Source organism: Nipponia nippon, unplaced genomic scaffold (genome assembly GCF_047370975.1).
Source record: "Nipponia nippon isolate SJK-2023a ecotype South Korea unplaced genomic scaffold, ASM4737097v1 scaffold_10, whole genome shotgun sequence".
NCBI lineage: Eukaryota > Metazoa > Chordata > Aves > Pelecaniformes > Threskiornithidae > Nipponia > Nipponia nippon.
In genome coordinates, this window is record NW_028262291.1 from 38250881 (window position 1) to 38395059 (window position 144179).

Below are 144179 nucleotides of genomic sequence, written 5' to 3' on the forward strand. Positions count from 1 at the left end.
CATGTTTTTCTCTGTACAAGACCATGAAACTATTTATATGTGGAAGATGAATGACATTTCCTATCAGTTTGAATAACGTTTACCCCACCCTTGTAACCAATTACATATGGGAGCAAGATCAGCCTTTAAATGACTAATCTGTAGTGAAAAAGAACTCTTTAGCAAACAAACCGAGAAACGTTACCCAGATCCTTAGATCATACTAAAAAACAGATTGGTGACACTAAGTTTTCAGTGTATCTCATTATTGCTCCTTAATTCCAATAATGCAGAGCAGATCCCTTCCTCATTACTGCTGGAGTAAATTATACAATAGCTATAACAAACATTATTTTCCATTTGACACCACAGAAAATCATGTACTTACTATCAAACCCAGTCCAGGCCATACTAGCCCATGCTTTCATAGGCTGATATCTCCAGCACCATTCTCTACTGAAAATATTGAGATGGAAAGTGTTTTGATGTTTGACTGGTGAGTTTAAGTAGTTTTTATTAAATATTTGTTGAACTTAAATGCCTAGTGGATACCTGGGAAAACAGTGTCATTGTTAAAATATCAATGCCATGACTTCTGAATTAGTGAAAGCTCTCTACATAAAATGCTAGGTGCTTCTTAGAGTGGATTTCTTCCCAGCCACCTCTTGCACAGCACAACAACCTCCCCGCTATGCAAACCCGAACTCAACATGAAAGACTAGACGTGACACTGCTCATCTGGACTTTTAAACATTTCAGCAGAAAAAGCTAATCAATATGAAAAAAGTAACGAAAACTGAGGCAGAAAAAAATTGCAGACATTTACCAGTACCCCGAGTGCAGCCCCGCGCCCCTGCTCCAAGGGATTTGGCTGTCTGTTCTCAAGTCAACGCAGACACGGTGCAGCTGCATAATCTGGGTTCAGGCTGTTGAGAAAAGAGTTGTGTGAGAAAGAACTGTAAGAAGGGGGATGGTTGTCCCCCTCCTTGCTCAGAAGCTGCTTTCAAACCCCTGCCCTTGCCCTTGGTCTCTGCCAAGGGTCCCTGCCCATGCCTGGCCAGGTAACCCACGGATCCAGACCTCCCCCTGACCCACTGACTTGACTTCCCAGCTTGGACTTGCACCTGTCTCAGCACTGCAGGTTTGTCTGGCAACCCCTGGACTGTTGGCTGACCCTCATTACCACCACCAGACTTGCTCTGCTCTTCTTCTTTGGGTACTATGGGACTGGACCTTTGTCAGTGCAATCACAGCCCCGCACCTGCCTTGGGTCACCCTCGGCTCCTTGCTCTCCTTCCCTTACAGACCATCCTGCTCTTGCTGCTCCCTAACAACATCTTTATATGCCATAAGAAATCCAGACCTAACACACACACACACACGCCCTCAAAAAATGAGAGAAAAAATAGAAGACAAACACAGCAAAGGATAAAAATCCTTTGCAGGTCACCTTAGGCATTGCATTTTGGCAGAAACCAATCTGAGTATTTATAGCCAAGCTAAAACCCATTGAAAGCACAGGTCAAAATGGAAACACTGACCCTTACCTACTGCAGGGCTAGTGAGCGCCACCCCTGTCTAAGTACTTGTAAGCTGTTTGCAATAAAAAAACCTCTTAGTTTCAGCCCTCCAAATGTCAGTCCTCTGTACTGGTTAATATTATCGAGGGAATCCTTGCCTGACAGAAAGTAATTTAGGATCCATTAAATATGATTACTTGGCCTTGAAAATGATGGATATTGAACAGAATTATAGGATCACTTTACAAAAGAAAGGTCTCTTTTACATCCTTTCTTGTGGGGCATTAAATAAAGTCTGAGAAAACTCCTAAGGGATTCGTGGCATTTATAGGTTACATTTATGAAAAGAAGGATTGATATTCATATTAAAACCTCTAAAAATTGAACAGGGTGATGTGGCAAGCACGTGGACAGCTGTGACATGTCTAAAAAGTGAGTGACATGTTCACCAACTGTTTTCCTTGCTTCAATTATACTAGAGATATGAAAAGTGCCTTTAATTTCAGACTAATCTTTCATGTTCTCTATTGGAATATTAACCCCAAGCAGTTTCCTGAGTTCCTCATACTTTTCACTATATCTTCATTTGTAACTGAAGTACTTATGCCAGAGGTTTTCAAAATTCTCAGGTCACTGTTTTCATCATACCCTTTAGTAGCCATATGTTGAAAGTGAGTTTGTATAGAGACTTGATATGTTTATGCTGCTTTAAACTAACTGAAATCTAATCTTGAGAAGACTATATTTTAGGTACGGGGGAAGTTTGACTTCTTCATTACTAAAGGACCTGCCCTAAAGTCCAAACATACAATGAAAATTGACAGACAGTTTGATCTTCCTCACTTTTCTCCCACTTGAATTTCTGATCAAAACTGATAAGCTGAAATCAAGTGACATTTCTTTTTATTCCTTTTTCCATGGAGAAGGTGGGTTGGCTAATTTATCCTATCGAGAAGGCTGGAAATATGACCCCAAAAGTTAGAAAAATAAGGTTTATGGATGGCTCCCCCTGAAAATGGATGGAGAAAAGGGAAAAATAAAGAGAATAAAATGAAGAAAAATGAGGTCTTCTGCTTTGATCTTCCTCATCTCACTCTGTTTCCACATAACAAGCTGTCCTAGAAACCACAGTATCCTGGAACACCCGTCTTCACTCTGATTGGTCTCTATAGATGAGGGTTCACCTTACAGACAGACATTCCAGATGCTTTACCTGAATCTTCCTCAATAATCATAAGGGAGCAGACTCATCACTAAGACAAAAAGCGCATTCATCATCTACTTTATAGATATAAACAAAATCACAGTATGTCCGGGCACAGCACAAGACATGGCCCACTGACAAATCTTGGCTTATATGCTTTCTATTCTGAGATGAGGAAGAGCTTTAATACATTTTAGATGTAAAATTTTCAAGACAGTATTGTCAATGAATTCCCTGACAACTGATTTTTGATTGCAGTGTGTATGTTGAGCACATATTCAGACAATATAAGATTGTTGATGTATACTTTGAACCATTCGCATACACCGGCATCTCAATTTCAGTTATTTTTTAGAGGTTAATATATCATCTCAATGACATTAAAACCCCTCTCCAGTCTCTTAGATCTGACTATATGCAGTGCACACCTGAAGCAAGTTTGACCACTTCCAGAGGCAGCCTTTCTGCTGCTTCACATTGTGTGTAATCGTTTGTACCTGTGTAAGCATGGCACAATATTTTATGGGACTACAATGCTTTAATTTATACTGACAACAGCTGCTACATACATCTAGAGCTGGGCAGATTTCAGGAAATCTCCGATTCTACGGTAAAGTAGGTTAACTCTGAGCTGTTTTTATTAGCTAGTGAAACAGCGACACTCAGCAGCCTCATGCCTCAGGCACACATCACATACATACACATGGGTTTAAATTCCAGTTTTGCCAAATTCAGGGCAGAGATCTGAACTGGGATTCTCCACATGCTCTGTGAATGCCTTAGCTATTTGTTCAGGAAGGGGCCAGTCTCACTTTCCAGTTTCGATCAGGAAAACACATGCTTGACCTGAGATAACTTCACCAAAAAAGGTTGCGTTAAAGCTGATAGGTGGCTCCAAAAAATTAACAGTTTCTGTGAATGAGCATGTTCTGATAAAAAGGTTGTTTCACCAAGCAATTCTTGACCAGTTCCACTGATGTAAGCTTTGTGTTAATTTTGATGACTTTGTAATATGTAAGAAAACGAAGAATAAAGGCCCTATATTACTAATTAAATTTATACAAAAACATTTCCTGATAGTATCATTATAATTTCATAATCCTTAGCATGCAAAGTAATGCAGTACTTAATGTCTCCTTTTTTTTAAAGGAATCTGTGATTACATATCTGGGAATATTTAACAATATAAGGAGTTTCTTTTTGTTTAATTTTTCTTTTCAGTACGTAACTGGAATCTTCTTGGGGATAATGATACCTGAAAAGTCCTATCTGCCAAATATAGAAGGAGATGCAGAGGAAGAAAACATAGGTGGTTGTAAACAAAGGAGCACTAGGCAGCCTTTGATCTACGTACTAAAAATCTTAATATTAACTATGTTCCAATGTATGGAAATGCACATAAAACTATATTTTAATTATGCATAATTTAATTATTCCTTAGATAGTAATCTTAGGTAGCCAGACTAGGTCAGAAGCACATTTTTATGGTTGTGACATAAACCCGGGCAAACAGGAGCTTATAATGGAAGGGCTAACACAACCTTAGCACTTCAAGTGCAAAGGGTATAATCAAATTTAAAAGCAATTGTATCTCATCCATTAAGTATATTGTAGCAAGCTTGCTGTATGACAGGAAAGTAGTCGACGACAACATGCAAGCAAAACAGATCAGGATTAACTGGTGTTGTTTGTCATATATATTTGATAAGTTTTAAGAATAAAATACATTACACCGTTTTCAGTGCTGCATTTTTTTATAAATGCTGCTGACTATGATGCTGAAGTAGTCCAGCAAGTTGTATTGCAGTATATATTTTCTTTGCACATCCCTCTCCTCTCTCAGTTCTAGAAGTGAACCTAATGAGAAGCTGCAGCACCCAAACTGAAGAGAACATTTCATTCTGTGAGACAGTTTAGAAATGTGTCCTCTGCTTCACTTGCATGCATCAAAATAGTATCCTAAGTTTTTGGTTTCAGGCTCTTCTAGGGTTACATCCACATTTGAAATTTGCTAATTTTTTTCTGAGGGTCAGATGATTTGCAACACCAGCTCCCACCCCGCTGTGCCCATGTATACACATCCTAACATCTTTCCTTTGCGTTGTTGTGATTAGACTGCACTATAGTGTTTTAAAAAAGGTGCTGAACACCATGGTCATACATTATACTGCTCTGCTGTGTACTGTGTGCATTGCAGGATTTATCACGTCATGCACCATTGCATTCCTATCAGAAAACCATAGAGTTTCAGACCAGGAGTGAAACTAAATAGTTCCTATACTTCTCTTGTTTCACTCCATCATTTTTTTTTCCCCTGAACAGTGCCATTTTCAAAATCCTGGTAGGTGGCATGGAGAAAACACTGAAGACCTGTTATTCTTTACTGTGAATAATATAGATAGGCTCCTGAAAAAATATCTGAAGTTGTGCTGTGACATTAAAACAAAGATTCTGAAGATATGAACGAAGACATGGCTTGGCAAACATTGAGCGGGACCGAGAGGAATCCTGTGGTCCACTCAGACAAAAACACAGGATGGTGCAGGACCGCAGTGAAGAGCAGTAAAACTGTTATGAATTGGCCAGCTCTGACTATTGCAGATTAGCAGGTAACTATGGCAATGTGTTCTCAGTTAATCATTCATTCATCTTGAAATTAAGATGTTTGTGACTACTGAGTGAGTGTCTTTTCTCTAACTCATAAACCTGGGTAAAACATATGAAGTTCTGTTGGTTTGTGGTCATTGGGTTCCCAAAATGTACTAAGGCAAGTAATGGGATACATGGAACCATCTTCCTTCCACTCCAGTTGTCAGCATTCAATGACAGAAAGGAAATCTCTTTGGACTGCTTTTGTTTCTAATCTTTCTATATATTGTATTGGTCTCTGCCAGGTGACTTTTAGGTGCTGGGATTGTCTGCTTCTTCATCTGTTCATTGGCTGAACTTCTACAGGTAATGAAGTCTTACTATCTTTTGAAGTTATTAAGTTGTTACTATAGAAAAGAGGGTGATTTTATAACAAATGTCCAATGTAAACTCGGAATTCATCATAGGATGGCAAAATTGTGTCATGCTTTTGCTGGACCGAAGACAGACTCTTCAGAGTGAAGCACCTTCAGCTTTTGACTTACTGAAACAAAAGTCTGAATGGAAAGTTACCAAACTTAGACCACAGAGCGCAGGAAGTTGCTCATAATATTATTTGCTTTCTGACTAAGAGATAAAGCAGAAAAAATTACAAACTAAGGAAGGCATCAGGTTTTTCAGAATTTCTGTGTAAAGTCCATACATACCTATACATCAGTGATCACACTACTGGGCAGAAGCTGTCTCAGTGTCAGTTTTGAAGCCAAACATGTCACTTATCCATACTGTTCGACTACTGGAAAGCTTTCAGGGTTAGCTCTGGGCAACCCACTCAATACTACTAGCAAGAAAGCTGCTTCTTATAGCTGACTCAAGGATGTACTTTATGTGAAGACAGGTCCTGGAAATTCATGCCTAAGCCTGGCAGCTTGCTTATGCCATCGACCTGTGCAGTGATGTCAGATGACTGATGTCAATCAAACAAGGTAATTTGGACTTAGTCCTAGAAAAGCCCCAACATCCCCACTAGGGCAAGGTTGGACAGGTTTTGTGAACAGATGAAATTCAGATTGCCAAAGAAGGAAATATGACTGCTTCCGGATTTTAAGAGGATCCTGGATCACATGGAGCTCTTAGGATTGTCCGGACATCCAAGCTATATCCCTTTGCTTAAAGGGCTTCAAGAATACTTAAACTACAAATAGAAAGCTGAAAACTTCAATAACATATGGTAAAAAGTAGACAATATGTGAAAGGGAGGGATGGGACCCTGAAGAATCGGCATTTTCTAGCTCTCAAATGCAAAGGGCAATAGACAGCTGCAGGCTGATACTTAAGTGGAAAGGTGTTACACTCTCATGAAAATTCTGGAGTAGTAGAGGACACGCAAGTAAATGTGTAGGCTGACATAAGTACCCACAACATATTATGATAACTGGAGGACTTGGAGGGTGTGTAAAACGTACAAATTTTCTCTTTTTTTAATTATTTTTGTTACTTATGTTAAGCAAAAGGTAATTTAAAGCTGAAGTCAGCAGCGTGAAGGACTGAGATGAAAAATATCTTTTACCTTAATATCCAGTCCTACAGATCTTGTGCAAGTAAAAATCTATCCCTAGAAGCTAAATGTGCATTTTTCTCTAAGTCATTTATGCTCCCTGCAATATGACTTTAACTGACATTAAGCACATCTATTAAATTTCAACATATTACTTGATTTATCAGAAATACTTAGGCTACTTGTAACTATGTGAGACTTTTAGTTCCTGATTTTCAGAGTAGCTTTATGATGAAGGTTCTTGCACCTGCAGAGAGCTCTGCTGACTTTTAGAGGTCTCTAGATATGTGCAGGCATCTGGCTATGGACAGGTGCTTGCAAGAATGAGTCTAGATTGTTACTAAACTCCTGATCTTTAAATTTAAAACACTTAATTATTAGTTACCCTGGATAGATAATTATACCATCTGCATCCCACTGCATTTACACATGATGATGTGTCCATACTTTCTAAATTACAAGATCAAACCTAAATGAAAACATTTATACTACAAATCAAGGTAATTTGATTTGTCAAGATTCTCTGTAGTGTAGAAAAAACTAATTGCATTGATGGGCAGAAGTTTTTGTGCAAGTCAATACAGGAGCACTGGAGTTTAAGAATAGACAGGATTTCTTTGCTCATCAAATCCAATTTCCTGCTGTCTCAGGTGGTCTTGTCTTTCATATACTACTTCCATTATACTTCTGGAAAAATAAACATACAGCTTTGCTAACCAACCCACATCAAGCTTTACAAGTTTCGCTGCTACTTCAGATTTTCAGTCCTCCTTTCATCTATCTTATGATCCACATTGAAAACTCAGGCAAAATATTCAAATACCTTTTGAACCACGCATAATTTCTCCTCCATTACTCCTTCATCTTCAGTGCACTATTCTCTTTAAATTTACATTGCTGAAGAACCTTTTGCTATATATTTTTTTAAGACTAATAATATTTGACTTTTGGCAATTCTTATTTCACCATTACACTTCCCACCACCGAGGTTTAGCTTTCCTTGCTGACCACTCTTTGATTTAATTAATTAATTCTCCTAATTTCTTGAAGTTCATCCTTCCTTTTGAAATCAAGAAACCTAAAGACCAATTTCTATTAATCCTCCAGATAATCTAAATGCAATCTATATATAATCACTTAAAAGAAGGTTGTTTTTATGACCAACTGTTCTTTAGTGCACTTAGCGCTTGCCAAAACCAAATGTAAATCAATTCTAAAATAGAATCAGCTATAATTGATTCAGTATTCTTTCAGTACTGTCTACCACATCCAGGAATAACTGGCTCCAAATATTATTATTGACACTTATTTCCCAGGGAATGACACAGAAACCGGTCTGTCCACCAGTAATTTTGACTACTGTGTTCTCAGCTCACTTATTTCTCCTTAACTCAAGCTGTGGTCCCACAGAACTATAAGCCAGTTTCATTGCCAACTCCTTGGTCTTTCAAGCCTCCACCCGCTCAAACTGTCGATTTTTTTCTTTTCCCTTGTACTAGTTCCAGTGCTCTTCAAACCTTTAATAAAACCACTTCAGAAAAATAAATGACAAATAAAAAGCTCTACCCTGAAAAAGTTATAAAAGTTAGTTGCTGCCAATGCAGGAAAATTCAAGTCCTTTGTAGACTTAGATCAAGATTCTCAGTGAAATCATAGGCTTAAGAAGTTATAATATGATATAGCTGGATTCAGTGTCTTACTCTAAAAGTGCAATATTGGTAGGTAGATGCTTATGCTTCCTTGAGTACATAGGCCTCAGAACCCAACTACCTCCGAGGATAAGAAGCTGCACACTTCATGACTAGAAAGCAGTTTTAAAAAATGAAATATTACAAGTCCCTTACATGTTAAGCATGCTAACAATATCCATAGAATCACAGAATGGCTGAGGCTGAAAGGCACCTCTGGCGATTATCTAGTCCAGGCCTCTAGCCAAAGCAGGGTCACATAGAGCCGATGGCTCAGGGATAGGTTCAGCCAGCTCCTGAATATCTCCAAGGATGGAGACTCTACAGCCTCTCTGGGCAACCTCTTCCAGTGTTTTACCATTGTCAAAGCAAAAAAGTTTTTTTTCTCATGTTTAGGTGAAATTTCCTATATTTCAATCTGTGCCTCTTGCCTCTTGTCCTTTCAGTGGCCACCACTGAGACGAACCTTGCTCCAGCTTCTTTACTCCCTCCCGTTATGTATTTATACACATTGATAAGATCACCACTAAGTCTTCTCTTCCTGACGCTAAACAGTCCCAGCTCTCTCAGCCTCTCCTCATATAACAGATGCTCCTTAATCATCTTAGTGGCTCTTTGCTGGACTCATTCCAGTACGTCCATCTCTTCTCTTGCACTGGGGAGCCCAGCACTGGACACAGTACTGAGGAGATGTTTGTTTTCTCCAGCTCTGTTTTTGTTTATGTTCATTTTACCGGTTCCATGAAAGAAATCAGTTTCCATTTTACTTAGAGTCATTTTCAGCTCCACTCCTGTATATGTACATATACCTTGGCATGATATTGCACAGTTTAATGTTTCAGCGTTGGAAGGAATGCTTTACCACTCAGAGGCCACCTAGGCTAGCAAATGGCACCGAATGTGCAAAGTCAAAAACAAAAACTTCCATTTATACAGAGCATGTGCAATTTTATATTGCATTTGAATTCTTCACTTCTAGATCATCAGAAATTCTTTTTAAATTGAAACAAATGAACCTACAGGAAGGAGGTGAAAAGAAGGGGAACTTTCTATGGAGTATGTCAATCTGTAGATTAATTAATACATTGATTCCATTTGAGAGCCTGCATGTACCTGTCTTCCCACTGAGATACCCACTGTGCAATCAGTGGTAATTTAAAAATCAATTGCTCTTCTGTAGTAATTAAATTTGTCCATTTAAACAGATCTAATTGATAGAGCCTGCAACTAATTTCAAAGCAGGGATTCTTAAGGGATTCTAGAGATTAAGGGCTGTGAGCCAGCAATTTGTGGGTTTTTTACTCAACAAATGAACATCTAAATAAACTATTTTGTGTATCAGTTTTAAATACACTATACCAGATATGAAATTTATCTTGAAATACACTGCTAGACGAAGCAAAATATATTGCTAGACAAAGCCAAAAGTTAATGGAAGTGATTGTAGTTAGGCACAACTATATCTTAAAGGTATTGAAATATAATTATTCTTACATTTCACAGAACTAAATGTGTTGCCTATAAAATGTCATCATATTCTTCTAAAATTTCTCTTTTTTGAGATGATGCTCTAGCTTTTTATAAGTCTGGTTAAATAAAGTCTACTTTTCTCAAAAATGTCATTAAAAGATGCTTCTTGTTTTGAGCATACAGAGAGAATTTATGGAGCTTCCGCCACACAGTGCTTAATCAAATAAAATATGATGCTCGCACGTGTAGAATACATATTTCTGAGATTCATTAAACAACTATCTCCCCTCAAGGCAATTCATTGTTATGCACCAGAGGACTTCAAGATGGACTATTTAGGAAAAAAAAAAAAGGCAGCAAATGGGACAAGAGAAAAAGGGAGAAACCTAACACTAGCATGAAATGCGCATTCACAGTTTTAAAAGTCTTTGCAATCTACTTCAGCCCTGAGGTGGCATTAATTGACACATTAGCAAGTTATATACCGTGGCATGTGCCTATTTAGCCCAGAATTCACTAAAAATAACACCAGGGAAATCGCTGTAACACATTGCATGTACAGCACATGTTTATAGCATGGAAGACCTTACAAAAGCAGAAACAACATTAATGATAACGTGTTGCAGTTAACTCACAGACTGCCCCTGCAACTCATGTAATTGAATTGCAACTGTCAGTTTGCGGAGGCTTCGTTACAATATTTTAAGGGAAAATCTTATAATTCTTAAAACTTAAAGAGAATCAAAATTTATTTGAATAAAGTCTGGTTTTTCGTATCAATATACTATAGCGTACACCCACAAAAAGAGCAATTGCTCACTTTTTGTTAGCATTAAAACTAAAATGTTAATTACCTACTCCAAACAGTGCGCCTTCTATAAGAAGTGGAGTATTATGCATTTAGAATAGTAGGGTAAAAGAGTTACATAGCTTATGTTGTTGCAGCAAGTGGGAAATTAAGTTTTCTTTCACAAATGAAGGGACAATTTGGCATTTCAGGATCCTGAAATTCAGTTCTAGCCTTGTCTAATTTTTCTTTAAGGAAAGTTTAGGAATTCTTCCATTGTTTATTTTTTATGCTTTCTTTTCTTTGAAAAAGATGAATTAAAAAAGAACGTTATGTGTAACACTATAGCTATTACTAGAGCCAGATCCGTTTAACCTCTCGAGGGCCAAGTCAGATAACAGCCATGTAGATTATTTCAGTCTGCTCCTTTTTTATTTATCTATTAAATATAACCTAATCTAGATAAATAAAACAGGGGTAACAGCTATATCGAAACATGCACATTCTCAGTATGTAGAAAATTGTTACAGAAATGTTAGGATTAGTATGCACGGAGGATGAATAGTAACATCTGGGTGTGGAAGCATCAGAAGGAAAAACCAGCTGGAGAACAGTTACAAGAAGGACATGTATTCAAAGCACCTCGATTAGCTGGTCATCAAGATCCTAGCACATATCTACCTGCAGCTTAGCAGGACACCCAGATGAGGAGGCAAAGGGCAGTGTGTAAATCCCAATGACTTGCCAGCGTGGGACAGGATGGTGAAAATAATCACGGTCAGGTTACAGAAAAGCATATCCAAAACTGATATGTGATGAAAGTATAAGTGAATGACTGAAATCAGTTTAGATTTAAAATAAAACCATTTTCCACTCCTAGGAGGTCTTGAGTTATTGCTACAATGTTACAACATTATTTCCTACAAACCGTGCATATTTTATTCTTTAGCATCATAAAAGCAAATAATCGATTCCCTGTGGTCGCAGGGTTTTCCACAAAAGCATATTGAATGAATTCACCCGTTTTGTTATAACTGGGCTATAAGGTTCAATTTGGTATTTTTGGATTACGCTCTCTGCTGACTCGCAGAACTATACAAGCAGATCCTCAGCTGGTATACATTGCTACAGCTTCATTAAAATCAAGAGAGCTACAACAATCTACACCAGCTGTGGATCTGCTACATTAATTTGTTACTGGGCACAAGCTAAACACAGCTGCTTGCATTCTTGCTTCAGACCAGACCAGAGGTTTCATGAAGAACAGACTGATAAGACTGGATATACTTTAAAATAGAAGAGATGCTTTAAAAAGAAAACAGGTATAGAATCAGGTGATCTGCAATTATTAGATGATTAATTAATTTTCTGAATAGCTTTATAAAAGGCATGTGACAAATATTATGCACTTTTTATAGCTGGGAAATTGACTTCTAGAAGGCTAAGTGACTAGCCTGTGGTCATATGGTGTTTCCAAGCTTTCAGCTATAGGCTGTCCCAATCCCCATTTTACTTACAAGACTTGGCTATTTTTCAATGAGGTTAATAAATGATTGTATGCTATTGAAGTAATGATCAACCGTAAGCTGTTTCCTTGAGCGTTTAAGCTTAACTGCAAATAAATTTTGTCCTATAGTGTTAAAATTTGGTTTATGTGTTGCAAACTAGGTCAGATGTTATTTAGTACCACTGGTGATGAGACTGATTTGATTTCTAATAGTGCTAAACTAAGTAGTGATTGTTCTACAGACAGTTGTTTCTAGATATCAAAAAATACATCTCGAGGACAGTTCTGCAGAGATAGTAGGGTCTGCAAAGTTATCTTATGCTTAGGCCTGTAAATGCTGCCAACTTCTCTTTCATTAAGGTATACAAAATTCATCAGTAAACAATTTTTTTTTTTATAGCAATAAGATATCTATCTTTATTCATCAACAGTGAGTGAGAGGTGATTGGGTGTATTTTCTATCCAAAACCAGAATTATGATTATCAAATTCTATGTTTTATTATTGTTTAATCAGCTGGCATCATAGTGCAATGACTTGTACTACGTAAGCTGCACATCAGTGAAAGATGACTGATTACCAGGTTAATTCATTCTTTAAAAAAAAAGAGAGAGACATCAATTACTACTCTGATTCTGTCTTTCTCTGTTTCATTGCAAGTAGGAAGAGCTCTGCCCCATGAATGAGGAGCACAGGATGGGGCAACGATGAGGTCTCCAGCACAATCTAAATGACAACTATGTACCTACATCCTTTATTGGGGCTGTTTAGGGCAGCCTGTTACCAATCTCAAGGTAACTTAAAAGCTCAAAACCAAATAAAATATCCCAGCAAAGGAACCTGGGTGAAAACTTTTCTCTGCATTAGTGTTTAAAAAAGATAAAATTTGGGCAGACCTTTTCTGAACTATATTGTGAGTAGCAGGGATTTGGATCATGCACATGTTGGAAAAGAAAGCTGAAATTTCACTTTGTAAGCTGAGTTCCTCACTGCCACCTGCTTCTCAGCTTTCTTATAGCCTTCACTTCCAGCAAGCTTATCCAAATAGTTTTGAAACAGCCATGCTGTTGGGAGTTTCCTCAGCATGCATGATTGCCTCTTGAATTCCCAGTAGGGCTGGGAGAGGGGGCTCAACACACAGAGCAGAAAGACAATACAAATTACTGCAGCTACCTCTTCTGCGGGACACCAGAGAAATCCAGCGGAGACTTATTATCTGTTCCGTGCCAATGCAGCTGCTATCCGGGACAGTTTCTAGGGTATTTCTCCCTGTTATACCAAAGTGTCCAGACTTCCACTGATTTAAATCTTTGATTTGTTGTCTGTTCTGTTCTGCCCTCTTCCATTCCTCCTGCTAGGAGTCAGATCCTAATCTCACCCATCACACAGAGGTGGAATCTTGGAAAAAGGACAGGTGAAGGAAAAGTAGGAGTGAGCTGGCACTCCTGTTTTTCTAAGAAATAAATGCTGGACATGCAAATAATTATTTTTGTTTCATTCCAGTCTGCATGAACAAAAGAATGAAAATAAGCAAAGCTCTTAGGAAAATGCACCTATATTAAAAACCAAACAAAAAACTTTAATAAAGTGTTATCTAATAGAATGACTTATTTTGTCTTCAGTGTTGCAAATTCACTCACAAAGATGGTCTAATCAATGATCTGATTTTTAAAAGGTGGATTTTTGAGGTTTTTGGTAGGTTGTTGTCTTTTTTTTTTTTTGAGAGGAAAGCATAAAAGACATCTTCTACTGGCCCTCTTATTCTTGGGCTAGGGCAGATTTCTTAAAAAAAAAAAAAAATCTACAGCCTGTCTTTATGTGAAAATTTTGATAAAGAGTTTAAGATTTCACTAATAGAGTCCATATTGAGCTGTATACACAGGTGGCTGAGTCAAAACTCTGAACTGGACTTTCCCTGTCCCAACAGGGCTACAACCTAATGAGCCTTATCCATGTCTTTGTGTTTTATGAACAGGCTTTTATGGTGAATCTGTTACACTTTGCTCTGCCATCTGTGTGTTCTTTTATGAGACAGAATCACAGAGTGGTTTGGGTTGGCAGGGACCTTTAAAGATCATCTAGTCCAACACCGTGCTGTGGGCAGGGTCATCTTTCACTAGGTCAGGTTGCTCAAAGCCCTGTCCAACCTGACCTTGAACGCTTCCAATGATGGGGCATTCACAGCTTCTCTGGCCAACCTGTTCCAGTGTCTCACCACCCTCATTGCAAAATATTTCTTCCTTTATGTCTGATCTAAATCTACCCTCTTTCAGGTTAAAACTGTTGCCCCTTGTCCTGTCATTATGGGCCTTGGTAAAATGTCTGTCCCCATCTTTCTTAGAAGCCCCCTTTAAGTATAATTGCAATATATATTGCAATAAGGTCTCCCTGGAGCCTTCTTAAGGCTGAACAACCCCAACTCTCTCAGCCTTTCCTCATAGCAGAGGTGTTCCAGCCCTCTGACCGTTTTTGTGGCCTCCTCTGGACGCACTCCAACAGGTCCATGTATTTCTTGTGCGGGGGACCCCAGAACTGGACGCAGGACTCAACTGCAAACAGTTTCTATCTTTTTCTGGATGTTTCCAGCCCCTTGCCTGGCATTCCTCTGAGGTAACCCCAGCCAAGCTGCGCTCGCTGAGGAGGCTCCCCCTACTGCAGGGACCCCCGTCCGTCCTTCAGCCGAGGCGGCAAAACTCTGCAAAACCGTTACTTTTGTGAGCACGTGTCGTTGAAGGTCTTTCTAGACTTCCCAGGGAAATGTCTCTTTCCTCCAGGCACCACTTCCCAAGCCTTTTAGGCCGCACGGTTTGGCCTCATGGTGTGTTTATCACGCAGCAGGGTAATTACGCCACCGTGCTTTAGTCACAAACCCCACAAGCGGGGGAATCTGTTATTTGCTTTTAGGATGCTGAGGTAGAAAATATGTCTTATTTGTAGGGAGTAACGTGTCACCAAGAGTTCAGCAGCAGAGACGGGGATCATTTTCTGCACGGACAGAAATAAAGCCGAACGGCGCCCTCCCCGACCCGGCCTGGCCACAGCCCGGCCCGGCGCTCAGGGCGGCGGAAGGCGGGGCGGGATTGCGCGGGGGAACGGAAAGCTGCGGTCCGGGTTTCCCGGCATCCCGGCGTCTCGGTGCCATCCGGGGGGAGAGTTTAGGCGGCAGCAACCCCGGGAGGGATGAGGAAGGTGGAGGTGCGGTAGCTGCTTCTCCAGGTCTCTCCCTTCTTCGCCTCTGGTCCCCCCTTGCCGCCCTTCCCCTCGGCCGGCGGCCAGCACCGCTGCGGGCTCCGCCGCGGCCCCCGGGTGCTGGGCCGGCCGCGGCGCTGCCGGCCGCCAGTGCGGCGCGTCGGGGCAGAGCCCCTGGGCATCGCCGGCCGCGGGTGCCGGTGCCGGGCTGTGCCGTGCCCGCCTCGCCGGCGGGCGGGGGCGGCACTGCGCGCTGGGAGAGCCGCGGCGGGCGGGCGGGCCGGGCCGGCGCGGCCCCAGCAGGGGGCCCGCTGGCCGGTGCGAGAAAGCCGCCCGCGATTGTGTGCCGGTTCGCGGTCTGCTTTCTGTAAGGGCTGCCTCGCTAATTGCTTTTACGTTTTTAACGCGATTTAGGTGTGTCCTGCTTGGGGGGGGATGTGGTGGTGGTGGTGTCAGGCCCGGGAGTTTCGGGCCCCTTCAGCACAACTGAGGTTTGTTCTTAAACCAGCCCCGCTTCACCGTCATGTATCTTTTGTTTTGCTTCAGAAAATGTTTTGAAAAATACATGGAAAACGGGAGAATGAGAGGTGTTAGCGTTGAGGAGCCTTTGAGGAGTAATGCATGATGCTGATTTCTGTGTAACTACAGGCGAAGGTTACATTTCTGCTGAAATTTGTTCCCCCATCGCAGCAGTCTGAACTTTCCCCTAGGGAAAGCTGGTGAGGAAATCCGGCGTGCAATGTGTTTGTCTCGGTGCTCAGAGTCCTGCCTCTGTTGCATCCTATGTGCTTCATAAATCAGCAGGTAGATTTTTTCACTTGTCTGTTTTGTAGGTAATATTACAAGAGGATGTTACATACATCTTATGTTTCTTCACACATTTATTACTAAAATTAATTTTCTTGTAATTGTGTCTGGAAAGCTATAAGCGTTAGCTTATTTCAGGGGTCTGAGGATATACCAATAACAATGCGGAAGAATCCTTCAGTGGCAAATTTGGCAATATATCAAATTTTAAATTCTTCAGTGGTTTGTTTTCAATTATATTGAAGAGTCACAGGAAAGCAAGCCAGAATATTCAGCTTGTATAGGGTCAACTATATGGGTGTGTGGGAATTTGAGAGATGTTTGTATGACCGTTTTTGGAAACCTCCGGTGTTGGAGGCAGAGCGATCTCCCCATACAACTTATTTGTATGCTCATGAAGAAAAATTTTGCAGCTCTAAGGAAAATAATGTACTTGAATCCTCTACTATAATTTGAATGAATTTCTAGTCACAGCTGTAAATGGCTTGGGGAACAGCTTATTTCTGTTTTCTTTAAAGAGCTGGCCTTATGTTTGGTTTTGGTTTGGGGTTTTTTTGTTCTTTTTAATCAGGTCTTCTCTATTTTAACTTAAACATTCCCAATTACTTTTAATCTTTTCCTGTACATTATGCATTTAAGCTCTGATCATGCTTGATCCTCTTCTCTGGACTCATTCCAATTAGTTCGTATACTTGACTCAATCTGAAGGGCACTATGCAAAACTAGATAGACTACTGCAGCTGAATTCTAAATAGTAGTGAGTAATATGGAAGATTTATGTGCTATCAAAACTTTACTTCTGTTTACGCATCCTGGTATGGATGGCATGCTGTTGGCATATTCAGCTTCTGTTCCAACTTGGACTCCAGGTCTTTTATGCACAACTATAACCTAGTAAGTTGTTCCCTTTCCACTTGATTATTCCTGCCTAAATAGAAAAGCTTGTGTTTCTTCTTATTAAAGTTCCCTTCCCATGTTGTTTTTGTTCTGTTTTTTTTTTTTTTAAACCTTCTCTGATTAGTAAAGATTGGATTAGAATTCAGAATTTTCTTCCATCATGTTTTCATTTTGTTGCAGCTTGCTGCCATCTGTAATATTAATAAACATAATATTTACTTAATCATTAAATAATACTAGACTCAGGAGGGTCCTCTGTGGACCTTCAATGGCCTGCATTACTTCTTGATTCTATTTTTCTGCACGACCTTGCAGCCAAGATGAAGAGTAGTGTCAATTTAATATTAAATTGGACCTATGCCACAAACTAAATCCTTATCATATAGGGAAGTACATTTTCTGATTCTAATTAGGACAAGCCTGTATACTTCCAAGGCTGTCAGGAGACAATATTCCAAGCTTGTCTTCTGCTCTTTGATCTTCAGCAGCAGCGTGTTTATTCCTTAGATGTGCAAGGCATAGAGCACCCTGAAATAGATACGGAGAAGTCTGTCCTTAGTAAATAGGATTTGAAAATATATTTGGGCCACACAGTAATGCCCATCTTAGCTCCTTTCTCCTTCCCCTGCATCCCCTAAGTTTACCTCATCTGAGCCTTTAGTCATTCACAGGGCAAGAAGACCACAGCAAGAAGCTCTACTCTGCTTTTGACACCTTGTACTACAGAGCATTTTCCTACTCGCCAGATAGAAGCTTTAAAAAATTTATAAACTAAATAAAAAATCCCTTGTGTAATATGCCACAGTTGTCTCTTACTTCAGACTTTTTTTCTTTGCATGTCGCTATACTGTTTGAGCACTTTTCCCAATGTGTAAATTAGATTTGTATGACACTATGTTAACTAAAATTCATCAGTCTTTACAGTTCTTTCTCAGGAGGTTTTCCTTCCCTGCTAATGGAAGCTGCCTTGAGCTGTACAGAAATTTCCAGCGTAGCAGAGAAGCTTTTTGCCTTTTCTCAGCCCACCTGTCTCTAGCTTCACAGTAGCACAAACTAGAAAGCATTTGGTGTCATACACATACTCTGTCTAAACGCCCTGCTTTCACATGATGTGACAACAGCTGGGAGGAAAAGGGGGTCTCCTAAGAATGTTGTGTTTTCTTGCATCTTCAAAAGAAGACTGAAACCGAATAGCTGTTAAAATTCTACAGGAAAAGAGAATAGCAAAGGAAAAGTTGACTTTCTCAGCTGCTTCATAGCATTGATAAGTCCTATCCTGAACAATTCCAGTTGGATTAGGTAACTCCTCAGTGTAGTGACAACTGCACTTAAGGAGTACATCCAAAAGTTATTAAATAAGGCCCACAAATATATAGGAACATATCTGTTAGAGATGGAATGATTCTATGAGATGACCAGGTTTCTTTTCATTAAGCTTAAGAAAAATCTTGATTCACCAGATATTTTCAGCCTTCTATGCCCATCTTGAATCTCATTGTGACTTGCTTTAAATTGCAGTAGGCTTTTATTCTTTGCAATGACTTTGAATGGACTTTTCAGATATTTCCGAATTTTTAAAAACTAGGGACGTTAACTCTTTGTGAAGAGACAGGGCTTTTGGAGACACTGAATAAATTAATTTTTATTCTGCTGGTATGTAGAAAGAATATACAGCTTGTGAGTGGTAGTACCAAAATGCCACAAATTATAGTCGGCAGAAACGTATTGTGTATCTCAAAGTTATTACAAGTCCTAAGTACTATGCTGTTGCTTTAAAGTTTGCTCCCTCCATCTTTTCTTTTTTTATAAGGGGATCTAGGTAATACCACAGAGGTATTTTTATTCTGTTGTTCTTACTACTCTTGCAGACTGGAATACTTAATCTGTCTTAGATGCTGCAATTTACGAAGGATGTGACCAATTGAAATTAGTCCAGAGATGATTAAAAAGACCAATCAGTTAATTTTTTTTCTTTTTTTTTTTTTTTTTTAAGTGGACCTAAAAGGAATACTTAGAAAAATCAGAATTTTCCTAGTTAAAAAAAAAAAAAAAAAAGAGGAGAGAAGGGAGACTTTGAATACATAAAATCGTGACGGAGAACACTTTAGTTATTTTCCGGGTTCACAGGGGGAAGGACAATGAAAATAACTTTGTAGTACAGAAAGGCTCAGCTGAGTGCAAGGAAAAGCTTTGCGAGAGGGTGACGCATTGGAGCAGGAACCCTTCTGAGGTTAAAGAACCTCCTTCAGCAGAAGCTGTTAAGACCACTTTGGAGGCTGTCTAGACATGAGCTGGCTTCACAGTGGAAGGCTTGGACTAAATGGTTGCTTGAGGTCCTTTCTAGCTGTTCCTATGAATATTTTAATAACTTTTCATGCACTCGGGTACTTGCAAAATTATTATTTCTTGTTTGCAATTCATTATACCTTAGCTGAGACACAGTAGCTTGCCGAAGTGTTTTTTTGTCTGCTGAAAATTCAAGGAGAATTAAAACTGACTATTTCATGATCCTGGCTTAGACTAAAATAGTCATTGTGATGAATTATGATAACGACCTCTGTATTTGTGATGTATTCAGAGTATGTGCATGGTTAGGTATCAGAACTCTGATATTCTAGCGCTGTGGTGAGATAGTGAACATAGCCTGTGTTCATGCTTGTTTTGGGGAGTATCCTGGTTCTGGTGTAGTTTATGGTTAGTTTGTTGCTCTTGCTGCCTGGTTCTGGTGTATGCCATTTTGAGACAAAGCAAAAATGATTACGCTACTGTTTCTTCCAGACAGAGCTGATAAGATGCAGAAATGTGACTAGTAACTTTGTACTTAGTTTCAGTGTATTGTTAGTTTTTACTTCTCACTAACACTGCATTCATTTAATTTTTATTTCTGAAGCCCAGGAATTGCTAGTTCTCATCTCTTTCTCTCATTTTCATAAATATTATATCTGTGAGTTAGAATTACTGCTGTAGGAGAGAAATTTCTTGTGTAAATTTTTGTGTGTTGTTTTTTTTGGTTTTTTTTGAATATGCTTTATTTGTACATAACCTAAATATTATAAGGTAGCTGAACTGTATATTATTTGGAAGTAACGTGCAGGACTAAACATCTGCGTTACAGCACAGATGACTTTAAACTGGTTTGTTTCTTCTAGAAAGTAGTCTAGTTTTTCTGTATCATGTAACATAACAGGTGATTACTCTGTTATGAGGAAAGCATTTTAAGCAGAGTTAAATCATGAGTATTCTAATCTAGATGCTTTTGGTCTCTTATGTAGAAAATGAGACAATTTTAGGCAATTATATATTAATACAGGCTAAAATAATACTCTCTTTCTTATTTTAGGGACCTGTGGGATTTAAGAATATCACTCCTAAGAAAATTTGCTGCTTCTACAGCCTTTCATCTTAGTGTGCAATTGATGATTTCACTTGAAATACCTATCTGAAGAAACTAACAATAGGCAAGGTGTAATTGCTTTTTAAAAATGTTAAAAGTTCAGCAGTGTGTAACAGCTGACAGGATACCCAAGAAAAAGCCATATATTTGTGACATTTGCTATAAACAGTTTGAAACTCCATCAAAATTAGCTAGGCATTATCTGATACATACTGGTCAAAAGCCATTTGAATGTCATGTATGCCATAAAACATTTAGACAGCTAGTCCACCTGGAGAGGCATCAGTTAACCCATAATCTACCTTTTAAGTGTATTGTTTGTCATAGAAACTTCAAAAACTTAATCACTTTCTTAAAGCATCAGCAGCTTCATAACGAAAATTATCAGAATGATACCAAGCAAGCAGAAAACTCTGTGAATTTTGCGCAAGACAGGGTCACTTATGGCATATTTCGATGTTCTATGTGCTGCAAATCTTTTACAACTGAAGAGAGGTGGATGCTGCATCAGTGCCTGAAGGCAGATCGTCTACACGGTGCCAGAAGGAGAAAGAAAACTCACGCTTGTGAATCGTGTAACAAGACATTTCCATCAAGATCTAAGCTAGAAAGACACTTCCTTATTCACACTGGCCAGAAACCGTTTAAGTGTTCTTCATGTGGTAAATCTTTCAGACAGTCAACACACTTGAAAATCCATCAGCTCACACACACAGAAGAAAAGCCTTTTCAGTGCTGCTTTTGTCAGAAGGGGTTTAAAATACAGAGCAAACTCATGAAGCACAAACAGCTCCACGCCAGAAATAAGACATTCCCCAATATTTTATACAAAGCAAAAACTCTTAAATATCCCAGACCACAGAACCTGTTGGAAGGAAAGAGGGATAGTTTTGAGAATGCTGACACTTACGAGTCACAGGAGAACGACCCACATGATGTTCACTCGATTTATATTGTACCCTTTCAGTGCCCAGCATGTGAGAAGTGTTTTGAAACGGAGCAGGTTCTAAATTTGCACAAATGTTGTTATCTGAGAGATGGCAAAAGTTCCAATAATGGTACAACAGCATGCAGCCACACAGTCAGCATGAAAAATAACATCCTGATGAAGCTGAAGCGTACTGGGGGAAAGGCAACAGATTTTTCTCTGACTGACAGAAAAAAAATAAAATCACGTCACTTTAAAAGTCCTGACCTGGTTGCAGCTAGAGATCAGCGTTCTGATCAGCATGCTTCCACTAAACCTTTCAAGGATTGCCATAGCAAGCTTGACATGCACAAGGCACTTAGTAATCGGATGAAAAGAAAGTTAGCTGTGCCATTACCTTGGCAAGAGCACCTGCAACCTCACGACTTTGGACTTAATTTAAAAGGTATGCTTACCGGTGAAAGCATGTTAAAAATCGATGATTCACTGCATAATAAAGATGACACTTTTTATCGTTCATCAGACGATGGTTTCTTTGACAATCCAGAAGTACTTCATTGTGCTTTTTCAGCTGCTGCTAAAAATATACATAACAGACACAAAGTGTGTAAATGTGACAGATGTGAAAAAATCTTTCCATCTTCATCCAAACTTCAAAGGCACTATCTTATACACACGGGACAGAAGCCCTTTGGCTGTAATGTTTGTGGGAAGACATTTAGACAGTCAGCTCACTTAAAAAGACATCAGCTCACCCATACTGAAAAGAGACCCTACAAAAGCCCCGTTTGCCAGGTAGAATTTGAAAACCTGAACAAACTTATCAATCATCAGGGAGATCACATTGAATTTAAGTCTTCTCAGCCTGTAGGTTATTCGGGTTATTCTCAAACACCTTCACAGGCATCTGGCTTTCAAGAATTTGAGCTGATTCAGTCAAACCAAGCAGCTGAAATCAAAGTTGAAGTCGAGTCAGGGGACTTTGTTCTTGATACCAGCAATAGAAACACACAGCCGTATTTGTGTAGTAAATTGCTGGAAACGGAGCAAAGCTGTTACAGCTATTGGCATGAATTTTCTGAAGGTACTGAAAAAAGTGACGTTAACAAATTGTATCAATGCAGTATCTGCTTTAAAACTTTTAAATCGCCTTCTAAGCTTGAAAGACATTACCTAATGCATGCTGGACAGAAGCCGTTTGAATGTTTAGTTTGTGGTAAGAATTTCAGACAGGCCCCACATTTGAAAAGACATCACCTTATTCACTTTAAAGAGAGCTTAAAGCTGAGGTCCACTGAGCAACAACCGGAGAATATATTGTTTTTATCAAAACTGGATAATGCCCTGTGAAATGACATATTAAAATTTTTGGTTGCATAATTATTGAAAGGCTTATGTTAGACCGAACAATTGACTGAAGGGGATTATCTTCTTCTATCATGGAGATGGCCTGTTGAAGAGTTAATTTACTATCTTCAGAACTGTCTACCTGATACAATTAGTGATGAATGTGAGAAGATGTTTAAAACAAAAAATCATGGAAGAAAAAAGCCACTTTGCATTTCTTTTCCTAAGTTAATTTATAATACACGTTCTTACCGTATTAATAGTGTTGCAGCAATCTGCAGTGCTCTGTGAATCAGATATTTTAAAAGCTATACCTTTTCCCGTATAGTATTTTATGACATTATGGTGCCCAATGATTACTATCAGAACAGTAAAGATAAAAAGGTAATTTCCAGAATACAGAAAAAGTGGTCCTTTTACTTTCTTCTGGCTCCCTATATGTTACAATCAAAGGATACTTGCTGTATTTATTTCATACTTTTTAAAAAAATAACATTTTTAGATAAAAGATGCAAAAAAGAAGAAAGTAGAAAAAGGGGGAAAAGTTTAATGAGCAAAAATGTTGATGTGACATTATAGAACAGTTAACAAAAAATTTAACTGCTTTGTAATGTGCTTGGAGATCTATGGATGAGAAATTAGATTTTTTCCCTTTTTATGACAAAATATAACTAGACAATGCTAAAATAGCAGGGTTTATCATCAATTAATCCATTTCACCACTTCATTATCTCTGCTTCTTTGTGTATCCCTTGCCTTTTCTAGCTTTTTTTGGCAAATTCATACAATACTGAACTATTTTTTTGCCAGAAAAGAGGACAAGAAATTATCATTAATATTACAAACGAGCTTAGTATCTGTTTCAGTCTCCTTTGCTTCTAGTGTACATATTGCACCAGTAAAAGAAATGTTCTCTAAGATGTGATAATAACTCAGACGAGCAGTTTTGTCGGGAATTCATGTTCTCATTACATTAAATATAAGAGACTGAAAATTACTTTTAGCTCAAATTAAGTAATTCCAATTTTTTATTAATAGAATCTGTAGTTACACTTTCTGGTAAGTAGAGAGCTTTGCCCATTGTGCCTGTTGGGCTGGCAGAAAGTTTAAGTGCAGTGGAGCTTATTCATTATGAACAAGAATGAAGTTTGTTTCTTCTTCTCCTCTGCAAAAACTACCTTTTAGGATATTTTCCTTTGTTATGCAGCTTCTGAATAGTTGAAACCTGAAGTTTTTAATTCAATTTCTAAGTTAACATATCTGTAAGATACATGGCATTCTTTTAACTATTTAAATAGATCCATATTTATTTAAGTAAAATGGTTTTGATATTTTTTTTGAAATTTTGAAGTGATTTATCTAGGTTTTGCTGTGGCATGAGCTTTGTAGTCTTTGGTATAAATGAAGTGAAGGGTGAAGGGAGTTTTTATTTTATTTTATTTTCGTACATGTTATTCTTTCCCATTTTCAGAGAGAATAAAACCAGGAAAGATACTCAGAAACAGTCTGTAGTTACTATGATTTTTGTATGACAGATGAATTCAGTACGTTAATAATGACTATAGTTACATATTGAGATTTTTTTCTCCCTATGTGAACTGTTTCATATTGAAAGACAGAATACTGTATGAAATGTTTTGAAAGTGTATTGTAGAGCTCTTTTAAAATACTTGTAATAAACTATTTTATTTATATTGTACTTTTATTGTATACTTCATGTGCAAACCAGAATTTTGAAACTACATAACATTCAATACGCAGAAACGTTTAAGACTACATATCAAAATAACTAACTTTGCATGTTAGAACAATAGGTTTTGTTTCAGAAATGCCTTTAAAGATAGTAAGATCTTTTTTAAGGAGTCACAGTCATTTTAAAAAATGATATGTTTGAGGTAATGTTTAGGGAACAGTAAACTTGGTATGTTTTGAAAATATCAATTTGAGTAAAATGAGTGGAAGATAATACAGAAAGCTACTTTTAAGGGATGAATAGACATATGTGGGAAGTGTATTGTCTGATTAATTTGGAAACTAATGTAATCTTTAGGCTCCATGGGATTTCAGAGGGGCAGTAAGGGCCGCTTTGTTTATGTGGCTCTCTACCCCTCTATGAAAAGTTTTGTGTCAGTATAAATTCATGATTTTACGGGGATTATAGCATAAATTAGTTAGAAAGCGGTAAAGCAGTTTCTGAGAGTCAGGAGAAAAAAATCTGAGGTTGAAATCCTGTCTCTTTTGAAGTTAACAGTAAAATTCTCCAAGTACCTTTGAGAATTTGAGCTAGAATGGTTTTCTCAGTGTTAACAATAACACTTTGTGATGTTCATTAGTATGTTAGTCATTTTCCGTAATGCTTCAAGGCAAGTTCGAGCCATCAATCTTTGAAGTATCTTTGGTGGCAGAGACATTGCCTGTGGTTTTGTTAGAATGATTGTTAGCTGATGGCTAATAGTAATAATCTCATAGTACTGAAGTAGTGGATTTTTTTAAGACTATATGCAGAACCAAAGCATACTGTAAACAGGAAAACAGTGTGTCCTCCTGTGTTAATATTGAGCTCCCCCCAAGGAGAACTTCTCAAACTGTGTGGATTCAGCTTTGAGGTAGTTCTGTGTGGAATAAAAGATGGGTCAAGTATTTTAAAACAAGCAGAAAAAGGTAAAAGGGGTTTTTTTGAAGACAAATAAAGTATGCAATACTAAATTCACTGGAACTGCAGTACTAACTGATCACGTTGTCCATTTTCTGTCTAGGAAATGTGGCTATGGATAACTTTAAAACGATGATGATTTTGATTGCTGTGCTATCCTTGCAATGTTTGCAGGAAGTCAACACTTGCAAAATATATATATAAGTATTCCTACACATGTCTAGGGAAAATTTCAAAAAGGAAAAAAAGCCATCATAAACCACAGAAAAACGGTTTAATCACTTTTGTAGCTCCTTCTCACTGAATGGTTTCTCACTTGTCTGTGATCTGCTCTCACTATTATACCCAGAGCAAACAAGAAAATTTAGTGAGGTAAATGGGAGATAGACACAAAAGAAACTGAATTGAAGTTAATGAGACCTTAGGCTTCAAATTTAGATGCTGGATCTAACATTTAGTTTTCTGGCTCCCTTCTAGTATAAATGTAAAACTCTGAAAGTCATAATCTCGCAACAGTAGCTCACTTGAGTAACGCTTAGATAAGTACAGCTGGATGACTCTTAAATCAATAAAGATTATGGATTCGGTCCTTCTAATGGCCCCTTGTAATAATGTTGAAAATGCCTAGATCTCCTAAATAACTAAAGGGGTCACGGTTCATATTCCTAGCACAAGGTTTTGTGGATTTTTAAAGTGCAAGTTTTAACTTAATAGCCTAGTTTTATGGTCTGATGGCTATGGATGAGATGTGTCTGAGAGGCAGTTATCATAAGGAAAAATGAAATTGCAGAAGTGACTTTTCTATGCTCTCATATACCTTATTTTCTCCAGGTTGAGCAAATTAATTGTACTTCTTCATATAATGACTAGTTCTGTTAAGCAGCTTTTAAACAGCATCTTTTTTAGCATCTGTTACAAAAGTGAATCTTCAAAGTCCATGCAAGTGAAGGAGAAATCAGCCTTATGCCAACAAAATCACTCACAAGTAGAATTGACCATTTCCTTGTGCAGAAACTGCCGTTCTAACATGGAAGTGTCATTATGTCTGCCCTGAGTTACCACAAGTCTTTGAATGCTGTTTTACTTCTGTACTCTGCCATTCCAGTTCCTGTCTGCTTGCTGGAGATGCTAATGTGTGACTTGATTCTGCTATACACTGGACATAGTTGGGATATGCGGCTGAGATTTTTCCTCTTCACTGGAATCCGTCCAGTGTCCCTGGTCCCAATTTGTATGGATCTGTGAAACCCCGTAAGTGACTTATGGAGAGTCATGGAGCCAGTTGTTGCACATGAGCTGCCATGGCATGCAAAATGGTGCCTGAGGATGTGAGTGCATGAGGATGTGAGAAGCTGACCAGCTGTGATGTAGACTGACCTGTCATTCTCCACTGGAAGTGTGGAGTATGTAGGGTATGTAGGGTAGTAAGAGCATATGGAAATGGTGGCTATCCAGCTTTGCCTATGGCTGCTTCACTGCAGGTGGCACTGGAATGTCCCTTCCTGACATAGTGAAGGAGGGGAACACAGAGAATTATGTGGCCACTGCTATATAAAAACCTAAAATTCTATTCCTAAGCTAAAAAAACCAACTACACATGCTGTCTCCCATTTGTACTGCTAATCCACTGCACTCAATTTTTATTGACATCAAGGAAAACACTATTTTCCTGGTATGCAAATCTGCATTATTTTATTTGTGCATTTTTTAAAGAGTATAAATTTTAATGCTTAGTATGTGTTTGCAAAAGTAGCTTGCTGAGCTACAGAAACTCAGATGATTTCCTCAATTTCTACTTTGTTTTGATTCTAAGAGGATCCTGAAAATACAGCTGAACAGAGAGATGCCTGTTAGTGACAATGCAGTCCTGCTACACTGAGTAGAAATCTGCTAAGCCATCTAGCCACCTCAAGTGTCTGAGTCAATTTGAGGATAGTTTTTAAGATAGAAACATGTTATGATTTTTTCATGATATTGAGAGCAACCTTGGATTAGTATCTTGGCAACCTTGTTTGCCATAGTGCACTTTATCTTGTATTTTATACTCTGGGTCTTAATAATAGCAGACACTTTGGTAGTGAGAATAGCTTCATAAGAATTCCCTCAGGCATCAAATAGTGTGTCTGTTGCTAGTGCAATTAGCAGGGGAAAAATGTTCATTTTCCAATAATCTAAAACGATTTGTTGTGTAATATTTTAGTTTATATCACAGTAAAAGGCTTTTTTCAGTAAAAGAAATTATTAAAAGTTAATACATTATTTTTCAGTATTACACCAGTGTGAATTTTGCTCTTTTCAGTAGGTATTCTGTTTTATTGCCATTTTATCCTCTCCTAAAATCCTTACATGCTAATGGAAATGTCTACCAAAAGTCTAGAAAATATGGAGAAAGGCCAGGATGAAAGCTTTAGGAGACTGGAGCTAGCTCTCAGCATCTTAGAATTGTTTTCTGTTGATTAAGTTTTATGCTGCATATTAGATATGCTTCCGTTTTGTCTGCAATCTGTATATTTTTCTATATCGTGAGAAAGGATATGTGATCTAGAATCTTTTACAATGATTCTGCAAATAGACTCAACTTTCTGTAACATTTTTCATGCTAGCACTAGCAGAAAAATTATTTGCTTTAGAATCTCATTTCAGTGACAAAGGCCTCATGCTCCTCCATCAGACAGATTTCTCTCGCATTAATTTTTTTGCCCCATAGAAATTTTATCACATAACAGCCTCTCACAGGATTTCTAGCAAATATTTCCAGAGCTTTACTAGCCATTGGTCTCCTATGTTCACACCGCTGTTCTGCTCCAGTTGGTAGGAACATAGCTAAAAGTCTCTGAAGAGAATTAGAATAGCCCAGAGTCTGCTCTAACTTGAGCTGTTACCCAAATGTGTGCCCAGCAACAGAAAGCTAAGAATGACATAAACTCCCGTATTTCCCCACCTCCTTCACTAGAGGCACTGCTTGCTATTCTGGGATATAAAAGCAGCTGGGTTGCTGAATTAACCATATTTTTCTTTAGTCATGAGCTCAGAATTTCCATTGAAGTTACTGCAAGTTTTGCACAAAAATCAAGGGCAGTACATTGGCCAGAACGTGTGCTAAATAAATATTTATACACAAATCAGAATGCTACTGACGGCTTCTTTACACTTTAAAATTCTAAATATTTTAAGAAGCATCTGTTACTAAACTGAGGCATCATTTTTGAAAGTACCCATATTTACTGAGTGGAAGTACACATATTTACTGAGTGAGTACCCATATTTAATGAGATGAACACAGTGACAAACTCTTGGACTACAAGAATGCACATAAATAAAATAGTAAAAGCAATGTGATGTGATTGAATTAAAATGATAATGAACAGACCGAACATTTAGTTTATGTGAATATTAACTACTATGAAGGACAAACTATAACCACAGGAATAACCCCTATCATTGTGCCTAAACTTTTTACATGTCAAAAGATTCCTCTGATCTTTATTGAGAAGCTTTTCCAAATTTTATTTACCTGAAGGCAGGTTAAATCAATGCTGCTTCTATCATTTCAATAGGTAAGAGACACAGGAGGTTTCCAGTTGTCTTTGAATAATTTGCATATTATTCCACTTCCATACCATTCATCCCCCATCCCTTTCAAAAACTTATTTTGTATAACTGTGCAAGTAGTATTTCAAAATGCTGCATATTCATAGTCCCTTTGGTTAGAAGAAAAGCTGTAGGTGCAAGTTTGTACATATATATGATGAGACTTGAAATTCTCATGTTTGGAGCTTTGTTTCAGACTTTTTCAGAGGGATGCCTCTCAAAAAAACTTTTGTTCCTGTGTAAAAGTCAACAAGTTAGAGATTAAAAGCTGATTTTAAAGAGATGCAGTCTCCTAAGCTTTACAGCCTTGCTTTGCAGAAAGCCGACCCAACATATGGCTTAATGTCACTGGGGCTGGGATTCAGCTGCGCTAAGTTAAGGTATCCAGTGTGCAGTTCGGTACTTCCCCAAAGTTAAGCTTATGCATTTAGTATGATACAAGTATATTAGACCAGAGAACAAATTCCCATACACCAGTGAGATGCACCTCAGATATCTAGACCTCCATCCTGGGAAGCACAGTTCTATTAAAAATTACCTGGACCACCCTGATATTTTTAAGTCTTGAAGTTGTGCACAGGGCAAGCACAATTCAGCCATCTCCCTCTAGGACTTGGGTGTCTTTGACTTTCTGCATACAGATGAACTTGCCGTCAGAACAATCACAGCTTACTTTTGAAAAAAGTAACGTAGACTTCCCTTCACCTCTGACTTATGTACCACAAGGTCCAAGAAACAGTATTCAGCATACATAGAAAAGAGTAAAAACTACCATCGTAAGCAGAAGTACAGCCACATTCAATGATTTTGGAAGGAAAAAAAATGCCCCTGCATCTCCATCAAGAAGCAGTGCAGTCTCAACAGCCTTGATCATGCCCTGGAGCTTTAGGCCTCGCTTGAACTTGTACTGGTGGACCAGCAGGAAAACAACCCCTGGGTGGGAGAGTGTGGAGCAGGATGACAATGCTGCCAGTGAGCTGCTTTTCTCTTTCAACAGAGGAGCAGTTTTAGCTGCCAGCATGCCCTCAGCTGTGAGGGACCGGAGTCCCCATCCAGGCAAGAAGGTTTCGGTATCTTCAGTTCTGTCTTATGTTAGGGGAATCGATGCCACCTCTGCTCTCCTGGTGACCGGGAGTTCAGGCAGTTGTAGAGTTGTGATAGTAGCCGCCACACTGTTCCAGATCAAAGGGCCAGGAGAAATTGCTGCTGCTTTACTGCAATGACCAGGCTGCAGCACATGGGGAATCACCTGTCCCTAACACAATGCTTGCTTGGAGGAGGATGAGTCAGCTGATGCCTGTTCATAATTTTGAAGGAACCTGATGACTAGAATAGGTAAGGTAATGCCATTTTGCAACCTGAGGGCAGTGCTGGTATTTGTTACCTGCTCTGGAACAAAGCTTTCACACCAGAGTTTACATAGGTGCAACATGGTATCCATACTGAGTCTGCATCTCTCAGTGCAGGGTTTATTTATGTCTAAGAAGCTGAAAGATAAAAGATTCGAAGGATAAATCTCTGTGTGAAACAGAAACAGTAAAAAGTGAAACAACTTTCATATTAGAAGTATGTAGCTGCTCAATATAGTTTCACTGGTCGTATCTCACTGGAGACCCTAAAACAATAACAAACCTTAAAATCAATTAATACTAGAAATCCTTCTAGATTAATTGTTTGGAGTTTTCATTGCTAGAAATTAATCATTTCTGTGACTCCAGATAGAACCTAAAATAATCTAAAAGGTAGACAGGACAGAACATAGAATCAGACCCTGCTGATTATCACAGATACTTCCTGACCGACTGATACTGTATTCAGGAGATTATCATTGAGATTAAAGCAACGGCCAGCTTATTGATGACCTTGGCTTGTACAGTTTACAAAGAAGAGTAGAAAAGCATATTTTTCCTCGCTACAATAATATAGAAAGGCAAGCATCCAAAACAAGAAGAGCTAATTAAGCAAGAATGCAGCATTGAATATAAATTGACCAGGACTGTATGCAGCCTGGAAATGAATAATAGTCTTGAAAACTGCATCTACTCAAATGTGTGACTTTTTAAATAATACATGTCTTCATGAATGAATTAACAGATTTTTGAAGAGAAAGAATATTTGATTTTTCTTGATGTGTTAAGTCAATGAGTACAGAAAGATGGAGAACTTCACAGAAGGCTGTGGGGACGACGGGGTGCAGGGTTTTATTTTTCCCCTGACTACAAAGCAGTTTGGGGTGGAAAGTGACAGACGTGCCTCCGCTCTGGGGGAAACTGAGCGTAGCGTTCAAGAGACCAGTCTTAATAGACAGTTGCGAGCTGGGGTGAGAGTCGCAGATGGGGACATAGGTACAACGCTGGGTGTCATTATGCCTGGTCTCACCACAGCTCCTCTTTAAAGGTTCAGCTGCTCTTGAGGCTTGAAAGCGACATATTTTGCCAATGCACTAATTTATGCTTTTGCTATTCACTTGTAGTCCTACTGTCACAGCACTCTGTAGCTAAACAATAGCCCTTATAGAGAAATATTTAATGCATTGTTTATGCAGAGGAGATCTTTATAACTTTATTTGACATTGCCACTGAGGGATGTAATCATAACGCCTAACATTAGGCATCTAATATTAGTTTCCAGTATCAGAAGCTCCTTCAGAAAATGAGTCAGAGGACTTAAATTAGTTCTGAGTTGCCCTCTGGTAGGACCTCTGTCGCCACATTGACTGTAGGGAGGTTCAATACAACTAACCTCCTCATTGGGACACCCAAATGCCAAAAGTTAAGTAAACATGGGTTCCTCCTTGACCTTCATGGTTTTGATGCTATATGGAAATTTGTGGGTTTTGACACATGACTGATGATCTATCATAAAACAGAGGTCAGAAGGTTAAAGTTAGCCTTGCAAAGCTGTTCTAGAAAATTTACCAGCTCAGGTCCAAAATCTATTTGCCTACCTACTTTATGGCATGGTAATAGTTCTGAAAAAATGTCACCTTGTGGGTGATACTTGAGCATGTGATTAGAAATCCAGGGTCATCAATTACTGTCACCTCTGATCCCAAGAAATCATCATAGCCTCTCCTAGGTGTCCCACGCTATCTTAAACACATGTAAAACTTTTGGCTCCCTACTGAAAGCCAAGTTTAGAAGCTTTCCTCTTTTCAGCCTATTTTTATAGGCAATGAACTTATATTCTTTTGTCTTTTTTGATCAGTGATTTGTAGCTTCAATAGTTCCTTCCCTTCCTGCCACGTACCCATCTAGTCTAGTTATGGATAGTAAAAGTACTCTTTTCCTTTTCTGCCAAACTGACAAGCTGTTAGATTTCTACTTGTTCTGATACATGCAAATATAAGCTAGCTATGTTGATTTCTGAAATAGTCAACTACAGAACAAGCTAACTGTGGAAGATAATACTGCCTACAGTGTCCTCCCAAACTTACCAGCTAAGGTGCAGCAACATGCTAACGTGGCACAGCCAGCCAGCCAGCTAAGAGCTCAGGTAAATTTTACTCATATTTTCTACACCTGTCCATGGATGCAAGTGCTAGCAGTTGTACCAAGTGATGGAGAAAGGGCAAATATAACTACCCCTTTCGGTGTGTGCATAGATTTCAATGAGGCTAAGCCAATCAGGAAGCTGCAACCTCTAGGTCAATTAAATTGAAGCATCTTAATTTGCTGAGTTTTATCACACTTTAAATGTCAAATGGGGTACCTTGGTTTAAGTGTATTTTAACTGCTTTGCATTCGCTTATTTTCATCAAATACAGATCTCTCCAAAGGCTCCAATCCCTAGACAAGACAGCGCGCAATCCTTGTTATTTACAGAATTTGTTATTGGTACTTTTGTAACTTTTTGATTTTACTAGTCTCTATAGAGAAAACTTAGATTTTCTGGATCTTTTAAAGCAAAGGCACGCAGTGGGCATTTTTATTTGATTGTAGCCATTGTCTGATCCTATTCAAGGTACTGTCATTACTTTTTCCATTCCCATTGTACATTCTAATTCAACTTCAAAAAGAATATTTAGTTTAACCTCTGCTTGAAGAAATGAAATGGAGATCACCTTGCTATCAAAACAAAGGAGGTCATATTCAGACAGACTTCAATGGTATCTGCCTGGATGTTTAAAGTACTCAAGTGGCAGGTGCTGGATAATGAGCACAGGAACAAAGCACTGTAACTTCTCTAGGGAGTCCGTTAATTTCCTCCTTAATTAATCTGTTTACCAAATAGAATAAGTTAATTGTGAGCCATTCCAAATCATTACCCAACTGCCGACTTCTGTGAGCGTGTAATTTTTCCCTCTTACCTCCCCTCCCCAGCTCCCCGTAGCGCAGGGACGCGTGTCGGACAGACCACCGACCTACGCTCACGTCTCGGTGGCGTCTGCTTGGTGTTAACAACAGTGGGTCTTTTCCACGTTAGATGGACAGAAACCTTTGCTCTAAATGATGAAGAAATAATAAAACAGCACCCTAGGTGTGTTTACAGAGCACCTGAAGGGCGGGTGTAGATGCAGCCAGGGGCGTGAGCTGCCTCCATCCCAGCCTTTCGCCTTTCACAGGCTGCTGCACAGCGCGTTGCGGTGCTCCTCGCAAAGGGCAGCTGCGCTGCTGGGGACGGCGGGGCCTCGCAGGCGGCCCGCCCCCGACGCTGGCCCCGGGACAGGCCCCGACGGCGGCGGCCGGGACGCGGCCCAGCCGCCCCTCACCGCCGGGGCGGGCAGGGGAGCGCCGGCACCGCCCCGCGCCCGCCGGCGGCAGTGCCAGGGAGGGCGCGGCAGGTGGCGCAGCCGCCGCCCCGCCCCTCCCCGCGGCCGCTCTACCGCTCCCCGCCCCGGAAGCGCTCCCCTCTCCGCTGCTCCTTACGCGGCGGTTACTTCCGCTCGGCCCCCGCTGCAGGCGGCGGTGCGCTGGGAGTGGCCCGCGCTGAGGGAGAGCGGCGCTGCCCGGCGTGCGCCCGGCGGCTGGGGCTGCTCTCGCCATGGCGGCCCCGGCGTCCTCGGCCCCGCCGAAGAAGATCGTGGCGCCCACCGTGTCGCAGATCAACGCGGAGTACGTGACCCAGGTAGGGCCGGCGCGGGAGCGGCCCGCGGGGTTCCCCGCGCCGCCTCTCCCGCGGCCGGAGCCAGGTGCGGGAAAGGCTTCGGCGGCGCCTCGGTGCTTAAATAGTCTTTGCGGTCCGTGGGTGTTAGGGAAAGGGTCGTCTTCTGTCGGAAGAGAGGAGAGATTTAACGCCTGTGTTGCATGTGAAAGAGTCTGTGCCCCTAGCGTTTTCAGACTAGTGAGATGTACAAGGGCAGCACTGCAAAATAAATCAAGTTTGCTATCGTACGTGAAAAGTTGCTGGCAGTTTCTTGCAGCTGACCATTTTAAGTGGTTTTATGCAAGCGTTCATTTTTTTTTGTGCTGGAAATGCTGCTTTCCTTTCTCTTCTACAGCATAAAGAAGTTTGAATAAAGTTGGTTTGGAAGCTTTTGCCGCCATAGCTGATGAGTTCTGGTGCAGTGATGGCTACAGCAAATACCCTTAAAATACTCCACTTTTATATGTAGCCTCTAGTTCTTTGTGAAGTTCCTCAATGGGAGCATAATCATTTGCAGTCTGGGGTTTGCAGTCCTAGAAAGATCATAGTATATTTTTTTGCTAGAAGTAACTTAAGGGAAAAAAAAATATTTATTGTATAGCAGTCTATGCATCTGAAATTTTTACAGAGAATGGCACCTCTGTTGGAAAAGGTTTAGGCATAAAACCTTAAACGGTTGGAAAGCATTGTAGTTGAAAAACATAATTTTGTTATCTCTAGTTATTGTAAGCTGGAATTAAGTAAGATATTAGTGAAATAAAGTTTGGGGATGGGATGCGTTATAAAGTTATTGTATCACTACAACTGAAAATGTATATGTTTAACCTTTTTTTTTATTTTTCCCCCATACAGTTGGCAAATAAATACTGGGCTCCACATGTGAAGAAGAAGTTGTCTTTTGATTCAAAGGTAAATACTTCTACTGGAATTTTGTTGGGATGCAAAAGAATGAGGATCAGCCCTTTTCTGATGTGCCAGCCTTCAATGGTGCTTATTTTATATAAGAGTATAGGAGGCTGCTTGGAAGGTCAACAGTTCTTTAGCACACTAATTATAAATTGTTTGTTATCTATTTGTAGTTTATAAATGTAGGTACTGTTATGAAGGTGTGCTATAGCAGTGCAGTTCTTTTGTATGCTATTTGTTCAGTTTATTTTGGCCAAGAGGTTGTGAGAGTAAAAGATTTTTGAGCATCTCCTTTGAGATTAAAAGATGTTTGAGGAGGGGCTACTCTTAGAAATCAGAGGAGGATGAAAGATGCAGGTATTACTGAACTCTATACTTCTTTCTAAAAGCTTCTTCAGAGAGTTTTGATCAGACAACTTTAGTGCTGTTCCGGTGGATATGTGTGTTCTGAATGTTTAAAATTTGTCCTGATGTGTTTGGTTTTGTACTCATTTTCTGTAATGTGGGGTTCTTAAATGTTAGGTTTCTTTCCTTCATGGGTATTTGGCTAAATCTGCCTTTCCAGCCCTAGTTTACTCACTCTTTTTGTAGTATTTGTGATAGTATTTATCTGTGATTGTTAGAACTAGGATGTACGTAAGCAGCTGAGTTGTATCACTGTGTCATGTGATGTCAAAGTGTGCCTATTTTAACAGATAGTGCAGATTCTTTCATTCCTGTTGGAAAAACCAGGTAAAAGTGTCTGGATTTGGTTAAATGTCAGTTAAAAGAAACAGTGACAAGAGATGACTGAGTTGATGCAGACTTGACCCTTGAAGACTGTTGTTTAAATTCAACAGTAAGCCAAAGATTAACAATAAAAAGGTTTGCATATCTGTTTGACTTTTGTATAAAAATCTCAGCGAGATGTAGGTTATTCCTTTAGAATAACTTGAATGAAGGTCCTATCAATTCTCTGTTACTGTGTGCTTTCTCCTAAGGCGATTCACTTTCTTTGTGAGAATGTATGTCTGTGAAGCTTTTGGACTCTTCAGAGCTGAGACCTAATTGTTGTGACGTTTTTAGATCAAATAGCAGTAAGCAGAGAGTAACTAATTCAGAATAACTTTGAGTGCATAAGATACCTTAATGCATTTTTAATCACTTTATGAAGTATATAAAATCCTTAACCCTTTTTTTTAAATATACTTTCCCATAGGTTGTTGAAGATGTATATACAAAAGAAATTGTCAGGTCAAAGTAAGTACACTATTCGCTTTCACTTATAGATAAGCATTCCAACATTATCTGTATTGAAGTGGTTTCTAATGTTTCATAGGGTATTTTAAAATGCATTAACATGTTGAAAGCAGATGAAAATGACTCAAGTGCATTTGAGTCATTTAATCATTATGGTATTTCAAAGTCTGAATGTGGCAAAAAGGAAGTTCATGAGCTCCTAATCCTTAAATGTGATGGTTGGACATAATATTGTTTAGTTCCTTGATCCGGTCATCTGTTGTGTTTTATGTTGTTTTTGTTGTGATGGTTATGGAAGGCTGGTCCCTTTGTTTGTCACTAAGGTATGCAAAGAAAAAAAATCAGTTGAGGAGTGTGCTGCCTCTTGGTTTTTTCTCTTTCCGTAATTATTGTTACCAGGTTTATAAAGGGCAAGTCTCATTTCAATGAATTGTAATGTTAGATGGGGGAGACAAAGAATTAAAGATAAACTGCATTCTGCAGTTGTGTGTACAGAAAAGAGTTGTAACCGTAGCTGTTTGGAGCTCTTCAGGGGAAGTTTGAGCTCTGGAGAGAATTCTGTGTATGATTCCTTTATGAAAATAATCTAAGAATTGCCATACAGGATCAGAGCAAGCTTCCATTTCCAGTCACTAAGAAGAGAGACCATTACAAACTGATTAAATATGTAGTCGTAGTTCTCCAGAAGACGCTCTCAGCTTCTAGCAGTTTGTCTTCAAGGCTGTTGGCAGCGGTGTCCTCATATTTAAAAGATCTAGCTGGATTTTTTTAAAGTGAAGTTGATTGCTTAGTGAACCTGCATGAACTTTAGCTTCCACGGTGTTACAGCAGTTGCTTCTGCATTCCAGTGGTTGCTCTTGCATGGAAATGGGGGGGCAGAAATAACTCCTAGATTTTTCTCCAGGTTTCATTATATAACAAACTAAGGGAAAATATAACCATTTTCCATGCAGCTAAGATGTTTATGGGAGGCTTTTCCTGTGTTAATTGATTACTTTTTCCTTTTTAGATTTGCTATTAGGAAGATAATGCTTCTTGAATTCAGGTAAGCTAATTGGAGTGAAATTTTATGTTATTTTTTTGTAGGAACCTGTAAAGATGAGAAGCAAATGCAGGGCAGTAAGTTTGTGTTGCAGCAATATCACTAACATTTTCTTCACTTGAAAAGAAACAGAAATCTGTTTAGAAGATTCTTACAGCTACTTCAGACTTTCCTGGAAAAACTTATAAAGCATGTCTAAAATGATGTAAAATAGATATTTGCAGTATTTACATATTTAGAAACACAATATTTAGTGTTCTGTTTGGCTCTGTTTTATCTCTCAAATCTTATGAGCAGATAGAATGAGATGGTTTTTGGTTGAGATAGATTCTTTGGTTGAAAAGGCTGAAATACATAAGTAGTACCACTAACTAGAAAAGTAGGACAAACTTCCCTCTGTTTCCTTCTCCTTTATTAGTAAAGGCGGAAGAGAAAATGTAAGCTACGGTTTGGGGTTTGACACTAACAAATGTCGTGCTGGTAGCGTGACTTCTGGAATTTGTATGCCAGCAATACCGTGAAGTTAGAGGTTTTTAGCCTTTCTGTGAACATGCTTAATGTTACCAGCCTGTAATGCAACTTTAGTACTTTCTGGTCTATAGCCCCATCTACTGCCATTTGTCCTGTAAGTCATTTTGTCTCTTTTTCTTCCCCCCATCTCCCCATTCATCTGTCAAACTCTCCTGTTTTCACACACATGAGATTTTCCTGTCCTGTCCTTCATTCTTGCTCACATACATTTATCCTCACTTGAGGGCATAATAGTAGTTTTACTAAAACGTGTTGAAGATTATTGGAATTCCTGGGTGAAATGAAGTACAGAGTTCTGTGGATTTTGTGGGGTTTTTCCCTTTCCTGTTGGCAGATCCAAGCTCTTGGGAAGCAGCATGTATTCCATTTTGTGTATGCCTATGAAGTTATCTCGGCTCCGTCTGAAGCTATGCATTCTGGCTGAGCTCCCAGGAGGCAGAAATGCCTGTCTGACCGTTACTGAGCCTTTTGCTCCTGCTTACATATGACTTCTCACTGCCTTTTTTCCCCACTGTCTCTGGTACTCGTCTTATGTGTAATTACTGAAGTAGCTTACTGTAAGACTTCAGAAAAGTACACTGTGGAAAAAAGTAAATGGGTAAAACTGAGTTGACTTACTTATGAGAGGCCAAATGAATGTTAGAGCTGACATTAAGAGAAAGGAATGAATGACCAGCTTGTTTAGGAAGAAACAAGACTCTCTGGCAGTTGTTAAAGCAGCACAATGTGTAAGTGCACTGTTGAATATGATGGATTTAGGGATTGCCTCCTCAGGAGCAACTGTCCTGCATAGTTTCAAGAGGAATTTAAAGGAGAGGGACAGTTTTTTTGTCCAAATAGCCTCTCATCTCTAAGATCTAATTTTAAGAGTTTCTTCTGTGAGAAATGTGCCATATTAATGAAGAAGAAATGCTTATTGCTGGGAAGCTGCTATTTTCTAGTGTTCAGTTATTTCTTTTTCACTTTCTTGAAAACACTTAATCACTTCCCTAATATTCAATGCTTTGTTTTGGTCACACTGAAATGTAATATTTTTATTGTTTTTATATGATTGCAGGCATAAAATGTCTCTAGGTGATTCCTGATTTTTTTATAAAAATGGGTATTTAATAATACAAATACGTTATACAGTAGTTGTCCTTTGCATCTTATGTTAGGCAATGCTGCATGTGACATTCTTTAGACAAGTGAAGTTTTTTCTTTTTGGAAAATCAACATGAATTCATGTTCTCACTTTGTATTGAGCTGTGGCTACTTGTTGCATTTGAAAACCCTGTGGTGAATGTGTCTTCCTGATAAGAAACTCACCTGTCTCTTGTAGCAGTTACCGAGTCTAAAAAGTTTTGCTGCAGTGACCTGGATGAGAGGTAACTTCAGGAACTACTCACAAACTACAAAGATGGCTTTAAGGAGGAGGAGGCAAAAAAACCCCTGTGGATAACTGCTCTTTCAGATGAGTGACAGATTATGTGGGTAGCAGCAACTAATGAAACATTCTTTGTCTCTTCACAGCCAGTACCTTGAAAATTATCTGTGGATTAATTATTCTCCAGAGGTGTCCAGTAAGGCATATTTAATGTCAATCTGCTGTATGGTGAATGAGAAGTTCAGAGAGAATGTCCCTGCGTGGGAGGTAACCAGTTTCAATTACGGCTAGAATTGAGTTTGATCTATAAGTTGCAGCTTTTGCGGTGTGCTCACTTACACTGATAGAAGGTAGCAAAGCTTGTAGTGTTAAAAGTAAACGGTACCTCAGCTGAAATGTCTCATGTGGTGTTTTAAAGTGTGTGTTCTTTTCGGAGAAAGCAATGGACGGATGAAAAATCACCCAATTCCTTCTGGTGCAGAAGTTCTTTGTTCTGCTGTGTGACGCCTTTACATCATCATCATCATTTGCTTTTTTTGGCACTTGACAAAAGTCTGGCAATTGCAGAGAAGTTCTTGCTCTGATACTGAAAGAAAAAAGGATTTTTATATCTGTGGATATAAGAAGGCACTACTGGAAGTCTAAGACTTTATCCAATAGTGTCTTGCTTAAAACCTGTGAATATGGTTTTGTAGCTTTCTTGTATGAAATTTTATACTAAGATAATCTCTTATTCTGCTTCTATGTGTACTTTTGTTTTGTAATAATAGGTTCAGAAATAGAGTATTTCTACAAACAGTCCAGTTTTCACACACCATCTCAACAACATGAGCCTACTTAGAAATTCTATGCAAGCGTTATTTCAGAAGCACACTTACTCTGATAATAGTGCCATTACTTCAGTGCTGGCAACGCACAAAGGATTAACAACGCGCACATATGATGTCTATGCCTTTTTTTGTTCTGGCATAGGTACCAGAAGCAAAACGACAGGTGCATGTTACTTTCCAAGCAGCTTAGTTAAATCTGTTATTTGGTACCTGGGTGCCCTTGTAAAGAAACCATTTTATCTTCACGATTATTCAGTTTGTCTTTTTCTGGCTGAGACAGTTGAATGGGAGTTCCACAACTGTAATTAATCTCTGGTGGTTTTTATCTGCTCACTTTTTGCAGATCACTAAACAGCTGCCGTAGTTTTTGCCAAAATCTACCAATTCTGTTCTAACCTGTGTCATTTTACAGTAATTCTGTGCAATCACCAGTTGAGCATTCCCAGAGCACAGTCCACTCCACTTGTGCTTCTTGTTCAGTTTGTCCTGTGCATCACCTGTGTTAGACCATGCAGAAGGCAGCAGTCCCACTAAGAGCGTGCCCATAGTGTCAGGATCCCTGCTCAGGAGGATATCATTAGTCTGTTTTGTTTGTGCTGCCTGGTCAGAATAAATAAAAAAGAGAAAAAAAAAATCCTTCCTTTCATAGAAATAAATGGATTTAAAGAACTTAAGGTATGTTATGTGAATGAAGATTGAAATGATTTGTATCAACCTGACTCAAAATCAACTTCCTCTTCTATTCCTAGACTTTCAAAAAAAAGCCAGAACACTTTCCCTTCTTTTTCAAATGCATATTGGAAGCGTCACTGGTTGAAAATGACAGTGAATACTCTCTGCATGAACAGACAGTCCTGCTGCTTTTCCTTGATCACTGCTTCAATAGTTTGGTATGTTAAAAGTAACTAATACTTCCAGTGTGTTTATGCTGTTCTGTGTTAATAGGAGTTTAGTTTCTTCTTAAAAGACAGATGAAGCAAAATTCCCATTTAAGGAAGAAGACTGTACTAGAGGGCTTTTACCCCTCTTTTTGACTCTTGCTTTATCTCTCTCATCACATTTGCTTTTCTCTGACACAAGGTCACAAGAGAGACTTGAAATTGGAGGATTGGCACTTACTACAATTTAAAGGCATATATTCAAACTCATATTTGAAATGGTGCTTAAATCTGTATTTATATTTTGAAAGGTGCTTTTCACTTAGAAGAAGATTACTTACTACTCTGCTCTTTTTAGTTTGACTGGGAAATTGCACAAAATTATTTCTGTTAACTATTGAGAAAGACAGTAATTTTTTCACTTTTGAAACCAGGTTTAGATAATATTTCTATCTGCGCTTCTCTTGAGTTAGTTTTAAGAAAGCATTGGACCAAGTTGTGTTCTCAATCTATAGTAGAAACACAGTTACAGATCCTAATTACCAAGTGTGGAGAATAATTTACAATAATCTCTTGTATAAAACAGTATTCTACCTCTTTTGCTACTGGGTTTTTCTTTACTTATGTTGCACACAGGATGTATCAGTCAAAATCAGGGTCTGCACAAATAAAGAACAAAATTCTTTCACAGACAAAACAATTTAGAAAGTGTATGATTTGATTTTGGAGTTAGGAATGATTATGGGAGCCAGTAATCATCCTGAACCATATGTGTATAGTTTATTGAGGTAGTGTTTTTCTGTAGTGGCCGTGGTACAACGAGTCTTTGTTTTAAAGAATGGTTTGGTAGTGACTGTATGGAATCCTGCTTGCAGAGCATGTTTCTCATACAACATGATGTGGAAGCCAGTAGAAAAGTGCTTGTAAAAGCATACTGCTGTTAGAAGCTGCACTTCCTTGTCAGATGCAGAACAGGATAGTCACAGTAGTGTTTTAAGTAAGGAGCACTGAAGTGTGAAGTTTCAGAAAGCTGAGAATGGAGTATTTGTCCATGAAGACATATTCAAGATGTTAATGGAAGTTTTTCTGTAGTTTAGGAAAGAAAGAAAACCTTGTGGATCCAGATAACAGGCAGAGTTGGAGAGAGAACATTTGAAACAACAGTTGAAGTTACATGAATTATAGAGAAAATTAGTTATTTCAGATAATGGAAAGAGTGTAGATGAAGTGGGAAAAACTTGATAAATTAGGGGCCTCAGGAGAGAAAGAATGGAGTAAAAACGAACAGAGAATGCACAGTAAGAAAATTCAGTTCAAGAACGAGAAATGAGTGAAGAAGGAACATTAGTTCTCATCAGCTTCTATGTTAAAAATACTTACATGGATGGGACCCCTGCTGGAGTATTAAGAACTGACAGAATCCATGAAAAGAACCTAAAATTTGAAAGTCATCAACACTTGTAAGTGTTACTGGGTAGGGCTATCATGCAGCTTCCTGTTAGGAAATTGTGAAGTCTAATAAAACAACATATATATTTTTGTCAGATGGTAATGTACGTTGACATATGTTGTAAGACAGGCACATCAGAAAACATAGGAATTTTAAAAAAATATTTTCTGTTTGTAACTTTCTAACAGGAAGTGGATTTGATCAGAGGTCAGGTGCAGCAGCTCATTTCCTTACCAATGTGGATGGCTCTACAACCGGTAAGCATAACACTGTGAACTGGCAAAGCAATCTTCTAGGCATTATCCAAGTCCTGTAAAGTGAATTTTCATGGAATACTGTTATGGAAGTCTAATATTTAAAGCTGCCTGCGTTGCTATAGAATTATATTTTTATGTGCTTGGTAAAATTCTCTTTATTGTTTGTTGCAAATTTCCATGTAATTATAATTATTAATTAATTCAGTAATTTTTCATAAAACTTACCTTTGTTGCTTATAGCTTCTTCAAGTTATAATTTGTAGACAAAGCCATGAGATCATAGAATCATAGAATAGCAGGTTGGAAGGGACCTCAAGGATCATGTGATCCAACCTTTCTCATCACATGGACTGGGGAATGGAGCTGACATCTAGCCATGGCGAGACTCTCTCTAGCAGTATTACATTCTTATTTTACAGTGATACTTACTGAGATTAGTCCGAGACAGCTATTTATTTCAGTTTGTTATGTATTTTTTCTTTTTTAATAAGACTGGATTGTAGTTTTATCTCTCATCAAAACAAGGATTCTTGTTGACTGAATAACATCTTAACATTTCAGAAACGGCTGGAACAAGAGCTGAAAAGGACACCAAAACTAAGAAAATTCTGGAATCTAATTAAGAAAAATGATGAGAAAATGGATGAGGAGGCAAGAATGCGGTATGTTACAGAAACTTTTTTTCCTGTTAAATCCAAAGCGCTTAATGCATTCATTGTGTTTCAGCTAAAATAAATGGTTTCAATAAAAAAATGCGGCTTTTAAAAAAACTGTGAAGGTGGCAAATAAGGATTGATCATATGTGGTATCCTGGAAACTGTTTTGTTTTCCAGTAGTCTTTATGCAAAATACTGTTAAGAACTCTAATATTTTATTTCATCGGTGAATTTGTGATACCAAATCTTAGAGCTATAGGATGAAAGCCATAAGAGAATATTCATGTAGTTACTTGTATTTTTTTCATGACCTTTAGCAAATGTTTAGTTCTTAAGCAAATAGCTTATGCAAGTATTTGAATAAATTTGTGTGTAACTCACCAAAGTTAAATGTTCCAATATTTTTGTGTTGCAATGTGGTAAGGTGTAGGTGGTGACATACTCCTTTTTGACTCAGTAGAAGCATGGGTTGTTAATCAGTTCTGTGCCTAAAATTGTAGACTCTGCTAATCTGTCTGCGTGAGTGCAGAGAGAAAAGTTACCATCTAAACAGTTCAGGTGTGTTTCAAAGCAACCTGCTACCATTATATAAATCTTAAAGCAGCTGACTTTGTATTAGTGAAAAATACGACGTACTTCTCATCTGCATTTCAGGAGTATTAATGCTTTTGTCATATCTCTGATTTTAGAGCATATCAAGAGAGGAGATTTCTTTCACAGCTCATTCAGAAATTCATTTCTGTGCTAAAATCAATACCTGTCTCAGGTAACCGTGGTTCTTATGTTACTTTGTTATCTGGTAATCTGTCTTAAATTGTCTGTTGCTGAAGCAACTACTCCTTAGAATACCAACCTGAGGTTGGAGACCTTATCTGGATGGGGTTTTAGTGAAATCCATGCCTGTCTGTGTGGATTTCATGTCAAAATTAGTATTCAAATCTGTATATGCTTTAAAAATGAAATAGCAGAAAGCTACTTTTAAACCTCTTCTCCTTCTGTTCAATATGGACTTAATAAAAAAAATATTTCTGGGTACTGATAGTCTTTATTGTGTGCTTACAACCTTCTTACAGCTTTAAAGCATTTCATACATACTTAGATGCCTTGTTAAACAGGTGGTATAAATGCATATCATAAGGCTCTATTCTGTCAGTACTGTTGACTTATGGTAAGAACAAAAGCCTAAGTGATGTGAAATTCTGTAAGATTTTGATTTATAAGTCATTGTGACAAGCAAAATTATATGCTTGCCTGTTTTAGAAAGGAAAAGTGTTTGTACAGGAAGGTGTTAGCCTTTTGACAAAAGAGGCTTATTATGCTCTAAGTACAGCACAATTTGGGTAGAAATCACTTCCCAGAGTTCTGCTTTTGCTCTTAAACTCTTGGCAAACTTCAGCTCTTAACTGAGCCGTAAGGGGAAATTCTGTGTATTGTGGCTTCCTCAGAAAGGATACCTGTCCCCTCTGTTTTCCCAATTATGCAAGACCTGTTTTAGGAAGATTTACGTTAACACTTCTTTGGAGGCTTTAGGAAGTAGATATTCATTAAATCAGAGTTAGTGTTATGTTTTGACATGATTCTAAAGGCTCCTTAATAGTCACCACTGAGTGCCTTTGAGTATTGTCAAGGCCTTTTGCACACACCTTGATTGCAGTTTTTAAATAGGTATTTTTGAGTACCCAGAGTTAAAAGTTCTTAAGCAGCTTAGCAGGCCACTGGTATCTTGTGGAAGTGTGCATTTTTGTATGTCACGTTGGTTTGTTTTTTTTTTGGAGTGAATAAAATAACTCCTGAAACTCTGGTTCCATTACTTTCTTATATCCAAAAATTTTCTGGTTTGCAATGAAAAAGAATTGTTTCAGAAAAAGAGAAGAATGTGCTAGTTAACTTTTTAATCTTGTTAAAAGCTAATATATTAGTAGCATTTATTACATTTTTAAAGAATAGTTCAACTTTTTCAAGTACAGATATATTGTGGTGTGGCTCAATTGCAAAAAAAAAATTTTTTTTTTTTTTTTTAACTAGGTCCTATTTCTATGGACAAAGTTCATTATTGTGAGAGATTCATTGAACTCATGCTAGATCTTGAGGTAAGTTATTAAATTGTTTCATCCTGTTTCCAGGAGTACTTTTCTAGGTTTTAAATGCATAAAGTCATTATTACGGCCTTATTCCAATTAGCAGGTGGTTATGTCACAGTTGTGCACGTGGTTGCTTAATAGTGGTTTTCCATCTGTGTCCTGGTTTTGCCTGGGATAGAGTTAATTTTCTTTCTAGTAGCTGGTATAGTGCTGTGTTTTGGATTTAGGATGAGAATAATGTTGATAACACAGGGATGTTTTAGTTACTGCTGAGCAGTGCTTACACAGAGTCAAGGCCTTTTCTGCTTCTCACACTGCCCCACCAGCGAGTAGGCTGGGGGTGCACAAGAAGCTGGGAGGGGGCACAGCCGGGACAGCTGATCCTGACTGACCAAAGGGATATTCCACACCATATGATGTCATGCTCAGGATATAAACTAGGGGAAAGCTGGCTGGGGGTCCGCTACTCAGGAACTGGCTGGACATTGGTCAGCAGGTGATGAGCAATTGCATTGTGCATCACTTGTTTTGTATATTCTTTTATTATTATTATTATTATTATTATTATTTATTATTTTCCCTTTCTTTTCTGTCCTATTACATTGTCTTTATCTCAACCCATGAGTCTTACCTTCCCCCCACCCCGATTGTCTCCCCCATCCCTGTGCAGGGCAGTGAGCGAACGGCTGTGTGGTGTTTAGCTGCCTGCAGATTAAACCACAACAATCTGTAAATAGGAGGTTGTAGCAATACATCCACCTTGGGAACTGACGAGTAGTAATGTTTATAAGCCAGATGAACTGTCAGAGAAAGCTAGGATCCTAAATTGCTCAGTGAAGACTTTGTTAATTGGAGTACTGGTAATAATTCTGGCAATTGATGAAAATGTGTGACACTTTAATCCGCTAGGCATAACCTGGTATTCTTCCCAGTGCATAATAGGTCACTTAAAGTATCTTTTGTGTTGTAGGGTGTAATTCCAGAAAGTGTCAGTAGTTCTGAAATGCAAACTATTTCTATTTGACCAGAATTCATTATTTAGAAGTAACAGATCTGGTGATCTACGTTTGTTACAGAATAATAGGAGGCCAAGCGAGGTTTTTGGAACAACTTTAAGTTTCAAGGTACCAGAATTAAAAATAAAAGACATTAACTTTACAATTTCTTACGGGTAGCAATTTATTTAAAATAACTTCAGCTTTAGAACACATTCCGAAATAAGACAGAGCTTTCTGAAACAGTAAGCACAGGGAACTTTAAAATGGCTTGATTTTGAACTCATACAGGCTGACTGCCCTTTGCTAGATCACTTAAATAGCCTGTACTTGTGGTTGCAATAGAATGAATTCTTTTAATTAGAGCTTGTTGTCTTATGGATATAATATTCTCTCATAAGAAAAAATATGTATTTGAAGTTAAACTTAAGTCTGGCTGTTAGCCAGAATGCTTAGAGGTAGTATATTTAATATTGGTTCTCGCTACGTATTACAGGAAAGTTAGAATTCAGACAGTTTATGAAGCCTGTTTAAATGACTGGAATAAGCAAATGAGAAATTAGCTGTAGATCCAAGTCTTTTTGCCTTGGTAGCATGTACTGTGTTAATGGGCTCTTTTAACCTATGTCGAGGCCTTTTTCAGAATATTTTTTTTCATATTACAGTATATAGACTGCCATCAAAATTCGGTGATTTGATAATTTGAAAGGAATGACTCCATGGAAAGTTCTTATGGTTTTCTGAGCTTGTTTTTTGTAATTATTGTGCAGAGCAATTAACATTTTTCTACTACAGGTTCTTTTATTTTCTTAGTCTTAGTTCTAAACACCATGTTGATGCTTTTTGGCTTTCTAAATACAGTCTGTAGATTCCATCGAGAACAACTCATTTTTCTCTTGAATTGTTGAGGCGTACTACTGTATGCTGTTCAACAGTTGCTACGTGTAGCAGCTTAAGTTATTTACATTGAGAAGAAATTATCTGTTTTGTTTACAAAAAGCTTTTGTAGGTTTTTAATTAAGATTTGAAAAATCCTTAGATCTAATTTGAGTATCTTACAAAGAAGATACCATACCATATTTAGAAGAAACACAGTTTGCAGTCTTGAGAATGACAACGTTAAAATTAATGAAATTAGTATAGAAAACAAACATTTAAAACAATGTTGCAGCAGTTTGACATATCTTTTGTAGCACACAGTCATTATATAGATACTTACTAGTAGAACAATTGCTTTATTTAATTTACTTTTATTACTAGCGCATTGCAATCTCACTAATGGCAAGTTTGTGCTGTGCTCCCAGTCCTATAAAAGGCTGTGTTCATAGCAGCCTACCTGCATAAAACCAGTGTCTTGGCATAAATAAATGCTGCTTTAATATGAGAACCTCTTTTGGGGTATTAGATATGTAAATAACTGTGCAGTGATCTATCTTGATATGCCTTCTCGAAATGGAAAATTGTGAAGAAACCAGGATTTCTAACATTTTGAAGAATTGCTTGTACTAATGTGAGGTGGTTTACCACAGGCTTTGCTTCCCACACGGCGCTGGTTTAATACAGTGTTGGATGACTCCCATCTTGTTGTTCACTGTTACCTGTCCAGTCTTGCTAAAAGAGAGAAGGAGGGTCATCTCTTCAGCCAGGTGAGATAAAGTTGTTGAAAATAACTTTTTCATTCTGATACAGGTCTGAATACTGCAATTGTTCTGTTTTATATTTGTTTGAGAGAGGTTTTTCTGATGGATGCAAACTACATGTTTATTTAAATCCTTCAGACAATAATTCTTTCTTACCTGTACCTATGTGTGTGACTGCTCTTACGTTTCTGGCTCTGTTTTTGAACAGTTCTTAAAAGTACAACCTAGAAAACAGTGAAGCTTCTGGCATGCTTTACCCCGTGTATAGCAGAAGTTGTCACTAATGCATTCTTCTGTGCTTCTGTTTTTCACTACTGTCCTTCAGTTTACCCAGTCATAGACAGTATATTGGTTTTTATGGCAGGATCTGAAAATTGCTCCCCTTTCCTGCATCTCAGCTGCTTTTCCTGCTGCTTGCTGTCCCCCGTCCCTGGCATTTGTTCAGTTTCTCTGAGGGTCAGTATTAATGGAACACAAAGCCAGCAGCACATCTGAATAATTTTCTTCTTCTGAGTTAAATAATCTCATTGAAAGGTAGGATGAATTCCAGAGCTGGCATCAGAGAGGGCACGAGGGAGCCAGACCTCTCCCTTTTGGTAGCAGCAAGCCGTAAGTTGGGTTCAGTGTCTCAGTGAACCTCTGGCTAGGTCAGCTTAGTGCAATTCATTGCAGTTTGAAGTCCTGGTATGTAAAAGAAACCGCATTGGTTGTGGGCTCTGCTGTAATTTCTGTGGCTTGTAGATGAGATACCTAAACAAAAGTATTTTGTGCATGAGCCAAGTACAAAATTTAGATACCAGTCCTTAGTCCATTTCTTCAAGATCTTTGAGGAGCTCTTGTTTGTGCCTGGTGCCCAAATTTGTCCTCTTAAACTGTGTTTTTGCTTGTGGTAGGATGTCTCTTATTGTTAATCCACTAATTTATATGGATGATGTCTCAGCTTTTAGATATGCTTAAATTCTACACTGGCTTTGAAATCAACGATCAGACTGGGAATGCTTTGACAGAGAATGAGATGACAACAATCCACTATGACAGAATTACTTCTTTACAGGTAGGCAGATGGTAAAGTGCTTACAGGAGGGAAAGGATATGGTTCTGTTGTTTCAGTCTAACTTCCTTCTGGAATAGGCATTAAATTATTTCCAAAGCAAGCCCCTTATTTTTCCTGTTGAGTTACAGGAATAGTTTTAACTTGAATTTCTATACTTTATTGAAGACACTAACAATTCAATGCTATCTATGTGACTATGACTAAATAATATGCCATAGCAAAACACCACCACTTTTAATGTGATATTGTCGAGATGAACTGCTTCCATTAAAAATCTATTCAGAAGGGAAAATCAAGTGCTATAGGAACTTAAGATTATGCAGTAGGTGGCACCATTTCTTCAAGAGCAGTACACACATATGGTAGCACTAGGGGTCCCTTGTACATAAGAGACAAAATAAAAGTTCACTTTACTTGTAGTCATATAAAGATAGTTACACCTTTTAGAATTTTTCCCATCAGCTTTAACAAAAAAATTCAAGGAAGCATGGTTAAATTACACTTGTTCCTTGTTTTTCTTAGTTGTCTGCAAGGCTACATGTCTGCCCCTTTATGTTTTAGTTTAATGACAGAACAAATGCTGATAGGAGGGGTATAAAAAAGAGACTGTGTTGGAAGCACAGGAGTAACAAATAGGTGGTGCTAACTAAGAAAAACGGAGATTTCACCTGGTTCTTATTTCTATCCTGGTAGTGTCCCCAGGATGATACATGTTATGAATTAGAAGAAGCTATGCTTTTGTATAAGTATTCAGATCATTATTAAATTGTTTCATTAATATGCTTACATTCAGTTTTTGGGCGTATGTCTTTTGTAGAGAGCAGCATTTGCACATTTCCCAGAGTTATATGACTTTGCACTCTCAAATGTAGCTGCAGTAGATACTCGTGATTCACTGGTGAAGTTTTTTGGACCCCTTAGGTAAGTTATCAAAATGAAATTTAACATGAAATTGAAATTCTTTGTTCTCAGTATGTTTTAATTTAACAAATTTCTAGCCTTTTTTCTTTCTGACTTCTCCTGTGCCTTCTCAGAGCTGCGACTTGTCATGGTGCTTTTTACATCTGCTGAAATAGGGAGACAGGGAGAGTTTGCCTCCACTAGTAGTGAAGTACTAGAATTCCAGTATAAGAAGAATATCTTTATTCTCCTTTTTTCTAATGAATGTAAGAAAGTACTAATTTTCTGGAAAAAAGCTAGCTGCTTAAAGTAATTGTAGCAGTAATGAACTTACAGCAGTTAACCTCTAACTTTTTTAACTTAGCTTTTTTTACTCTGTTCTGTGCAAAAACTACAACAGAAATTATAAAAGTATACCACTATATTAACTGTATTGTATTGTAACTGCTGTGACTAAAAAGATAGCAGTCTGTATTTTGGCAAAGGCAAGGTGCGCTCTGTTGTTTCGTTCTGTTTTCAGGTATATGTCTTGAAACAATAAAAAATATTCATAATTTGCTCTGTTTATTGTGGATGAGTGGTTTGGCTTACACCTGTGGCTGAACACGCTTCACCCATGGAAGTGCTCTAGAGTGCTTTGTAACAATTCCAAAAATAAATACTTTAAATATCTCGAACTTCACTTAAAATACTGATCTGTAATTGTTAGTCTCTGATGAAATTCATAGTTGGAATTTTTTTTTTTTAAGGAAAAAAAAGCTATGGTACGGGCTCTCTCTGAGGTTTCAGTCTAAGTGACGCAAGCTTCTGTTTTTCCTTCTGCTGTGCAGCTCAAATATTCTCCACCAGGTGGCGTCATACCTCTGCCTACTGCCACCCCTTCTTGAAGGGGAAGACTCAAACTATGAAAAGGAGTTTCTGCTGGAGTTGCTGGTAAAGACATAATTAATATTGCTTGAATTTTTCTTTTGCAAACTCAAGACATAGCTAAATCTAGCAACTACGCGGTAGTCAAGTAGCCATTTAGCACCTTGTGCTGAACCCCATGTGAACCACAGCAGTGTTATAGCAGTAGACTGCTTACTAAGGTAGGGTTTAAAACCATATAACTTAAGTATTTGAAAATTTTTATTTATAAATGTAGTTTCTCTGAGAAACTAGTATGTGTGTGTTTGGTGCAATTGTAAAGGTCAATAAGCAGAGTCTCAGCAACAGTTTTGAGTTCTTCTGGAAAAGTTGTTGCTCTTTGTGTAGTAACCTGTTTGTCCCCTTTAAAAACAAAAAAAATCTGCTAAAGTAGATTTAGATATTCAGTACCTATTTGGTTCCTCAAGCCCATTTGAAATACCGTTTGATGGGCATAATGGTTTTTTTTTGGATATTCAATGTATAAAAATATTACTGTAGGCTTCTAATCTGGTATCAGTATTAGAATGGCATAGCTGTTTTTTAAAAATCTTTTTCGTAGGCTTATTTTACGGCTGTTGATCTCTTTAAAAATCATTCACATAATTTCCTAAGGTCTAGATGGTAGTACTATGATGCTTATAGGTGCCATGGAGAAATATTTGTTAAAATGACATATTGTAGTATTGGATGGATTTTTTTCCTCCCAAAGAGGGAATTAAGACTAGCTGTTGCCGAATGATCAGTGTTAGTTAGCCATTGACCATATGTTTAATGGAACACAAAATAAATTTCATTTTAATATTTTCAGATCCGTTGTGCCATTTTTGGTCATCTGAGTAGCCAAATGATTGTTTGCCTCTAGTACTTTGACCAGTAGTTGGACTATGTGTTTGTTCATCTTTTGATGTCACTGTGTGAATTTAGTTATATTTAATTAAAAAAACAAAATAAAAACTTATTGAAAGAGAAAATGGCAAGTGACCACCAGCAGTCGTATGGATTAATGTGTATGTTTCAAAGATACTTTCATTGTCCCTTTTTGACTTACAGAAGTTCAAAATGTATCCTTTCTTTAGGTGTCCCGTCATGAGCGACGAATATCTCAAATTCAGCAACTAAACCAGATGCCTCTTTATCCCACAGAGAAGATTATTTGGGATGAAAATATTGTACCAACTGAATATTATTCTGGAGAAGGTATGATTAATAGTTCAGTAAATGCTGAACAGGACAGTAAATGCTGAAAGGAAAAAAACCAACCAGTTCTGATGTCTTATGTTCATTCTGTCTTTGGAATTTATATGCAGTACTTTGGCATCTTCCAGTATCTTAGACTAAGGTCAGCTTTTTTTGAGTTGTGAATCAGGAGCTCTGAGATGAAAATGTTAGCAAATTTATAGTGGATTTAAAGAAAAATCTGAAGGCCTATGTTTACATAAAGACATTTATTTGCTTTTAATCTGGGCAACAGATGTGTTATACCACCAGCTGTAGCACAGGTAGTTACTGTAAGGTGAAACAGGTCACAAACATGCAGCAGAAAAAGCTGTTGTCCGTGCTTTGCTCTTAACTATGTTCAAGAAAGCCTTTTTAAAAAGAAAAAAGGGTGGTGATGGGAGGACATTAACACTAATTATCTTACTCTTCGATTTCAAGGTATAAGTGTACACATAGTCAGTGAAAGGTAGTGTGTGCACTCTGAATTCAGAACCTAGTGTTCTTGCTTGATGTGCTCATGATCAAAGAAGCAAACTGCAGCTATTGCGAACAAGGAATTATGTAATTTTAAGCTTTGCAGTAAACAACACATGTATTTTTGTCTAGGTATTTTAAAAAACTGTTGTGCTTTTTAAAATTTGATGCTGCAAAATTTTAATGTGGATCATGAGAATTTTCATTAGGAATGTGAAAATTTTAATTTGGAACATGGAAATTCCAAATAACAACATATATTTTCAAAGACTAGTATAAAGTATGTTTCTGGTTTGAGCAGTGAGTATTCTGTACTGTCCTCCATGTAGTTTTGATTCAGAGGGTTTTTTTGTGTAAGTATGAGCCTTAAGTTCAGGTGCTTAGCATAAATTAGTTTTTTGGGATAAATTCTCTGTGAACAAGTATTAATTAATTAATTAAGAAAGGGATTTTTTTGAAATTTGACCGCTTTAGATAAGGCAGGGTTATAGGCAACAAAGGATCTTTTTCCAAACAGATAGGGTACAAATGCCATCTAGAGATCTGCCTAAGAAGAGATAAAGTACTTACGTTTAGTATGATGCAAGTAGTTGAAAGCTGATTCAGATTCTTCTGAATAATAGGTCTCATGATGGGGTTTGTCCTTTAAAAAAACAAAACAAAACACCCCAAAAAACAGACCAAAAAAAATCCAAAACAAAGAAAAATCTGCAAAAAACCCAGAACAGGGTGATTGCTGTCATTTCTATAAAATTAATATATAATCCAAGATTTTTTTTAATTTTATTTTTTGTTTCAGTGAACAACATATAGGTTGTTCTAATGCTCTGGAACATTCAGGTTCTTAAATGCAAGTCAAAGTAGCTTTACTGTCATTCAGACTGTATTGGAAGGCTGACTTTGCAGGACTTGACTTGTGCAAGCACTGTACGTGTATTCTGTGTTTTATTAGCCAAATATATTAATCACAATATATGTGTTATTGCTGGGGGGGTTGGGGAGAAAGAGCAGCTTATCACACCTGTTTCTGTGCTGTTTTGTGAATTCTTAATAATGCATTAAAGAAATTTTATTAGTGGTGAAATTTGGCAAGTAACAGTGGTTGCTAGCAGAGACATTTCCTCCTTTGGTGGTAAACTCTTTTGCTATTATTATCCATGTATTGATAGGACTGCTGTGAAGCATTTCTGTTGCTGTTGGACTGTTACAAGTATTTTTCTATTTTGCTTCTCTTGGTTTCAGTTTACACTTTCTCTTTTTAATCTCCATGTATTCTACAGCCCTGGTTTCAAACAAGACAGTTCGATTTTTGTGGTCTTGGGGTTTTTTTGTGTTCTTAAAAGTAGCTATATTCTTTTGGTCTAAAATTTAAATAAGAGTAATTTAGCCCAAGAAAGATAGGAGTATGGTTTCTGTTTTCTTTGAAAAAATGAAGGAAGAATAATACCTGTCTTGTAAATGCTGTGCAGCCTTAAAGAGGTGTTGCACAAAGGGCAGGGCCTGAAGCATATAACTAGCTTTACAGGACAGGGTTCATTACTTGGTGTTGGGAAATGTGTTGAAGTATTTTATCACCATGAGGCTTTCCAGAATAGAAATTACTGTGTTCTATCACCTTTCTTCACTGCCATTGTATCTCAGTGCATGTGAAAGCCAATATGTATTACATATACCAGTGAAAGGTTTCAAGGGTAATATTGCAAGTTACAAAAGCCTAATGCTTCAACAGGTCTTAAGCATAGGTGTTAAACTGGAACATTAGCCCAGTAATGTTAAATGAGTAACATATAAGAATTTTTATTATGGAAAACTTGCATCTAAGACTACCCTAAAGCCATGCAAGCTTTAGGACCTGTCTAGGAGTTTTAATACTCCTTGTTTCGTTCAATCTAATCTTCCCACATTTTCCATTCTCATTAAAAAAAAAAAAAAATCTGTAATCAGTAACAGAAACTTTTGAAGAAAGTTGTGTATTAAAATTTGATTTCTTGGCTTAAAACTTTTTTCTACATTAATGTTTTTTGTGGCTTCTAACAAACGTAAAGGATTTGAACTGGGGAATTTTTGGATAATGCATTTTTTTTTTTAACTCGTTAATGAGCCTTTTCCATCATTATTTAATCGTAGCTTAATTGTTGAATTCCCAAAGGACCATTACTTTGCCCTGAATTTGATTTTTATAAGATGAATTTTGTTGTAGTTTGAATACAGGGAAGGATTCAGTCTTTAAATAGTTCACTGTATTACTGCCAGAAGGATGAAAATTCCTTTAATCTTGTGCAGGTTCATTTAGAGAAAACCTGAAGATTTGGGGGAAGGAGGGAGAAAAATGGTATTTTTTAGTGACGTATAAAAGGAGTAGTTCTTAAAATCTCCCAGGGTAACAACTATGGCAGTTATACAATGATGTGTGTATGTATTTATGAATTCGTAGAACCAATATATTAAGTCATCTTTTTGTTTATCCACCAAATACCTCTTTCTTTCACCCTTACCCCCTTAGGCTGCCTTGCACTTCCCAAATTGAATCTACAGTTTCTGACTCTTCACGACTACCTGCTGAGGAACTTCAATCTCTTCCGCTTAGAGTCTACCTACGAGATCAGACAGGACATTGAAGATAGTGTCAGTAGGATGAAACCATGGTAATGTTTATTAACTAATGCAAACCAGTCAGTTCAACTTCAGTTGTAATCAGAGTGCATTTGAGAATGAATAACTGATATTGTGTATATACTAAATACATAGTAACAAATGTATTTTAAATTATTACATAAGTACTATGTTTTATACCAACTTCTTCCATAAGGTGTTGCCATCCTGTGGGATGATTTTGTAAGGGTGTGTTGATATGTATCCCTGTAGAAGTGTGAAGACAGTATGTTGGATGCTAACAACCAACCTTTTTTGTGTTAAGATGGATGAGTTAGTTTTCCAAAAGTACTAAGCTTTGGCTGACATCACAAAATCTGGAAGCTTTCCCACCAACTCTTCTGGTTTATGAGAGGTGTTACTGAGTATTCATGAATTTGCCACCTGCCACATTTTGATCCTCTTTAGATTTCAAGGCATCGTTCAGTGTGATATCTCTTATACTCAGTAGTGGCTTTTTGTTATCTTCCCTTTTTCTTCTCAGTCTTGAGTTTGTTTGTTTGTTTGTTTTTAATAATGCCAGCATAAGTTGCCTTTGTTTCTTGAAATCTAAGAACAAGTCAGTTCATGTTACGCTTCAGTTCTAAAATGCAGGATTATGTGTATCTGCTGCAGTAGCATGTAAAATTAAGACTTCTACTTTTGTCTTATTGCTGACTGACATGAATTGTTTTACAGTTTAACAAAAGAACTGAATCTGTTATCAGATAATGACTAACAAAACTTTGGTGTTTGGGGTTTGTTTTTTTTTCCCCCCCTAGGTTATCGGAATATGGAGGTGTGGTGTTTGGTGGATGGGCTAGGATGGCGCAACCCATTGTCTCTTTCACAGTGGTGGAGGTGGCAAAGCCCAATATCGGTGAAAACTGGCCCATGCGAGTACGAGCAGATGTTACAATTAATTTGAATGTCCGAGATAACATCAAAGATGAATGGGAAGGTACTTACATTCTTTTAAATAAGGTGCTTAAAATAGGTGCTCATCAAAATACACTTTGATGTTATCTTACTTGTAAGAAAGGTGTTTTTTTATCCAAGATACGGATTTGCTAATCAGTGTAATCTAATACACTGTTTAAAAGTCAGTTACTCAAATTCCAAGTCCAAGAAGTTTATACTTTCCTGAAACGAAGATTGAAATTATTAAAGTATTTACTTACTTTATTTAGTATGTTTACTATTTCAGACCGATGTCATTCAGTTTGCAACTGTAAAATTCTGCCCTTTACAGGGAATGTGGAAAAGTAAATCAGCATTTTAAATTAATGTGCATGCTAATAATGTCATATTGGAAAAGTGGTGGGGAATGTGCTGTCTCATATACACGTGGAGGGGACAGATTTTGATTTAATTCAAACCAGTGCATTTTAGTGGTGTTCAGTATATTTGAATGTTGTTAGGAAGTGCTGACTGAACCAAATACTGCTTCTTATAAGTATCCACAGGCGACACTTCTTTTGCTTGGGGAATTGAACTTTGGTTGACTGTGTTGGCAAGTGGCATAGAACCATGTACTTGTACTTGGATTATCAGTAAATGTCACTCCCTTCTCTTTTGTTAGAGAAACTGTTAAATGTGCTGGAGCTGCATAGTGTGATTACAGGTCACGTAGCACAAATGCTAAAGCTGGATCGTGTAATAAGCAGATACAAGTTTGGGAATGTAGATTTCTGTTAAAGTTGGAAAGCTAGGAGGATGGCAGCAGACTTCAGTATACTGAAGGTAGCTATATAGTGGTGCACCTAGCTTTTTAAATACTAGAACAGCCTCTGTGATTTCAAAAGCAGTAATGCTTTAACTTAATCAAAACTGAGGTGAAGAATTGATGAATCATTGCCTAACATAACAGGGTTGTTATGAAACTGCTTTAGGTTGGATAATATCTGGTGAGTAATGAGAAATTATTTGTCTCGTATGAAAAGCACAGCATGTGTTTACTGAACTTTGAAGGTGTCTTAGATCTGTGAGACTCTTGTAGGTATACTGGAGAAAAGGATTAGTGTTCAAAATTACATTAGTGAATTGGAGAAATTGCATTTTAAAAGTAGGGTGTAATTCAACAGGGGTGAATATTAAGATACTAAACTTAAGCAAGAACAAGTCACTGCACAAATGCATATTGTGGGAATAACTTGTCAGGCAGTAGCTTTGCAGAATGAAAAGAGTCCGAGGTCGTGATTGCTTAGAAGCAAATGTGACTCCACAATAGTATGTTACTGTTGAGGGAAAAAGGAAAAACGGCTCAACCAAATCATATCAGGATTTATAAACTGGGATGTAGCATGGAAAACAAGTAACTTGGTTAAGTGATCTTTTACCCTATTAAGTAGATAACTAAAGTAACTTTGTTTAGGATTTTGTGCCCAGTTCTAGGCACTGCACTTAACTTGTTGTAAGAAAAAAAAAAATTGGAGGTTAGTCCAAAAGAAAGTAGTGAGAATAAGAGATTAATGACACTCTACTTTTGAGATAAGACTGAAAATATCTAGGTTGTGTAACCTAAACAAGATTATTATGGGAGAAGAATAGTCTTGAAATAAATAAATTTGTTGTCATGAAAAAAGCAGTCAATTTCTCCTTTTGATATCTGAAGTCCTAGCAGATATTAGTGTGCAGAATAGTGGAAAAGATGAAAATATCTTATGGTTCTGTATCCTCTAAGTTAAAGGCATATTTTGAAACAGATCACATTATTCTCTAAACAAGTGGAGTTTTATTTAAAAGAAATTTTTGCATATTCTATTGCATATATATTAGGGAACGGAAAAGGAAAGTGGCATTCGATCAAATCACTGAATGTTCCTTTTTGGAATCAGGTCTGCGTAAACATGATGTCTGCTTTTTGATTACGGTACGTCCCACGCAACCTTACGGCACCAAGTTTGACCGACGACGACCTTTTGTTGAGCAAACTGGCCTGGTGTATGTCAGAGGCTGTGAAATCCAGGGCATGTTGGATGAGAAAGGACGTGTTATTGAAGAAGGTATGGTATACCAAAACTTGTTTGAAAGATTCCCCCCGGCCCTTTGTTTGTTTGTTTGTTTGTTTTTTTGTTAACAGCCTAATAATTGACTTGCTTCTCTTTTAAGCAGTGCTCATTGAATTCATTACCTACTTGATAAAACAAGCCAGTTCCATAAGCAGCCTGAGAAAGGTTAACTAGTTTCCTCTGGTAAAATCTGATGTAATTAGATTAATTAAATAAATCCAGTACATTTTGGTTTTAGTAATAAAATACCTTATATTCAAAAACTGTATTAGAAATTGGACAAAAACATGAAATAAGAATGTTTGTAATGCCATGCAGAAATTAGATTCATCATATGAATTTGTCTAAATTTCATTTCAGGAATGGTTATGGATCACTTATTTGAATGATAATCTGCCTTTAGCGCTACTTCAAATTCTAATCTTACTGTTTCATTATGGGCAGGACCTGAACCCAAACCAAGACTTAAGGGGGATTGCAGAACATACAGAGTATTTCTGGACCCAAACCAGTATCAACAAGACATGACCAATACAATCCAAAATGGAGCAGAAGATGTTTATGAGACATTTAATATAATAATGAGAAGAAAACCAAAAGAAAACAATTTTAAGGTAAGGTACTGCTCATTGACTCTTAGGATAAGAGTTTGTTTGACTATGCCAGCAGCACTGAGACATGTTCATTTTAAATGCATGTAGTTAGGCTTTTTAGGTGGCATTGGATCACTTCAGGAAGTTAGAGCATGTCAGCTAGTGATAACTTCCCCCTGCAGCTAGGTGTTGAAGTAACTGAAAATCAGAACACTCCTACTTCACCTGAGTATATAATAAAACATTAGTTTGATTTCAGTCTTTTAACAGGTAGCCTACAGATTAGTTGTATTTGGCCTTTTGGTCTAGGGGGTATGTAGAACGTTTTTATTACCTGATGTAATAGTGGACTGTAGGAAAAGGAGGAGTAACTAGTCAAAAGGTGAAAACTGGAGAAACCTGTTAGCTTTTGGGAGCATCACTGGATCAGTTTCTTACTGGGCTTTGGAGGGCATCAGATGAGATTTTTAGCACTGATATATTTGATAGACCTTATAGAGATTGTATGCAAAGCTGGAGCTTTGTAGGTTGAATGGTACTTTTTTCCTGCCCTAATAGTTTTCACAGAGTTGCAGTGCATGATTCTTTGGCGTTTTTACTTTCTTTGGGTATTCATTGTCAAGAGAGCCTTCAAGGAATTTGGTCAGAGTTCAAAATAAACCTTTTGCTAGTGCATTATGATACTCTATATTGCCTATAGGCAAGATTAAAATTATGCACACAACTTTAATTCAGTTTTATGTACAAATTCAGCATATGTTTTTTAGGAAGCTTATTAGTATCTTAGCTTTCCTTACCTTCTGTAAAAGCAAGAAGAGGAAAGATTTCCAGCAAAATTGAAATATGTATTTGATTTTCTAGAATTGTGAATTGACATAAATTTAACTTTGACTAAGTGGTCTCTGTTGCCCACAGTAAACTTTTTTGATCAGATGGCATAATTACAGAATCATAGAATCATTTAGGTTGCAAGGCAGCTCTGGAGATAATCTAGTCCAAGCCCTCTGCTTAAGCAGGGTCACCTGCAGAAGGCTGTCTAGTTGGGTTTTAAATATCTCCAAGAATTAAGAATCCAGAACTTCTCTGGGCAACCTCTTCTAGTGCTGAATTGTCGTCACAGTAAAAAAAGTGTTTTCTTGTGTTCAGATGGAATTTAATGTGTGTTAATTTGTGCCCACTGTCTCCTGTCCTGTCACTGGACACTACTGAGAAGAGTCTGGGTCACTCACCTTCATTTCCTCCTATCAGGTGTTTATCACATTGATATGATACCCCGAGCTGTCTCTTTTCCAGGCCGAACAGTCCCAGCTCTCTTGGCCTCTCCTCATGTGAAAGATGCTCCAGTCCCTTAATCGTCTTTGTGGCCCTGCACTGGACTCGCTCCAATAACTCCATCCCTCTTTTTTTTACTGACGAGCCCAGAACTGAATACAGTGCTTCAGATTCAGGAATGGTATGCCATTCACAGGGACCTGGAGAAGCTTGAGGAGTGGGCCCATGTGAACTTTGTGAGGTTCAACAGGGCCAAGTGCAAGGTCCTGCATGTGGGTCAGGGCACCCCCCGGTATCAATACAGACTGAGGGATGAAGGGATTAAGAGCAGCCCCGCAGAGAAGGACTTGAGGTTACTGGTGGATGAAAAGCTGGACATTAGCTGGCAGTGTATGCTCACAGCCCAGAAGGCCGACCGTATCCTGGGCTGCATCAAAAGCAGTGTAGCCAGCAGGTCGAGGGAAGTGATTCTGCCCCTCTACTCTGCTCTCGTGTGACCCCACCTGTGGTACTGTGTCCAGCTCTGGAGCCCTCAGTATAGGAAGGACATGGACCTGTTTGAGTTGGTCTAGAAGAGGGCCACAAAAATGATCAGAGAGCTGGAACACCTCTCCTATGAGGAAAGGCTGAAAGAGCTGGGGTGGTTCAGCCTGGAGAAGAGAAGGCTGTGGGGAGACCTTATTGTAGCCTTTCAATACTTAAGGGGGGCTTATAAGAAAGACGGGGCTAGACTTTTTAATAGGGCCTGTAGCAACAGGGCAAGGGGTAATGGTTTTAAACTAAAAGAGGGTCGATTCAGACTGGATATAAGGAAGAATTTTTTTTGTGGTGAGGATAGTGAAACACTTGAACAGTTTGCCCAAAGAGGTGGTAGATGCCCCATCCCTGGAAACATCCAAGGTCAGGCTGGATGGGGCTCTAGTGTGAGATGTCCCTGCTCACTGTGGGGGGGAGTGGGAGGTGTTGGACTAGATGACCTTTAAAGGTCCCTTCCAACCCAAACCATTCTATGATTCAGCCTCAGCAAGTCTGAGCAGAGAGGAAGGAGCACGTCCCTTGACGTGCTGGCAACTTCCTAATGCAGCACAAGATACTGTTCTCCTTTTTTGCTGTGAGGGTGCATAATTCTGTATACCTGAAAATATTTCTTGTATGCATGCTTAGTTTCTTTGCTGTTAGATCATTTAGACCTTTGAATCTTTAGTGTTCCTTGAGTTTTCCATTATGAAAATGCAATATAAATGAAAACCTGCCCTTTTTTTGGTACCTTAAAATCATGCATTGCATAATGAAGTAATTTTCATTTTAAAGGATTCTGCAGCAAGTTCTGTGCAGATGGATAAAGAGGGAGGCAGGAAGACTTTGACTTTTTATTTTCTGTATATGGAAAGATGCCTCTGGTGTGAAACAGTAGCTTGCGATCTGCACAGAGCATTCTGATGGCATCCAGCTGTGGTGGATTGGTATACTGGAAGTACTTCATAGAGAGTCCCTTATAACTTTACATAAAAAGAACAACAACAATAAAAACCACCAAACAAACAAACAAAAAAACCCAGAACTGATTGTTAATGTTGTGTGTCTGTGGCAGGTTCATTTTACATTATAAGCACAAGTGCTCTCTGCCAAAGCCTGTTGGTATGCTGGCACTATAGACATGTTTTTTATTTGCATATATGTATGCACTTTTGTGTAGTCAGAAGGAAAGTGCTGCAGTGAATACTTAAGTTTGCTCAGAAATGCTGTTAGATGCGAGTGTAGCTTCCAAATTTGTACTGGTGGTTGAGATTGGAAGGAACAGAGTCACAGATTCACAGAATGGTTGAGGTTGGAGGGACCTCTGGAGGTGATCTAGTCCAAGCCCTGCTTAAAGCAGGGTCAACTAGAGCAAGTTGCTCAAGATCTTGTGACTTCATACAGTTGGAATTGGATATCTCCAGCGATGGAGACTGCATAACCTGTCTAGACAACCTGTTCCAGTGTTCAATTACCTATACAGTAAAAACTTTTTCATATATTTAAAGTGGAGTTTCCCATATCTCAATTTGTCCATTGCCTCCTGTCCTTTCACAGGGCACTACTGAGAGGAGCCTGTTTCCATTGTCCTTACTTCCTCCCATTATTTTTTTTTATACAAACTGATAAATTTCCCCACCACCCCTAGGGTCTTCTCTTCTTGAGGCTAAACAATCCCAGCTCTCTCAGCTTCTCATATAACAAATTCTCCCATCTCTTAATCATCTTAGTGGCCCTTTGCTGGACTCATTCCAGTATGTCTGTGTCTCTGTCTCTTGTCCTGAGGAGCCCAGCACTGGACACAGCACTCCAGATATGGTCTCACCCATGCTGAGTAGAGGGGAAGAATCAGAACTTATATAGAGGTTGACTGTTTAAGCAGGAGTGATGACCACATTACTTTGATTCCTTGAATGACACAAAACAAGCAGGAAAAGGGCAGAGAATCCTACCCTTTGGAGGTGGATATGTAAATATAGACTATCGGAATAAAATTCCATACTTTTTGGCTGCCTGTTCTTTTGTAGATGGGCATTTGAAAGGTCTGTGTTACATCCTGATGTGAACTGTTGATGCCCTATGTTTGCCACCTGTTTGTCTCCATGTTTGATGGCATGGTAAGCTGGAGGATCTGGAAATCAGCGCAGGTTTAATATCCTGTGTTTCTTCTGCTGAAGAGCAGATGCATGGTGTCCTATACCAAGTTTCAAGTAAGGTGGCTGTTGAAGATTTGCCACTCAAGTAGCCCTTTAACAGGAAGACTAAAGTTCAGCTACCTCTTAGTTAAAATGCACCCTCTGTGCAAGTCCAGGGTCTGAAGCACTGGTGTTTTTCATTGGATGGGGAAAGGAGAGAAAATACTGACATAACCACAGATGAGTAGAGAAATCAATTTGGGGGTAAAGAGCAATATTTTGGAGGGAAACTTTAGCTGGCTGCAGGGATGAAATTTATAGGGTTGAAGGAGAAACCTTAAGCTGCATGAGGGTGTGCTTGAATTTATTAGATTTCTAGTAGAAAGTGGATCTAGGTTTTAGGGTGGCCGAGGCGTTCATTTGCCATACAGTTGTGCATTACACTAAATTTTTGTGCTGGTCAAAGTAAAGAGTAATTGTTTTAAAATGCTCTGTGTCTGTAGTCTTCAAAAAGCCTGACATAAGGATTACCATTTTCTGCTTCTGGAAATTGATAGCTAAATTGGTATCCACAAAGCTGAAATTTTTTAGAAAAATACGCTGGGGACTCTGGAGTCATCAGTTGTCTTGTCGGATTAATGAATTTAAGTGGGGAAAGAAAGGGTTGAGAAGCAAGGAAGGTGCACTGCAAGACTGTACACAGAAACCCAATGTGCGCCAGGACTATAACCACACAGAAGGTTTAATGCATTTTTGGTATAAACAGCATGACCTTATGAAAGTCCTGGAGAAGAACCTCAAGCAGAAGTATGTGTAAAGCCATTGTAAAACCAGGACAATGAGCTAGGGCCATAGCAGGCACTTTATTTTGTTTATAGGTTATTTTGAACTGTGCGGTTTTTTTCTCCTCTGAGTGTTCTGGAATGAGAACTTTACTGATGATTATGGTCCTCTTTACTAACAGGATAGTTCAAGAATTATATTGTTTGACACTGGTGTTTGTTGCATATATACACTGGATATGTATTGACTCAATGTAACCGAACACCTGTTAATTAAAGACTGTTACATGCTAGCATTGTAGAATAGCCTTGATTAGTCTTCAGTATGTCACATTTTCTTGGTAAAAAGTCAATCTCTCCCATCATGTTTTTACTATTTTTCTAATTTGCAGGCTGTTCTGGAGACTATTAGGAATTTGATGAACACAGATTGTGTGGTTCCTGACTGGCTGCATGACATCATTCTCGGATATGGAGACCCAAGTAGCGCACACTATTCGAAAATGCCAAATCAGATTGCAACTCTGGATTTTAATGACACTTTCCTGTCCATTGATCACTTAAAAGCTAGCTTTCCTGGATACAATATTAAAGTGACCATTGACAATCCAGTTCTGCAAATACCCCCCTTCAGGTGATCTCAAAATTTCAAGTACTCCTGGTCTGGTATTCTTGCTGAAGTGCATTGTCAGGTGGAGTTGAGTTCAGTGGCTGAAGGGAGCTGCTCTTTCTTTTAAGAAAAGATGTTAATATGTTAATACTAAGATTTGGATAGTCACATAACAGAGTGAACTGTACTGCAGTTAGGTTCAGGAGCAGCTTCTGCTGTATTCTCTACAAAAACGCATCAGAGCAGTGCTTGTAGATCAGCCTATTGAATATATGGGAAAAACAACAGTATGAGATAGAATCAAGACATGTAGTATTCACTTCTGCATTATGGTATCTAGCCTCCTCAAGTTCAGCCTAAAGATTTTTAATTACGTAGTTTCCTTACATGTCTTATTAAAGCAAGCTAAGAACAACAATTTTGACATCATTTAAAATTTGAGCTTTTAGAAACACCATTCAATTAAAACAAATAACTGAGTTTGAAATCCCATATTGCTTATTTTATTTTAGAAATGGTTTCTGAAATAGGATGCCTACCTTTGACTGCTAAATGAGATTTACGTATTTTGTTTCAATGGTGCTGTTGTCCGTCATTTTTAGACTTGACAGTTCTGTCTCTCCTGGCCAGGAGATACGTCCAAAGACCTCTTTGGACTTCGGCAACTTGAGTTTCACAGTTCATAGTTTTGGAGAATATTTTCTTCAGCTGGGCTGAAGAAACTTTGTCTTTTTTTTCCCTTAAAAGTTAATGAGAATTGAAATATGTTTCCTTTTGAAGAAATAGATTTGACTGGGGAGGGAAAAGATGGCTTCCCCCCCCCCCCCCCCCCCCCCCAGCTTTTATCATGGCTAAATTGAATCTTGAAAAGCAGGGAGGTAATCTTCCGTGCTTTTTTTTGAAACAGTGCATGTAGAATATGTGTGGAGAAGGCACTAACACTATATAGTGATACAAAAATAGTCTGAAGGTATCACGACAAGATGTCACGCATAATTTCCTTCGATGAACTAGAGTTCATTTTTGGTTCATAGATTAAAATACAGATATTTCTCTTTATGAGGAGATATTGCTCTTCCTACTGCTGCATTTGGCCTGTAAAGAGACTAAGAGATTATTGCTGTTAAAGATGTCTGTATTGTTGTCTCAAGATAATTGGATAGCCATTGGAATTCCTTCACCGTGATTTGTTTCTAAATTAGAGAAGCTTGCTAACATATGATACAGAGGGCTATTAAAAAAAAAGTGTGCATCAGTTCTAGAACAAAATCAAGTTATTACTGCTGAACAGACAGTGCCGGTGGCTTTCTGTTACAACTTTTACTCCTGTCCCTTCCATTTTTATTTATGAACTCTTTGCCTTCAGTGTTTTTTCCAGCTGGCTCTCAGCACTGCTCCTGGCTTTTCAAGCTATGTAAAGAGCACTTCTGACATACTTTTTGTCAAATATGCTTTCTTAAAATCAGCTTCATTGATTTATTTGTCCTTCCTTTTCCTTATCCTCACTAATACTTTGTCTGCAACTGTTGTTTCCCTATTGTGTGAAGGTTTGTCTTAATGGTGACAAAAAACTCTTTCTGTATAAACTTCTAAGAGAGTTTGGTATCATAGTGAACGTGTTGAAGTATAGTCTTAAATTATGTGTTACAGGATAACTTTCCCAATAAAGGGAGGTAAAGGAAAGAAAAGAAAAGAAGAGGATGGGAATGAAGAAAAACCTGAAGAAGCTAAAACACTGATTGTAGAGCCTCATGTCATTCCAAACAGGGGACCATATCCATATAATCAACCAAAACGGTAATAAATGGATGAGAACTTGTTTACAAATGGTAACACATGCATAGCAGTTCATTTTCAGAAATACTTAAAAATAATATTGTTGATTATAAAGAAAATGTCATTTTGATTTCATTCCCAAAAGAAGATTTGAATATGAGACTGTTTTTTCTACTTAAATCAAACTATTCTATTATCCCCTCTCTGTTAAAAAATTCCCTTGAAGAACAATGAGAAATACTGTCTTTTAGCGTTGTGTCAGGACTTTGAATATTAGGAGAATCATACCTAAATAATTTTACAGCATTCTCAGCAAATAATGACTAAAGACAGACGGTCTTTTGGATGGGATGATTTTGTTGTCACATGGACAATGTGATTTACTCTCTTGCTTAGAAATCGCAAGATTGTCATGTGTATAGAGAAGATCGTTGTAATGATGGTTTAATTTATATAAAAGTTCGCAGGCATGTAGTTCTGGAGAAACATGTAGCCAACTCATCTAAATCAAACGTGTTAAAACAATTGCTTTTATCAAAACTGTTGGCAAAAATCTGTCAATTCTCTGATCTTGTTTTGCTTTGTTACAGCAATACTATTCAATTTACCCATACTCAGATTGAAGCTATACGTGCAGGAATGCAGCCTGGGCTAACTATGGTAAGAATGTTTTTAAGGATGTTATACACGTTTATTTTATTCTGGCTTTAGGTACATTCAGTGAAATACCAGTAATGCCCATTTCTGTACCCTTGCTGAGGTCACTTCTATTAATAGTTTAAAAATATGAAAAATCATGATGCAAATGTCCAACATCCTCCCATCTTCGCAAAATCATACAGAAACACATTTGATCTCTGTGTAACTGTATCCTGTGTTTCAGTGGCTGAAGACTTTCCACAGCAACTGAATTTACTTTTTCAGTGGTTGGATTGCTAGTTTTAGACTGTAAAGCTTTTGCCATGTCTGTCATTTTTGGTTGTTTTAAAATCCTTGTATCATTTTTTTAGTTTGATCTAACTCCATTAAAGGAAATGAAAGTCATTGAATTGTCTTCAGGGAGCTTTTTTTCTACTGTCTTGTGAAACGTAATGTGCAATCCCTTATATCCTGCTGACTGACTTCCAGAACTAAGAAGTTACAAACCAAACCAAAGCTGTAGATTTGTTATGAAAATAATTTTTGATCAGTGAATTTCTGCAAAGGTCTTTAAGGTTTACTACTCTCACTTAGACTTTGACTGCAAGTACCTGTCTCCCAGCGAAGTACAGTGTATCCTGGTAGTGACTCAGTGGAATATTTGAATGACTTTTCTCTGATACTCTTAATTTCTTCTTGGTCTGTGTAGGCAATAATGCTAACTTTTACATTTTTGTATCGGTATTCATTAGTACCATACTCTTCCACCTCCCTTTCCTGCTTATGTTTTACCACTCCCTATACACTCTGTAGCTAGCACACAAACAATGCATGGCAAAGGAAAAATAAACTTCAGTGGAATTGTATGGCTTTTGTCCCTCACTGACTAGGTGTGCCGAAATTAGTAGTGTCGTAAATGTGTATAAAAGCTACCTGAGTTCTTGGCAGTGTTTTTGAATATGGTATGTTTTCTGGTAGAACACAGCAGAGCTTTCTAGTTGTTGATAGAATTTGAAGAAGAAAAGTAACTTCCTGTGCCTGGTACTCCATCAGCTTTCATAAATATTTGAGAAGATGGTTGTTCCATAATTTGAACTTTTCTATTAAAACCACATTTGTTGATTTTTTAAGAGGTGTTAAGAGAATGAGTGTCTGTTAGGCCAAAGGGGAAAAAACAATGACAAAGTCAGCTTTTTGGTTTTGAGGACGTATTTCTGATTTTTTTTTTTTTTTTAACTGCATCACCCACGTTTGTGCAGGGAGAGAAGGCAGACTGAGAAAACAATTACGTAATATAGGCCTGTTTTATCTTCTGTCATTGTCATGTATTCCTGTCAAATATTTTTGAGAAGTACAATCCTACTTACTTTTGAATCCAGTGATCAATGAGATTCTTTAAATAAAGCAAGTGTAATTTCATAGCAATTTGTAATTTTATGTGTAGACACATATGAAACCTGCTATTCTGTGCTGCTTAATGCTGAACAAATTACTTTGAGATGCTTTATAATACTTGGATACCTTTTAAAATGTCTCAGGTACCAGTTTTTGAATGTTGTTGGTATAATTGAGCCTATAAAAACATTAACTGTCAGTATTAATTCTGTATCATCAGTTGTAGATTTTTGAGTAAACAAAAAGAATGGATTCTTTTTTTCTGTTCTTTATATCTGCCTCACCTTATTCTTTTTCAGTTATGTGTTTTGATGCTTTTTTCTCCATTTCCTCTATGTTGTTTAGCCTGTCCTGAGCCTTTTTTCTCTGAGGAGGTCTGTTTTCATGGGTTGTGAAACAGAATAGTATTTCGTATGCTGGATTACCATATTCCTCTTAGGCAGGAATCTGCCTAAGTAATCTGAATTAGTATTTCATGATATATTGTATTTGTTCTTGAAGTTTACAAAAGCCAGCAAGTAATTGCTGGATTACCGTATTCCTCTTAGGCAGGAATTTGCCTTAGCATTGGGTTAAGTCTTTCATGGTGTGTGTATGTGTTCTTGAAGTTCACGGAAGCCAGCAAGCAATTGTACATGAAACAGAAGATTTGTTTTTTGTTAATGTATGGTGTCAGTGTCTTGTGAGATTGTTCTGCTTTTTTCCCAACTGGCTATATTTCTGTGTTGTGCAATATTCTGATAAATTGTGTGTTGATTTTTGGTTTTAATTTTTTGCGTGTTTGTTTTTAGGTAGTGGGTCCACCTGGTACTGGAAAAACTGATGTAGCAGTCCAGATAATATCCAATCTTTATCACAATTTCCCAGAACAACGAACTCTTATAGTTACCCACTCTAATCAGGTAAAGTGTTAGTCATGTATGAAATCTTCCTGTAATTAAAATCGCAAAGAACAGCAGGTATTGAGATCAGTAGGTTTGGGATTGCAGTTGTCTCTTAACAATGAAAACTTGAGTTGTCTTGTGAGCTGTTCTGCCAGTTTCATAATGTGAAATTAAATTTTTCAATTTCAGATTTGTAGTTCTGAGCTATTTATCAGAAGTTTTCAATATATTTAACTGGTTGGGGGTAGAAATTAGGGAGTATTTTGAAAAAGTGTCTGCACAGTTCTTGGAGTTACACATTCACTGCATATATGCCAGATTTTTGCTAACTAACTTCCTCAGACCCTGGTTCCTCTGTGCTTCATGCCTCTAAGGGAAGGCATGAAAGGTATCATGGCCTCTTCAGCTGAATGCTTGCTTCCTGTTCATAAGAGATGGAGTCTAGCGGCTAATTTTCAAGCATATATAAAATAATAAGAATAATAGTAATGATAAAAGTCTGAAAAATTCTTACTTTAAATCTCTCTGGTTTTGAAGGGTTTGTTTGGAAACCAGGGTCATCTGTTTCCTGGTCTCCCTAATTAGCCTATCCTATCTCAGTTACAAGGTATTTTAACTGAACATACTGCTTCAAAACCATTTAATCTTTGCTCATCAAAACAAGATCAGGCACTTACGCTGTTGATCAAAGAATGGTGGATGGGGCTTTGTTTTGGTGAGGACTGAGAACCTGGAATAATATAGGCCAGTCTACAATGGTTTGAGGGAAAGTTAACAGGTAGTGAAGTTGAGAGAAAGCGTTGAGAGCATGTATGTTGGGGAGAAAAGGAAGCAAATAATTTGAGGTAGGTATGAGACTGTTCTTACCAGACAACACTTATATGAGAACATGAACTTGAAATTGTACTTCAGATGAACTCAGCAGCATTCATTCCCTATGCCTTGATGCTGTACTTTAACATGTTTGCATGACTTTCAGCTGACTTGAAGTACAAGTGGAGCTTGCTGATGTTTATTCTTAGTTTTGTAACTTGACCATCCAGTGCTTACAAACTTACTCCTTTGAAATACACTGAATTGTACAGTTGATACTAAGCTGTTAGACTAATTGAAGAGTTTAAGGCAGGAGACATAGCACACCTTGAAGTTCAGTTCAGCAGAATTTATTTATCTGTATGGAATAGAGTCACAGCATCTGCCAGTCAATACGAGATCACGCTCTTCTAATGTACAGTAAAAGTTCAATGGTTTGAAGTCATCTAGCAAAATCAATGTTTGCAAAGTGTGCTTCTTGAGACAGTTTTATAAACTGATAGCTTTATCAACTAAATTAACTGGGTGATTGAATCAAATTTTAAAATTGTCTTAAAATTGTAAAATAAAATTTAATTCTTCTATAAAGTATGTAAATACAAGAGTTTTAGTAGGTTAATTTCCCTGTTGTCAAGATTAAGAGCTCTAGTTTCAGTATTAACTTCATGTTTGCTTTGGCTTCCATTTATACAAAAATAGGCATAATTTCCTAGCTGGCTTACAAGTAATTCTTCAGTTTTCCCCTGCAAGAGCCTCTGAACTTCTGAAAACTACCTTTTCTCCTGTTCTTGTCAATCTTTAGGCTTTGAACCAGCTGTTTGAAAAAATCATGGCTCTAGACATTGATGAGCGCCACCTCCTGCGCCTGGGTCATGGAGAAGAGGAGTTAGAGACAGAGAAGGATTTCAGCAGGTGAGAAAGGAGGTGCTACTGATAAACTCGCTTGCATAAACATCATAGCAAGTTGTATGTGTTGAATCCATTTTACCTCCCTTGTCAAGCACAGCTCCTTGCTCATTTACAAGTTTTACCTTTCTCATGTTACTGAATGCCAGTAGTGCAGAGTGCACTTGTTTTCAACACAGGCTTAAGTAATTTTGGTTCTTATTCAGTAGAGAAACTGTGTTCTCTTGAGAATCCAAAGGCAGAATCAGGCAGTTGCTTGTTCAAAAACTCAACTGCTGGAACAGAAGTAGTTCGTTATATTCTGGGCCCATATACACTTTAGAGAATTGATCTGTTTTGTGAGAGAAAGTTGAATAATAAAGATGTTTTTTTGCAGTTAGGAATTTTTTGTGCAAATATGATATCACTTCTACTGGCATGGTGAATATTTCATACATAAATATAGATATGAAATTAAACTTTCTGCTTTTAATTCTTCAGAATATTGCTTGATTACAAAGTTACTTATTTCTTTGGTAAATAGCATATTTTGAATAATATATACATAAGGAAAGCTATCAAGTCTATATCAGTACAAAGACTTAAGAACCTGTTCTTGTAAACATTTGTACGTTTGTTACGTTAGTCCAATTGACGTCAGTAGCATTACACACATTCATAAATGTAAGCGGGGTATAAGGGTCATGCACTGGAAATAACTGAACTGTCCAGTACTGGATTATTATAGCAATACTTTGACTTCAAAAGCTGTAGTAAAAACTATATGTAGTCACTAGAAGTTACCCACATATGCATAGTTGAGTTTCATTTAGCAAAACAAATACCTTGTAATTTTTTTAAAATTTGAATACTTTGATGTAGTCATATTATTCCAGAAACTTGATAGCCCAAATCTTAGTGAAATGGTTCCATAGCAGTTTTTTTTTTTTGTAATATCCATGGTTTAGTATATTCCTTGCAGTGCTTACAATTAAAAGGAGTTTTCTTTGAGACACTCTACATTGTCTATTTTCATTCTTTTTCAGGGTAACTCCAGACCTACAGGACGTTACTGCAAAGTCCTATGGGTTCTGGCAGTTTGGGAGGGAGGGATAAGGTTTGAGGAATATATTTGAAGGTGGGCTGCACTACTGTGAGAAGAGAAGTCTATTTCCCATAAGCCTTTTGTTTTATTTTTAGGTTGCTTCTGCGTTCGTGTTTTTTCTGTGTCAGGCTGCTTTAGAGGCCGCAATACTGCTTAAGGAATTTCTACTGCTTGTGAGCTTAGTGTTCCTTTTTTGCTCCCTCTGCAGGCACAGCAAAGCAATGCAGGGGGTATAAGAACATAAGGTGGAGAGGAGCTGATTAAACTGGTACTGTCACTTAAACACAAAGGGAATCACAGCTAAAGAAAATTTTTCTAACAATGAACGAATACATAAAAGAGGACATATGACTTGAATTGTGAGAAATAAGAGGACATTGGAAGTGTGAGGAAAAAACCCCAAACAACTGATTTCAGTCACTTGTAATTATAATGGATTAGTTTTGTTGAAGAAGAAAATACTATTTAGTATTTTGGGGATCTTAACTCTCATAGTTCCTGAGGAACTTGTTTTTTCCAGTTGTGAACAATATCATATTCAGCTGGGTCTTAGTAAATTCAAATCTCCAGCTTTAACTACTCTCACCCTTCTAAATAAGACAATAGAACCCATTGTGATTGTCTTTTTATTTTTTTCTGCGCAGAAAGCATATTTTATGAATAGTAAGTTTAAGAGGAGCTTCAAATTTAGCCTTTATTCACATTTGAGCTTTTAACTATGCATGCATTTTTTAAAGAAAGTGTCCTGTTCCTCTCACTTCAATTCCACCCATTTATAACACTTTTTAATTTGTTTTCTTTTTTAGCAAATGTGATACATCGATTTTTGTTTTTCTTGTACTGCTTCTGGGAGGGGGGGAGTGCATGGATTAAGGAAATTGATTTACAAAGGAAAAAAATTGAGCTTGAACTGGGTAAGAGGAGAAAGAATGGAAGGAGTGGGTTACAAGCTAATCGGTCATAAAAGTTACTGAACAGGCAGCTGTGAGTACAGGACCTCCTATGTGTGGATGTAGACCTGTCTGTTATGGTGGGCTAAGCATTATCACAAGACATTTTGTGTATTGCCAAAGGAAGTCAGCCTTATCGTACTGAAACTTGGGGTATAGGTTCCATTTATGATGGTCCATAGGCTCGTATAACTTGCTTATGTTTATGTAACATGTGGCGTGCCATAGTTCCTAAACAGTACGTTGGAAGTAGTGCTTACAGGTATGTTATGAGAATGTTTTACTAACATTTATGAAGCTTTTGTTGAAGTGATAGGAGAAAAGGAGCTTTTTCTACAGTAATGGCTCTTGCATGGCTTTGTAAGTTATTAGTGCTCAGCTGATAGAAGTAGTCAGCATGTAGCAAATTCTTGGGTTTTGGAACTTGGTAGTAGTTGTGAGGGTTCTTTTGGGGGGGAGGGGTTGATTTTTTTTGTGATCTCTCATTGTGATACTTAGATAAAACAGTTTTGAATTAAATACATTTAAATGCAAATTATGTTATTTAATCCATTTTGTAGGTATGGAAGAGTTAATTATGTGCTGGCTCGAAGACTTGAACTTCTACGAGAAGTTGGGCGATTGCAAGAGAGTCTTGGAGTCCCAGGAGATGTTTCTTACACTTGTGAAACTGCTGGCCACTTTTTCTTATACCAAGTAAGGACTGAAATACTTCTACAGAGGCTGTATGACCTCAATATGTTATGAAACACTTTGTAAAAATTGGAGTGAATTTTTCAGAATTGAGTCTAAAAAAAAACGCATTTTCTTTGGTGGTTCAAAATACAATAACAGCTAAAGCTATAATTGCAACATTACTTACTGGTATTGCTATTGTTTTAAATCCTGCCTGATGACTCACCAATTGAAAGGCTAGCATTGCTGCTCTTTATGGCTGCTGGCAAAGATTCTAACCTGAAGTTTCTCCTTCAGATAGGAAAATCTGGGGGTTGCTTTACATTTTGGACAAGCATTAGAGCAGCTACTAGAAAGCTGCTAGAAAGCTTTTATGGTGTTAAATGCCAGTGTGAAAACTGATGCGTAGTATACAAACGGGTGATTTTTCTATATATTGTATATCACTCATTTCCCTTGCATGTATTTTTCAGTGATGTGGTCTACATTAGCAATTAGTGTGGCTTAAGCAGACTTGTACAGTGGTACTTATACACAATGTATGCATTTGATCCTGTTTTTACAGAAGTGACTCTGGGCTAGCTGTAGTGTGGGCCTAAACATTAAACGGTCATTAGGTGTTGGAGGGTATTAGGAGCACTGCTAGAGCTCATCTTCTGGTTCGATTTCCTCCCAAAGGAATCCAACTTGGTATTTAAACCAAAGTACTGTCAGTGGAGATAATCGCGATTTGCTTCTGTATTGGGTTTATGTGTCAGAGTTTTGGTAGTGGGGGGCTGCAGAGGTGATTTCTGTGAAAAGAGGCCAGGGGCTGCCCTGTGCTGGACACAGCCAGCTCCAACAGACCCACCGCTGGCCGAAGCTGAGCCCATCAGCAACTTCGGTGGTGCCTCTGTGAAAACATCTTTGAGAAAAGGTCAAAAACCACTGTGCAGCACCTGGGGGCAGAGAGTGTGAGAAACAACCTCACATACCAAGGTCAGAAGGAAAAGGAGGAGCAGGAGCTGCTCCAGGCACCGGAGCAAAGATCACGCCATAGCTCATGGAGAACACCATAGTGGAGCAGGTTGTCCCCCTGCAGCCCATGGAGGACCATGTCAGGGCAGATATACATACTGCAGCCAGTGGAGGACCCCGTGCTGGAGCAGGTGGCTATGCCCTGAAGGAAGCTGCAGCCTGTGGAAGGCCTGTGCTGGAGCAGGGGAGAAGTGTGAGGAGGAAGGGGGTGGCAGAGATGCAGTATTATGAACTTGAATGACAAGTCCCATTCCTCCTGCACTGCTCAGGGTGAGGAGGAAGTGGAAGAGTTGGGAATGAAGGCGTGAAACTGAGCCTGGGAAGAAGGAGGGGGTGGAGAAGAAAAGTGGTTTTGGTTTTGTCTTTGTTTCTCACCATCCTACTCTATTTTTAATTGGCAATAAATTAAATTAATTTTCCACAAGTCAGGCCTGTTTTGCCAATGATGGTACTTGCTAAGTGATCTCTCTGTTTTTATCTCAACCCATAAGCTTTTCCATCTTATTTTCTCCACCTATCCTGTTGAGGAGGGGGAGTGGGAGATGCTGGGTGGGAGTCTGGCAACCAAGGTCAACCCACCACAGCTTCAAAAAATATCATCCTGATACAAGGTCAAATGCTAATTTAGACATACCTTGCTTTTGTGAGAATTTTTTTTAATACTATGTGTGCAAGACTACACCTTGCCCATGACTTTATGATATAAAAACATGTCAGTATGACACTTTTGTTTGCCATAGGTAATGTCTCGTTGGGAGGAGTATATCAGCAAAGTAAAAGTTAAAGGTGGAAAATTGCCAGATGTTATGGATGTCTCCAGTTTCTTTCCTTTTCACCAGTATTTTGCAAATGCTCCTCAACCAATTTTCAAAGGCAAGTCCTATGAAGAAGATATGGAAATTGCTGAAGGGTGTTTTAGACATGTTAAGAAAATATTCACTCAGCTTGAGGTAAGACATGTAACTACTAAAGGTAAGTAGATCTGGCTAATCCTATAAAAAACTTTACGCCATTCCAAAATTCTCCTTTGCCCTGCATCCTAAAAGGAGTATATACCTCTAGCCAATTTCATTAGCTTGCAAGGCATTCAGTAGAAAATTTCTACCTTTGAGTAATATAAGCATGTTTCACAATAGGGACAAGGGTATAATCTGTTTTATTTTGATCCTAGGAAGCAGCGATTCTGCATGTTCCGTTTTCACTGATTAGGTTACTAGGGTTGGTGCACCTATCACTGCTCCTCTGATCCTCACGGGGTCTTTGTATTTACAGTGAATTGCCTTTGATGAGATAACCTACAAGTAACTTTAACAGATTATCTTCTATTTTTCCTAGAATTGCTTGAGAGGCTTTTAAAAGTTAGGGTAAGGTGATCTGGGTATCATTTGGTCATATTAACTGTATTGGTCTTTCTAATACTGAATTTGATGTGATGTTATGATGCAGTAAAGTAGGAAACAAGATGTAGTAAAGCAAAATTTTGGGGAATTCTGAGAGGGTTCCTCAGAATCAATTGAACAATGGTCTGCAAATTTATATATGCACACAGGTTGCAGAATTCTTGGATGTGACTTTAAAAGATGATTTTTTGAAATATTGTTGTTTTCAGGTTGAGCATAAAAATTTACTTGTGTGGGATTGTTAACAATAGATACTTTCATAACTTTCTTGCCTAATTATGTTAAGAAGGTGGCCAGATAGTTTGAATGAATACATTTTATAAGCAATATTTTTTTGTATTCTGACTTTCAAGATTTTCTTTTCTCTACCACAGGAATTCAGAGCATTTGAACTTCTCCGCAGTGGCCTGGATAGATCCAAATACCTGTTGGTGAAAGAAGCAAAAATCATTGCCATGACTTGTACTCATGCTGCTCTGAAACGACATGACCTGGTTGAATTAGGTTTCAAAGTAATGATTATACTAGTGTTACTAAACTAATCTTTTTGGGGTTTGGTTCCCCACCACCACCCATTGCCTTGTATAAACCTTTTTATCTGTCCTAAATCTATGCAACCAGATTATTTTGAGTTGCACTTTTTACCAGTATGCTTCAAATTATAGTTTCACTGAAGAAAAATTTAACTTCTGTAAGTAAAAGATGAGATCACTTTTAAGTTATTGTATATACAAAAATGCTTAATAGTGCATCTCTATTAAAAAAGAAGTTAGCTTTGCCATATTAGATGATGAACAGCAGTGATATGTTTGAGTAATAAAACAAAAGCAGAACTGGGCAAAAACATGGCCTTTATAACTTTGTTTATCTAAGAAATGAATAATTTGAGGAAAAAGAACTATGATGCAACACTGTTTTCACTCTGCAGTGTTAACCATAGGTATTCATTTAGTAGACTTTTATCTGACAAAAACAAAACAAAAGCCCAACACCAATAATTCTTTCAGTATTATTTTTCTCTGATAATGCACTGTATTGGATCAGAAAAGTGCTTCTTTTCTGCTTCAGTGCAAAGATACCAAATTAGTTTGTACCACTGCAGAAAGCTTCTCTCTTGCGGATGGATTATGGCATGTGGGAAGCATGTCATGTCGTTCAGTCATGGATTCCTTCTAGATGTAAGCCCTGATTGGTACAGATAGATCTGCCATTGATGTAGTAGGATTTCACCCTCTGACATGGATTTTTAATAATACTGATATTTTGCCTATAAGGTAAAATCCTGCTGTAACTGTCCCACCCATCAAAAACTGAATGAGGAATTGATGCTTCTTTTGGTAGGCTGAATAACAGCATTAATTTGTATTACTTGGTTGATGGACATCTCTTTACTTTTTCTTTCTCAGTATGACAACATCTTAATGGAAGAGTCTGCTCAGATTCTGGAGATAGAAACCTTTATACCTCTCCTGTTGCAGGTTAGACCTGAATTATAAAACATATTACAAAAAATGATAAATGAAAGTCTGTGTTCTTGAACAATATAGAATATTAAAAGGAAAATACCTCGTGCAGAAAGTAGCCTGGAACCGATATTTGCAATTTCAGTGGACAGTAAGAACTTTGTGTTCTACGTTAGTTGTTTATACTTGTTTTTTGATATCATGGAGTAAGCTAATAGGTTCTAAATGTATTGCTTTTATTGACTAAATAGTAGTATTAGCAGGCTTTCATTTTGAAAATAAAAAAGCAAAGATTTTTATGTAAACTAGGTCCTGGCTTTGTTACTTTTATTCTTTCGCATTTAGTAGTGATTATTGCTTATTTTAAAAAAAATGTTAAAATTATTACTTTTTACGTAATGGTTTTGTTTCCCAAGAACGTAAGGCATAATTGCTCTGTGTCATCTTGTCTGCTTGTGGTGTTTGGTTGGTTTCAGTCAAGTTTAACAGAGATAGAGAGATACTAAGCACCTACAACTTCCAGGAAAACTGGAGCCAAGTAGAGAGGAGACATTCTAATTGATGTTAGAACTCCACAGAAAGAAAAGAAATGGTTACTGGTTCTACTTCTACTTTTGCCCAATAATTATGCACCTTTTGTCTAGCTGATAGGTAAATGTTTAGCCTGGAATAAACTGGAGCTTGTACTGTGTTTGGCAAACCAACAATTGGTAGATAAAGGAATGCAGACGTGATACAGTTGAATGGAAGTCTTGCAGCTGGAAAGGTGCTGCTAACGGAGGGAAGGAAAGAAGGAAACTGAAGCTAACATGGCACAGGGGACATTTATAGTACAGTGTTTAGGAAGTCCGGTAGCAATGACTCTAATGTAAGGGATTGTTGTAATAGAGGGCCAACACTGCTACTTTTAAAGCTGAGTATCTTTCCCTAAAATTGTTCACTCTGATCATTCTAAATTCAACACATTCACTAAGACTGTCTTAAAATTTTTTGTGCCTCCAGTGAAGGTTATCTGTGGTTGCTTTTAGCAACTTGAGCTTGAGATGCATCACTTTCCTCTTAAGAGCTAGAGGATTTCATAAGTAAGCAAAATGTGCTTCTCACACATCTGTGGCTCTTATCTCTGTAATCTCAGATTATCACAAGATAAAATTTCACTTCTGGAAGTGAAGTATGGGCTCCCTCTGGCACTCTGTGCAAACTCTTTAGCTGTGGGAAGACAGTAAAACTGAAGACAGTCTGTACTGTTGATTTGATTCTTACTCTAGTGGCTTTCTGAAAAATACACAGTCTGCATTTGCTCATATTCTAAAATTAAGTTTCCTTTCAGAAGTTTTGCCTGGAGCAGATGTTTTAATTGAAAAGCAATAATTTTACGTTTTCTAGAAAACCACATCCAAGCTTTTGAATATTCATTCTAAAAGAAAATTAATCTCAATTGAAAAAGGTGTGATAGAAACTCCATGATATATTTGTAATTGCAGCTCATAATTTTTGACTTTGCTCTCTAACAATGGAGAGTAGAATACAATTGCAGGAAAGTAACTCAGTATGGGCTTAGTGTGCAAAAGAATGTGCATGTCCAAGTTAACTATATTGCTATTAAAGCCCAAGTCCTGTTCTCAGTTCCTGTTTAACTCTGTAGGTCTTTAACACCTTCTCTGTGTTAAAGACTGCTGAGTTTTGATAATTCTGAGCAGGTAAGCAACTGATTCACCCTCTAAGCCCCAAATAGTGCCTGAACTCTGAACAAGAGCATGTATTTGTCCATCTTGTTTGGGGTGTCTAGAGAGGAAACCTCTACTGGGTGAGGCTTCTCACAAATCATAAAACAGTGATGGTCAAGCTCTCTTTCCCTTTCACTTTTTAGTTCATCGATTATAATAATATAGTGAAATAGACTTGGTTCCTTTTTGTCCTGCAGGCGTAATGAATCCTCACTGTAGTCTCTAGAACAACATTCAATTTAGTTAAGCCTGAAATACAAGATTTCTTCTTGCTGCTTAGTTCGATTCCCCTAACTGTCAGAAAGGTATAGAGGCATAAGTTGTCGTTTAGGTGGCTTCTCCTGCAATTAGGTATTTAAATCTCTGTGCATAAAGACACCTTTAATACTTTAGGCTGTTGCTTTTGCATTTTGGCAGTCTTTAATTTAATGCTACAACATTGTACTGTAGTGCTCTGTAATGAATAAATCCTGCATGGCTTTTAACCATGGTTTTCATTGATAATGAATTATATTTAGTGAAATAAGTATCATATAGTGTTTTTCAAATGTTTGAATGAGCATTGAATAACTAGATGAATCAGGCTGGTGAGGCTTGTGTATATGAGCAATGCAGAAGCTGAAGAGTTTTGTGTAATTAAAGCAGACCTTTTCACCATAGGGCCATATTCTGGGGGATATTCCATGACCATCTTACAAGAGCCATCCAAATATTCCTTCAAAATTGAGGGCTTTTTTTAACAAAACCTAAAGAACTAGGCTTACAGAGTAGTAGCACTTGATTTCTTGCACTTGCAATTCAGAGTAAGAAGTTTTTAAAAACAGAGTTCTTTGGAGGGCTCTGAGATTGAAATTGCTGATAAGAGCAGAATGATTATATAGAATGCTTGGTCTTCTCCAAATCAGTAACCTTTTGGAGGGTAGAAATCTTTTTCCATGCCATTGAAAATAATTTGTCGTTTTACTTTTACTAAGGCATCTTGAGGTTTGATGAGCTGGGCAGTCCAGAGTTCAGTTTTCCTTCCTTGCTCTCTGATCAGAGAGAACTTCAGTACTCTTCCACTTCAGGGGGGCAAGAAAAGGACCTTTAGGCTCTGTCTTGAACAGTGCTTCTATGGGGAAAGGGAAATATCACAGAGTGTGTAAGAAATGAGGTCTGAATTGTAAAACTGGCAGGTGGAAATATTCAGGATTCTAATTCCTGGATAATGTTACCCACACATCTGTTCGTTTTTTGTCCCTATGTTCCAACGTTCCTTCATGAGCTCTGTCAGTGTGTAACATAGGCAGGCAAAGGATGATGCGGAACTGGAAAGAGATATACCAAACATACTGAAGAACATTCGGTCCAAGAGCCAGGGTTAGGATTAATTAGAGGTACGTCCTAGTCATGGAAGAGACCATGTGGGAATTCCAGAGGTAAACAGGTGAAGCACATGAACCACAGAGACACCTAAAAAGCAGGCTCAGTTTGTGCCCCAGACATGTGAGCACTAAAATTGTTTCAGATGCTTCGGACACTTCATATCCACTATCTCAGAACCCAAAAAATAATGTTTAAAAGACTGTTCTAGGGTAACAGTACTCTGTAGAAATCAGGATTTTCACTACTGTAACTTCTATAATTGATTCTTCCTTGTCTCCTCTGATGTTACTTTTGGCCTTTAAAACAATGTAATATAGTATTTATCCTGATGTTTCTCTGCTGATTGTAATAGATAAACTTACCTGTTGCTTCATAATAAACAAGACTATTTAAAATACTACTCCCTTTTCCTGGTAGTAGGTTGGAAAGAAGCTAGTAGTTGTCTTCAAAATGACTGCAGTTCAGTGTAGCTTAAGAACAAATGTTGAAATTTAGGGCTGAGACTAAGACAGCCAATTTGACTATTACTGTGTTGTAATTAAGTGCCTCGATTATATTGTAGCAGTTGTAATTGTATAATTGTTTAATTCTAGAACCCTCAGGATGGATTCAGTCGTTTGAAGCGGTGGATTATGATTGGTGACCATCATCAGTTGCCACCAGTCATTAAGAACATGGCTTTTCAAAAATACTCCAACATGGAGCAGTCCCTTTTTACACGGTTTGTTCGTGTTGGAGTGCCAACTGTTGATTTGGATGCACAAGGAAGAGCAAGAGCAAGGTGAGACAGAGAAAATGGCATGTCTAGCTTGTAAGAAACTACCAGGTTAAAAATTTGGAAAAGCACACATAGTATTGGAAACTTTTTTCCTATTATTAGGACAGGAGTTTGCAAAACTGTAATTTAGTTGTTTTGTTCCATTTGTTTCAGCGTAGACTAGGAAGTCAGATTTTGCTTCACTGAAATGCAATCAGTTTTACTTTCTTTTTTTTATATAGCACTATTCTGCTACTGTATGAGTACTTTAATGAAAATGCTATTTAAAGGAATTTTAATAGTCTTAAGTGTTTGGGTTTTTTTACAGCTGAGACTTTTTTGCAGAAGCTTCCTTTTCTAAACTAATGTATTTAATATATTGAAGACCAAATAAAGATTTTCTTTATTTGGCCTTGAATATATCATGTTTCCCTTATAGTCTGCAAAAGGGTACTTTTCTTGTAGTATTTCAGCAGAGCTTCAGCTGTGATTGACTGGAAACAACCAGGCTGTCCACACAAGAGCATAATGCCTTTTTTTATATTAAAAGAGTTATTGCTTCTCTGTAGTAGGAGAACTTTTTCTTTTTATCCATGTATTTGTCATTTTGTTGTGTTAATTTAGATGTCAAATTTATTTATTGTGTAAAGTGCATGTTTGTGGTGTCATAGTGTCGTGGTTTAACACCGGTTGGCAACTAAGCACCACATAGCCACTCACTCACTCCCCCTTGGTGGGATGAGGGAGAGAATCGGAAGAGGAAAAGTGAGAAAACTTGTGGGTTGAGATAAAGACAGTTTAATAGGTAAAGCAAAAGCCAAACACACAAGCAAAGAAAAACAAGGAATTCATTCACTTCTTCCCATCGGCTGGCAGGTGTTCAGCCATCTCCAGGAAAGCAGGGCTCCATCACACCACATGTTTACTTGGAAAATCGTAACAAGGAAAATAAAACCAAAGAAAAGAAAATGTCTCCATATAAAATCTTGCTACTTTAAGTTTAGTTTTAAATCCTACTTTTTTTTAGGCATAAAGTGGAATGAACAATGTGAAGGAGAACTTCAGGTTTTTTATGTAAGAAATGTTGAGGGTGGTGGAATGTTATTTTCCAGTCATATGAATAACAGTTACTTTCAGTATTATTTTAAAAATGCAAATTATATGAGTATGATGATAAATGAAGCTTATTTTTCCATCTACTGTTTTGCAACATCTCAGAGAACTTCTTAGGGATAAGAGAGCAGAAGAATTCCTTCACTGTGCAAGCAATTTCCTGATGAAGGATTTTTTCCATACCTTCCTACTCTTTGTCTTTTCTGATCATAGGTAGCTCCCCTGTGAACTCTCTGCTACTTTATCTGATCTGGATATTGTTGTGCATTTCTGACTGAGGCATTTTGGTTATATTACTGTCCCTATAAATACCAGATATGATTCAGAATTGTGTAGATTTTGGTTGCTTCCCTTCACATCTCATGTTAATACATGGCAATACACAAAATAAGAAAATAAATTTCTTTTTGCAGTAAGAAGCGTTTCAGCAGATAATGCAGAAAATCCTTTTCCTTTTTGTAAAGAAGCATTAATATTCCTTAAGTTTTGTTCACCATGAAAATTCCTACTAGATTTCTTTGCAAAATGTGTACCCTTTGCTGTAGAGCTGATCCAGTGTAACAGGCTTAAAGGTGAGTGTGCTGCATTGAGCCTTCTAAAAAAGAAGTGAAATCTGAGAACCAAAACAGCATCAAAAAAATAAGTGCTGGATAGCTTGTACAAGTATGTTCATTTATATATGTACAGGCTATTCAGCCATGATATTTTTTTCATTGAAAACCTACAGAAGCATTCATCTTCAAAGCGAGGGGTTGTGTGTATCTGAACTATTTTGAATGAGTTCAAGAACCTGCTTTAACTATTTGGGGTTTGTCTCTGTGTGGTTTTGGACAGTTTATGTAACCTCTACAACTGGCGTTACAAGAATCTGGGTAACCTGCCTCACGTGCAGCTTCTGCCAGAGTTCAGAACAGCTAATGCTGGGTTTTTGTACGACTTCCAGCTTATAAATGTAGAAGACTTCAATGGTGTGGGAGAGTCTGAACCCAATCCTTATTTCTATCAGGTAAGAGAAATATTGCATCTATACATTATTCAATCTGGATATGGCTTATTAAATCTGCCATGAAGACAGACTATCAAAATACAGTAAACTGATGTTTAATTCATGTTCTCAGATAATTGAATCATGCATATGCATGATTTTTTTTCCTTTTAATCAGTTTTGAATGTTATGATAACGTGTTATGTTCTGCTTTTTACTCAAAGTGAGTGACTCTGCTTGATATCTGTTCTCTCAATGTTATGAGAGGGGTGACATTTGGTGTATAATTCATTATGAAATGTTGTTTTGGCCTATATTTTTTGTAATTCAGCTGTACTGCCATGATAGTGAAATAAACAGTAGCATTTCTGCTGTACATGAAGAGTGAAAGTTTGCTCTGTGGCACACATTTGTGTTTGAAGAGTCACTGTTTTGGTTTGATGTATATTTAAGAATGCTAAAAAGTACATTCATAAAAGAATGAAACAGTACTGCAAGAAATATACATAAGAGGCAGAGAGACATCGAGGCTGAAGTAAATTGCCAAAAAAAACCTTAGTCTTGGAATTTCTCAACTAAATTTTCAAATTAAGCCAGCAAAAACAGCCTCCATCTATTCCTCCTAAATATAGGAAAACCTTTTACGCTTGTAATGAGATGCTTATATTTTCAGTCCTCTTATTTTTCTTGTTTTAAAAACAGTGATGAAAACAAACTTTGGTACCAAAAGTACCAGTTTGGCTTTCAGCAAAGTTAGAGGCTGGAGCTGTGTGCAAGTTAATGAGTTTAATTCAAACATGGAATTAACACCTTGTATTTTGTTTAATATTACAGAAAGCAAACAATATACTTTAAGATGATAATATTTGTGGTCATTTTTCCCCTGTTTACATCACTGAGAGTTATGTTAATCTATTTTTTAAAAGGTATGAAAGATATTCATAGTTTATGCTTGGATTCCTCTCACTTTTTTTTCTTAATACAAACTAGTGTGCTGTTAATGAATGAAGCCATGGTGAGCCATAATCCACGATATCTCATTTCTAGTTAGAGGACAGCGTTGTTTGGATGGGAGAGTTTCTTATGATTTTATTTTTTAAGCTGTAACACTGTAATGTACAAGTAGTAAAAAGTTGTCCTGTGGAACATCTGAAATTAGTGCCTTAAAAACAGAATTCTAATAACTGAGAATCTGAGCACTGCTTTAGTGCATTCCTGGACCAAAGACGACTGAGAACACTCACACAAGGGCACAGAACACCTTTGTCTGTGCAAACATGACATGAGCAAACTCTTATAATATGTCCTACAGTTAATTTTTCATGATCTTGAGGATGGAGAGATATTAGCAGAGTATGTTTGTGGCATTGCATGGTTTTTCATGAGATAACAAATTCCTGCCATGTATTATTTCTCTCTTTGTGAATTTGGGCATTTCTTTCCAGACTTAAAGGAGATTAAGATTTGTAGAATAGCTTTACACCCACAGGTGTTTGGCATGCATAGCAACTGCATTTTCCAAGTAATGCAGAGCCCGCTTAAGAAGAAGAAATAAAGGAGGCTGGTATGTCTTGCCTAGTCAAACATACACCAAGTGGGGATAAGATTCCCAGTATAAATATAGCAGGAATAAATGTCAGCAATTGAGAATAATGTTTTAGGCTGAAAGATAACTTTTGTTGACAGAAGAGGGATTGAAACAGGCTATGAATAACTTCAGTCTGGAAATAGGACAAAACTTCCTACAGCCAGAAGAGTGATGCTTTGGGACAGACATTTATTATTACTAATGGCACAGAAAAAAAGTTACGAAATAAAAACAACAGCTGGTCATTTGAAATTGAATAGGTGTGGCCTCAGTAGAAATAACTGGATTTGATAATCCAGGTGTCTCTCTCCTAATTAATAGTTGAAAGGAGTTTAGTTATTCTATTTCAACTAGTTCTTACTTCCAGCTTACCGGAGAGTGAGTTGTTGCAACTTTTTTGTGTGTTTATTTGGAACCGTGTTAAATTGGTGCGAAGTGTTTTTTAAACCTTTGTATTTAAATACAGGTATCTGAAGACTATCAGCTTGTAATAATTTTTAACAAATCATAATTCCACAGTTTTACATAACAGGTGGTTTTTTGGCATGTGACCTTCAAGAAGGAAAAATGAAATACTGTATTGGCTGAGTTCTGTAATAATACAGTTAAGGTGGCAGTTCCATTGGGCAGACAGCTATAAGCATATAAATGCATTTATATACAAATGTGTAAATATTTAATAGCTCATAAATGTAATTTAAATGGACTATTAAAACAAGATTAAAATCTAAATATTTGAAATAAAACTGGGAGCTTCTGAGCAGATATTGGAAAGTGTCAATCAGTGACTAACAATAATACTGATGAGAGATTTTCAGCAATTCTCTGAAGAGGAATCAGAATGAAGTTATTAAACCTACTTGTGGTTCTTTTCTTTCAAAATGGCTTTTAAGTGAGCAAAGAAAGATCAGATCTATAGACGTTTCTCAGCACTGAGACTTTTGTCTAAATACATGATAATGGCACATGTGTTATTCTTTCCAACCTTACAAGTCGAGTAACCCCCCCCTTTTTTTTTCTTTTTTTTTTTCCCTCTCTCCTGTTTTAAACTTAAGAATCTTGGTGAAGCTGAATATGTTGTAGCACTCTTCATGTATATGTGCCTGCTTGGTTATCCTGCAGACAAGATAAGTATCCTGACAACATACAATGGACAGAAACACCTGATCCGTGATGTCATTAATCAGCGGTGTGGAAATAATCCACTGATTGGACGGCCAAACAAGGTGACTTTGAAAATATATCAGCCATTGGAGTGGTTATGTTTAGTTTGTTTTTAAATTGTTATATTATAGAACAGACTAATTGAATAGATTCACAGCTCTCTGCACAAGTATTCCCTGGTTAACTACACATTTATTGACCTACGTTCTACAGAATTTGACAGAGTAGTGCCCTTGTTTCTACCTGTTTGTGATTTGACATACAAACAAACTGAAGTCAGTGAAGTTGGAAAGGCTATGGACTACATAGGACAGAATAACTCTTTTCTTTGTCATTTATTTTGTCCTCAAAAAAAAAAAAAACCAAACCCAAAAAAAACCCAAACAAACAAACCAAAACCCAACAAAAACAACAACAACAACAAAAAAACACACCACCAAAACAAAACCAAAAACCCAAACCTTTAGGAAGATTCACCCAGAGTGGAAATGGTTTGATAAAACGTATGATGACAAATCTGATGAAACAAATCAAAAAACATAATTATAAAAGTCTGGTGCTAATTCTGCAGGTTAAAACTCTGTTATAAAACTGATGGCTTTCCACAATCTTTTGGTATTAGTACCCCACTGTTAGCTGTCTAAATTGAATAAAAATGTAAAAGAATCAGTATACAGTCAGACAAAAGCTCCTCCCAACATCTCCCAAAAAGAACAGGCTGATGATTTTTGGTTACAGACCAACTAAACAGAGTTAAAGCATTTTCTTTTCTCATTTATTGCAGTCTTAGTCCGAAGTTGATGTTAAAATTTTGGTGTCACATTTTAATTGAAATGGCAAAGGTTAACCTATGGAGGTTTTTTCTTGGTTTTTGATTCTCTAGGTAACAACTGTGGACAGATTTCAAGGTCAACAAAATGATTATATTCTCCTTTCACTAGTGCGTACCAAAGCTGTTGGCCACCTCAGGTATGTAAGAAGATACTCTTGTAGTGTCATTAAACTACATGTTTTCTGTATCAGAAGGATGTTTGTAGTACATCATACAAAAATGTTCAATTATTGAGTATGTAGTAGAAGTGAAGTTTAACGCTATGTATTGAATGAAGTTCAGACATACTTCCTTTTATAACTGTCTGGTACCCTGTTCACAACCACTTTATCCTTTAGTTAATGGCTCTTACACTATAATTAGTTTATATTACTGCAGATAGTCTGAACTTGGTTTCACCCTAGTAGAATGATAGGAATGTAATGCTTGTTGAACAAATGCAGGCTTAAATTTTCTCATAGATTCTTTCCTGTAAGTGAGCTTTTTACTTGTTTTGTATCAGAAGTTTGATCACTGCATAAGTTGCATTATGATGTGTAGTTTGAAATGTTTGCATTTTAGTTTTGGGGTGGGGTGGAGGAAGCCTTTCTCTATTCAGCAGTGGTTAGATGAGTTATCAAACTCATGTTTGTTTGTTCAGGGATACAGAAATGCTATTGTGATTTATTCTCAATGTAAATCTATATAATGGTTCTAGGATTTGGTAGTTATTGAAACAGTATGAATAGAAAAAAACTAAAGACAAAATAGTATTTTAGCAGATTATTTTGCATTTCCTTTAATTAAGACTCCTGTATGCTTCTAGTTATTTTTATTACAACCATGTCATCAGTGAAAAGCACATGATTGATTTTGTTTGTTTTCTGAAGGGATGTCCGACGATTAGTAGTTGCCATGTCAAGAGCCAGGCTCGGCCTTTATATCTTTGCAAGGGTATCGCTGTTTCAGAACTGTTTTGAGCTAACTCCAGCTTTCAGCCAACTCACAGCTCGACCACTTCACCTCCATATCGTTCCCACAGAATGTTTTCCAACGGCAAGACAGGTAGACACAGCTGCTCTGAATTTTGCGATCTGTAATGGGTGGGTGTGTTTGCCCACTTTTTTTGAGTGGGCTATGAGAGGTGGTACTGTCTTCTCTGCTAAACCAGTGCCTCTTGGATAATTATGTCACTAGAGTTAACTTCTATCATGATATGCACTAGCTGTTTTTAATTGATTTTTTTTCCACAAACCTTAATGATCAATGTAACTCTGTGCCTGCTTTTTCCTAAGTTCTGCCTAAGTGATTCAGTGTTTTTCTTTTATGATAAATAGGTAAGTTTTTAATGTGTTACATATTTTTGGTCTTGTTATTAAACAAAATAACGTTATTTCTCAAAAAAAAAAGCCACACAACGCTTATCGCTTTTAATAAAAAAAGAGGTAAAATTACATTTGTCTGAGTAATTCAGGGCAAAGATTTAACTTTTTTTTTATTAAAATTGGGTCCAGAATTGCAAGAGAGTTTCGTTGCTGAGCTAGGTTCATAAGTATGAAAATGTAATTTGTAATACTGCACTAGATTTTCAAGGAAAGGTTTGTATTAAGCATCTAAGCACAGGACACACAGAGTAGGATGTTAGATGAAGAAATGGAGAAGCATATCTGCTTTGCTTCCTGGAGCTTTGAGAAGGGGTGCCTACATGAACTCAAAATTCAGTTACAGATCTTTCCCTGGTCTTAACTGCTGTTGACAGCTTTTGGAGGGAGCCCTTCAGTTCAAACTTTCAGGTCCTCTGTGCAACAAAGAATGCAGTGTGCATGGTCAGCAAACGTGAGCAAGAAGGAGCTGGACAGTGGTGGACAAATAGGCTAAGTCCTAATCTGATCCTACATTATTTGTGCCTTTAATATGTTAAATGACTCAAGTCCAAAATGTACTTTATGGAGCCAGAACCCAGCCTTTCCTTTTGAAATTTCTTCGTTGGGCTGCAGTATCATGATTAATCCAGTTTCCCAAAGTGTAAGACTTACACTTCCTATCTGTCCAAAGAATTTAGCTCTTTTTTTCCTTAAAAAGCATTATTTAATTTCTTGGGATTTATGTTTTATAATATGGTTAAATAACCTTTGAATAATGGTTGTTTTGCTTTGCTGAATGTCTACTTTTTTTCCCCTTCCTTAGAATGGAGAAAGACCATCTCACCAAATACATGTTATTAAGAACATGCCTCAAATGGCTAACTTTGTGTACAATATGTATATGCACATGATACAGAGTACACGCCACTATCAACAGGTAAGGACCTTCTGACTTGCAGAAGGTGTGCATTTAAAATAAAATTGATTTTTAGTAAGTGACATGAGATGCTGTTGAGCTTTGAGACTGTTCTTGTTACGTTTAAAATTCAAGGTTTTATGACTGGGAGTAAGAATATTGAGGTCTTCTAAAATATTGCAGTAGCAAGAGCTGTATCTTTTAGTAATTTAAGCCCCAATTTAGGGCCCCAAAACCAGCAGTAATTGATGCCGAGTGCTAGACGTGGTTCTGTCTGGGCCCAGAAATTCCTCGTTAATACTAAAGAACTAGCCTGTCCTGTATTTACTTGAAGTAGACTTGTGTGTTATGTTACAGGTAAGTGCAGCTAGTGGTATTATAGCAATGCTGCATGGTGCAACAATGTTTTGTAATAGAGGTTTTTATGACAAGCCTCCAGTGTGTAGAAAGACCACATCATGTCTTGGAACCATTTTAACCATCTGCTCACTGCATTGTCCAGGCTGGTTAGCAGCTGTAGCGTTTTTATTCTGGAGCAATTTTTTTCAGCACTAGTTCAGCACCAAGCAAAACAGTATGGGGCTGGAAGCAGTTGTAGGTGCTTTCTCACTTCTGTACTTAATTTTGACAGTGTTTAATCCCTGAAGCAGAATTCAGAACCCAACAGAAACACCTTGTCATCTTATGTATGTGAGCAGAGTTTTAAGGTAGTTTAGATAGTATACTGAGCAGAAAGCTGCCTTTACTCAGCATACTTGGATCTGTAGATGCCTAGAAGTAGTTGATAGTAAACAGAAAGGGAGAGGTCTTAAATGCTACCCCATCAGCTTTCACTTAATGTTTGCGGTGTATCATGTGGATATTACCTATAATTTATTCTTTTGTGGTAGTCTGAAGTTCCCTTGTTGTTTTTTGCTCTTCTGAAGGATTTCCAAAAGTGGAAAAACTTGATGTAAAAGGACACTACTCACTCTCTGTTAGCTGGCTGTGGGAAGAGAGTGTGAGCATGGCTCTGTATCCTTGAACAGATTAGTCCAAGGCATTTTTCTGAGATCTAGGTTCTGTTCTTTAATGCAAGGATGTTTCTCTATCACCTCCTCTTCCTTCCTTCTTCCAGTGACTGTTTCATCTCATATGGAACAGTGTGATCAGTAGAGATCAGAACCCAAAACTTCTCCTTTAACTTAATGTCAGACATTCAGATAGAAAATTTCTTTTCCTCTGCAGTTCTTATGCAGTGAATCTTGGATGATTTATTTTTTCTTCTGGGAGGCATAGGTTCAGCCAAATTTGAAGCATTTTGCTACCCAGAAAAAGCCTTTGCCAGGTAGACAGGATACTTTCTCACTATTTTGGGAAAGTGCTCTAACTATCTGTCTGCTGTAAAGAAAAGGGGATAGAGAAAGAGGAGTGACACAACTAAAATCTCCTCTTCTTGTAACTGTATTTTTTTTTTAAAGTAGTGAAAGCTCTCACTGTTATGTTAGAAACCCAGTCCTATAAGCACATGATGAGAGTTGTTTTGGAGCCAGTTTGTCTAGTATAGTTGGAGATCTCTGAACCGTATAGATCGTATGTGATGAAGACTTAGTGGACTGTGCAGTTGGTCACATTCAGATGCAAATGGTTAGCCCTGTCAAAACTGAGAAGTGTATACATGTCCTGAAAAGCAGAGGGTAGCATCTAAATTTTAGCAAAATTTTTGCTTGACACCTTAATCAAATATGGACCTGATCCTTCTGCTAATGCGTTATTCTTTTTAGCATCCTAATCTTATCCATTGCTAGCTAAAATTAGTTACAAAACTGATGGTTTCTTACTGTGGCAATGAATCACACTCTCCTTGCAGGAGAAGCCAAAAAGTGAACTACAAAAAAAAAAAAAAAGCAGGCATTAAATTTCTTTTACCCTATTTAGTACAACATGATCTTTTTCTTTTACATTAGTCTTAACAGTAGTAGTCATGAAGCACAACATGCGTCTAACTAAATCACAGAAGTTTGAGTTGACTCGTACATCAAGAATATATTTTTGTAATTAAAGGATCTCTGGTTTTGAAATACACTTTTTCTGTGAACAGATGGATTATAGGGACAGTATGATAACTTCAAAGTTTATAAAAAATGCTTTTCATATCTCTGCTGGTAGTCATAATTGCTTCTTAGATTTGCCTATGCTTGTCAGAAATTTGTAATATTAGTGTCATCTAATTGAAGATAAGACTTCACTGTAATTAAACAATTTGTCACATGAAGCCAAGTTGCCTTTAAGCAAAACAAAACTAAACAATCATCCATGGGAGGTTTATCGAGCTTTCATTTCATTAAAATGCTTCACAATATTCCAAGGAAATATCTATCATGTCATTAAATAATGTCAGGCTGCAAGAAGTACGAGTGTTTCCGTATAGCCTGGAGTTGTATAGCATTCATCTTCTTCAGCTCATTGTGTTCTTGGTATTTTTTTCCCAAGTCTGTAATATGGCTATCATTGCTGCTTATAATGTTTTGCAAACTACTTCTTTGGTTGTGAGCAAAACACTTTGAAGTACTTTTCCAGAAGTATTGTGTGAAGTACTTTTCCAGAAGTATTATGTGAAAGATATCAAAGTGTTGCTTTCACTGTTACTGGAACTTGCATTGTTCTACACTTACAACTGCGGGTGAAACTTATGTAAGTACGGATAACGTTCATGTAACATTTTATAAGACGTTTCAAGGGGAAATTACTGGAATGAGTTGTTAAAGGCAGGCCTGTTAAAGTCCTCAAAAAGCAAGTTAAACATATCTAGGAGTTTGAAATGGTAATAGATGAAATTACGGTAGGAATGTACTTGTTGCTCCAAGTAGGGATTTACCATAGCCCTATTGTCTGGCTGTATGGGATGATGAAATGTGTTTGATATCTTTGAATTGGAAGTACTGAGTTTTTATCACCCTCTTTTCAGTCAAAAATGTGTCTAATAAGACCATTGTGCAAGCCAAGATTATTCTTAATTTTTTCTTATATGGGAGTTAAGTGCCTACAAATGATTAGGGCTTCTAAATTTTAAGTCTGTGTTGTTAATTTGTTATCTAATGTAAAATCCTAAATACAAGGTGAACAGTTCAAGCTAAAATAGGAATAGATGCCCAAATGCGTGCATTTGTTGTAAAAGTGGAACATCCTTTCTTTTTTAATCCTCTAGCGTTTACTGCCTCCACCTGCCATGATTGAAGAACCAGAAACTACTCAAACTCAAGAGACTGAAGTAGAAGGTGAAGTGCAAGGCATGCAGGAAGGTGCAGAAGAAAAAGAAAATAAGGTAGGGGAAGAAATGATAAAGGAAGGAGAACGAAAAGTGGCCGAAGTGGATGAACATCGAACAATGCCAGAACACCCCGGAAGAGACAGCGATAGTGGAGACAGTGAACCTGAGAATGAGACTGAAAAGTGATCCATGTGATGTTTGTCCTCTACATGTTTTGAAAAATGGATGGGGAAAAAAAGCAGCTAGGAATATAATTACTATTTTTACATTGACTTTTTTAAATTGTTTTTTGTGTAATGTGACCTATTTGGTATATTTTTCACTGAATACTTTGTGGACAAGCGAAATGTTTGGCAAACATTTTACTGAGTTCTTGTCAGTACCGGTAATGTAATTTTAACAGCCTCAAATGTTACACAGTTTCCTTTTCATAAGTTGTTCAGTAAAGATGCTTTTTATACCAGTTTTGAATATTTGACTTTTAATTCAGTCCCTGAGTTATCCATTAAACCTCACTGATTAAGTGTATTCAATATTGGTCAGACACTCTATAGTTTTCTTAATATTTTGCAATGGAGAATTCCTTACACAGAGCTGTGCTCGTATATACTGAGGTGGTATTTTAGGTGTAGGCTCAGGTTCAGTAAGATATTTAATTGTATGTCTGAGAAATGTGAATTAAAATGGGACTTTGAAATGTTTAAATGCTTTATTGTATTGGGATTGGGACCTTAGGTTATCCGAATTTCATAAGGCCCGGGTACTTGTAGCAATTTGTCATTGTTGACTTCCGCTGCTGTTTTTAATTCATCATTATTTACAGAAGAAGTGAGGATACAGCTTTTCAACAGCACTGTTTTTTAAATTAGTGTTTTGAAATAAATTTCTTTTGCTTTAAGAGGACACAGTAATTGCCCAGGATAAAGTCACGTGAGGAAGAGAAATAAAAGTAGTTCCCTGAATGCAGGATTTGCAAAACATACAATATTGATATTAATGACATAATGGTTGAGTGGGGGTCTAGGGTAACTTCTAAGTGTACATCTTTCATAAAGTGATCAGAGAAAGGGTTTTTTTCCCTGGTTCATTAAGAATGCCTGCCAACTTGGCAAATTATTCAGTGCTTCAGTGATACTTATGAATTTCCAAGATTTTCGATCAAAGCAATAGTCCTAGGAACACCGTTATTGCTGGCAAAGGGAAAATGCTTGGTTTTCAAGTGTTGCAGTTGTGAAGCTGCCAGAAGGACTTCCTCACTAAATTGACTAGAGAATAATTAACTTACAAGTTTTATTAATATCATTGGAGTTATTTCTTTTTCTTAATATTTTTGTAGTATAATAAGGAAAAAAGAAATAGTATAAAGTAAGCCAAGCTCCATGAAACACATCTGTTGCATACTTGTGCGTGCATGCTGAGATCTCATCTGCCCCTCCCCCTGAAATCATTCTCCCCCCATCAGAAGTGAGCTCAGGAGTAACAAATCCTAATACTTGCTGTTGGTACATAGTGTTCTCTTATGTTTTTCATTTGCTGAAATGAAAATTTCTCAAACAAGAAAACTAATCGTTTGAGCAGAATGTGCATTCTTTCATTGCTTGTTTTGCTTGGAAGGGAGTATACCATTTATTACCAGATTGTCTGCCTTGGGAGAACAAATATTAGTGTTGAACATTTGGGTGATAAGTTTTGTGCAGTAACATTCACATGTTCATGCAGGGTCGAATAATACAGGGCCTCAAGGCCACAAGTGACTAGCTCAGCTGAGGACTGTCATCTTTGCTTGCCAGCCTATTTTCTATAAATATTTGAGTCTTACAATCATTTATTGTGCTTCAGTATTTTAGGAATTGGAAAAGGATTCTGGAGGTTTTTTTCTGAAGTGGATAATTTAACTGACAGATTCTATCAATAATTAGGACAGGATGACTGTTAGCAAGCACCCAGAACTGAAAGGAGCTGCGAAGACCTTTTTCGAGTTGTGCAGTTTGCAATGAACTGTGAGCAGACCTGCCTGTGTGGTGCTGGGTTCCGTGTGCAGGCCCCAGGTGTACGTGGTCACTTCTGGCTCAGACCTTGTAGAACAACAGCCAAGTGTAGAGTAGTCCTAGACTTCAGTGTTGCCCTAAAATGGTGAGTGGAGTTGTAATGAAGGTTGTTTCTGGCTAAGGTGCAGAAAGAGGCAATTGACCTGCAAACAATTGCGAAAGCTTGAACAGCCTTAATACGCAGTTTTCTGAGGGACCAAGCGCCACCCGTAACAGAGATGGAAGGTTTTCTTGAGTTGACTTGAGCTGAGCAACTGGTTCATTACCCTTATAGAATCATAGAATCGTTAAGGTTGGAAAAGACCCTTAAGATCGAGTCCAACCGTTAACCTATCACTGCTAAGTCCACCACTAAACCATGTCCTCAAGCACCACGTCTACCCATCTTTTAAATACCTCCAGGGATGGAGACTCAACCACTTCCCTGGGCAGCCTGTTCCAGTGCCTGACTACCCTTTCAGTGAAGAGGTTTTTCCTAATATCCAACCTAAACTTCCCCTGGCGCAGCTTGAGGCTGTTTCCTCTCCTCCTATTGCTTGTTACCTTGCTACCATCTTCCATATATTGAACTTTACTTTTTTTTCAGGGACATGATAGTATTAGGAGAATGCATTTTCAAAAGTCTGGAAAATCATGTTTTTGTTGCAGCAGTGGTTAGAAAGTTCTTGAGGCTTTGATTTGGAGTACGAGGTTTGGGGCTCTTTTCCCCCAAAGCTTTTCAGTTCTTTTTTTCCTTTTTTGGTAAAGGATGAACTTTGTCTTTTCCACCAAAATAGTTTTTATCTTCTATTTACATTTTCTTATAAGAAAGAGTAGGTGGGAGAAGTGAAGCAGCCTAAAACTGTAGTTTTGATCTATGTGGTTTGTTTTCCAATGGCAATATTTACTTGGGATTTAGCATCCCCTTGTGATGTCCCTATCTTTATTCTAGTGAACAAGATCCAGTTGTTAAACTAAATGTATTGAAATATAAAAAAAATTACATATACAAATTTAATGATTTTTAAAAGACAGAATCTGTAAGTAAGAAAACAAAACCTTTGTTAAAATAGCTTTTAAAAAATTCTATTCAAGCATTATTGCAAAGAATTATTATAGCACTGCATGAAAACCTAGTGAACAAAATCTTTGTGAAGACAAGATCCTTTAAGTGTATAAACTGGAGGAAAAGATACAAAATTACTTTCTTTTATTGTTCCAAAGCCATGTAATAAATAAAAAAAACACTAAGGACTTTCTGAGTGAAATTGAAGACCTGTTACCAGTTTTTCTTCATATTTATTTAGCCAACGCTTCCATGAATTGCTTAATTTTCCTCTATTACACTGAGCCTGTAAAACATCTTAAGCACTACTTTCCGTATTTATTTAAGTAGAGACTATTTTAGAAAGAGGTCGACCCTTGGACTCTAATATTGTGCTGATATAGAAATGATACTGTAATTCAATGTACTGGTCATTTCTGTGATAGCCAGAAAAACAAGGGAAAGAGCAATTTACTTAGGGTTCTGTCATCCATATGTAGCTGAGAAAGTACTATATAAATACAGGCCCCTTTCCATCTGTGACTCTGAAATAACGCAGTAAGTGCAGATTTAGGTATGATCAAAGAAAATGCCTTAGTAACACTCTCAGAGCACGGCTTGCTCTTGCTTCAGTCTGTATGGGACTTTGAAATGGCTTGGCAATGTGGCAAAGAGTGGGTAAGTTAGTTCTGAAAAGTTCAGGACAAAGTTTGCCAAGGGGGGAAAAAAAGAGACAAGCTGGAGGTCTCAATAAGCAGTTTACAATAATGAATATGTCCATAAACTGCTAAAGATAAGGCCATTACTTTTTCCTAGCCTACCTTGCATTTGCTTTAATAGTGGATACCAAATACTGCTCTACGTGTTGGATAAGGTAGGTTCTAACTTCCTTCAAAAGGGTAGCAAACATCTGGCCCCTTCTCCTCCATCTTAGGATGGATCTGCAGTTTCCTGGGACAGAAAAGGATACGAATCCTGAAGAAAAGTATTCTCATGAGGAGCAGAAGTTTTCCTGACAGAATGGCTTTGCTGACAGGACAAGAGAGACCAGTTTTATTCTCTGAAATCACAGAATTCTTTTAAAAAAAAAAAAAGACCTAGAGGAAATGTTGATCACACGCTGGATAAACATGATGACATACAATTCTATTGAAACAAGAATTAGGTAACACTTGAAATCTTGTAAAGCAAGCAGACAAAAGCGAACGTCCTAGCCAACAAATGAATCACAACCCACAGCAGTCAAGAAGCAGTGAATGCCACTAAGACATATGGCAGTGTAGTTTCCTTTGCCAAACATGGTAATCCTCCCAGTAGAAACAATCAATAGAAAATGAATGTTTTCGGGGGAGTTTTGGAGGCTGTTTTTATGGCCCTTAGCGTCTCAAATACTGTTCTCTTACAGTCCTTTTTCTCACAGGATTGGTTGTTTAGGTACCTGTCAGAAAAGCCCAATAACTGTGTAATGTTTATGTGCTATAGTACTGATAAACACATTTTAAAAGAATGCCGTTTCCATTGCAAATTGAAAAAGGACTTTCTTAAAAGACTTTCAGCTAAGCATCCTCTGTTCATGTATTTTCCTAACTTTTGGGAGGTTTCTGAAAAAGTACAGTACTCAAAACTTCCAAAATAAAATTCCTCCTTGCTAACACAGGTATCTACAAAATTACTACAGTAAAGAGAATGCAAGAGAAGAGGGAGAAACAATACCTGCAATACTACTCCCTCTCAGTTTGCAAATAGTCGTATTTAGTCTCCTGAAATATCCCTACCGTAATGAGAAAGTGATCTTTTCCCACTCCTAGGGTAGGTAACAAGGACAGATTATTTCTCTGGGTTTTGCTCTGGCAGGGCTTTAATCAGCTTAATCTAGCCCATATCAGGGATAATGTAATATGTTGCTATTAAGAAAAACAGTACGTTTCATTTAGCTTCTGGTATGATTTTCACTCACCTTGAAAAAAAGAGCAAAGACATGGATCTTTGAATCAAGTAATAGATTACTTAAGTGTAAGGCAGAGAAGCCCGTTGCTGTACTGTTATATCTGGAAAACAAGATAAAAATAAAAGCTGAAGAAGAGCTATTTCAGCTATAGGTAAGAAACTTTCCAGAGTTCAGGCATTATCTTTCTGCTTGAGAAACAGTATCAGAGCAAACAGAGTATGTTTCTGCATGAGTGTCTTAAGAAAATGTAGACCCAAGCAAAAAGTTGAGCCAGCTGCTGTCAATTGCATAGTTCATCTATAGATGTCAGTGAAAAAGCATATATAACTACAGTGCGTGTTTGCCTAATGAAACATTAGAATTTTATGATTCCAGAGAACAGCATAAAGACTAAGCTAGAGACCCAAATAAGGGTCAGGAATATATCAGTCCTGGCACCGTTTGCAAGAGATAAAAAGAAGCCGCCCTTATTGCATTTATCAAGTGTGAATTCCTAAATTGCTGCAGCCCGGAGTAAGAGAAGCCCTGCTACGCATCCAGAGACGCTTCAGCATCCTGCTGTGCTAGCCTGACATCTCTTGTGTGTCAAGAGCACTTATTTTTAGATGGGACAGTCATCAGGGACATAATGTATCTTAACTACTGTAAGGGAAGTAGTTCAGGGGCAGCAGAAGTGGATAGGGAGAAGCTCAGTATAGAGGCACTAAGATTCTGTTTCTGACCTTAATCCACAGCAGTACAGACTTGCCCTGGTTTTTTTAGAGTGATTTTTGGCAGCAGCAGCAGCAGTCATGTCCTATTGGGCAATACCATGTTTTCTGAAATGAGACATACCACGTTTTGCATGCTGAGTCAGAGAGGGGAGAAAGCGCCTCAACAATAATCCTCCTGTGCTGAGGACACCTGCAAGAACACTGAAACAAGACTAATTGGGAAAAAGAAAAGCCCAACTGTGGAAGAGTTGTCTTGCTGTCTGTCACTGACCACCTCTAGAAACAGGAGCAGACTTAAATAACTGCTGTATTGCAATGTATGTAAATATGACCTAAGTTTGAACAGAACTCATGCATATCCAAATATTGCTTCTGTATGGCTCTAATTTAAAACCTAATAATGACTAAAGATAAGATGAAGTTAAGAAGAGATAATGGTTTTGCTTATCAGAAAGATATACTGAAAATTACTATTCTTTGACTGATAAAAATCTTTACTGAAACTAAAGTCTCTATTAGCAGTTCTGTGGTTTCATACAGACCCTAGAGGAGAACGTTACATATCCACTTTCTAGAAAATGTTGGGTTCTTATTTTGCGGACTGGCTTTTACTGATACCCTACCCTGTATTGGTCTGGATTTTCTCATCTCTGTCAGTGTGTAGTAGTAAAAAATCATGTGGAGTGGAAGGCCAGAACGCAGGGCATCCTGGTCAATTCTGTATTTATTACAATATTTTATCTAAACTGTTGTAATGAATGTGATTAACGTAAACCTTAAGTGATAAACTAGGGATTTTCAGAACAGAAAACATGTTAGGGAATTAGGAAACTTTTGTGGGGTATTGTTTTAGGAAATAATGTGATTGTAGAGTTGATGACAATTTTCCCAAAGCAATGCTTTTCCCAAAATGTTAGTTAAATGTTGCATTTTGTTGGTATCATATTTAAAAACAAACAAACAAACAAAAACTGTTCAAGCACTTGGCTTTAGTAATGCATTTTTCCCTTACATGAATCATACGTTATTAGAAAGTTCAAGTGATAAAATAGAAAGTAAAAGATACAGTATTCCTAATTAAAAAAAAAAATTACAAAAAGACCCACACCAAAAAAGCCAAAACAGTTCAGAATGTTTAAAAATTCTGATTTTTTTTGTTCCAATTAGCACTGAAAGGAAATTTTAAAATTTGGAATTTCACACAAAATGAAAACTTGAAACTCTGACCAGCTCTGATCAAGCATGTTTGGATGTTGAACCCTTCTTGCGGTACCACTTGACTTCCAGTTTTGAAAACTGACCAACCTAGACAAAGAAGTGAATGATTCACTATAATCTTCACGAAGTTCAAGCTATTAAAATTGTCTGCAATGCCCTGCTTTCCTGTCCTGGTACAGGATGTAGTTACATACCTTTTCTTTCTTTGTTCGGACTGACCATGTTTCAGGCAACCACTGGTTTTACTCAGAACTAAGGAATGCTTCCAAGTAGCTCATTATTTTCACAGGCTCCGTTCCTTATCTGATTTGATCTCTAATATACTATGAACTAATCTTGCTCCTGCATACCCAGATACTTCAGTGATGGGGCAGTTGTCCTAGATTCCTCCCTGCTCCTGCAGTGTTCACCCACTGGCGTTCTGTCAGTCTGAGCTGCGTAATGAGACGAGGCACTGAGGACAGCTGCTGCTCCTGACCCATCTTAGTGCTCAGTCCTATGCGCAGTACCTTCCTGTAATTCTAAACTGAAACAATTATCATTACAAATTGAAAAAAAAAACAAAAAAAAACTGAAAAGAAAAACTTAGCAAACACGGCGGGATTAGTGTTTTATATTTTATTTATTGACACACAAATATCAGTGGAAATACACATGCAGATCTTCTGTAGCAGTAAATTTATGTAGAGAAAGTTAATTCTTAAGAGATTTCTTACTATAATTACAAATGTGGTACGCTTAATTGTGTCAGTATGAAACCTGATATTTTACTTAATATAAGGTAAAGCCTATTCTGTAAAATACTAGTTTAAACCAGGACTTAAAATGGTTTTGGTATTATTTCAATATACAGAACTATGAATGAATATATACCCTATATGCTCTCTCCCTATGGGAATATATGAAAAGCTTTTCAATTTAAACAATGTAATGCCCTTTTAAGTGGTGTTTTGGCATCTCATTTTCCCAAAAAGGGTTTGTCCTGCAAATTTAAAGTTATTCTATTTGGATTTATTTTATTATATTTAGAAATTATACCTTACAGTGTTCCAAGATATATACAGTGGAATAAAGAGCCAATGTAAGTTATTGCTGATGCCCCTGTACCATGGAGGAGGAGGTGTGGAGAAGGCAATCCCTCTCCTAGGTTTCTGACTTCTGCCAGCAAAGGAGAGTACTAGAGGAGAGCATGTTCCACCCAAGCTAATGAGGGTTTGGGTCAAGAATTTTTATCTTAATCCTCCTAGACCTTAGCTAAAGATGCTAAGTTTACATACATACGAATATAAAGCTGTCCTGAAAACTGCTATCCAAACTTCTGTGTAAGGGATTGCATGACTGTGAGTAACTGGGACCTGGAATGCGATACGTAGAAACTGGTGGGGGCATTAGATCAGAGGAGCAATAAGCATAATATACAATAACCATGCTACAAGGAGATGCCCAGTAATGTGTAGTATTAAGCTAAATATACACCTCAGTGTTTTAGCTTTAATTTATGAATCTAACTACAGTTCCATGTTTCTCCTAGCAAGATCTTTTAAATTAATTATAAATACAACTGCAAAAAACAATAAAAATATATGCATTAGCAGGGAAAACGTTTTAGTGACTTTAGATTAAAAAACTGGGATAGATGTGCAGCTGACTAAAGATTAGCTTGTTTAATTTCTTTCCAAAGCCAAGCGTCAGGCAAAGTGTATGTGCATGTGTGTACATGGCTATGTACTGGGTCTTACCTAGGTATGAAAGATGGCTACTTTCCTAAAGTTTTTGCAGCACACTTTCACCACATGTCTAATGGATCTTGGTCTTCTGTGTGGTGCCATTTAGACTAAAACATATTTCATTTCACTGAAGAGCCCAACTTTTTGAAGAGAGAACCATCACAGTACCTTTAGGGCACTGACTTTGACTGTATCCTGGCAAGCAACTCCTATTCCTTCCCAGAACAACTGGATTTTCTCTGTGGGAGTTCATATCTTTGGGGAGAGAATTCAAACCTTTCAATGGAGCACATGGTAAGGACACAAACTTGTTATAAAGCACTATCCATGTGCAGGCAGGTTGGCCATTACCAGATACAAAGATGATTGCTGTGTCTCAGGATTTCGGTTCTGGAGTCTGGAAATTACATCTCTGAGAACAAAGTCACTAGTCGACTCACTGAGCTTGCTCTCCTCGCTTTCCTTTCACGTTATCCCAAGGAATTCAAACACGAAAGTTTAGATAACCAACAGCCCAGTTGAAGCATTTATAAGTGATTTCTGGGTTTGGGATGTCTCAAATGCTGATTTCAGGGTAGCACTGTTTGAAGAGAATTAGCAGACAACAGTGAGTCCATGAAAGTATTGAAGGGACCCAAAGATAAAACCATGGCAAGAGTCCTGGAGTCAGAGGTTCGTATTGGATTTGTTTGCCATGGATATCCTTAGCCTTTCCTTCATCTGCTTTGATCAAATATTTTCCCAGTTAGCACCTGTTTCCACCTTAGGCTACCTTTTTCCTTTGAGAAGGTAGGGAACTGACTGGTGTTCATGATTCTTCTCATATGCCTGCAGGGAAAAGCTCTCTTCCTCAAGTCAACCAGAAAAGCCTAGGTGGGAATCTTCCCCTACCCTCCACTTTCTGACATGGGTTCACTGTCTCAGTTTGCTGGTGACAGGACTTTTTTTCCTCTACTTGGTAACCGTTAGCTGGCTGAGTTTTGCTGCTTTTTGCAGTCTGGATATGGTCACATTACACACAGAGTTGAGGGGAAAGACAAGCCTTGCTTGCATTTTGGACTGGATATACTATGCCTGTGAAGGATGTAATGTGAAAAAGAATGAATGTGCTCATAAGTGGAAATTTGTATTAGGGTAATTGGCCTAAATTGCCAAATTGCCAGTAACCTAATTTGCCACTGCCTGACTCCAAATTTAGGCCATGTACATCAAGGTCTCTCATAAGCCATACAACCTTTTGGGATTAGGCAGGAGCTATGTGCAGATTTTCAGGTTATGGTTTTAGATTTTGATGTTTACATGCTGTTGTAGTCACAAAAGTCTTCCCCCCCGCCCCTTCCCTGCCCCAATCTAGCTCTAGGCTGTCTAGATATCAATAGATGGAGGGAAAACAGTGAGTCTCACAGCATCCTTTTCAAATCAGCAATCTTGGAGACAAGGAACAATTATTCATAACAATCTTTTTGGTAATTCTGAGAAAAGACTTGAACATATTCATAGTGTTTTCATTAAATTTTGTGGACTACCAACATTTCAGATACCGCAGTAAAATCTGTTTGAAATAGGGAAGTCATTCAATAGAACAACAAAGACTGTACTTTCTTGTCTTGTTCTAGCTTGAAGCCAGATTTAGGACATCTTGAATATATTGGCAACTGAGATGTTTGAAGACAGTTTTAATTAGCTATTTAACTAGTTTGTTTATGAAAGGCAATCAGAAACTGAGCACTAATTTGCAATATTATTTCAGTGAGTACATGTTCAGAGTGAAGATTAGCCTGTTTGTTTTCCAATGGAAGAAAAAAAAAATAGCCATCTGCAACTGAATTTTAAGGGCTTGCGCAGCGAAGGCAAGACTGAAGATATAGTACCAATGTTTTGCTATGTTCTGTGCAGCTTCTTTATTTGCATTCATTCTTCTGCTTAAGTTGACTGCGTGTTTAAAATTTCAGCTGGCAAGCTGTCAGGCTTGCCAGCAGCATTATAACTGTGAATATCATGACATCCATATACTTACATTTTCAACCATAATATTTGTTTAGCAGCTTCACTGCTGAAAAATTTTATGAAAAAAACCCATCTCTTCATATACAGTGAAAAAAATGTTGACATAATTCAGACATAATTTTGACATAATTCAGATCACCATGTATTTACCTTAAGATGTTTTGTTAAAATAAATGCTCAAATAATTTTGTGGGTAAGACTTTCTTTGAGATATTTAGGTAACAAGAAAGTTACTTAGAATATCTTACAGCATTTCACTCTAATGTGACTTAATATAGGATAAGTGGATTTTACCAGAATTTTCTGAAGCATAAACATAGTTGAATTATAAAAAGCTGCCTATACAACAGCATTTGTAAGCTGTCTTTTAAAAAATTATGGAATGTGGTAACAGAAATTCCTTAGAAATTGTAGAATATTCTTGATATCCAACAAAAAGATGGAAAATACAAAATGAAGGAAATGGGAGGACTTGAGGAATATCTGAAGTGCTTGTGTAACTAATAAAAAAAGAAACCTTCCCATAGTGATTTTGGGACACGTATTTTCCTCCCTGTTTGGTTCTTTGCTGTTTCTATTGTACGTCTGTTCCAAAATGGACTCTTTTCCACTGGGCACAGTGGAGTTTTCTGTAAGATCACTGCAAAACTTTTTTAGCCATCCTTATTTCTCTGTCCCTGTCATGGAAGGAAGGGGAAGACACATTTTTAATACTCTAGGATATGCCAGATCTCTCCTCCAAAAGTTTTTATGAATCAAAACATGACATGCACATGTATTAGTGTCTATCTTTAGTTTCCCTACCTCATAGTTTTGTGGTGGAGATCAGAAGATACTGTATCAACTAAAACACAGCTACCAAAACCACAGCTAAGGCTGGAAGCTGCATCTTCAGCTCTGTGACACAGGTGACATACCACAGCTTTAACAGGGCAGGCGGCTCCCCTGGGGATCTGCAGTCTCTGGCTGATGCTGGTGACTTCAGCACACTTCTGTCCTTGCCCAGCAGCTCCAGCCAGCCCAGCCACCCTGTGAGGATTACGTGAGCCAGAGCAAAGATAGTTTCTCCCAAGGTTGCAGGTTTATGGGTGTGAATGTCAGGGAATGACAGGCTCAGGGGTGCCTCAATTCCTGAGAGACGTTTGCTGTTTGCAGTGATCCCTCTGTTCCTTGCAGCCCACCCAAGACCTGAGCTACTTGCTGAGGCCACGTCTGTCGCTGTGGGCATGTCCATGTTTTTGTACAGTGTGGTTGGTCATGTTCAGGTGACAAAAGAGGAGAGAAGAGCTTTTGTCAAACAATGTATTCACCTTGCTTTCCTGCTCTGGTGAATGCTTGGCAAAGAAAATCTGATCATTTAAAAATCCATACAGTTGCGCTGTAAAAGTAAGGCTGTTTTCCATATATTTTTCTGCTTTTACTGATAATTGAAAAATTGTTTACTTTTCAGTATGATATCATAAAGCAGCATAAATTCAGCTAATAAATGCACACCATCCTTTCCCTGAGTCCTGCTATATCTCTCTTTCTAAGCGGGAACAGTGAAAGCAGAATTAGTATGTTAGTGTGAAATATTAGTGTGATTGGTATGAAATTAGTCCATGAGCAACACTATCTAGGTAGAGTTATATTGTTCAAGAAAACATTCTTTCTGGTCATATTTTAAATGTTTTGTAAACAGAACTTGGCTAAAGAAATGGAACCGTTTAGGTTGCCCATAGATCCAGAGTCACTGTTATTTTTCAAGATGTTGTTTACTCTGTCATGATTTCAAAGCAGTGCCTGCTGCCATGTTGTTCATGTATTTTATTAGCATCTGAATTAGAGCAATCTGTTTAACTCAATAATACTGTGCCGCCCACAGTGATCACTCATTTGGCTGAGTAATGCTGCTTTTTACTACCCTAACTTTTGCTTCTGTCTCTCTCTCCCTGATGTTTAACCCCTTTATCACCTTATGTATATGACTGGTTTACAGTGGTCCTGTGATAACCAAGGTGCACATTGTAAATACTTGGCTCGTAATTTTAGAAGAATTTCCTGAGCAGTTTCTATTTTTACCATGAAATCTCAATTATGAATTATTAAAAATGAAACACTGAGAAAAGTTCCAGTGTTGTAGGTATGATCAGCTTATTTTTTCCATTGTTTGATTTTTCTTTGTTTATTTAGCTGCTGGACATCTCACAAGACTAGCAGAAAATGCCAGGTTGTGTTTTGGATTGCGTAGCATTTTCATACATAGAAACATATCTGCAACCTTCCAGACTGCTGAAAGAATGAACAAGGCAGAAATAAAATGTTCTGACAGCTCACAACACATCTCAGTCATTGGGGAGATAACTGTTAATAGTCTTAGTGGATAATAGGCTTGATGGATCTGTTAAATAAAGCTCATAGTCTCAAAGCTCAGCACAGGGAGTAGGTGATAATGAAAAGGACCAGCAGATATGTAAACTCAATTAACCTGGTACTAGTTGTGTGCAACCTGTTTCTCATTAAGCCAGGGAATAAGCAATGGGAGGTGTCCTTCTTAGGTTGCCTGTTGACAGCCTGAGAAGTTCTGCAGCTTTATGGGCTAGCTATAGTCTGGACCTCGGGATTTTCTTAATGTATTATATTTCAGATGTATTCTCTTCCAAACATTAATTGTGTTCGTCATCTATAGCCATATTTTCTCATGTGTTGAAGGTACATTGCAACTTCTCTCTGTAGAGCTATGTTAAAAATTTGCATCCAAGTTATTCTAGTCTAGAAAACTACTCATTAAAGCGAATTTGATATTTCCCTTTCCTCCTTAGGAAGTTTCCCAGGAGGCATGTGTGACTTGGTATTTGTTACATTAGATTTTTGCAAATACAGGAAACAGATTTTTCTTGGCTGAAAAGATCTTTTTTCCCCAAAAAATAAAATTTGCAGAGAAAAGAGAGATCTAGCTATATGTCTCTGTATACACTTGCAAAGTTAACCCTTCTTTTCCGTGTCACTGGGTTTCAGATGGCAGACTGCAACTGCTTAGCGTGGGGATTATTTTGCCTCATTGTGCTGGTGTTTCTTGGCTGGGTCATAGGCATACCCTTGTGTGCCCTCTGTGGATTCCTCTCCCCTCTCGCGACTTTAATAGGACGAGATGAATTAAGCGAAGTGTTGCTGAAGGGCGCATGTTTGGGGAGGCAGTGTGCTCAGAATATGTGCAATGTCAAACCCCTCTGTTAAGCAATGAAGACAGCCCTGCGTTGGACAAGCATTCAACTGTATGCTGATGGATTTTATAATTTACTCTGTTAATCTTAATTTTTCAGTTCTAAACAAACTTCTCTTATGTTTTTAACTGTGTACATTTCTTTTGAGGGTGTCTAAGAAAGCTTACCAATCCAGAGGTTTGTCTTCTAAGATACATGATAAAAGTTACAGCTATTGTTTTGAAAATGAGTAATGATAGCGTGTACTTGGAGAAGGTAGCTAATTACACATCTCTCAGGTTTTGAGCTCAGTGTCCAAAATCTAATTAAATAGTTGAAAATACTGCATAAGAGGTGGAATTCACTTACTGGGTCTGATTAAGATACTTGAGAAGAGTGGATTCTGAATTGGAAATTTATTTTTGTGAATATTTTCATCTACGGTGTACATTGCTCAGTAATAAGAAAAGTGAAATTATGATCTGATGTCTTTACAGTGTGTATTTTTTCATATATATATTTCAGTGCCTGTTTAGTTTAGTTCCTTTGCAACAGACATTAGAAATCTTGTGTGTTACCATCTCTTTTTGTGTTGATTTCCTGTGAAGAGCAGTTTTTCAATGGAACAACTTTGCTCACATGGGTTCACTGCAACGATTTCAAGTATATTAAATCAATAAACAATCTGTAAATACCCTCATTGAAATGCCTCCTACTTTGTCCTTTATTTGACGAATTTTATATTTTTATGATCCATTGAACACTAAGGATTGTCCAACAATTCACTTCTAATACTTTGGATTTCCAAGAATTTTAATAGGTCTCTAAAGAAAATATTTTTTATTTTGCTTTTTAACACCTGTGTTTGCTGGTTCTGTCATTTCATATTTTTATTATAGTGAGTAATTATATGAAAAATAAGATTGGTTTTCTACAAGCTTCTTTTCTTGTTTTAAAAGACATCACGTAGCTTAAAGTGACCAGCTGACAAAGTAACAGTAACTACAATTGCCTGTGTGTTTCCAGAAATGTTTTAGAAATTAGCAAGTCTGGAAGGCAGTTTAAAGAGGTTTGATTGATCCAGAGGGCACATGGTTAGATGAAACAGTGTTTCAATGCCGTGTCAATGTACCAAGAAAAGAAAGAAGTTGCCCTCTGGAAATCAGAAAACATTCAAAGAGGTCTATAGTGGCTGCCTAGTAAGTTCAGAGTTATACCCAATGATACAAGTGAACTCACTGAGGACGGAGAAGACTTACTTGCCTTCGTTGATCATTTTCAGTTGTTTATCACTTCATCCAGTTTGTCACTGAAAGAATGTATTTTCGCTAAAAAATAAAAGCAAGTTTCTACCAGTTCATCTGTCAGAGACTAGAACAGAGTTGACCCAGTGGGATCAAACGCCTAACTATTTTTGCGTAGGACTTTCATTACTTCATGGAAGGGGTAACATGACATGGTCTCTGGTAGCTGGAGGTTGGACTTGATAGTTTAAGAGACCTCCTCTATCTTGCCAAAACTGTAACCATTTAGTCAGAAATTTTTCATGTAAAAAGTATACCTCAGGTTGGATATTTTGGAAAGTTTGGCCCAAAATTACTTAGCCATTTTTGAAAGCAAAGCTGGGGAAAAGTAGGTATATATTGTGTAAAAAATAAAAAAGTAGAGCCATTTTGTTGAGAGGTTCTAATCACCCCAGTATTTACACATTTGAAATCTGACAGAGGGAAGTGTAAGTGTGATGGATGACTTTTTTTGCTATTTTCAGGGAAATCTGATGAAGTTCAACTGCTTCATAAGCTCTTAGAAAAGCCATGTGTATGTGTTGAGCAGCTGAAATCTCTGAAGAGTCTGTTTTCTCTGCCAATATTCAGCCATGCTCTTCTGTTGCACAAAACTGGGCTATGTCCACAATGTTCCTGTAGAAAAGGCAAGCATGCAGTATTTGCTTGTTCATGCACAGGGAACTCAGTGATTTTCCTTGCAACTGTGGGCTGAGGTGGGGTCAGATATCAGAACTCAGAAGAGGGAGATTTCTTCCCTCTGCAGTAGTCTTCCCAATGTGAATGAAGAAGGTTCTTAACTGTAGAAGGTAAAACAGAGTGAAACTGGGACTACGAATGAAAATGTTTGGGTTTAGAGATGGGGCAATTGGGGTTGGGCACTATTTTCAGCAGAGTCATAGATTTCTGGAAGAGGATTGAAACTGGGAGACTAGCGAAGCCGGACAAGATTATGTTGAAGAGCTGGACTTGAATGTGAGTAGGCAAGAATGAGGTTGTGGGGGTGAAGAGACAGAGGAAAATAACACACCCAGGAATGATACTTACCTTCAACATGGTTGTAGAAACCTGTTACTCCTGTGACAGTGATATCAGTGAATGTAAAAACACCAGCCTTGCTGGGGAAAGAGAATGGCATTATGATGTCGTATGATGTCACTTTTGAATTTCAGCTTTCTTTTTATAACCTCCCCAAAACCTTTGTGCAAAGACAGTTCAGTGTAAGTGTATCATGCTTGCAAAGTCAAGTACCCACAGTCAGGAATGGCCCTCTTACAGCTACTGATTAAATAGAAATTAAATGACTGCCCATGTTTTCTTCAGTAAGGGTCTTGGCATCATTCTGGGTATTACAAGGATGTGCTCTGGGTGTGATGCTTTGGATTTTAATATCACCAAATCTATTCCAGAGCTTCTCATATGTGGACATTAATGTATCATCTTGTTCAGCAGGACCCTTGGGAAACTCTGTGGTAAAGAAGGGTACAGCAAAATCCCTAAGGAAATCAGCTAGTCCACCTTCTCCAGCGTACAGCTTAGAGAACCAGCTCCAAGGACAGTTTACAGAATTTATATACAACAGTTACTTGGTAAAGTACTGAAAGGAAAGAACAGGTACAGAAGCAGCCCCAAAATATTTCTCATTTCCTCTTTTTGAGTAAGCACTTAATCATTAGGGTATAGTGAGAGATTCAACCTTGTGTATATCTAGCTATAATTATTCTTGTAACAGCCCCTGCCTAGAACTGCCTGTAACTTGGTTCTGGGAGGCAGCGATATGTATTTCTACGACAGTAGGAACACAAGAGGATTACATATGCTATTTGCCAGTAGGCTACTGCACTTGAAAAGCCATTGTAAAATAAAGTTGGCCATAACTGAAGTATTTTTTGTTTCTTTCAATGAGAATAGCAAGGGGCTTGAGCCCTTAGAAAGTGGTTTCAGGGTGTGAATCTAGACTGGTAAGAAAGAGCGTCTAAGCTTTCGAGACGAATGACATTTCAGAAAGACCTTTGTCCTCATTTAGCCTCAACCATCAAGCATCATCTTATGCTGAATTAAGTGATGATACATAGGAGTAGTTTAATATTTTAGAGGATAGAATCAGAGAAAACACAATGCTGACTGAGGTGTTTCACTGGGGTTTTTATGCTGATTCTGTTCTCTGAAACATTTAGCTTCCCTTGTGTATTAACACTGAACTCAGGAGCTGTGAATTCTGCTAGGGCAGAGCAGACAGCTAAAACTTAGGCATTAAACATTAATCTAACATGCATGTTAATATAGAAGGTGGAAATATGAGATTTAGATTGACCACGGTATGTGCTCTGAATATGGGAAATGAGAGAAATAAATGAACCCAAATTCAAACCCTAAAACTAGTATGTGGTTCGTGTGATGGACTCCCTGTAGGGAGCTTTCTAAGTGCTGGAACAAAAGAATATTTTTTGTTTGACTTATTCAGCACAAACAGAATAACTTGGATATTTTCACTTTTCTCCCTCTGTTGTTTCAAACAGAGTTGAAACAAACTTCTGAAAAATCAGATTTTTGTTGAAAGCTACTTTTGAAATATCTGTCTGTGGTAGCAGTTTCTTCTGCAGAGAAATAAGCTTTCTGAAATCAATGTTATAATTAGATTAGCTTCTCAATCATAAATGTTACTGTGTGACTTCCAACTGCAGTTGTACTAGCGGGTAAAATGGAGCCTGAAATGTACATTTTTAAGTTACCGCTTAAGCCTAGCAGCTACATTCTGGGAGTACTGGAGTATTAGTTCTTTTCCTCTTCATTTTGCTTCTATCACATATCTCATTGGTACCACAGAGGACCTGTTGTGTCAAAGCTGTGTCTGTGACACTGAGTCCCAGAAGGATTTGTGAGAGAGTCACTGGGAGTTAGAATGCTGAGTGGTCTTTATGAGCATCTCTTTGTGTTGCTTTTCCCTCTCCATCTCTCTCAAATTAGAAATTAGTAGGTGACTGCTCAAATCCTTTTGGAGTGCAATGAATTTTGGAGTCCAGCAAGCAAGAGAGATGTGAATGGTTGCCAGAAGAGCCTCTATTCTTCTCTCTTTTCTTTCAATCCTATCTAATTGTCCATCTTTACTCTCCTTACCTCTTCCCTCTATTTTTTCCTATTTTTGTTGATTTTTATTTACTTCATCATAATTTTCATCCTCTTATTTTTTCCTGGGAGATTTTTGATCTCTTTTTATTTAGGATTTCATTAATTGATTTTATTTTCCTTCATTATGTTTTCTACCTTCCCCTTTATCTACTTTACTTCGTTGAATTTTCTTCTATATTTATAAAGTGCTGACATAACTGTTGTAGAATTCCTTGTGCTGAGTAAGTCTTATGGGGCTGTTGTGTCTTATGTTTGGTTCCCAGTCTGTTAAACATTATGTTATTAAGTTTACTTGTTCAGCCACCCTTGATGAGCTTTTGGACTGCATCCTATTGTTTATTATTTCCTTGTGGGAATGGACCTTCAGCAGTAAGTGTCCTAGGCTGGTGGTCTCCAAACTTTTTTGATTGCGCACCCCTACCAGTAAAAAATTTTTGAGCATGCACCCCCAATATATGTATATTCATTGTGTAAATTATGTATGGGTACTACTGTACTAACACATTCTGTATGTTATAAAACATACACAAAAATAGAAATTAAAAAGAGAATGAGAGATGAAATAAACACTATTTAAAAATATTTTTTAACTTACTTTATTAATGGTAGAAACAATGTTTTCCTCCTGCGCCCCAATGGATTGTCTTGCACACCCCCTGGGGTCCATGTACCCCACTTGGAAACCACCGTTCTATATGTCCTTTAATGACAGGAACAGAAAAAATAACTAGAATCTCCCACAATGAATCTAGAGATCATTACTAAAAAAGCTGTGTTTTTGTAACACTTTGAAGTTCATTTTCTTTCATTTCCTGTAAGAGTAATGATGTATGACAAATAGATAAGAATTGATGGAGCCTGATGTATAAATATGCTATATATGATCATTTAAATGAATATGTATTACAAATAAAAGACCATTCAAACTCATGAATATTCAAAAGCAATAACCTCAAGTTTAGCTTTATTGAAGTTTTACTTGCACACCCAACATTTACGTTTTGTAACATTCTTTTCCCTGACTCACATTTCTACGGTACTATGTAGAATCAAGATCTTTTCTTCCTTTACTTTTCCTTTTAGAGTTGACCTATCCCACGTGACATTTTCCTAGGTTAAGTAATTAATCTGCACATGACATCACATTAGTTTCTTTAGCAGTGGTGACATTTTGATATCCAACTACATTTTCATAGCAGTTCCAGATGCAGGAGGCAAACCAAGAATTTATGTAAAGTTGTTGTGATTTTCAACCCACTTGTGTTTCTGCACTCATTTGAATTCCAAGATTGTCCTCTTTCTTTTCATTTGAATACTGCAGACATATTTTTCCTAAAGGTAAGCCCTTCAGTATTTCATTTCCTTGTTGTTAATAATTGAACTTAGAATCTCACTCCTCTGTGGCTTCAGCTGGGTATAACTTTGCTGAAACCAGCAGAACTTTCTATGGTTTTCAAGCAGATCAGCTAGGAGAATCTGGCTGAGCAAAGCAGTTTCTTCGTTATGACAACCATTTGATCTTGCTATAGTCATCTATAAAATTGCATGCCCCAAAACACCAGTAGGAATGGGGTGATAAGTGGATAATCTGGGGACTACTGGACTGATGCTTAAAACACTGCAGCGGTACTTCTAAGATTAATTTTTCTTTTTCAGATTAATCAACAATTTCCTGTTTATTATTAAGTCAACTAATCTGTACCTCATTGCCTTATGTATAAAAACCTCACAGGAATTGTGGGAGTTTGAAATTCACTAATAAATGTGAACAACTTAGTTATACCAAACTGTAAGGCCTGTGTTTAGAGCTAGAAATCTACTGACTTTAGGATAGAAGCAGGTCGTGCACAAGACTGTAATTACAGTGCATATTCTAGGTTTTTCTCTTAATGTCTCAAGCTTTAAAGGCTTACTTAGTTTATATGCTTCCAGCCCAACTGATCTAATTTTCAGAATATGCTTAGACATGATATTTTCAGCATTCATCCCATTATTTATTTAATCTTGAATTTATTTTATGCTTGTATAGAATTTCACCTGCTTCCTGGTGCTATAGAAATCAATCGACAAAATCATATTTCAATCACTTAATTTAATATGAATAGCCCTGGGGACATCACTGTCCGATTCCTGCTGGGATTTGAATTCCCGCAGTATCTTTTGAAGATGACAACATAAATTAACAAGTTTGTGGGGTATAAAATGATTCAGAATTAATGGCCAGAGTAAATTTGCTAGTTATCATTCTACCAAATAAATATTTCTTTATCCTTGGCATTTAGGCCAACTATAAATAGTTGTTATGTCCTCCTTAATTTGATAGGAAAGCAATACACATAGACAGCACTTTCTGGGCTTACTCCAAAACCTATAAAGTCAAGGAGAGTTTATTAGGAATTCCGGTGCAGTTTGTATCAACTCCTTAAGCTTTCTTCTTAGGACTTTCTCTCAAACATATAGTAATCTTTCTGAACTTCTGTAGTTAATTCCTATTTTTAGGAACAGTTTAATTCTTACAGCAGCCATTGAGATAACTTTTACTTGCGTTGTCATAGGGTCTTCTCTGGGAACCAGCTTGACCATCAATGACACAAAAAGGAAACAGTGCAGATGAATCTTTCAGAAGATAAAGTATTTCTTTCCAGTTTCCAAAAGCTTTGACACAACTTACATTTCACAAGAGATTCTGTATTGAAGGTGTTTGCCTTTGAAATGGTGTGTATTTTGAAAGCACCATGGATTTTAATTGCTGCTTTCAAAAAATATATATAGCGTGCTAAATGCAAGGAAGGCTGGAGGTGCTGCAGTACCTAATTCTTAGTTGCCTGTCACTCAGACAAGAAACTAGAGAATTGACATAGGTGTGTAGGTTCCACCTAAAATATATGAGATGATTGAGGCACTGGAACGTGCCAGAAAAAGCTAAAGTAATCGTTAAGACATTTAGAGCTAATATATTGGAAGTACTAAATCCTGGAATGTAGCTGAAACACCCTTCCTTTCTGGAGTTAGTGTTCTTGAACTGAAGAAGCTAGCAGATAGATACCCTGTTCACTTAGGAGCCAGAAACTGAAATCCTTGTAGAAATTGTCAGCATCTTTTCTTCCTGAGAATCTAAACAGGACTTATTCTTTAGTGTTTCTTTTGTTGGCTTATTTTTTAAGTGCCACCTGGGCATGAAAAAGGAGGTGAAGGTAGAGAGGAGGCTATTCCTTCTCCCTTCTATTACAGATTAGAGGTCAGAGTACTCTGCTGGGATGTGAGATGATACAAATTTAACGCTCTCTTCAGCTCTTAGGTTAACATCCTAAGCACCATAATGCCTTTGAAGCTTAACAGATTAAATTCTACTTCATTCTGTTTCATGTGGGCCTCTGGGTATGAAAAAGGAAAGGGAAAGAAAACAAGAGATGAAACAAGACTCTGCAATCTACTAGCTATACTTGGCTGAAGGTGTCCTGGATATCTGCTTTTCTTTTTTTAACCCAATGTCTATGGAAAGCCTCTGCGAATGGTGGTGAGCAGAGCAGAGGCAAGTAATATATTGGGTAGAAAAGCTGAGCAGTGACATGGCGAGCAACAACGAATGCGTGGTGCAGCCAGCAAGATCAGTAGCAAAGCTTTTGGTGTGGTCTTTCAACATCAGATGGGGGATCCTGGGAGGGATAACACAGCAGGCAGGGCAAAGCAGGGCAGGGGTCCCACCAGCCAGGTCCCAGTCCCACAGTGCCCAAGTGAGGCAAGCAGGACAGGCCTGGAGATGGTGGCCAGGTCCAAGCAAGAGTCCAGATCATAAGGCAAAATCATGGTGATGAGGCAGGTCTGAGGTCAAGCCAGGAAGTCAATCTACAGGACAGGGTTCAGATCCACTGGTGGCCAGCAGGTCCATAGTGACAAGGCTGGGCTGAAAAGTTAAGGTTCAGATGGGGATCGGGAACAGGGCTGATGAGGGGAAACAGGCTCAGATATGGCCCCAAGATGGCTGGGCACGGCTGCGGGGAGAAGGACAGGCTGACCTCAGCCCATGGAGAGCTGGAGACCGGCCCTGCTGCAGCGTTGCTGGGACAGGGGCTAATGGCCCCAGAGGGCTGACATGGGGTCCTGAGCCATGGGCTGGGTGGGGAGAGCCCTGGGGTAGGGCAGGCAGGGGCAGTCAGGGTTGTGAGTGCCCTCAGGGCCATGACAGATATAGTCTTCAAATGTCATGTGGTTTAAAAAAGTTAATCTGCTTTTTTTTCCGTTACTCTCTCAGTCAGCCTGAATATAGTCTGAATCCTTAGAAACCTTGGTCCTCACTATCGCTACTGGAGGATAATGTCAAGGCCAGCCCATCTGTGTGCCCCTGTCCTCTGTAGAGTATGACTGATTCGAGACTTGGCAACCTCACTGATCAAGAAACTTTTCTTTTTTACTGATTTTTACTGAGTTCCTGTCTTAGGGCCATTTTTTCTCATTTTGAAGGGCAATATGCTATATTTGAATTTTTCTGCATGTCAAGCTTTGTCAAATGTCTATCCAATACCTTGATCTATCCAAGACATTTTGCACTGGGAAACAATTGCTTATCATGAGAGTCATTCCTCTGAGGGTAACCACGTGGCCTGGTATTTTTGATACTGGTTTGCAAAGTAGGAAAAACATCTAGATTTTCTTTGTGGTGACTGCCTTTAGTTATGTTTTGTGTATTATTTTAGAAGCTATTTTATGGGAAAATAATTGCTTTATGAACTACCAAACTGACCTTTTTTTTCCCCAAACATCTACTATGCTTAAGGCAACAGATTAAAACTGTATTTTCAGCAACATTTTCCCCAGTTGACTTAAATGATGAACTTCTGCCAATGAGATTTTACTGATGCCATCTGGTACTTCCTCTGATCTTGAATCACTGAGATTTTAGGTAGATTACCTGTTCCTTAAATATGCATTTAGCTTTCCAATTTTAACCCTCTTTTTCAGAGGTTTTCCAGGTTTTTGTAATGGTTAAAATCCCCACCTGCGATGGATCATCGTTCCCAAGTTCAGGACATTTTCTGTCTGGCCATTCTTTACAGGAAGAATGACAATAAACAGAAACTTTAGCTATGCCTTAGAGGTATTTTAAATGGAAGAGTACATTGCTGCTGTCCACAACTCTTTATTTATCTGCAGGACATGTTGAACAGCTTTATACAAAATGCTAATTTAAATTTGAATTTTAAACATCTTTGTGTCAAGCATAATTACTAAGTTGGCTGAGCCAATAACAGGTCTTCCTGTGTTAAGGATGACAGTAACTAGAATAAAGTATTCCAATGCATTGGAAATGAAGCATTCTGTTCTACAGGTAACTCAGAAATGCCCCTACGACATTTTTCTGTGATATTAATGAAGCATGTTAAGTGAAGTCTGAAATGCAGTGATTATTTACAGAATATGTACAGAAGAGACAGTACGAACTTCTTAATAAAGCCTTGGTAAATGCTTAGTCTTGTCTAAAACACAGCCTTTTTACAAGAAAAAATAGGTAGACCCTGATTTATTTTTTCTGTAGTTAGAACTTTGAATAAATAAGTGACAAAATAAGTACTGGTAGAAAACATTCCACACTGTCATTCTAGAATGCTATTTAGAAAATTATTAAACCCTAGAAGTAATCCCCATTTAGTCCCCTGGAATTGTTTCCATCACCAAGCATTCTAAAATGGCTCAAAAGGCGGTTTTGCTATTTTCATTTCAGTTGAACTCTATTGCTTCACTGTGGTATTTTTTTTTACCCTGTATGTACGTAATAGGAGTAGCTTAGTAAACATTCTCTGAGATCTGAAAAATCTGTCAGTACTGTTATTGTATTACACATATATTTTATTGTTAAAATGAAAAATGTCAGTCTGGTATGCATTCTTTTGAATCGCACTGAACATATTATGGGAATGCTGGACTGAAATGAAGACTACATTACTGAAGATAACTCATGGTACGATATTGATTTTGGAAATGTTTGGATATTCTTTATAAAACACACTATGCAATTAACTCTTCATAAAAGCTAGTGAAAAATGTACCAAGGCCATACCTGCACAAAAAAAAAGTACTCATGTTATGAATGCACCATGAAAGTAAAATTTATGGTCCAGTGGCTGACTGAAAATCCAGAAAATTGAACCCATATTACATACCTATTGTCTTCACTGGAAAGTCTAGATTTTTGAATGATGCTTTATTTCTCTCTCTGCTCAATTCCAACTGGACATAAGGAGAAATAAATGGCAAAAAGTGGATAAAATTTTCATTTGCAGCATGATATATAGTCAGAATATATCAGCTTACACTCGTAGTAGGTTTTTTATATTACATAAAGTCTCTTTGTAAGGTAGCTTTGTGGAAGCTTCTGCAATCTTCTAGCTAATTGCTTAATTTCTAATTGCTTAGTTTTCAAGGGATTCTAATGGTCAGCAAGATTCCAGAGAAACTTTATTTTGACTACCAAAGTTTTAGCTTTGATTAATAAACTGTTATGTTTGAGGTAATTTTTCCATCTTCTGAAAAAAGTGAGATAAAAATATTTTTCTACTGAATTTGGCTAAGACGTAAAAATTTTGAAAATACTCAGAAAAAAAATTTGGAAAAAAATTAATTTCTGTCAATTAAAATATTTTGTTCGTAATTCAGATAGTGCTCTTCTGCAAAATAAATCTGTAGTTTTGTGGGTTTTTTTTAACCTACAAGAAAATGAAATGAGCTGACTTGAGAGCCTTCTTTGAAAAATGGAGCATAAAACTTCTGGGGTAAAATGTATTTTGAAGAATCTCTGGTTTTTAGCAGGAGAAATAATTTTGCCAGAAAGTTCTGAGCCAGTCTCAGCATCCTCTAGTTCTGCTCTTGAATTCACTTACTGCAATGTTTTCCCCATGTATCATGGTCCAGCTACATCCTTTGTTAATAATGGAGATGCTTTTATCTAAATCATCTTACGACTTTGAAAAATTGTGTGTTGGAATCATCACATTTTTATGAGACTCATCAAATATCTTTGTGTTCCTAATAACAGCAGTAGAATCCAGTGGTCTTGTAAAATGATATTTCTTGGGAAGGATATATCTATCAATTGTGGCAAAGCAAACTGTGTCTGTGTACAACACAGATTCAGAGAGCCTTTTGTACTCATATTTGGGAACAATGGCATGCTGCTTACTCAACAGCTGGAATCGGTCTTCAGAAGGAGGATTCAATTCTTACATAAACTGCTAATTTCCAGTGTGACTTCAGTCAAGTCACTTCATCCTGCTGAACCTTAGTTTCTCATCTGTAAAGCAATACTTCTCTCCTTAGTCTATACAGGTTAAGAAACGCAGGTCCTCCCGCTTTAACACAGAGTACAAGAGAACGCATGTAGAGACGCTAACAGAAAAGCCAGCATTTGGTGGTTTCCTTTATTAAAAGTTAATTCCTTAGCTAGAATGCAATTAGAATAGGCTGCTTCATTGTTGCTTTTCTTGTAATTATGAGACATCTCTCTCTGATTCTGAAAAATAAAAGGCAGCTGAGAAACAATCTGAAAACTCACAGTGCTTTGCAGCAGCTGGTAGATTCAGGTTCCTTTGTTTCAGATTATTGAACCCTACTCATTGCAATGGACTTCAAATCTGCTCATGCAGATCAGTGAGACCAAAGTAATGTGGTGGGTTATAAATAAGAAGACTGGCCTATGTGATACGTCCGTAAAGACAAGATACACATATTAGATTTCATCTTCCTACAACTGTATGCTAGCTGGGGAAGAAAATGGGTATGTTTCTTGTTTCTTTGGAAAACTTTTCCTTGCAAATTGAATCCTCTTTTATCTTCACAGAGTCAGTGTCTGCTCATTTTGCATATAGGCGGCTGCACACAACAATTTATGCATACTGGAGAACTCACAGACGTGTAGTGAGGAAAACAAAGATGGAAATGACAAGAGAAGGAAAGTGAGCATAGTGGGAAAGTGATAAAAACATAAAAAAAAGTATAGGGAACTCGATGAAGGGCGGGACATCCAAGACAGCAAAGAAGGGAAGAGATCAATTCCTAGTATGAAACATTCTGAACAGTTCTTAGAAACTGGCTTTGACATGAATTACCATAGGTGGTAGTGACTCCGAGAACTTGCAGAAGGACTCACAGTAGAGAACTAGACTAAATTGAAAGGTTTCAGCCGTGTGCTAGAAACATCACCATTGGTAGCAGATTTGCATCTGCTCATGGCACTGGTCTGGTAGCAGTTGTGATGCTAAATTTGAAAAGCAATACATATATAGGCTATGAAGTCCTGATCACTTTCTATAGAACATGACAGGTGCAGAATCTATGGAAAAGAAACAAGAGCACAGTGAGCTTGGAGGAGACCGAAGGTGAAGCGAGACATAAATCAGGGTGAGGAAGTCTACGTCTTGCTTTCTCTCTCAGTTCTCTTTTGTCATTTTTCAGTATCTAGGTATTAATCTACATAATATATATACTAATGAAACATCTGCTAAGGTCTCATGTAATTTCATTACACTTCCTGGGTGACCATTCTGCAAATCTGAGCTTTCTACAGTCACATATAAGAAGGAAATATAATTTAAATAAAAATAATCACAATTTCATTTAACTGGGCAGAATTTAGACTTAAGCATTGGTGGTTTTGGGAAATATTTCTAACATAAGATCTTGTCAAACCATCTTTGGTACATCTAGCAATTACCCACTGCCTTTGGAATTGTTATTTATTGATATGGTACTAGCAGCCAGAGACTCATCAAGTATCAAATGATGATTGTGTGATACTGAACAAACATGCACAAAGGTTTTTTCTTGTTCCATCTGTTCTGGTGTTTAGGTCAGATGTGTTTTCTAACTGGAAAAAAATCCAACGGTTGAAATGAGACTTAGAAATACTGTTAAAATTACTGCCCATCAGCTTTCTAAAGTAGGGCAGGTATCTCTCAGAGACAGTGCACAGGACTGGCAATCTAGGTACGTTGGCAACAGCTGAAGTGTTCAGGACATATTTCTGTCCTCTTGAACTACTCCATGTCCCTCAGTGCATAAGACAGCCTGAGGAGCCTAAATTGTAGCAGTTTCCCTAGGCTGCATTTTATTTCAGAGCAGCCTGCAGTCTTCACAGTATGAAATGCTGGTGTCCTGTGCTGTCGTGCCTGCCATGCTCTGGCTTGTGAGAGAAGCACAGCACTTCTGGAAGCAAGACATTCCTACTGTGCAGGCACAGCGCTTTTAGGATCTGCCAGCACTCTCTGAGCCCTCTTTCCGTTGCAAAGGGGCTGTAATGGGAGTGAGTCCTGGCCTTTCTTTGTAAGTGACATGTGGCAAGTAATGATTCTGGAGGGTCAGAGACTTGACAGCACAAAATCATTTCACTGCCACTCTCCTCCACTTACGTTGCTCGTGCCTAATTCTCTCAGCTTCATAACAAGATTTTTTAGCTGCATCTCTAACTGCCTGTGCCCACCTCATTATTCTGCCATTTCAGTGCACACTTAAGATGTTTTAGGTTAATTATAGATGTGCAGCAGTGCACGAGTGAGTGAGAGAAAGAGACGCAGAGAGATGATAACAGCCTGCAACTATGTGAAAGGTTTAAATGCTGAGAAGACAGAGAATGTATTAAGTATGAAACATGGGCTATTACGAGGGTGAATGAGACATAACTAAGAAAGGAAAATACCTGATGAATTATCTGGAGAAGCTCGCATGAGAACGTGATTATTTAATTGGGAGACTCTCCTCTAACAGAACAGGAGAAAGATTTCTCACTTGGGAGGTTCAAAATCTGATTGGAAAAGTGTAATAGAGCTTTTCATAGGGAACAACTTCAGGCTGGTGGTGACTGCAGAATTGTCTTTTCTGGCTTCTCTTTGTATGTCTGTATACACACAGAGACATCTTCATAACTACGCAAACGTAGATAACCACATATGGCTCCTTCGTGACAGCGATTCATTCATGACAGTGATATTCGTCATATATTGTATGTTTGGCATTCTCATCTCATCAGGACTCCTGCCCATCAGTAAGACTCTGCTGCGATACTTCTTGTATTTCTAAAGCACATATAGTTCCAAACAGCTGTCATGGGACAAAAGACAACCTGTCAGAGTGGCATTTGCTTCTTATTCTTGAAAAAGTAAAATTTATTCCAAAGATTACACTGGCCTGAGGCTTAAGAGAGGTAACATTTGGCTCTGTGCAAGGACAGATTTTATATGTCAACATGCATTGGATTTAGAAATAGCAGATTTTAAGTGAGAAGTCATCTGCTCTAAGACCTGCTAGGTCAGGGTGTACTGTACATGTAATGGTTTGGTGTATTATGAAAAGTGTATTGTTTTTATTGGAACATGCACAGATAATGAAAGAATAATCTGAAAGACAAAAAAAGAATACAGAGAGGGCTTGATCCTACAAATTTTTAATTTCTGACTGCAATGTTAACTACTGTAAATAATCTGAAGTCTGTGGCAGTAAGTGTTCTATGCTTTAAAGTTTTTGAAGAATTGAGGCTTTATTTTTAAGCTAAATTTTTTTTTCATTCAAAAGCTGAATAGCAGTTGTGAGGATTTCTGTGCATTATAAGATCACAGTGTGATTTTTTTTTTTTATTCACATTTTTACCATGCAGAGGTAAGAACTCATGTTCTGATTTTGGCTGCAGTCACAACAGTGTCTTGTTGGTTGACTAATACATCCAGTCTTGCCCATGTGCATGTGTCATATGTATATATTATTTTGCTACCCCATTAATATTGTGTACACATTGAGGCTTCATGCTCCTATCTGTTCAGGCTGGTTTAGAGTATGTGCAGCTCATGTCCACTGCAGATCTGTCTGCTCTCCCTACACTCCATTCTGCCAGTGTTTCCTTTGTCTCTGGGGTCACTCCCAATAGCTAAAAGTCCTGAGAAATGTACACAGCATGTGGGGAGCGTGGTCAGTCAGATGCTAGAGTATTTTTCCTCTAGATGACATTGCATAACACACTTCAGTAGGTTTTTGCTTCTTTGTTTGCTTGTTTGGTTTATTTGAGGCTGTAACATCACTTTATTGCAGAAAACAGAATGATTTTGGCCAAAGGAATACGTTTAGCTGGGTACTTTTCAAATAGCTATGAGGAAGCAGATGTGATTTTGGATTTACGTACATTCTGTGGTGCCCTTTTCATTTGACCTTGCAATATATGGGAGTGGGTCATTGATGAGCTCTCAAGTGCATCAGCATGCTAGATGTGAGTCCTGCTGGATTAGGAATTTAAAACTTAAGGAAAGGGTAAAGAAAGCCAATATTTAGTTATAAAGGAAACAAGAAAATACAGACTGTTTTGTGTAGATTTTGCAGCAAGAGCTGGCTCTGTCTCAGTTTCAGTGGAGTCTCTCTCTCTAGCCAAAGGGAATGTAGGATGTGACAGGGAGGGGCTGATTGGGGAGGAATGCCATGCAGCTATCAGCAGCGGGCTTCTATGTAAATACTGTAACACCTCTGAACCGAGGAACAGCTGAGATAACACTGTAAACTAATCTCTAGTGCCAGAGAAGCTGGCCAATCCCTCACATTGTATGGTTTCTGTAGAAAAGATGCGCTAGGGAAAAAAAGACGCAGATTGAAATTATATATGGCAACTTACCATGGAGTAAAATATGCTGACTTTTTAAAATTGAAAGCAGCACGTTTTTTCTTTGAAATGGTACTCTGTGCCAGGGCGTATATGCCTATAAAACCTTGCATGTATATGAATTCTTATATAAATAGGCATCGCTATCACCAAAATATTTTCAACTCTCTCTGTTACCTGTGCCTAATCAATTTAGAGAAATATGTACTCTCTTGGGGTCCTTATCCCACCAGTATTGATTTTGATTGATTTTTACTCAATACCAGGAAAACTAAGAGCCAAAGTTTGTCCAGAGCAGAGGCACTGAAGCACAGTCTTTCCCTGCTTTGACCTTTTGAGGTCACTGTATTTCACAATCCTACACCTTCCTTTCTTAGGTAGCTAAGAAAAAAAAGTAATATATACATATGTATATATACACAGATACATATAGGCATATATAATTTATATGTGCATATATATTTATATATACACGTATATGAAATATACATACACACACCCTTATACACAAATAGTGTCTCACCTGAAACAGGTTGTCTCTCCTCAAGGCATTTAAAGAAAAGCAGGAGCTATCAATGGCCAAGAAGTTTGTTGCTACATCTGCTTCAGAGTTGTGCTCATAATTGGGCACAACCCCAAGATACACTGGGGCTGGGGTGGAGCTAACCACCTCATTAATTGTGCTAGAAACGAGGAAACTGATTCCACTATCTCGGATTTCAGAAGAAATTAAAGTCTAAGCGTCTCGGACGCCCCCTTTGGATACAGTTTAGAAATGAGTAGTTGGCAATTTCCAGTTCTCACACCCTTTGTCAGAGCCAAACCACAGTGCAAAGATAGCCCTTACACCAACACCCCCGCAAAGCCCCCAGATTGCAGGTTGGGTTGTATTCACAAGCTCTTTCCTTCCACCTCATTTAAGGTGTGTATAACCACGTGACGGCTGTCAGCCCTTGTATAGCATCTAATAAACTGGACCTGTGTTTAAGCAGTTGATCCAGTTTATCGAGCGTTCCCCTCTTGACCTTGACATCCCACCCTTCCCTTCTGTCCCAAACCTCAATTCTTTTTTTCCCCTGTTGTGTCTTACATAGGCGGACATTGGGCAGTTTATAAGCTGAGCTCCCGAAGGACACTGTACTCTGCATTATAATGCAGTTCCTCTGGGACAAACGTTGACAATCTCTGCCTTCACATACCAGGCCAAACCCACTCAAGGGATGCCTCTCCAGTCTTTCTATTTTTAACTAAAAAAAAAAAAAAAAAAAGGTAATCCTGAAGATACGTGGATTTTTGAGGTTCCACCGCTGGAACAAATTATCAATGTGGATGTTTCAACAACTAAGCAGGAAAACAACTGTCACATTACATTAATACCATAGCTGGTTTTTGTCCAAGCTATTCCCATCTCTCATCTTCCGCCCTATACATATCACTATGTGTTACTGATCCAGTATGCATTAAAAGAACAAAAATTAGGACTTTAAGTATCTGCGTATTAATGTAAATGAGCAGAACCCATTTTGTGCTATAGATGTCAGCCAAAAGCAGAGAGAAGCACGATTTTTGCTGCATGTGCTCATCAAAATTTAAAAGCAATGGAGTGTGCACTGCTCCTTCCTAAGGCAATACAGGCAGCGGATGCTGCCTCCGTGCAGTAGAAGAGCCTCAGTTGTTGGCACCAAAGTAACCTCGTGGGTCGTCGATTAAATAGGAGCTCGAGTGGCTTCTTTTCAGTGGAAAAATGAAAAGCCGGGGGAGAAAACACGCGTGCGGCTTTCCCCGCACCCTCCGCCAGGCCCGCGCATCTCCCGTTTCTGGGCCCACCTGGGCCGGCACCCGGCGGGTGTTGACACCTCGGGGCGCCGGCGGCGGCCGCAGCCGAGCCGGGCTCCGAGCTCGCCCCGGGGAGGCGGCCCGGGAAGGCACCTTCCCACCCCGCTCCCTGGAGGCGCTGGCCCCCGAGGGGCTGCGCGGGGCTCCCTATTTGGCCATGCGGCGGGCCGGGGGCGCGCTGCCCCGCGCCTGCCTTACATGGGCCGGGCGGCCGGGCTGCGCCGGGGCTGGCCGGGCTCCATTCATGGCTGCGCGGCTGCTCAATGGCGCGGAGCCGACCAAATAAGGAGAAGGTGGCTGCCCCGTCCCGCGGCGGCCCTGGCCGACGCTGCCCCTCGGGGGGGTATAAATTGGGGCGTCTCCGCCGAGCCGGCACCCAGGCTCTCCTCCGCAGCCCCCCCGCCGCCGGTGCTGGTCTGGTGAGTAGCGCGGCGGCGCCCGCAGCGCCGCGGGGCCGGGACGGGACGGGACGGGACGGGGCGGGACGGGATGGCAGGGCAGGGCAGGGCAGGGCAGGGCTGGATGGGAGGCAGCGGTGGATGCCGGTCGCGCAGGTGCAGCCGCTGCTCTGCCTGCGCACCTCGCGGGTCGGCGTTATTTCTGCCGGGGACACCGTCCCGTCCCCACCGCCCCCCGCGCAGCGCCAGCCGCCGCGGCCCGACGGGGCGCGACGCCCCGCCGCCGGTGGAGCGCTCTGGGCAGGGCCGGTCTTTCCCATTTCAAACGCTTTCCCTCCCGTTTCAATCTGCGGCCGGAGGGTACCGCTAATGATGCCCTAATTAATGAGCGTCCTGAAAGCCGGGGCGCCTTTTGAAGCGCGGAAAAGCAAGCGGCTGACGGATCCTATTTAAAGCCCTGCCCACGAGCGTGGCTGAGCCACCCAGCATCCTCCCGGGACGAGTCAGATTTCCCGCTCCCGCCGACAGCTGCCGGTGTGCCTCCGCCGTGCCGCCGCCCGTGCCCTCCGGGATGGCGGGCGGGAGGGCGCGGAGGGGCCGCCCGGGGGCTCGGCGGGGCCCGGCGGCAGCGCCGCGCTCGCCGCGTGGGTCTGGACGCGCCGCCGCGCTGTTTTTCAGGTCCGTGCCTCCCTCCGAAGATGTGTGACGACGAGGAGACCACCGCACTGGTGTGCGACAACGGCTCGGGGCTGGTCAAGGCGGGCTTTGCCGGAGATGACGCCCCCAGGGCCGTTTTCCCGTCCATCGTCGGACGCCCGAGGCACCAGGTAAATACGGGGGGCAGGACGGGGGCAGCACCGAGCCTTCCCCCTCTCTCCAGCAGTCGCCTCCACTCGCCCCTTCCCTCCTTAGTTCTTCTGTCCCGCCCCGAATACCCTGCCCTTCCCTCGGCTCACTTCTTGCGGTGGTACTAGCTGCGCCTTCCCAGTTCTCTCCAGCCCTGCACTCAACTCCCCTGTCTGGCTGTCCCTTATCTCCTTTCTATCACTGTCTCCCTTTCCCCCAGCTATTTCTAACTCACCAACTTTCTTCTTGACTCTCTCCCTGTTCTCTCTCCTAATGAGCCCAAACCCAGCTTCCTACAAAGCTGCTGCCCACTCCATCCCCTAGGCCAGACCTGCTGTTGGTGCTCGCTCAAAGGCATCTCCATTGGCTGAATTTGTGCACGATGCAGTTTGTTTAAGGCCCTTCCCACCCATCCTGTCCAATGTTTCACGTACCAAACACCGTCTTTCCATTTCCTCTGTTTCTTTTGTCTGTCTCTGACCTTACCTTCTCACTGCTCTCTAAGCCTCCTTCTCTGTTCCCGTTTCATTCTCCTTCTCTTGTGTCACAGTTAAATCAGCATATAGAAAATACAATACTTTTTCTCCTACAATTTCCTTGATAAAAAGTTTGTAATGCTTTTTTTTTTTTTAGCTAAAACATTTGCAATATGTGTTTTGTTATTGTGAATAAATTACTGCTGAGGCTCCATGGTAATACGGAGTATCTTCCTTCACTAGACGGCTCATTTCCCTCTGTATCTTCTTGTTTATAAACTCTCTTTGTATGTCTTTCTATATCTTTTCCTGCTCATGATATTGTGCAGTTTACTTTCAGTCAAACTTTGGACCAGAAACAAGTAATTGAAAATAAGAGGTGCATTAAAAAATGGGAAAAAAATCCTTTCATCAGATTAAAGGAAAAAGGATTTGATGAGAAAACTTCAAATTCTGTTGACTAAATATTTTAATAATGCTCATTTATTTTCCTGAACAACCTTTCAGTGGTGTGACTGCTTGTACCTTTCTTGAAAATAGCATAGTTGTCTGTGATGTAATTGTTTGGGCTCTGTGATGTAGTCTTCTTCAAATAATGCTTCTCTGTATTTTCTTCTCTTAGGGTGTTATGGTTGGTATGGGTCAAAAAGATTCCTATGTGGGTGATGAAGCTCAGAGCAAAAGAGGTATCCTTACTTTGAAATATCCCATTGAACATGGCATCATCACCAACTGGGATGATATGGAAAAGATCTGGCACCACACTTTCTACAATGAGCTCCGTGTGGCCCCTGAGGAACACCCTACCTTGCTCACAGAAGCCCCCTTGAACCCTAAAGCTAATCGTGAAAAGATGACCCAGATAATGTTTGAGACCTTCAATGTACCTGCTATGTATGTGGCGATCCAGGCTGTCCTGTCCCTGTATGCCTCTGGTCGTACAACAGGTAAAATAAAAAATAAACACTATTTAGATTTTCCCTTCCAGGAGCCCTCCTTCCTTCTCACTCCAAATAGGAAAAAAACCCCATAACTCATTCAAATTTACAGAAAACTAGGTATTTTTAGTTTATAGCAGCTGATGATAACAGTAGCAGAAAATCCAGTACAAAATAGTCTGTGGGCAGAACAATGTGGACCTGTCTGCATTGCTTTCAGAGAGGCACGGTGGAACTGACTCTCCTGCCGCTTGTCATGACACAAACGAGGAGACGTTCCTGTGAAGATACTGCAGTTACACAAGTATTGCAGCAGTTTTAAACTGGGCCCAAAATATGCCCATTATTGGACCAAGACAATCTTTATTGCAAATATACTTACTGCTCAGTGTAGTAGCAGTGGAAGGCTGTTCGTATGGATTAGCTTAAAATATGTTTGGGATAACTGTTTTATGGGAAAGTTCACACCAAACAGGAATGTCCAGGCAAGCAAAGGCAGAAGGAATGGGCAAGATCTTTATGGCTAAAATAGAATGATGCTACTTCATAGTGCCTGAAAAATCCTATATTTTGTTGTGTTTGTTGCTGCTTTCTGTGCCTAGGGGCTCTAAGCATTTGCTAGGTGATTCCAACCGCTCTCTGACATTTCTCTCCCAGGTATTGTTCTGGACTCTGGTGATGGTGTCACCCACAATGTACCTATTTATGAAGGTTATGCTTTGCCTCATGCTATCATGCGTCTGGATCTGGCTGGCAGGGATCTGACTGACTACCTCATGAAGATCCTCACGGAGCGTGGCTATTCCTTTGTGACAACAGGTCAGTCCTTCAGCTTTGCCCTCGCATGAGAATCCTCATGTCTCTCTTGGCAAGAGTTGTCTCTCTTTTTCCTCTAGTATTTTGCTTCTCCAAACCTTGACTTGATTCCTATATATCTGCAGCTGAACGTGAGATTGTTCGTGATATCAAAGAGAAATTGTGCTATGTTGCACTGGACTTTGAGAATGAAATGGCCACTGCTGCCTCTTCCTCCTCTCTGGAAAAGAGCTATGAATTGCCTGATGGTCAAGTAATCACAATCGGTAATGAACGTTTCCGCTGCCCTGAAACCTTATTCCAGCCATCCTTTATTGGTAAGTGTTCCCAGGAAATTCTCCTTTCTGTAGGAGGTATGAATGAATCAGAAGATCGAGAAGGTGTCCCACTCTTCTTCCTGCTTATCTAAATTTGGCATGAAATCAAATGTAAATAAATAATGAGTTAGATCCTCTGGTCCCTGTAAGCTGTGCTTGATGTGAGCTCAACTGGTAATTAGCTGAGCTCTGGACTTTTGTTGCAAGTTTTAGATCAGGTTTTAGGGTCACAGTTTTTTAGTGATAAAATGTACAGTTAGAATATCATTATTAGGGAGTTGGACTCGATGATCCTTATGGGTCCCTTCCAGCTTGAGATATTCTATGATTCTATGTCACTGGTGGCAAGAATAGCTTTCATTGCTGTATTACACTTAAACCAGTATCTGACTCCATGAAGAAGTGTCTGGGAGGGGAAAAAAATTGAATGAAAGTGTGTGTATATTTCTATGCACTCTAATTAAACATTGCCATGGTCAAGATGGTAAGCTTTGCTGTTTGTGAGTGCAGCTGACGGATATAGCAAATGCTTATACTGTAAGTCCTGAGTAATAAATGCAGTTGTTCATCAGCTGACATCTTGCTGTGGATCTAGTGTCAGCCCTTACAGGAAGCACCTGTTAAAATTAATAAACTGGAATGCAACCTACAAACACTTGCTTCTGGTTTCTTTTTCCTTACCACCGAGTACTAATATCTTGGTCCATGTCTTGGTTATGTCTTGCCTTGATGTTTGTAAATAGTATAGACTGTATTTTGAGTAGGCTGAAAAAGAAATGAAGTTACCATTGTCTTCTTTAGTTCTAACTCAACTGCTTTCATTGTCTTTATTGCTGTCTTTTCTATATTCAACTAGTGCTTTTTGTGAGACTTTGATGTAATCTGATACTCATGTTTTCTGTTCTGTATAACTTTCTCCCATTGCCATATGCTAAATGAGTTTATCTTGTGTGTCTGCTTCTTCTCATACTGTATATTTTGAGTATCTTTTCTTTGCACATGCATTATGATTCTTACCCTTTCTAACAAATAATTTTCATTTTCTTAGCTAGTTCTGTCATTCTATTTTTCTATGTTTTTCTATAACATTTAATAATCAGTAAGTAATTATACCACAAAAATGTCATAGAAGTTCATGTTAATGATGAGGAAAAATGCTGAGAGTTCTTCTCATGAAAACCTCCTATATAATTTACTGATCTACTATCTTATTTCTTCTCGAGGTATGGAATCTGCTGGTATTCACGAAACTACCTACAACAGTATCATGAAATGTGATATTGATATTCGTAAGGACCTGTATGCTAACAACGTCCTCTCAGGTGGAACGACAATGTACCCTGGCATTGCTGATCGCATGCAGAAAGAAATCACTGCACTTGCTCCTAGCACTATGAAGATCAAGGTGAGGAATTTGACTCTGTACTTTAAAATGTGGGTAAGGATGGGGAAAATGTCCACATCATTAAACTGGGATACAGGAACAACTCAAAAGTGAGATCAACAGCTGATGGACAAATGAGAAGAAACTCCATTTAATCAGCATAATTATATTGATTAGAAGCAAGTGTTAGAAAAGAGGAAAATATGGTTATAGATTGTCTTAAGGAATATTACATGTATTGTACCAGCTGCTGAAGATCCATACTGTTATTATAGAAAAGTTATTTATTTACTTAAGGAAATATCTAGTGGTTTGTTACATTGGTGATGTGGGTTGGTTGTTCAGAAATGTAACTGCTAAATGAGGATTTTGTTGTTTTTCTTTATCCTAGATCATTGCCCCACCTGAGCGCAAGTACTCTGTCTGGATTGGTGGCTCCATTCTAGCATCTCTGTCCACCTTCCAGCAAATGTGGATCAGTAAACAGGAGTATGATGAAGCTGGTCCATCCATTGTCCACCGCAAGTGCTTCTAAGCACTTTTTCCCTCAATTTACTTCCCACTCAGGATGACGACAATATGCTTCTTGGAGTCTTCTGGCAACCCTTCCTGAACTCTTCAGTCATTGTACAGTTTGTTTACACACCCGTGCAATTTATTTGTGCTTCTAATATTTATTGCTTTATAAATAAACAAGATCTGGGACTTGCAACCTACAAATGATTGTCTTTTGTTTTATTATAAGTATTCTTTGGTCAAAAAAAAGAGACTAAACACTCTGGGATTTGGAAACTCCCATCAAACCTATCAATGCCTTCACTGCATGCATGTCCTTCTAAGTGATGTAGGCGTGTTAGGTTATGGTTTTCTATTAGTAAGAATTTATACTTTATAGTTTTAATTTTGAAACTTGAAACAAAAGAAGCATCATATATCAAGGCTTACAAAGAAATAGCCTTGAGGGTAGGCCCAGTAAGTGGAACAAGTGGAAGGAAACCTCTCATAGTCACTCACTGGGTTTAGAAATGTTTCTTGTGTTGCATTTATTATAACCTAAGTATTTTAATATTAATTTATTGAAAGCCAAAGCTTCTATAAAAGAATTATGTTAATACATTTAGAATCCAATTTATAACTAATTAGCTCAACCCTAAAGAGGCACACAATTGTTTTCTGTGGGCTATAAATATTTATGACAAAACATTAATTCAAACTGACAGTTTACTCATCTTTCCGCATCTCTTCAAAGCCAGAGATAAAAAAGTGAAGCCCTTATTGTACTAATAAACAAGAATAAAACGTCTGCTGTATAATTGTACAATTGTTATAATCACGATTACTTTCACATCATCATACATATGTCTTAGGCAATTCTTGCTATTCTTTGTTGCTATTTGACCCAGATACTGCAATCATAAATTGCGTACTTTCCATGGTCTTTTGTGTTCCTCACCATGACTTTTTATAACTGTGCTCTTTTGATTTTTTTAAAAAGTAATATCTAAAAGGTGTACAGAATGACCTGGGACGTTTTCATTAAAATAATGGAACCAGTCAGTGTCATAGTGTGAACTATGTACAGACTGGATTTCACCTAAACTTGATTTAGGAAATCAATTAAATCATTTATCTAGCTGTGCATGTGGTTAGTTAGGCATGTGCTCAGCTGAGAGCCATTACAGGTGTTTGAAAAGATTAGATTTCATGCTAATTTTATACTCAAATGCTAATTAAAAAAACCCAGATAATAATAACAGGCAGTTTACACAGTTGCTGGGAAAATTTTGCTGTGTCTCCCACCTTATTTTCTCTTATTTTCTAGAAAGGCATTAACACTGGCCGTTAGATGTGATCTGCAGTTAAGCAGAATGGAATTTACTCTTTGAATATATGAAGATGTACCTGGTATCTGTCTTTAATTTACTTATCATTAGAAGACATTTTACTGAGTTACCATTCTAATTGCCTACCATTGGCTTGCAATTGAAATATTCAAATATTTCTAGATATTTTTGCTTTTGGACAGAGAGGGTGGATGGAGTTGCTAAATATACATGAAATTTAAACATGAATATGAAATTTTAAACCTTTTTTACAATTTAAACATAAATTTAAACATTTCAAACAAACATAAAAATGAAATTCTAACATAAATATGAAAACTTAAACATAAATATGAAATACTTATTCTCACACTGCACACAGAATTACTGAAATACTGCTACAAATAGGCCTTTTCACAGGACAATACAAATTAACCTGTGACTATGTTAGGGCAAAGCCAACAGCTTCCACTGTTTTGAAGAAGGTTTCCAGAGCAGGGAATCACTCTGAAGTTCACACCAGGGAGTCATTTTGTATGTTTTGAAAACATGGGAACCTTTCCAGATTTCTGACCTGCACAAATTTATTTATTCAAACTTAAATGACATTTGCCAACGACGTTTGTGTATTGTTGTTCAGAACCATTGTACTTTTCTTGCTAGTTCTTGCTTGCTAATTTGAAAGATTCAGCTGGTCAGAAAGGTCATCTCAGGTATTAGTGTGAACTAATAGGGTGATACTGGACATAAATTGCAACTAATTGGAGCTTAAAATGTTAAGCAAGTATGCAAAGGGCATGCTAAGTCAGACCCAGTGGATTCCTGACTGACTGGCTCTGACTGACAGGTCAGGAATGGCAGGCATACAACTGGCACCACATTCACGGCTGTGATCAGGAGTTTACCCCTGAGCATGTGGGCATGAGGAGGGAACTGAAGGAAGCCACTGATTGTGTGACTGATGGAAAAATTCTTTCCATAGATATTTTGGGGTTTGTAATTCACAGTTTATGGAAATGGATATGAGCAGCAAGGATTGTGCAAAATAGTGATATGCTTGCATATATGTAGAATATGATTAAAAAGTAGCAACGCCTTACTCTCTTTCTCTTCTTATAGTGTGTTTCCAGATGTATTCAGTTTTAATGTAATAATCCCATTATTACATTATATAAAATATAATGTATAATATAATTTTTCATATGTATATAATATTTATTTACATATATTTATATAAATATACATATGAAAAATATGTATTCACAGTGCAGTGAAAACTTTAATAATTCAATGGGATAGGAATTATGATAACTATTTATGGAAGCAAAACTAGATCTTTTAAATATGGATAATTCAACTGATCAATTTGATTGAGAGGAATTTGAGTGTTAAGTCACATAAGCTAGGATTCAAAACACCAATAAGAGATGCCACTGTTTAAGTTTACCCTCCGTTTACATTTTAATTACAATGGTATACATTTTGTATGTAAATGAAGATGGTGGAATGGGATGCAGAAAATAACTGAAGAGCACCTACATGATAATCAGTAAAGCTATTGCAGATATTTCCTTCAAAAAGGCAAATTAAAAACCAGTGTATCCAAACCCTGCTGTGATCATCAATCTTCACCTCTGAAACACCTCAGCTAATGAAGACATTGACATAAATTTTGAGACTAAAGGATCACAGTTAATCTTCATTGCTTTTGATGAGATTCTCTTTGGATGGAAGAAGGAAACACAATGTTTAGCCAAATTTATAGATTCAACATATGCATTTTGAAAAGCAACATGGATACATGGCAAAACGTCTGGCTGCCACACCAAAGTGTGTCCTGTTATTTGACTTTGCAGCTCCTTGTTGCTCTATATGTAAAATGGTGTGGAAGTCATTCTGTGGAAGTCAGTCTGATGTGATTTTTTTAGCTACATGAAGAGGCTTTATTCAGTAATAAGGGCTAAAAAGTGTTAAGAAATACTAACACACATCATAAGAGCTGAGACAAAATCTTATGGCCTGTTCTGGCAGCCAGAACAACACAGCCCAGTACTTCTGCTTTTGACTGAAGGATATTGGGGTTTTGCCACTGCTGCCTGACCCACTGATCTTACGGAAAACTTTCCTTCTAGATCAAGGAGCATGTTGGCACTTAAGGAGTATTGAGGGATAGGATTATGATCAGAACAGAAAGCTTGTAACATCTCTATGAAGTATGTGCTAAGAATCTGAAAATCCTGTGATTCTGCTTTAAAAGATGGATTTTTTGACAGGAAATAAGGAGATGTTTCTAAAGTCACTTGTTAGTGCTTTAAGGCTCTTTCAAAAAGATTGGTAGGGCAGTCATTATAAATTTGATAGAGTTGTCTACTTTGCACTAATCTTCTCTAAAAAGCCTGTTTTAGCCAAAGCTTTAAAAAAGTCAGCCTGAGGCAAAGCACTAATATGAAAATTTTTAGCTTGAATAATTGAATTCTGTAGAGTGATAATTTTTTTAATGTAGAATGAGGATTTTATACTTAAAAACTTTAGGTGACTCTAAATATATGTGACAGTCAGATTAATCCACAGTAGTAACACAACAATAGAAAAAAAATAGAGAAAAACCTCTTCGCTGCTGGTTGAATAAATTGAATACAAGGCCCAGGCAGAGAGTGTTGCTTTCTTCCAGTAACAGCTGAACCCAGACCCACCCTGAAGCATCCTGTGACAGAAGCCTCTGTCATTATTAAGACACAAGAAAAAGGAAAAAAAAATATAAAATTGAGTGATTAGTAAATCTCACTCATTACACTCAAGAAAGAAGCAATTCAGGCAGTTAACATATCACCAGTTACCTTTGCTTTTTCTCCTGAGGATGACTGTGATTGCTGAAACTTGCAAACTCATCACAGAGATGTAATTTATTGAAAAATTTTATTATGCCAATATATAATTAAAAGATGGATTTAATTTGTGATTAAGCTGTCCGGTGTGAATAATGTTGGATGAATAGAATTTAGCAGACATTAGCAAAAGTTAACATACATGGTGGCGATCTTATTTTTCATCATAAAGAAATAATACACAAAATACACTATATCTGAAGTCTACAAAATATAGGGCAGTATGCTCTCTTAGAGGAGAGGAATTGTATTTTAGAAATATTTTTTAACCATTTTCTGTCAGGTGATATATATATATGCAGGGGAAAAAGTGGATGTGGAATAGCATAAAGCTTTATCAACATAGATTTACATCACACATAAACAATATAAGTAAGTCGGGGAAGGTACCCAATAAAATCCAGGTAGTGAGGCAGTAAGAAAGAGCTTAAAGATTAGTTCTGAGTCGCTAAGCCCCCCAGGTTTAGATCACCAGAAAGGGTATTGTCAATGATAATGAAGACTACAGGAGCTTTCATTCCGAAGGGTCCCAAATGCATTATGAGCTACATTGTGGCTTCTAGACATTCTTTTGCAAAAAGGCGATGCTCAAAGGGAAATTGAGGATCTCCTGGGTGTTACAAAGGGCTTGCAACTCCACCTCTTCTAGAGAGAGTGGAAATAGGTGGCTGTAGCAGCACAGCAACTCCTGCCATGTATTCATCCCTCTCCCCCAGCTCTCTGTAGCTGGCTGGGTCTGCCTCAGCTGAGACGAGAAAGAAAGAAGGTGACAAATCTAGTTCATTTTGTTCTGGGGAGGAAGGGGTCTAGGAGGCACATATTGCTGGGCCAGTCAGGGTGGGGAGATCTTCCACAGCATCCAGGAGCACAGGGATTTTACAGTAGCTGCTATCAAGGAAAAAATATAAGTTTAGGGAATTCAAGCCATATCCTCATGTTTATGTAATAGATGAGTTTTGACACTGAATTTCATGTTAATTCTTATTTATTTTTTATTTTGATTATATAAATTATTTTCAGGACTCGGGTTTCTGTCTTCAAAAGCTCTATTTTATCAAAAAAACCCCAAACCAAACCCAAACAGAGTAAGAAACATTAATCTTAAGCAAGACAATTGTCCACCTTGGGTCTTTCTTTTTAACTAAATATTTTTCATTACTAAAAATGTTTTAAAGTTAACTCTCTGTGTGTGTGTGTGTTTGCAATGCTCTGATTATCTGGTAAGCCAGAGGGGAGAAGAATTTTTGCAGAAATAGAAATCTCAGCAGATTTTAAAGACAAACCACTGAACAAGTCATAAGAAAAAAGCACTTCACTCTTTACTTCTTTAGCATGAATTATCCCTTGAATTTAGCACCTAAACTGGGAGATTCTTCCTTGTCAAGGAACATCATCTACAAGAAAACGTTGTTTTCTACCAGTTAAACCAAGGCCATTTCTGTGGCTGTAACTTTACTTCAGGTAAAAGTTTAAAGGGAATCATCTCCTACTCAGTCTTCTATTACAGGTTAAACAGAAAATACCTTTCTTGTGCTAAATTTCTGACTTCATTATCTGATGTATTAGTTTGACAATTTGAGTAACTGGTTATCAAAATGAATACCATTAACCAATTGAGTTACTAATTCAGCATTGGTTCTGAATTCAACTTTATTACCATACTGTTTCATTCATATTTAAAACACTGAACTCATAGCAGACAGCCTCTTGTATATGTGGAAATGTGAGTTGTGAAAAATACAACCTGTGGTTTTATTCTTACAAATGTTTAATGATTACTTTGATCCATACTTAAAAACCCATCTATATATATTTGCAGGAATGAGTATATAGTAGGTATTTAATGTATATTATGGCTTACTAAGTGTCACAGTCCATTACAAGATACTACAAAATGCCCAGATATAATTTTAAATTGTAATGTAGTGTATTGTTAAAACCAAATCCTTTAATATGTGACAAAACCTTTAATACGTGATGAACAGGTTTACAAAAATTGTCTTAGGCCTTACTAGTCTTACTAGTGTGCAAATGATTTCAGATTTCTTTTTAATTGAATTGGAGCTCTCTTCTGCAGCTCAGCTCTGTATGGCAACCAGACAAATCGCAGTAATGCAGTGGCTTTTGATCTTTTGCCCATATATTTTGGCAGCTAAGTCGAATGGACTTTGAAAGAGACTTACATGGAACTGATATCTTTACTGTACATAGGAAAATGAGTGATTATGTTGTTGCTGGTGATAGTCAGTCTTGCATTTGTTTCTAGGTTCTCCAAAGTGTTTGCTGTAATAATATGTATATATATTTATAGATATATTTATACGTATGTGGGTATACACGTATATATGCATACAAATATTTTCCCTAAGTCTTCTCTTTAACTTTGCAATGGAAGAGTGTCCCTCACTTGGTAACAAGTTTCAGAGACCACATCTGTATGACATAGCATACGAGTACCCCCCCTAGAAAATTAGCATAGTTGAAGTTGGAAGGACAAATATTTCATGCTAGAACATCACAGAGATATTTGACTAAGACAAAACTGTGGATATTTTGTAGCCTGGTTCCTAAGACAGAAGTTAATTCCTGATTTAGTTTGCTGCTCAAGGAATAGCCTCAGAATTTTGGAATTTTGAGAAAAGATCAGAACTGAAGTGGTTTTAGTGATAATGTGAAATACTCTTTCCTTCTTACAAGCTACAGTCAAAATGCCACAGAGTTACGTTCTTCAGGTGGAGCCTGAATACACCACATACTGCTAAAAGTGTAAAAAGTGCCCAAAGTCAGGTAGAGAATAAGTTTGCAATGTCTGGTGTCATGTTCTGTATTTTCATGGCTGCAAGCAATAGTTTTGTAGACTTTTCTGATCAAACATAACATCAGCTGTCATCATCAACTGGGTGGACAAATTTGTTTCTGCCCTTTCATTTCAACTGAGACTATGAATTCTGCCCACTGTACTGGCACCTAACAGAAATAGGAAACTACCTTCTGACCTTATTTTTGTGAATAAACAGTGTATGAAATTATCAGGAATAGTATCCTGCAGGCTCTTCCTTCTGCCAAAAGACATACAAAGGGTTCCTTTGCTCATTCTGTCCATATATATTACACAAAGCAAATATATTGCCATTTAAAATGCTCAAAAGACTATTTCTTTTATAAGTAATAATACAGAGATGGTGATTGTGCAATCTCCAAATAGGGTCGTGTGGTGACAGAGAGACAGTGGGTGCTATTAAAAGCTTGACATTTATCACTCACAGTGGTTAAATTTATCATGGTATTTGTGGCATTTGCCAATCTAAGTATAGAGAATGCCACAAATACCACAGAACAGATAAATACTGCTGTGCAAAAACCAGCAAACTGCTGGTGGTGCTTTGCTAAACCTATAGCGCTCTGTGTTCTAGAAATGCATTGCAGGTGCTATTGGCTGGGATTTTCTCAGTATGGAGAAGGAAAGAAGTTTGTTAGGCTTTTCCTTTATCTTGCCTATTTAGACCAAAAGGTCTTTTGTATAGGAAATATTTCTCTGTGTCTGTAGCCTCCAGAGCAACGGAGATCCTATCAGAGTTTGAGTGTCCTAAAGCTAGTAAAAGCCAGATCATGGCATATCATTCACATAGACAAAATGAAGTCTGTCCAGCACATGAAAGTTAGGAAATGTTCCACTGGAAAATATGCCATGTATCATGTGACAAACAACCCACTGTGCAAATCTTGTTAGAAATAATGTTTTTTTCAAGCAGAAAGGTGTTCTCTAGGACATAATTTAAGAGCTATGGATCTCTGCTTAAATCCTGAAGGACAGAATGGACATAATCAATCACATTGTACACTTACTCTAAGACACACAGAAAAATCATCATTTTCTTTGCAATAACTGCAGAAAAAGCATTAAGATAACAAAGTGCATAATGGAACTATTTTTTCTTCGCCTAATGAAACAACTTTAATGGTGGTAGAGGAAATAAAGGCTTTGCCATTGTCTTACAGTGTTGGGTTTTTGGAGTCTACCCAGTCATACCCAAATCCCATTTGTACCTTGGAAAAATATTGTTTCTTGGCTTCTCCATGTTCACAGAGTGAACATGAAATGGACAGCTGCTCTCAAGTCTTATCCACAGGTGCTGTTCTGTCCCTTCTTGACTGGTGGAGGTGCTGTGGTGCTAAAGTGTCAATTCTCATAGGTATTAAGTTGTGTAAAGAGTATTTTGCTAAAGCTTAAGAAAGTATAGGAAGAAGTTGAAAGAATGTGGCCATAGTTGTGACCAAGTTCTTAATCTTTGGTAATGATGTGCACTTGATCCCTTAGCGGGACTCTACCCTTGTAGGGCAGACCTAAGCCTAGAGTTAGATAATTTCCCTGCCATGGAGCTGTTGAGACTGGCTATTTGATTATCTCTTAAGTTTTTGAATGCACCTGATTACAGCAGATGGCACTGAAGAGTATATAATGAAATTCCTGGGCTGTTGACAAAACCTGTGTGTTACAAGTCAGTCCTTGACATGAACTCTTCACATTCATTTGGCATGCATTCTCCCCCAAATTCCCTGCTCTTTTCACAGACACAATTTACCTGGTGAAAGGAATGGAGGGAAGTATGTTAGTGAAAGAGGGTCCTGTATTCAACTTCAGTCATTTCTATAATCATTTAAAATTTACCCAAATTATAGGTAAGTTGACCTCTTTAAAAATGTCTTGAAGAGTGGAAAGTACTTTGCTTCAATGAGTATTATTTTGGAAGACTAGAACTTCAGATGTAACTTAAATGTAGAACAAAAATGCTGCACTATATTCTTAGGGCCATAAAAAAAAATGAAGGCCCAAATTCTCAGCTCAGATAAATCAGAACACTACTCTTGTTTTGAAGCCAGTGATACTAGGAGGACTGTCTACAGTAGGTGAGGGTATGGCTATTTTCCTAAGTAATGGTTTTTATTTTCTTCCCATGCTGTAAATCTCCCATGCATGCTTCTAATTAACCATTGAATATAGAGGCTGAAAAGAGTCAAGTGGAGACATTTTAAGTCTGTCTTTGTGAAAGGGCATTTAGTGTGGATTTTTAAAACTGTGTGTCTTGGGCTAGATTCTAGTGCAACTTGCTGCAGGTGCTGAGAGTTAACTTAAATGCTGATGTGTGCAAATTTTGAATTTTTTATTATGCCCACCAAAATGCTTGAGGTTTTATGTCTTAAAAGCAGCTGTATATATCTCAATGTACTTTTTGACATCTGAGAAGATGACTTTCATAGTAAATATCAAACATAAGAAACACTTTTGTGTTTCCTTAAGTAAGAATGCAATGCTATGCAGTCGCAGAAGACCACTTAGACTTTGAGTGAGGTACTACTTTAACTTTGCCTTTTCTATGTGTATTGTGATTTGGTTTTCCTATTTACACACTCAGTTAATTAAAAATAAAAATATTTTAACAAGTTATTCATAGCCATTGTAGCAGTGTGCTTGATTTGTTCCAGAGCCAGCTGTGATAGGTCATACCTTCTCTGCCGGACAATCATCACTGCCCTGTGATGCAAGTGTATCGGCACGTTGTAGTTCTGGACAGATTGTTTTTCCCTGCTGCCAGAGAAAAGAACATTTAAAGATTTTTTATTTAATTATTTTGATATATTCATTTGATATATTTCTCTGACCAACCCTCCCAGTGAAAAGAAAGGATAACTCTTATTTATCATGTCAAAAACAATGTCTTGCTTTACACTATACCTTCTTTTTCCAAAGTCATCTTAAAAACTGAAGAAAACCACATTATTGGGAAGGGCTAATCACAAGAGGAGAGACCTTATAAAAGGGGAAACTCAGTCCCTGTTCTCTGCTTGAGGACGTTTCTATAATCATGGCACAGGTAGGAGGCTTGCCACCCAGTTTAATTTAGCTTGTTGTCTGCATTGTCTTTCACAGTGAAACATGCTGTATTAAGTGTATTTTCCATTCAACAGGAACCCTGCCCGCACGGTGTGTATGACTCATCCACCTGTCTAGTTGGTGTTCTTTGGATTAATTGATCTATCTTTGAGCTCATGTTTTCTCTCACGCCTTGTTTGTCTTTGTGGCAGTCATATTTGGATTTCACACATTCATTTTTGCTGTACGTACCACCTTCCAGCCCAAGGAACAGTTTGCACTGACATTTCAGGTAGCATGACACTGGACTTTGACAACTACTTGGTGTAATTAAACTAAATATGCTTTACAAATATTTATTAAAACCCTGTGGGGACCTGGCTGTCATTCCTTTTTTCTCCCCCACTGCACTAGCTTTCCTGTAAGCCTTTTCTCTTTATAATACAATTTCTGCCTCTAAGCAGATCCTTCACTCCAAGGAAATACATGAAATAATGAAATGTATCAAACAACACTAATGAAACAAATCAGATCAATAATTTATCCATGTCTTTTTGACATACTACTTATTGCCATATTTTTTAAACAGGGTTATTAGCAAATATTTCAAGTCACTTGCCTGTTTTTTTGTCCACTGAAACTATAGGATGGATATACTTATACGGTGAAATTAGGGCTGGAAATCTACTGATATCTGTTCCTTCAGCATCAGAAGATGTCTGGTTTTGAGAAAGCACTGGATAGCTGCGTCTCAATGTGAGGCCTTGAAATTCCTATCTGAAAATGCACTGTTTGTATGTATAATTTTAATCTATTTTAACCATATGAAAATCTTTATTAAATCTAAAGCTTAGGAGCCCTGATCCTTCTGTTTTGCTGATTCACTGTAACCCATCTTTTAAGGCCTCTGGGATGAGTCTCTGGGATGAGACAAGTTCTTCATAGACTCGTTCTTAGAAGTTTCCATAAGAAAGCCTGTGTTTCATCGTGGCTCTGTGCTGAAGAAGCAAAATGACAGTAAATCCAGAGGGGGAAAGGGAGGTTTACTGTCCCATGTCAGGAGGCATAACCTCTTTCTTGGTTTGCACACAGCCTGCGTGAGTCTGCTTAGAGGAAGTTGTGTGCAGAATGGAGATATTCTGGAGGAGTGACTGAAGAAAATGAAATTCCGTATTTTGGTTTTTGTGTGCCCAGCAGGTACAGACACATACAAATGTAAGAGATCCTTCAAAATCTGAAAAACAGACACTGTAGATAAAACCTGATATAGTATTTGCAGTAAATCTTATGAATTGATACAAAATAATAGTTGATAAAATTGTACACATAAAATATTTACCCACTTACATTTAACTGTAAATATATGACACTGTTCTCACTCTGATGTAGCCTTTGAAGTTCAACTGACGAACATTTCAAATGGCAAATTCTGTGGTTCAGGGTCTGTATTAGGTGTTCAGCCTGGCAAGAGGTGGTTAATGGAGCCTTTCGGTTTCCCTTTGATCCTCAGCTAGGTGTTGAGCTGGGCAAGCACTAGCGGGAAAGGTACCCAGGGACAACTCAAACAGCTGCTTGGCGCTGTTGCTAGTGTGAACCAGCCTGCCCACGCCAGGCCCCCAAACCTCCTGGGAATGTCGTAAAGAAGATGTGGATAGAGTTCTATATATCGCTGATAGTTTGGTTATGTTTCTCACAGGAAAACAGTCCCCACTTTCTCACAAGAAAGCGTGAAAGAGGTTGCAAACAGCTACAAAGCAGAGTTCCTAAATCTAAAATGCAAAGCAAATATCTGGTTAAAATGAGGACAGATTTGCATGGGATGTGTGTAAATCAATGCAGCCCTTGAGCAACTCTGACCTATGTGAGAAATTTCGTAGGTTTCACTGTTATCTAGAAAAATAAACTGTAACTTTCAGTACCATAGCAACATTATGCATAATGCTGATTAGTCTTTTTCTTAAGAGCACAGAAATAAACCACACACAATTGTAGGTGTTCTACAATGTTTTATGAATGATTGAATTTATGTTTTTCTCTTGCTGTGTCACAAATTCTTTCTTGCAGCATAGTCAAAAATACATCATCTGTAACAGATTCTGGAAAATATAGTTATGAATTGAGTATTTCACAACACGAACATTTTTGCAAAATCTATAGGTAACCACCTCAATTTTTTGTGGGATAAAAGAGAGTGAGTACTGTAATCACAACTTTATAAAACTGAGGGCTTTTGATTCATAGAAAATTTTGATATTGCAAATTTGATTTTGCTCCATTTTGGAACAGAAACATTACAAAAATTCAATGAAATGCTTGTCCTGGAAAACTTTTTGTTTAAGAAAGATTAACAAATGGTGTTCTGAAACCAAAGCATGCTCTGAAGCACTGAGCAGATGTTGTTTGTTAATAACAGTTGTGGTACTCTCAAAAATGCCAGTTTAAATCACCACCTGTGAAACTCCAGTTGTGCATGACTGGGATGGGTCTGGGAAACTATTCTGGGTCTATGAATTGGTATTTTCCAGTGAAAGTGTGGAGGTCCATAGAGTAGACTAAAGATTCTAGACTAAAAAATTGACATGCTTCAATGTTTATAAAACTTAAATTCACCTGAAGACTTTTTTTTAATGTTTCATGAACTCTACAAAATATGTCAGATTCTTCTCTCAAACCCATTACTGTATATTCTTGATCCACGTGTACTAATGCCACTGGAAAGACAACTCAATAGCTTTTACCTAGGGCCTTACCTGGGACAAAATCTAAAATCATGTGGAATTTAAATATATTCTCCCCACACAGGCCATTTAAATCACCTCAATAATCTTATAGAATAGGATTCCTAGAAAATAGAAGCTCCTATGGAATTCTATTATTAAATATTATTTCATATTTCTTTTTGCAGTCTGTCATGCAAATACACACTAATTATAAAACACATACAAAAATACATACATTTGCACACACACACGCATGTGTATGTATGCATTTATACCTTATATATCTGTAATGGATTTCATATCAAATATATTCCACTCATTTTTATTGTAACTGTAGAATCTTTGAATGACAGAAGGATAAAGAAACCTCTGCATTTCTTACTGAGCTCCCGCTTTTCACGCCCATTCAGTGACATAGTTTACTTTCAAATCAATCATTTGACTGCCCTGGTTATTTCAAGGGATTGTTTCAGCCTGACCTCTGAAGGGATGCTTTAATGTAATGTGAATTCCCTTCTGAGACTGGTGAGATGAGAAGGGAGAGAACGAGAGTGAGGGGCACCAGGAATACTGAAGACATATGGTGGTGTAACAATCAAAACAAAGGAAAGCAACTCTGCCCTAAATCACGCCACTGAACTGAAAGCAGCTGGGAGTAGAGGGATTCAGCATTTGGATGAAGACAAATGTAGAAAAGGCAAAACAGAGCAGTAGGTCTAAAAAAAATGCTTAAAGTAATGCATTCATACTGAAATACTGAAGCATGATTTCTCATAATTATTTTTTTTTTCCTATGGAATACACAAAGCATCAAAATATTGCTTAGAGTTCCAATATAGAGGACTCTCCTCTTATTATGTGATCCTATTTTTTGCTGCTCTGGGTATTCTGAAGCACTCACTAACTTTCTCATCATTAGTATTCTGCCATTAGAAATTTTAAAATGTTCTGGTGTAAATAAGGTCTTAAGGGTTTTTAAATTCTGGGTCCACTAAAGTCAGTGGGAATTGCCATTAGTACCATGAAAACCGACTACTGTGAGATGGAAATGTTATGATATAAATTAAAAGTAAATTTATTTTATATTTTTAAAAAATATATTATTGTCATTAAATTTAATTGTTTCTTCCAATTACAATTTATAACTCCTTTTGCTTTGTAAGGAAAAGAGGAAAAGAGGTTTGTCAAACTGAGTCTCACCAGTATTCTGTATTGGTTCTGGCATAGCGGCTGCATAATTGTCTGGTATTTTACCATAATGCACTAATCAGTTATATAGGGCTTTATATCTTTTGGAATATGTATCTTTGAAAGAATAGACTCTAGGGAAAAAAATCATTTTTTAATCAATGAAAGATGGTTTTAATTCCCATATTGACTTTATTATTACCTTAGTATGTGCATATTTCTTTGCATCTCTACAATGTGTATTGTAGGTACTAAATCAGATTATATGAAAACCTTCACGCTCTTCCTTGTCCAACGTATTTTTGAAAGGCTCTTTCTTTAATGAGTATAGAACCTTAAAGTAGAGTATAATGAGAATCCACATAATATTTGCTCACAAATTTACACTTAAGCCATCATAGTCCATGAAGCTACATTAATGGATGCTTTAGCAGAATGTGAGTGGTCTTTCGAGACTGGCGAAAGACAGAAGGGAAGATCAAGAGACTGGCAGCAGATGATTTGGCTCGTGGAATATTTTACTACTTTTGTACGTCTTTCCAGAGCCTGTCAATTCATCAGGATT

General features: G+C 38.0%; 3 protein-coding genes and 1 long non-coding RNA gene across 12 annotated transcripts; 3 read left to right on the forward strand and 1 right to left on the reverse strand.

Moving 5' to 3' along the window:
- Positions 1-15396: 15396 nt before the first annotated feature.
- Positions 15397-24555, forward strand: ZNF770 (zinc finger protein 770). 4 transcript variants are annotated; one of them, XM_087746814.1, is made up of 3 exons: positions 15461-15517; positions 16037-16294; positions 20535-24555. In XM_087746814.1, exon 3 carries the CDS (start codon positions 20677-20679, stop codon positions 22864-22866), a length of 2190 nt encoding a protein of 729 aa, XP_087602940.1. In that variant the 5' UTR covers positions 15461-15517; positions 16037-16294; positions 20535-20676; the 3' UTR covers positions 22867-24555. The 4 variants fall into 4 exon arrangements, with proteins under 4 accessions (XP_087602941.1, XP_009466970.1, XP_087602940.1 ...); XM_087746816.1 differs by having other exon boundaries at positions 16037-16209; XM_087746815.1 differs by lacking the exon at positions 16037-16294 and having other exon boundaries at positions 15397-15496.
- Positions 24556-33981: 9426 nt separating this feature from the next.
- On the forward strand, positions 33982-92907 carry AQR (aquarius intron-binding spliceosomal factor). 3 transcript variants are annotated; one of them, XM_087746639.1, is made up of 35 exons: positions 33982-34174; positions 35045-35101; positions 36297-36337; positions 37347-37382; positions 39423-39543; positions 40856-40996; positions 42623-42691; positions 43253-43353; positions 44037-44113; positions 45373-45437; positions 47953-48069; positions 49004-49117; positions 49935-50038; positions 50848-50950; positions 52003-52123; positions 55122-55263; positions 56032-56210; positions 58087-58254; positions 58705-58874; positions 63951-64192; positions 65819-65965; positions 66535-66604; positions 68770-68880; positions 70478-70587; positions 73176-73311; positions 75048-75257; positions 76082-76219; positions 77114-77185; positions 80856-81043; positions 82967-83138; positions 85761-85931; positions 86753-86838; positions 87571-87745; positions 88868-88981; positions 92148-92907. In XM_087746639.1, the coding sequence occupies exons 1-35, from the start codon at positions 34091-34093 to the stop codon at positions 92394-92396; spliced, it is 4401 nt and encodes a 1466-aa protein (XP_087602765.1). In that variant the 5' UTR covers positions 33982-34090; the 3' UTR covers positions 92397-92907. The 3 variants fall into 3 exon arrangements, with proteins under 3 accessions (XP_087602765.1, XP_087602766.1, XP_087602767.1); XM_087746640.1 differs by having other exon boundaries at positions 75147-75257; XM_087746641.1 differs by lacking the exons at positions 88868-88981; positions 92148-92907 and adding an exon at positions 88403-88857.
- A 13571-nt stretch (positions 92908-106478) lies between these two features.
- On the reverse strand, positions 106479-122775 carry LOC148057159 (uncharacterized). 4 transcript variants are annotated; one of them, XR_015702034.1, is made up of 6 exons: positions 122639-122755; positions 120175-120575; positions 116648-116714; positions 111085-111189; positions 108408-108478; positions 106479-107996 (listed from the first exon to the last, which is right to left on the reverse strand). It is a non-coding gene; the product is annotated as an uncharacterized LOC148057159 (long non-coding RNA). The 4 variants fall into 4 exon arrangements; XR_015702033.1 differs by lacking the exon at positions 120175-120575 and having other exon boundaries at positions 122639-122749; XR_015702031.1 differs by lacking the exons at positions 116648-116714; positions 120175-120575 and having other exon boundaries at positions 122639-122775.
- Positions 122776-124212: 1437 nt separating this feature from the next.
- Positions 124213-129846, forward strand: ACTC1 (actin alpha cardiac muscle 1). The gene is made up of 7 exons (XM_087746643.1): positions 124213-124370; positions 125028-125176; positions 126294-126618; positions 127267-127428; positions 127551-127742; positions 128966-129147; positions 129518-129846. The coding sequence occupies exons 2-7, from the start codon at positions 125048-125050 to the stop codon at positions 129659-129661; spliced, it is 1134 nt and encodes a 377-aa protein (XP_087602769.1). The 5' UTR covers positions 124213-124370; positions 125028-125047; the 3' UTR covers positions 129662-129846.
- Positions 129847-144179: the final 14333 nt, after the last annotated feature.

Excerpts from the sequence above, each read along its gene's own strand:
- ZNF770 (XM_087746815.1), top strand. The coding sequence starts at position 20,677 with ATGTTAAAAGTTCAGCAGTGTGTAACAGCTGACAGGATACCCAAGAAA.
- AQR (XM_087746639.1), top strand. The coding sequence starts at position 34,091 with ATGGCGGCCCCGGCGTCCTCGGCCCCGCCGAAGAAGATCGTGGCGCCC. Across the intron at positions 58,255-58,704 it reads AGGACGTGTTATTGAAGAAG|GACCTGAACCCAAACCAAGA; the intron begins GTATGGTATACC and ends CATTATGGGCAG. Across the intron at positions 86,839-87,570 it reads AAAGCTGTTGGCCACCTCAG|GGATGTCCGACGATTAGTAG; the intron begins GTATGTAAGAAG and ends TGTTTTCTGAAG.
- ACTC1 (XM_087746643.1), top strand. The coding sequence starts at position 125,048 with ATGTGTGACGACGAGGAGACCACCGCACTGGTGTGCGACAACGGCTCG. Across the intron at positions 126,619-127,266 it reads TGCCTCTGGTCGTACAACAG|GTATTGTTCTGGACTCTGGT; the intron begins GTAAAATAAAAA and ends TTTCTCTCCCAG. Across the intron at positions 127,429-127,550 it reads CTATTCCTTTGTGACAACAG|CTGAACGTGAGATTGTTCGT; the intron begins GTCAGTCCTTCA and ends ATATATCTGCAG.